General features: G+C 41.9%; 2 protein-coding genes across 5 annotated transcripts; one reads left to right on the plus strand and one right to left on the minus strand.

The window, feature by feature from the left end:
• Window positions 1–59,283: 59,283 nt before the first annotated feature.
• On the plus strand, window positions 59,284–104,888 carry Txlnb (taxilin beta). Of its 4 annotated transcripts, none has more exon segments than NM_001438183.1 (11): window positions 59,287–59,377; window positions 62,137–62,582; window positions 69,832–69,923; window positions 76,653–76,823; window positions 85,602–85,796; window positions 87,863–87,982; window positions 91,923–91,997; window positions 97,801–97,893; window positions 100,944–101,039; window positions 102,262–103,788; window positions 103,815–104,888. In NM_001438183.1, coding segments are annotated over 9 exon segments (2,058 nt in total). In that variant the 5' UTR covers window positions 59,287–59,377; window positions 62,137–62,149; the 3' UTR covers window positions 103,045–103,788; window positions 103,815–104,888.
• Window positions 95,520–96,006, minus strand: LOC120098792 (developmental pluripotency-associated protein 5A-like). The gene has a single exon (XM_087604678.1). The coding sequence runs from the start codon at window positions 95,951–95,953 to the stop codon at window positions 95,603–95,605; it is 351 nt and encodes a 116-aa protein (XP_087460804.1). The 5' UTR covers window positions 95,954–96,006; the 3' UTR covers window positions 95,520–95,602.
• Window positions 104,889–144,179: the final 39,291 nt, after the last annotated feature.

Raw genomic sequence — 144,179 nt, forward strand, 5'->3', positions numbered from 1 at the left:
TTTTTTTCCTGTCATCACTAAGCATTAAAATAGATATCTTTCTAAGGAAATCATATTTTGTTCATTGCTATCCTAGAATTTCCAATGAGACTTGTGTTACTAAAGTTCTTGGCAATTTTAACTGCATCCTAGAGATTTTTTTTTTCCCCCATAAACATTACTTACAAATAATGGGGCAGAGAGCATTGAAGGATCAGTCAATGGTGTCCCAGTAAGTCTATGCATGAGAAGACCTAAGGACTTCCAACTGTAGCCAAGACAGAGTAAGAGAGATAGTCAAAACCAATGGGTAAAATACATTGAATAATGGATTGCTTGTTGCTAGGTTTCTAACAATAAAGATGGGGGACAATCAAATAAAATGCTATGATTGCCTCAGTTTCCACCCTTGAGACTTTTGAGGCCAAAGCATAAGGAAATTATTGCAAACTCCTTATGCTGGGATACGGAACCAAGAGTTGAATGGAGAGCAGCCGTGGCTAGAACTCATAGGTCAGACTACTGGAGATGGCCGTTTTCAAAAATCTGTCCAAAGGACTGGTGTTAACAATAGCAGGGACTCACATGGGTCCAAGAACAATGCCTATTTCCAGTGACCGAACTGTAAAGTCTCGTAATTCACAAAGCATTTGATAAAGTGTCTTGCTCGAGGGGAGTCATTAACTCTGCCTCACAAGTGCTGGATTCGGCCCCCAAGAATATTTTCAGGACTATTAAAATACTCCATACCAAATTAAAAAAAAACTACAATGATTAGTATCCAAGGTGTGCAGAAAGGTAAAAAAAAACTCTTAATGAAGAAAGAAAGTTAATCAACTGAAAATAGACAAAGGCACTAATTTCCTTTCTATCTGGTCAAAAGTTAAGATGTGAATGTCATCATAGTAAAGACCTCACTCAAACTTCAAGTGATGAAACCTTTAGGGATAAGACAAAAACCACACTGATTGAATTAAGGGGAAATCAGATGTATCACAACAATGTCAGTGTACATTTTTTTACCACAATGCAAAATTAAATAATAAATGAGAAGTTACAGCAAAAAATTATGACACTGTACATGAAGCCATAGCAACAGAAACCATCCAAATTAAAAACAGACAAAGTAGAGAAGATTCTGTCAGCTAGCAGCTTCAAGATGTCTAGTCTGAAAGTGATAAGGAGAGAGGATGACAGAATTTCTGAGGGGAAAATAATACCCAAATGCTTTCCAAATTCAGTGAAGAGTATAAACCCACATATCCAAAATCCAAAAACCCAAGGCAGAAAATATGAGGAAACGATGGCATGTACATCACAATCAGATTTTGATAAGCCAATGACAAAAAGCATATAAACACGGATAAACATCACATTATATAATGGGGTAAAGCTAGTATAGTAGGTTTCTTGTAAGGAAAGAATGCAAGTGAGAAGACAGTAAAGGAATAATGTTTAATATACAGAGAGAAAGGAACTATCAGCCTGGAGTTTTATATCAGAGATGGCTTTCAAGAATTGGGGTGGCATGAAAACTCTTTGACACAATGTGCAGAACAAAAGAAAAATCACTCACAGATTTGCGTTTCAGGAAACTATTCAATCAAGAGCTCAAGAAAAGGTGAGGAGACAATGGGAAAAAGTAGGAGATAAATGACAATTGTATCGGAATATAGGAAGTTCAAAGTTTCATAATACAAATGGAAACTGATAAAACTACTCCAAAAACAGAGATTAAGTAAAAAAATGACAACTCCAGCTATATGCTGTGTGTGGGAAATGTTCTCCTTGTATAAGCCTAATTGTACATACATGTGTATTGATTTACAAATGTATATGCGAAAGGGTAAAGATATGTTATAACAACCCCAATTAAAAGAAAATGTGACTATATTAAAGTCAGATACAGTGGATTTCAAAGCAAAAAGGTATTTTAAGGGAAATTTTCCTAATTTCACAAGACTGATAAGATCTAAGAAAATCAAATATTTACGTCTCTGTTAAGAAAATGAACAAACGATAAGAAATCTAGACAAATCAGATTTTTGGTTAGAGACTTAAATATTCAGTACATCACTAACCAGGTAGATACAGAATCTATGAAGACAAAATTTGTAAAGACAAATTCAAGCACAATATATCCGACTTGAATACACCAAGATTTACACAGTGCTCCCCATTTCAATAGCAGAATGCAGATGCTTTTCAAGCCAACACAGAGCACCTACCAGGCACGGTGGACTGTAAAAATTCATTTACTTTAAAGAATTCAACTCACACAGAAGAGGATATTTAACTTCAAAATTAAAATTTAATGCCCAAAAGATCTCTGCAATGTCTTCATGTATTTGGAAATGAAATAATATTTTTTCTAGGAGAAAACTATGAATCAGCTATGTATAGCAGGGAAAGCCTGCAACCCCAGTGACAAGAGGACTGTGGGCTCAAAGCCATCATAAACTACACAGGTAGACTCTGTCTCAAAAAGGAAGGAACAAATGAACCATCAAAAGAATGAAGAAACAAATAATGAATTAGAAGAGAAACTGAAAGTCATTCGAAATGGAAAGGAAATGAAAATTGAATGGTTTTAAGTGTATGAAGCAAAGTGTGGAGGACTTTAGAGCATCACAAACCACTAACCTATAGAGGTATATAGCATGAGTCAGTGCTAGAGCATAGCTAGCACTGGGCAGGCCCTAGACTCAGTCTCCAGCACTGCACGAGAGAAAAAGGGAAAATCTAAGTAACAGAAAATGGGAAGATTAGATCAAGAACCAATGAAATAGAGACATAAAATCCATAGGTAAATCAATAAAAATCTAAATTTGCTTCTTTGACTAGATCAGTGAATGTGGCTATACCCGTGGGTGAGAGGAAGAGAGAAATCAATAACTGAAATAGCTTCATACCTATAAAAAATTTAAATCCACAGTTAAAAAAACCATTCCCGGGGCTGGGGATTTAGCTCAGTGGTAGAGCGCTTACCTAGGAAGCGCAAGGCCCTGGGTTCGGTCCCCAGCTCCGAAAAAAAAGAACCAAAAAAAAAAAAACAAAACAAAACAAAACAAAAAAAACAAAAAAAAACATTCCCTAGCCCATGTTTTTACTGAGGAAAACCTGCCAAACATCTGAGAAAGGGATAACACCAAAGTTCTATGATCTATTAGAGAAAGTTGAAAAGGAAATAATTCTACTAGCACTAACAAGCGACTTAGCAAAATTCTGGAAGCAAAATCAGTATAGAAAATCCTATTGGGGGTCTAGATACTAGGAACTATCACAGATTTTACAAAATAATGTGGCTTTCCCAGGCATCAGCAGTGTGAGGCAGGGAGGAAGCTAACACAATACGTGAGGAAAGTGTAAATACAGACGGAGGGCAAGGCATGAGGAGAGGAGGGTCAGGGTTAACCGAACTAAAGCCAGGAGAGTTTATTGGAACCTACTACTTTTTTAGGGTAATTAAAAAACAAGTTTTGAGAAAGAAGTTTGAAGCAAAGTGTATTGTATTATGGATAAGGATGCTTTCATAGGCTTAGAGCATTAAATACAAATGCCAGGCATGGATACCATCTGTGAAGTAAGTGTTGATCAGGAAGGCCCCAGAGGACTCCCGAAGAAATGGCTATTGCCATAGATCTTGGCTGTGCACCACAGCGAGAAGGCGAACGCTATTGCTAAAGACGCCACACACTTTGGTGGTGGGACATACAGAAATCAAATCGGAACCGATCAGAAAACTTCCACCTCCTAACCAGCTTTCAGAGTGCTGGGAGAAGCTTTGCAAGTCACTGAGGGGAGAAAAGCCAGCAAATGGCCTGACCCAGGACTTGCAGAGCAAATGTGCCCACTGTGTAACAGTGGTATGAACGTTACAGTGCAACCAACCACTTCCCAGTTGAAACCCAGGCCCATACTACCTGAAGGATTTCACTTCTAGTGTAAAACAAAACAAAAATCTTGCCCAAAGGAGAAGCCTACACAAAGACTGCTTTCAATCTCGGTCAGAGAAGCTTACTTTAGGAGCAGTTAGTGGTTAATGCAACTTATAACTGGTCAAAGTGTTGACAATGACTGACTGTTGAGTTGTGGGGCCTAAACAGGACATCTATATCAGCCCTCCTCTCAAGGCTCAGGGACTGTCAAGGAAGAAGGGGCAGAAATAAACTCTGAGAGTCAGAGGACAGGAAGGAGTGCTGAGAACCATGTCTTCTAGGCCCTGCATGGCTGTTGTCCTTACTCCCAGCAGCTGTGGTCACCTATATAAGACCTGACAAGATAGTCTACCAACGTTCCAGCATAGCTGGGGGGAGAGCACGCACAGCCCTCCCGCTAGCTGAGGAGTTATTGGTAGTTAATGGCTCCCGGAAGGGAGGTGGTCGCTTTTCTTCAGGGCACCAGCCACTGTTAAGTTGTCTACGATCTTGTAGATAATCCCATCCCACCCCCACCCCCACGAAAGTAACCTTAATTATTAAATCATCATGTCATATATATATATATATATATACATATATATATATATATATATATATATATATATATATATATATATATCAGCACTTCACAGACAGGTATCCATGCCTGGCATTGGGATTTGTATTTAATGCTCTAAGCCTATGGAAGCATCATTATCCATAATACAATACAGTTTGCTTCAAACTATAATATAATATTTGCTTCAAATTATAGTATAACATATATTATATATAATTTTTAATGAAGAAGACAGGATGGGCTATAACCTTAATTAAGTCAGCATGTCTACATACTACACACACACACACACACACACACACACACACATGTATGGCCTTTTTAGTAAGGATGCTTGCCTTGCAGGCCTGGTACCTCACTTCAATTTCCAGAGCATATCTAAAGGTGGAAAGGGACCGTCAATTCCATTCAATTGTCCTCTGACTTTTACCCATGCACTGTGACATTTGTACCCACACATAGACATCATACTCTCTCTTACTCTCTCTCTCTTACTCTCACTCTCTCTGTTTCTCACTCTCTGTCTCTCTGTCTGTCTCTCTCTGTCTCTCTGTCTCTCTGCCTCTCTGTCCCTGTCTCTCTCTGTCTCTCTGTCTCTCACTCTTTGTCTCTGTCTCTGTGTCTCTGTCTCTCTCTGTCTCCCAATCACACACACACACACACACACACACACACACACACACACACACACACACGTGCACACAATTTAAAAAACAAGAAATCAAAGTAGGAGAGGGGTATGTGGCTCCAGGCTTCCAGAGGGAGTAGGAGAGGAATAAAAAGAGAAATGGGAGATGAATATCATCAAAATACATTATAGAAATGCCTGAAACTATCAATAAATAAATTTAAAACAGGAAAATAAAAAAAAAATAAGTAAAGCCAAAAACTGGAAAGATGTACTACGAAAGAGTGCTGGAGTCAGTTAAAGAAGTTTTAAATACACAGGACACAGAGGTGATACTATGCTATTGACCTAGAAGGATCAATATTGCCAATTCTCCTGAAATTGTTGTACAGATTGAAGGCCACTTCAATCAAAAATCCCAGTAGGCATATCTGTAGAAATCAATAAATTTATTTAAAAATACATATGAAGTACAGGTTGGAGGACTGTTACAACATATTTTAGATTTATTAAAAGTTTACAGTAATTGAGATCACATGTTTAGCATACAGAGGGAAAAAGTATATTATCAATAAAATTAGGTAAGTTCTGTCATGGACCATGGTACAGATTGTACGCACACAACACTAATTTTTAACAAAGAAACATAGATGCAAAAGAAAAAGGATGTTTCCACAAACTGGACACCCAGAGGCAAAAATACAAACTTCAACTCATGCTCCTCAACATATTTAGAAAGTTCGTTCAAGTGGATCGTAAGTGTCAGATATAAGTCTCAGCTATGCAGCTTCTAAGAGAAAATGTAGGGGGGAAATTCAGTGACCTTAGGCTAGGCAGAGTCACACGGTCATGCTAGGAATCGAGCCCAAGGCCTTACAGAGGCTAAGCCGTAGCTCTGGCTCCTGATTTTATTGTTTCACTTTTTAATTTTTGTTCTTGCTGTGAAACCCAGGCTCAAGGTCATCTTGACTCTACCACCCCAGAGCTGGGATTACAGGCATGTGTCACTATGACTGCCAGTCCTTAACTTAAAAAAAAAAAAGCTTTCTAAAATTTACCAATCCGATGCTTACTAATAGACCGTTTGCTTTGAACCACCAGCCTAAACCTCACGAGGTCCGTTTTGCTTGGGCTTTGTGTTAGTACCACCAAAGGATAAAATGGAGACAGACTCATTAGCAGTTCAGTAAGGCCGACCCCCTCTTTTATTAACAAACCTTAGGAGTGTCCTTCTCTTTAAAACCGTTTTGAGTAAGAAAGCTAAACACTCCTGTCTCAGAGGCATTTCATCCTCATGATACAAGACAAGCACGTCCAGAAGCCTTCCTAGTAGCCATCTTTCTCTCTGGAATTAAACTGCGCGTGCTCGGCAATGTACACTCGAAATGAGCGCGCTCAGGAAACGTCTCCCCTGAAAATTCCTTCCTACACGAATAGGCATGGGCTTCGTGAACAAATAACGGCGGTTCCTTTGTTCACAGGCATCGCGTCGGAAATAACTCCTGTAGCATCCCTACCTTCTGTAGCTGATCGCTCTTTCTCCACAATATCACCTCTTGTAAAGTATGGCTACCCACTGGTTAGGGCTCTGCCCATGGAACGGGCGATCGTCACGTTCACCTCACCTGATCATGGTCTTTTCTCCAAGGGCCACCTCAGGCCGTCTATAGTCCTGTGGTCAGCTCCTCGGTTGTACTCACACCTTTGCACATCTCCATGAATGACCTCGATGATGGTTTGGAATTCTAACACCAACTTTGAGACATTTCCAAAACTGCCCACCTCCCAGTATTCTTAAAGCAAGCAGCGAGCGCCAGTGTTCAGTGGGTTGACATTTTGGCTAGCGTACGGAAGATTCTAAACAAAATTTCAGATCGCGAGCAGAGCTTTAATTACAAAGAAATCTCTCAAACCCCCGTAGCCTATTGCAGTCTCTTTCTTGCTCCAAGTGGCAATGACCCACCTTGTCTACAGGCCATAACAACTATTGCCAACTTTGTGGCTGACTCTTCTGCTCACTCAGTTTCATGGTTTGTTGTTGTTCTGATTTTTGTTTTTTGGGTTTTTTTTTTTGTTGTTGTTGTTGTTGTTCTGTTTTTGTTTTGGTTGGATGGGGTTATTTTTTTGTTTTTTGGGTTTTGTTGTTGATGTTGTTTTTGTTTTTTGATAACACTATGTAATTTGGGACTTAACAAAGAATAGGCAACATTTCCTTCAAGCTGGCTCAATCCTGTGTGACCGTCTTTCTTTTTCTTTTTTTTTAATTAATTAATTTATTTTTTTATTAACTTGAGTATTTCTTATATACATTTCGAGTGTTATTCCCTTTCCCGGTATCCGGGCAAACATCCCCCTCCCCCCTCCCCTTCCTTATGGGTGTTCCCCTCCCAACCCTCCCCCCATTGCCGCCCTCCCCCCATAGTCTAGTTCACTGGGGGTTCAGTCTTAGCAGGACCCAGGGCTTCCCCTTCCACTGGTGCTCTTACTAGGATATTCGTTGCTACATATGGGGTCAGAGTCCAGGGTCAGTCCATGTATAGTCTTTAGGTAGTGGCTTAGTCCCTGGAAGCTCTGGTTGCTTGTGACCGTCTTCCTTAATTCTTTGCAAATCCCTAGTCATCGTTCTAACACCTTACCATTTGCCTTTTCTATTCTCTGAAAAAAAAGAAGACATGTATCCGATCTTGGCTTACCCGGTTCACAATGCATTCTTGACGTCAGATGCCGTTTGGAAAAACTTGAAGTCCAGGCAACGAAGCTTACACTTAATGTGTTCAGCCAAGGAAGCTATCCAGATACTAAATGAACAGTTTTCTGGCCAGAAAGAATTTGAATTTTTGAATTGGCAAGAGACAAGCAACGGGATTCTTGAACTGCTTAAACATGCTGAGGTGGAAATTCAAGGGAGCCAAGAAGGTGTTTAAACTTGCTTCTCAACAACTCCGTTCAGTGCTATTCCCTACAGAAACCCATCAGGGCTCTGTTCAGACCCGTTCTAAATGGGCAGAGGTACAGCCCCACCTCCAGGAAAATATTACTTCACCTGCTTCTGTTTGGAGATGAGCTCCTCAAATTTCTTGCCATTTCCTTTTGGGGACAGGGGCTGTATCTCAGTGCTAGAACCATCCAGGAGGCTCTGGGTCGTTCCCTCAGCCCTATACAAAACAGAGCATTTCTAGATAAAACATTTACTCATTTTCCCTGTAGTGAGTTTCAATTTCTTTTCATGCTTAACCAATATTCAATAACTTTACATTATTTCTTCTTTTTATCTTGACTAATTCTTCCAAGCCTTTTCCCCCAGACCGTTCTCCTTCTGTCCTAACAAAACAAGATCGATCCAATATCTCTAAGGAAGTCATTTTGAGAATATTTTTTCTAAGTTCCAACCTTACCTATGTGCTACAGTCTGAGATTATAAAATCAATACTAATATTTTTTTTCATTTGAGACAGATTTCCTCATCACAGCAAGGAAAAAAAAATAAGGTGGTTTTAGTATTGGTTTTGCAAAGATGGGGATACCTTGGAGAGGTCTGTTGTTTGAAACATAAGTCACATTTGGCAAAGGTTTAAGTGAAATAGTGAGTCTGATGAATCTGTCCAAGGCGTAAGAATATTTTGACACTTCTGGGTCCCCTGAAAATCCCCACAGACTTCCCCAGGGACAGAAGCTTCTCTACCATGGCTCCAAATGAATCCCACATAACTTCCTGCAGATGCTACCAAAGGGATTTCTATCCTCTTAGTAAGACGATTAGCTAGCTTGCCAGATTTTTCAGCATAACAAAATTATAGGTCGTTTCTCTCTTGGGCATGCTGAAGTGGTGAAATTGCCCAGAGAAAATTGAAACCCTGATAATTGATTTTCTTGCTGTTTTCAAAGAAGTCAAACCTTTCCACGATTAAATTGAAACTCTCAGGACAAGCACATTCCAAACCACAGGGAATCCCCACACACCCTTAGTGCCAGTTCCCAGCTAAGATCCACGTGAGGCATTTCGTCACACAAGATTTAGAATTAAGCTATTTTTCTAAAGTAAGGCTTTCCTTTTTGAGTTCATGCAGAATCCACTAATTGGACTGGGTGATTCATTCTGTCCTTGTTACCTGGGGTCTTGAAACTGAAGATGGGAGGAGGGGAAACCACAGGGAAATCCAGGCTGTGAAACGAATGCATCATGCTACAAAGTTGCGAATAGAAAAACACCTTCTCATTTCTGTCTTCATCGATGACTCAAGGCATTGTTGACAACCGTGACTGAGATGTAAGACTTCTAACTTCTGCATGAAGTATGTGACTAAATGATTCTATTTCCAAGACACATATGTGCTGCATATATTTCCAAAGTCATAAAGTCTGCTCAAAAAATAAACACAAGTCCAGCAGTGCATCTAGATGCAAACAGCGGAAGGGCACTTTATATCTGAAAGCTGTTCTTGCAAAGATCACTTGACCACCCTTTTCCAGAATAACTCCTTGTACTCTCCAAAAATAGTTGAGCTGTTAAGATTAGCTCTTTGAACCATTTATTTCTCCATAAGATTTAATTATTCTGCTCAGGATACTGTAATAAAAGACAAAGAAGGTGGCTTAAACTAAAGGTGTTTGTTTCCTACTGTTCTGGAACCTGGAAAGCCCAAGGGCAAAGTGTTCATATATTCAGTACCTAGATATGGACAGCATATCTTAGTCAACCTACTTCTTCCTGCCCTCCACACCTCCCATTAATCATATCATGAAGGCATTAATCTCAGGGTCATATCTAACCCTATTAAAATCTCCTCTCCAAATTTAATCACCTTGGGGCTCTGGCTTCACATAGGAATTGAGGAACACAGTTTAATCCATGTCAGTGACACAGCAGTATGAGATATCTCAATTCATGTTTACGTCCTTCATTCCTGAAGTTCTAGATTAAAAAGAAGGAGTCCATAAGGAGGCCTACAGAGTCACTGGTTTTAAACTCTACCATGGGAACATGGTTGTTCTACTTTGAGGTGTTCTTTCCTCCCAGAGCACCCACTTCCTTTTATATGCACCACAGCTAGCTGTCTGCACCCCTGGAATCCTCCACTCCCCTTTGTGATGTTAATAGGTTCTAATTTTTTAATGTTTATTTTTTAATTAAGTTTTCATATGCTGTGTTATGATCATGTTCCCCTCCTCCAGTTCCTCCCAGATCCTCTCAAACTCCTCTCTCTCTCTCTCTCTCTCTCTCTCTCTCTCTCTCTCTCTCAAAAATAACAAAACCAAAACTACTAAACACATAAACAGTAACAGCAGCAAAGTGTCTCACAAACACAAAAGACCAAGAAAAGAAAAAAAAACACAAAACAAAAAAAAAGTCCACAAAAAAGAGGGGAAGGGGATGGCACAGGGGTGAAAGGAGATAATATTTAAAATGTAAATACATAAAATAGAATTCTGAAACAGGATCCTTCCAGTTTCTGCCTGCACCCGGAGCTGACCCTGTGACACAGCTCTCTGCCCCTAGATCCTGCTGGGAGGAAGCTGATCTCCAGGAGTGCTGAAACAGGCTTAAAGGAGGGTCAAGCCACTGTCAAAGACAGCAAGACCAGCTAACATCAGAGATCAGCAGATGGTGAGAGGCAAGGGCAAGAACCTAAGCAACAGAAACCGAGACCACTCGGCCTCATCAGAACCCAGTTCTTCCAGCCCTGGGTACCCCAACACACGAGAAAAGCAAGATTCTGATTTAAAATGACAACTCATGATGATGTTAGAGGACTTTAAGAAGGACATAAATAACTGCCTTAAAGAAATATAGGACAACACAGGTAAACAGGTAGAAGCCCTTAGAAAGGAAACACAAAAATTCCAAAGAATTACAGGAAAACACAACTAAACAGGTGAAGGAATGGAATAAAACCATCCAGGATCTAACAAAGGAAATAGAAACAATAAAGAAATCACAAAGAGAAACAACCCTGGAGATAGAAAATCTCGGAAAGAGATTAGGAATTATAGACACAAGCATTATCAAAAGAATGTAAGAGATAGAAGAGAAAGTCTCAGGGGCAGAAAATACCATAGAAAACATTGACACAAGAGTCAAAGAAAATGCAAAAGGCAAAAAGCTCCTAGCCCTAAACATCCAGAAAATCCAGGACACAATAAGATCAAACCTAAGGATAATAGGTAGAGAAGAGAGCAAAGATTCCTAACTTAAAGGGCCAGTAAATATTTTCAACAAAATTATAGAAGAAAATTTCCCTAACCTAAAGAAAGAGATGCCCATAAACATACGAGAAGCCTACAGAACTCCAAATAGATTGGACCAGAAAAGAAACTCCTTCTACCACATAATAGTCAAAACACCAAATGCACAAAACAAAAAAAGTATTAAAAGCAGTAAGGGAAAAAGATCAAGTAACATATAAAGACAGACCTATCAGAATTACACCAGACTTTTCACCAGAGACTATGAAAGCCAGAAGATCCTGAGCAGATGTCATACAGACCCCAAGAGAACACAAATGCCAGCCCAGGCTATAATACCTAGCAAAACTCTCACTTAACATAGATGGAGAATCCAAGATATTCCATGACAAAACCAAGTTTACACAAGATCTTCCACAAATCCAACCCTACAAAGGATAATAGATGGAAAACTTCAACACAATGAGGGAAACCACACCATGGAAAAAGCAAGAAAGTAATCTAATTTCAACTAACCCAAAAGAAGATAGCCATACAAACATAATCCCACCTCTAACAACAAAAATAACAAGAAACGACAATCATTGGTCCCTAATATCTCTCAACATCAATGGTCTCAATTCTCCAATAAAAAGACATTGACTAACACACTGGATACATAAAGAAGACCCAGCATTTTGCTGCATATGGGAAACACACCTCAGTGACAAAGATAGACACTTCCTCACAGTAAAAGGCTGGGAAATAATTTTCCAAGCAAAAAGTCCTAAGAAACACGATGGAGTAGCCATTCTAATATTGAATAAAATTTACTTTTAACCAAAAGTTATCAAAGAAGATAAGGAAGGACACCTCATATTTGTCAAAGGAAAAATCAACTAGGATGAACTCTCAATCCTGAATATCTATGCTCCAAATGCAAGATCATCCACATTCATAAAAGAAACCTGACTAAAGGTCAAAGCACACACTGTACCTCACACAATAAGTAGGAGACTTCAACACCACATTCTCATCAATGGACAGATCATGGCAACAGAAACTAACCAGAGACATAGAGGAATTAACAGAAGTTATGAACAAATGGATTTAACAGCTATCTATAGAACATTTCATCCTAAAACAAAAGACTATACCTTCTTCTCAGCAGCTCATGGTAATTTCTCCAAAATTGACCATATAATCAGTCACAAAACAGGTCTCAATAGATACAAGAAGATTGAAATAATCCCATGCTTCCTATCAGATCCTCACGGACTAAGGCTGGTCTTCAATAATAACAAAAATGACAGAAAACCCACATACACATGGAAGCAGAACAATGTTCTATTCAATGGTCAAGAAAGAAATAAAGAAATTAATGACTTTTTTGAATTTAATGAACATGAAGGCACAACATACCCAAACTATGGGACACAATGAAAGTAGTGCTAAGAGGAAAACTCATAGCTCTGAGTGCCTCCAAAAAAGAAACAGGAGAGAGCTTGATAACACCTGAAAGCTCTAGAACAAAAGATGCAAATACACCTATGAGGAGTAGAAGGCATGAAAGATTCATACTCAGGGGTGAAATTAACCAAGTAGAAACAAACAAACAAACAAACAAAAACTACACAAAGAATCAACAAAACCAGGAGCTGGTTCTTTGAGACAATCAACAAGATAGAGAAACCAGATTAACCAGAGGGCACAGGGAGAGTATCCAAATTAACAAAATTAGAAATGAAAATGGAGTCATAACAACAGAATCTGAGGAAATTCAAAAATTCATTAGATCCTACTACCACATCCTATATTCAACAAAACTGGAAAATTTGGATGAACCGGATGATTTGCCAAGGTAACAAATTCCAGATATCAGGAACCAAAGTGAAATCAGGATCAGATGAAACAACTGAAGAGTGGCATAACCCCAAGGAAATAGAAGCAGTCATTAGAACTCTCCCAACCAAAAAACAAAACTCAGGGCCAGATGGTTTTAGTGCAGAATTCTATCAGACCTTCAAAGAAGATCGAATATCAATACTCCTCAAACTATTCCACAAAATAGCAACGGAAGGAACACTACCCAATTCCTTTTATGAACCCACAATTACGCTTATACCTAAACCACAAGAAGACCCCACAAAGTAAGAGAACTTCAGACCAATTTCCCTTATGAATATTGATGCAAAAAATACTCAATAAAATTTTCATAAACCAAATCCAAGAACACACCAAAACAATCATCCATCATGATCAAGAAGGCCTCATTCCACGGATGCAGGGGTGGTTCAATATAGGGAAATCCATCAACGTAATCCACTATGTAAACAAAGAAAGAAACCACGTGATTGGGGGTTGGGGATCTAGCTCAGTGGTAGAGTGCTTGCCTAGCAAGCGCAAGGCCCTGGGTTCGGTCCCCAGCTCCAAAAAAAAAAAAAAAAAAAAGAAAAAGAAAAGAAAAAAAGAAACCACATGATCATCTCAGTAGATGCTGAGAAAGCATTTGACAAAATTCAACACCCGTTTATGCTAAAAGGCTTGGAAATATCAGGAATTCAAGGCCCATATCGAAACATAGTAAAAGCAATATACAGCAAACCAGTAGCTAACATCAAATAAATGGAGAGAAACTTGAAGCAATCCCACTAATATCAGGGACTAGACAAGGCTGCCCACTCTCTCCCTACCTATTCAAAGCAATCAGACAACAAAAGGAAGTCAAAGGGATACAAATTGGAAAGAAGAAGTCAAAGTATCACTATTTGCAGATAATAAGATAGTATACTTAAATGACCTCAAAAATTCTACCAAAGAATTCCTACAGCTGATAAACAACTTCAGCAAAGTGTCTGGATATAACATTAAACAAGTCAGTAGGTTTCCTCTACTCAAAGGATAAACAGGCCAAGAAAGAAATTAGGGAAACAACACCCTTCATAATAGTCACAAATAATATAGATTATCTTGGTGTAACTGTAACCAAGCAAATGAAAGATCTATATGACAAGAACTTCAAGTCTCTGAAGAAAGAAATTTAAGAGGATCTCAGAAGGTAATGAAAGGATCTTCCATGCTCATGGATTGGCAGGATTAATATTGTAAAAATGGCCATATTGCCAAAAGCAATCTACAGATTCAGTGCAATCGCCATCAAAACTCCAACCCCCCTTCTTCATAGAACTAGGAAGAGCAATTCTCAAGTTCATTTGGAATAACAAAAAACCCAGGATAACAAAAACTATCCTCAACAATAAAAGAACTTCTGGAGACCTGACCTCAAGCTGTATTACAGAGCAATTGTGATTAAAACTGCTTGGTATTGGTACAGTTTCAGGCAGGTAGATCAATGGAGTAGAATTGAAGACCCAGAAATGAACCCACACACCTATGGTCACTTGATCTTTGACAAAGGAGCTAAAACCATCCAGTGGGAAAAAGCATTTTCAACAAATGGTGCTGGTTCACCTGGAGGTCAGCATGTAGAAGAATGCGAATCTTTCCATTCTTATCACCCTGTACTAAGCTCAAGTAGAAGTGGATTGAAGACCTTCATATAAAACCAGACACACTCAAAGCAATAGAAGGAAAAGTAGGGAATACTCTTTTGGTTCTTTTTTTTTTTTTTTTTTTTTTTTTCGGAGCTGGGGACCAAACCCAGGGCCTTGCGCTTCCTAGGTAAGCGCTCTACCACTGAGCTAAATCCCCAGCCCCTTATTTATTATATATAAGTACACTGTAGCTGTCTTCAGACACACCAGAAGAGGGCATCGGATCTCTTTACAGATGGTTGTGAGCCACCATATGGTTGCTGGGAATTGAACTCATGACCTCTGGAAGAACAGTCGGGTGCTCTTAACCGCTGAGCCATCTCTCCAGCCCGGGAATACTCTTGAACACATGGTCACTGGGGAAAATTTCTTGAACTCTAAGATCAAGAATCAACCAATGGGACTTCATAAAATTGCAAAGCTTCTGTAAGGCCTTAAAGGACATTAGGACAAAAAGGCAACCAAGAGATTGGGAAAGGATCTTTACCAATCCTACATCTGATAGAGGGCTAATATCCAATATATACAAAGAATTCAAGAAGTTAAACTCCAGAGAATCAAATAACCCTATTAAAAATGGAGTACAGAGCTAAACAAAGAATTCTCAACCGAGGAATATCGAATGGCTGAGAAGCTCCTAAAAAATGTTAAACATTCTTAGTCATCAGGGAAATGCAAATCAAAGCAACCCTGAGATTTTACCTCACACCAATCAGAATGGCTAAGATCAAAAGCTCAGGTGACAACAGATGCTGGCGAGGATGTGGAGAAAGAAGAACACTCCTCCATTGTTGGTGGGATTGCAAGCTGATACAACCACTCTCAAAATCAGTCTGGAGGTTCCTCAGAAAATTGTACTACCTGAGGACCCAGCTATACTATTCCTGGATGTATGCACAAAAGATGCTCCAACATATAATAAGGACATATGCTCCACTATGTTCATAGCAGCCTTATTTATAATAGCCAGAAGCTGATAAGAACCCAGGTGTCCTTCAACAGAGGAATGGACACAGAAAATGTGGTACATCTACACAGTGGAGTACTACTCAGCTATTAAAAACAATAACTTCATGAAATTCCTAGGCAAATGGATGGAACTAGAAGATATCATCCTGAGTGAGGCAACCCAATCACAAAAGAACACACATGGTATGCACTCACTGATAAGTGGATATTAGCACAAAAGCTCAGATTACCTAAGATACAGTTCACAGACCACATGAAGCTCAAGAAAGATGACCGAAGTGTGGATGCTTCAGTCATTCTTAGAAGGGGGAACAAAAATATTCATAGGAGGAGATTTGGAGACAAAGTTTAGAGCAGAGACTGCAGGAATGGCCATTCAGAGCCTGCCCCACCTAGGGATCCAGCCCCGATACATAGAGCCACTAAACCAGCCACTATTGTGGATGCCAAGAAGTGCATGCTGACAGGAGCCTGATATAGCTGTCTCCTCAGAGGCTCTGCCAGAGCATAACAAATACAGAGGCGGATGCTAGTGGCCAACCATTGAACTGAGAATGGGGTCCCCATTGGAGGAGTTAGAGAAAGAATTAAAGGAGCTGAGGGGGCTTGCAACCCCATAAGAACAACAATACTAACCAACCAGATATCCCAGGGACTAGACCACCATCCAAAGAGTACACATGGACAGACCCATGACTTTAGCAAGCCCTTGGTCCTGCCAAGGCTCAACCACCCAGTGTAGAGGAATGTCAGGGCAGGGAGGCGGGAAGGAGTGGGTGGATGGGTATGGGAACACCCTCATAGAAGCAGGGGGAGGGTATAGGTGGTTTATGGACTGGAAACCAGGAAGGAGGATGACATTTGAAATTTAAATAAATAAATCCAATAAAAAAGACAAAAAAATAACTAAAAAAACCATATAATATCCAATTAAAAAATCCACAAAAAATACCAGCATGGGGCCAGTTCTGAGGTGTGGCTGCTATACCCAGAGTCATTCCTTGGAGAAAACTGATTTTCCCTTCACCAGTGGGTATTGGTTACAGATAGAGTCTTGGTTAATGGTGTGATCTCATGTCCACTTCTCATCTAATTCTGGGACCCCTTCCTGTCTGCAACCTGTGAAAGTCTTGTCTATGCTGCCACAAGCTCTGTGGGTTCGTATACACAGCCGTCTTGTTTTGTTTAGGCTCTTACAGCCTTTTGACCTGGTCTTCCACGTAGAGCTAGGAGCTGCGTGGGATAAGAAACTCATTTAGGCCCGAGTGCTCCAACACCTCTAACTCTCTGCTTATTGAACAGTTGTCGGTCTCTGTGTTAATTCCCACCTACTACAAGAAGCTTCTCTGAGCAAGGGACTAATTTATGAATATAGCAGAACTTCATTAGGAGTCATTTGTATTATTTATTTACTTATTTATTTACCTATTTGTTTATGTTTCCTTGGAAGAATAATAATGTTAGGTCTTCCTCTAGGCTCACCAACTACGTAGTCTCAGGTTCTTTTCCTCAGTAGTCTAAGTATGAACTCCATCTCACAGAGTAGAACTCAGATCTAATTTTAGAGTGGTTGGTTACTCCTGTAGCCACTATGCCACTATTACCTCAATCTATCAAAGAAGCAAGTCTCTGATGTAGGTCCCAGGGTTTGTAGCTGGGTGATATTGATGAATACTTTTCTCCTCTGCCAGTATATAGAGTATCTTTCCATGAAAGGAATGCTAGTCAAGTCAGCGAAGCCCCGGTTTGAGCTTTTCTATGTTCGACAAAATGAGTAAGTGCTGTCTTCAGTGATGGAAACCTTCCATCAGGATGTGGAGATCAACCAATTGCCTTGGCAGTAGCTTGTGATATTCTTGAGGCTCCCCGGGGCCCCTGTGACCAATGTCTCAACAGAATTCAAGTTTTACACTGGGGAAACAACTCCAGTTCCATCCCTGGTACTCTGAAATCTGAACTCGCTTGACTTAGTCGTAAGCCCTAGGCTAATAGGTTTATTTCAGCAGCATCTTTCAGACTCTTGGGCAACAGCTGCAGTGATTGGTTAGAGGAATGAGATGAACACATTGACCCAATTGAGAGAGGGTGTGAGTGTAAAACCCAAGAATTTTCAGGAGGCTACAGAGAGTGAGTGTTCCCCTGTAGAATTTGAAAATACCTCTGAATGTGATATGACTGACCATAGCCTAGGAAAAGAGCCTATGACACTGCTGAAATACACTTCTTACAACAAGGCTTATTACTGTATGGCTTTATTGCATCAAAAAGAACAACAAATATAAAACCAGAGTTTTAATGTAAACGAATGAAATGATTAATAAAAAACAAAGGCAGAGTTTTATTTTCAAGAAGGTGCTAGCAAAAAAAATAAAAAACTTAGATGATGTTATCCTCTTGTTTATTCATGAAGCAAACATATACATCCAATTTTAAAAACAGATTTATTTGTAATCATTTAATGTATGAATTCTCTATCTGCATGTACACCTGTATGCCAGAAGAGGGCATTTAGATCCCATAACAGATGGTTGGGAGCCACCATGTGGTCGCTGGGAATTGAACTCAGAACCTATGGAAGAGCAGTCAGTGTTCTTAACCTCTGAGCCATCTCCATATCCATCCAGTTTGATAATTCTTAGGACTACTTTTTCAAAAGAAACTCACTAAAAGGAAAAAAAATACGACTTACAATCTGACGACTATATCTGTCATTTATAAAGCATATACATGCCTACCAACTTTGTAGTTAAACTGAAATGTATTGAATTTCAATATTTAATCTTCTAAAGGAAGATGCAGGAACTTGACTAAAGTTAACAGGATCAACAAGGGCACATTTGAGGTCATGACTGCCCAAGAAACACCATTATGAGATCACACAATCCAATTTTGGCCTACTTGACCTGTTCTGAACTTTTCAGAAATCTCTCTTCATTCTATAGCTCAAAGAAATCTTAGTTTTCTTTTTTTCTTTAAGACTTTTTAATTTTATTTATATGAATACACTGTAGCTGTCTTCAAACACACCAGGAGAGGGCATCAAATCCCATTACAGATGGTTGTGAGCCACCATGGATCGCTGGGAATTAAACCCAGGACTTCTGAAAGATCACTCGGTGCTCTTAACCACTGAGCCAACTCTCCAGACCCCACAATCTTAATTTTCAATAATTCAGCATATGGGTAAATATTTTCAGTTCAATGAGGGTGTCCATTAGTCATTTCCAGAAGGACAGGGACTCAGGAGACAATGTTTGCCCTATAGCATCCTTTCAAAATGGTCCTAAAACCATTTGTTTAGCAGAGCGCTTAGGAACAATCCAAGCAGCAAGCTTCAGGTATAGCCAACCATTCCCTCTCATTGGTACCTTAGTAACCATCTCCTCCATTGGTACCTTAGTAACTGTCTCCTCAGATAGGGAGATGCTGAGAAGCTACCACTAGTGTGTATCATCAGGTTACAAGTCTCCTCCTCCTTGATGCCCCAGTGTAGGGGAATGTTAAGGCAGTGAGGAGGGAGTGGATGGGGGGTGGGGGAGCACCCTCATAGATGCAGGGGGAGGGGGAGGGGATAGGATGATTTATGGATGGGAAACTGGGAAAGGGGATAACATTTGAAATGTATATAAAAAAATAATATGGGGCTGGGGATTTAGCTCAGTGGTAGAGCGCTTACCTAGGAAGCGCAAGGCCCTGGGTTCGGTCCCCAGCTCTGAAAAAAAGAACCAAAAAAAAAAAATATCCAATTAAAAAAAAAAAGTATAGGATGGATTTTATAGTCAGGATTTGGTTCCTCAGTTTGATAGAGGGGAAGGAAAATCCAAACACAACCGCCTGGCTACTGACCTTTTTTTTTTTCTTTCCAGTCGATTGAAGTAATTTGGTAAATGTTGGTTATGTAGGTGTTTGCTAAACACCTTTACTGGTTTTCTTTCCACATGTAGTACCTTAATGTAGAAGCCGGCCTTTGAATTCTATCCCAGACAGTGTGCAATATTCTGATACAATGAAAATAGCTAACAGTGACATTTGGATAGAATTATTTGTATGATCTTTTACAAGTTGGGCACACTTTAGCTCTTTCAACATGAGGGCGTAAAGCAAACCTAGAAATCCTACCTCATCTTTCAAAACATGCACTGAAAGTTTGAAACAGCCAATAGTGCTATACCCCACAACACTGTTTCTCCCCCATACAGAGTCCATTGATAAAGTTTAATTTAAAATCATACAGCAATATAGTAAGTGTGGTGGTTTGACTATGCTTGGCACACGGGAAACAGCACTACTAGAAGGTGTGGCCTTGTTGGAGGAAGTGCATCACCGTGGGCGTGGGCTTTCAGGTCCTATGCTCAAACTCCACCGGAAAATATCCTCTAGCTGCCTGTGGAAGTCAGTTCCCATCTGCTCTCTGAGGATAAAGATGTAGACCTTTCAGTTCCCCCAGAGCATCATGGCCTGGATGCTGCCATGCTTCCTGCCATGATGACAATGGACTAAACTTCTGAAACTGTAAGCCGGCCCCAGTTAACATTGCTCTTTATAAGAGTTGCCTTGGTCATGGTGTCTCTTCCCAACAATAAAAAACGCAAACGAAGACAGCAAGAGGTGAGCAGAAACAATTAAGAATAAAACAGAACAAGTGTAACCATGCTTTCTCCCTACACACTGCCCCCATCCAATCTCCGCCTGCGAACCAATTTCCAGACTTGAGCCAGTGTGCAGACAAAAAACACTTTTCAGATTGTGGATGTTGTGGGTACCTGAGGCCACAGTCAAGGGAGAACTACTATAGTGAGATTTTAGTACGCTGATTCTAGGGCTGGGTTTCTATTCATATTTGACCCTTCTGAGGAGAGGAAGCCATTTAAGTTGAATGTTTTTGGTTATAAGAAAAAGAAACACACCCAAATTGGGTAAACAAAAATTGCTTTCACATGTCTCATTCGAGGTCGAAAATTGACCCCAAGGCATTCTCTCTTTGATTTTATATTGTAACAGACTATTGTTTTCAGCTCTCCTTGGTAGTGAGATAAGATAGACCTCTGGGCCCTTCGATGAAGCTTTGTGAGAAGCTGAAAAAATTTAATAGTTTCCTCTAGAAACCAGCACACGTCACCATTCTTCCTTGACTCTGATTGGTTGACTGGGGAAAAAAAAATCTCTGACACGTGCACAAGTTTCTGTTACACACATACACTCCACGGGTGACAGGAAGTCACACACTACCTTCTATGAAAACTCCATTCCAGGGAATAAAAGATTATCTTTTGTTTTTAGATCATTGTGTAGACATCTGAATAACAGCTGTAAAACAGCTGAACCCACAGCTCAGCCCGGGTCAGAAGAACCCACTCGGAATCAACGACATACATTTTAATGTTACACATTTTAGTTTATCGGCACAGCCGGGGCTAGTGAGAAACACGGAGAGCCCTGAAGCCAGTGCAGCCAAGCGGAGCCGGACGCTGTTTGCTTCTTAAATTCTATTCCAACAGGGGGTTTCTGATCGCCGTGGGTTGCGTTTGCGAGGGACTTTCTACATTATGATTTATTTATGTCTTTACCCAGAAAATTATTTATGCTCTCAAAGAAGTAACCTTGTCTGGCCCTACTCTAGAGTCTTCCTTACCAGGGATGTTGTGAAAAGCACAAAAGAGTTCAGTTCCATAGTCACAGAGTTCTTTTGGCACACCGGACCCAAAGCAAACTCTGGAACAATAGACTTGGCAGCAGGTCAGATCACAGGCTTCCTCCTCTACGTGGTCTGCAGGACACTGCCCTCAGAAAACAAAAACCTAATAACAGAGGGAGTTTGCCTGAAACAACCTTTGATATCATATATAGGTGAAAGAAAATTAATATCAAAGAAATATAAAAATTTGCCAATCATGAGACAGGCTCACATTAAGTTACAGTGAAGCCTTTTTAACTAAGAAAACAAAAATAAAACAAGCCAGTCTGCAGGCTGGGAGCGAACGCTTTCAAACTTTTAGCTAGGCTATCTCACAAGTTGTCCTTCAACCTCTGTGCATTGTTCAAGGCTTGGGAACCCGCCCAGACTGACTCACATGTTTTTTCCATGTTCAATGCTTCACTTTCCTGAAGAACAGAGTGTCATACGTCATGCATGCTGATGCCGTCTAAAATGATTTGAGATTGATAAGACCGTCTCTCTCTGTACTTGTCCAGGGAGGAAATGATAGGATCTGCATTTCTTTTAAAATCACCAGTTTGCCTCTTTTGTGGAATCTATAAATAAAGAAACATCCTGGTGGCTAGCCAGTCAGAGCTGCACGATTCTCCAGCCACAGTCTCTGACTCATTCATTCCCTCCCCTCTGCCTGTCCCTTATCTCCTCTGCTGGGACAGGTTCCCCACAGGGGTTCTCTTGAGTGGCTCACCCAGGACAAGTAAACTGGCTGAGTTTCTCCCTCTTTGAAGCTTCATCTTTCGGGTGGCCATGCAGACTTCAGCACATGTCCACAGAGGCGAGAAAGGCTCTGACGTGCGAAGCGTATAAATCAGGCTCCTCCCACCGCACCTTGAGGTTCCATTGGTTAAAACCAGTCACGGAGCCATGTTGGGAGTGAGTGGCAGAGAGAACAACTCAAGCGTGGGTACCAGGGACTGAGATTCATTTAGCGACACCAACAAGAGCATGAGTTCAGGGTTTAGGGTGAAACACCTTGCAATCTGTCGAGGAAAATCTCTTACGTTATAAAACTTTACTCAGTGTAAAATAGGAAGCTTTTAATAAAAGATGTGAATATTTGATGCATATAACAACTGAAATTGTAAATTCACAGCCTAAATAGGAATTTTTACAGATCTACTAACCAAAGCATATTTTCTGTTAGTTTACTGACCTCGGCATCCCTTAATGAGGAGGACCTCGAAGGTCAGACTCTGACCAGCCTTGGAGATCGTGAAGCCATCTGTAATGCTGCCATTGGTAGGGTAGTCCAGGTGGAGGACAGGCTGCTGTGTCTCTGACACTCTTGTCCTTGGCTCCAGGATCCCTCTTCCCCTGCCCTAACCAGACCTAGAAAAATGGCAGCTTCCTTAGACCAAGACCATCCTTCGTTAGAGACATACTACTTTTCACAGAACAATCTTTGCCATCGCACAGCACACTGAAAGCACTCAGACTGAATTATTTACATTCAGTTGCTACCATCACGCCCAGAGCCGTCTGGAGGGAAACGATCAGATTCTTGACTTTGATACCTCTTAAGGCAGAAGCTATTTACCCTAAATTTAAATTTCTTCTCCCATGATTCATTTCGTGTGGAGTAAGTTCTGGCCTTCTGAGCATACACAGTCTAGCTCTTTTCCCAGTTATGAAGACGTCAGTGTAAAGCCCAACCAACTCTGTTTTTGATGAAACTCCATTTTTATGTGAGGCGCTAAATTCCAATTCCAGGGGGGTAGGAAATCACAAAGTCCACCTGAGCAAACATCCTATGGTACCCCTCTCCCCTTAGCAACAGCCAGTCAGGCTACAATGGCAGGGTCAAGGTACGCAGAGGTAACCTAAGACATCCTGCAGAGAATAGATAACCTAGCCATCCTGTTTGTCAGGTGGTTTTGCACCCCCATGTTTGGTTCCTGCAGATTACATCAGAAATGCAGTTTTAAAAATATTATCTTGCTGACCGTATGAAAATTCCCCAAGCTTTCTGTAAGCACATTAAATGCCCCACACCCCTAGGGGCTCTCCTTGTGACCCTAGACAGTGACAGTGAGAGTCCTTGTTCGAGAGCTCTTAATAAAGACCCTTATGTGTTTGCATTAGAATCGGTTTCTAGGTGTTTGGAGTCCCTGCAACTTGGGCATAACAGTCAGAACAGCCAGCAACATATGGTGTGTGTGTGTGTGTGTGTGTGTGTGTGTGTGTGTGTGTGTGTGTGTCTGTGTCTGTGTCTATGTCTGTGTATGTGTGTGTTACATGCATGTCAGTGCTCAAGTGTGTACACCTATATACATGTTTGTAAAAGATAAAGCAAGATGTTTAATTTCCTCCATTGCTATCTGCTTTGAGACAGGGTCTCTCAATTGGAAACTTGCCTTTTTTTTTTTTTTTTTTAGCCTGGTTGGGTTGACTTTATGATCTCCTTGCTTTAATTATTGAAAAGGACATGTGTGTGCCTTTCAATATTATTGTTATTGACTGTGAAATGTTGTTCTATTTTAACGGCATACAGTTGTTAAATCCTCTTACATTTATGTATAAGTACTAATACATCGTGGTTGAAGAAGTGTACTCACGGATTATTCCGAAGTTGGAGTAAACCCATAAGGTTTCCGGCCCACGGAGGAGTTGGCCGTCGGCTGTCCATTTGTCTGTGCTGCATTTTATGACACCAGGTGAACGAAAATAAATAAATAAATTTTAAAAAGGGAGAACATGACTGCTCCTGGGTATCACAGAGGCAGGGCATTCAGAAGAGTCCAGAGTGAATCAATGATGCTAAGGTAAGGAGAGGAGGGAGGGGAGAGGGGGAAATACAGGAGAACAAGAGGAGAAATGTAAAAAAAAAAAAAAAAAAAAGTAACCAAAATGGCTGGATTACATAGGCAAGGAATGCTGCAGGGAGTTTGGTAGAGGGTATTAGAGTAGAGGATGCTGGGAGATCAGATGGCCTGCTTTGATATGTTAAACAGTCACTTCAGTTACCCTAGTTTGTCCTGGGTTTGAGATCTCACACCAGGAATGCTGACTGACTGGATTCTGATTTTTTTTTTTAATTTTTATATTTTTAAGTTTTTATTGGTTCTTTGTGAACTTTATATCATGCACCCCAATCTCACTCATCTCTGCTCCATGCATACCTGCCCTCTACCACTGCAACATTCCCTCTGAGGAAAAAAACAATCTCGTGAAAGCCATTATGTGTCATAATTTGTCCCACAGTATACCCTTTTGTCCACACTTCTCTGCTTGCAAATGTTCGTTGCGGTGACTCACTGTTCTGGTACGAGGCCTTTGGCTTCTGTTACACTATCAATTCTGGAACCTCACTGGGACTCCTCTTGGATATCTTGCTGCCCTGTGTCATGGAGATCCTGTAGTTTTGGATCTGTAGGACCAGCCCCTTCATGTGCTCCAACGGTTCATCAATGGGGTAGATGTTGAGGTAGGTCAATTCAAAACCCTGGGCCTGAGAGGTATCTGAGATGGTCAGCCTACTGGCTCTCACACTCTCATGCCCTTCGTGCTGGCTCATCAGCAGCTCTCCACGACCAGGGCCAGCTCTCCTGAGTGCTGCCGCAGGTGAGGGACAGGGCCAGCTCTCCTGCTCTCATGACCCAGGCCCACCTCTCCCACCTGCCACAGGTGGCAAGGGATGAGGATGGAGAAGGGTATCTCTTGTTCATGCTGCACCACAGCTGACAAGTTTAGAGGCCGGGTCTGCCATGCTCACATCCTCATGGCTGTCTCACCTGTGCCTCACTATCAGAGTCAGCTCTACTGTGCTGCCCAGGCACAGTAAGTATGGGGCCTACTCTCCCGAGTGCTGCAACTGGTGAGGATCAAGTGAACAAGTGATAGACGGTCATTGTACTGAATTACCATGTATAGCCTTAGCAGCAAAACCTTGACTTAAGCAACACATGTTTATTTATCTGACCTCTTAGGCTACGAGGGTCTAAGGTGACGAGACCAGCATTGGCAGACTCTTGGGGAGAGTCCTTCATTGTGTTTTATAGATGACTCTTTTTCTTAGATTCTCACATGTCAGAGAACTCTAGACCTCATCGTCTTCTTACAGAGGCACAGCTGTCATCTTGTCAACTCACAGACTGAGGGGTTTCAGACTCAACTTCAGTCTCGGGTTTTTAGCACATGCATTTCTGAAGTACATGACCATGTACTTTGAGGGATGAGTCCAAGCTCGCTGAGATGGTGCGGGTCTATACGCCCAATTATTCAAGAAGCAGGAAGATTACTTGAGATCAGGAGTTAAGGCCAGCCTAGGTTATACCGAAACACCCCTTCTAAAAAATATGTCTGTCTGAATGCCTGTTTATCTACCTATCCATCTACCTGAATAATTCAAGATGATGGACACTGCCCTACTGTGTTTGGGGGTCATTGTTTGAATGGTTTGAAATCAGGATACACATCTGTGAGTGAGAGATACACTTTCCTATGAAAAAACATTTCTATATAAAGGAGTCACCACAAGACTCATTAGACTAACAAAATCCTCAGGACCAGGCACGAGAAACCTTTCCAGTGACTGGTCAGAGTAATCCAAGTGACTCCCAAAGCAACATAGATGATTACCATAGCCCTTGGTTGCCTGTCAGGGGTTGATGGTGGGCCCCTATTACTGAAGACACCACACATTTAGGACTCACAGTTCCAATGACTTGAGTTGGATCTGGCCTGAAAGCCTCTTTCCTGTGGTCAAGCATCTGTAGTTCCAGAAAATACTATGCAAACTGCCAAGGGAGGGACACATTAACAGCTTCAACACCCATGAACCATGGCAATTAACACCATGGCAAGATATGCATAGAGGTGCAAAAAAAATCACTCAATGGGAGGGAAATCATGCTTAGTACTGGAAACCTTCTCAGGGCTACTTAGGATCTTAGAAAAGAAGCTACTACTGCCTCTTTGCTAGGCCAGCGTAATTCTTCTCTACATTCTAAATTGTATCCTTCTGTCTGCCACACCCCTCATCAAAGAAGACTGTAGCAAACAGAGACCACCCCAGAAAACCCCAGCTGGATACAACGCAGAGAGGAAGATGGCGGGAAGCTCAGCCCCTACGATTATATCTATATCATAGTTCCTGCATTGTGGCTCAGGGGATATTATGGAAGAGGTGTGAGGAAGATTGTAAGTGCCAGGACACCAGGAAGTCTGTTGTGAAAGCATCTCTCATGGAAATGGAATAGCAATTCAATGGACATGTTAATGTGGAAGGGGAAATTTCACATGCTCCCACCCCTAGACAAGCAACTACAGGCAACTATTGATTGCAGGAAAAAGCAGAATGATTCTCTTCCGGGGATAAGCCCTCTGACTGGTTGTCCAAGGCAGGATGGTCAGCCTTGTACCCATCCATGGATACACTAGCAACTTGAAAGAAGGGGACATAAGGTTAGACAAGGATAGCTGGAAAATGCTAGAGGGAGGCAAGGGAGAGGAGAGACATGATGTAATTCTATTTCATTTGTAAATAATTTAAAATAAAGAATAAAAAAACCAAAATTAAAAAAATTAAGAAGTAAAGGAGGAAACTGAAGGCCTTAGGCTAGAGAAGGAGAAATCAATCCTCTCTCTCTGCCTTCACCATTCAGTGAATTCCTCTTGGTTAAAATAACTAAGCCCTTACATGCTGGAGAGTAAATTCTGGATCCCAACAAAACCTCAGTATTATATTTAAGTCACCTGTGTGTCGGACAGCACCACTATTCATTTATAAGACTTTCTTGGAAGAAATGAGATTTTTAGGCGTCAAAGCAGTTTCTTGCCTCACACAATGCTAAGTAATTTTCCAATACTTTTTACTGACATAAAAGGTGTTCGAGTTTGGGGAAAACTCATGAATTTAGTAGTTTTTTAAAAAAGATCCATGCCCATGTAATTATTTGTTACAAACCTTACTGAGGCTACTCATATGAAAGAAGTGATAAATAACTGGATATGAATAATTTTATACAAATGGAATATTATAGCACCCTAGGAGACTCTGAGCCTCAGATTATCTGGAAAAGTGGACTAGATGATGATACTATGAACAATAAGGGTAGATATTCAGGCGTTGCCTTTCTCCAGGAAAATGAAACCTGGTAATAGAAAAATTAATGCAAGCTGAATAAAATGTATGTGAGACACTTACTGAAAGTCATAATTATTTTGTTGGAATTTTGGAAAATAAGCCACTTAATCAAGAAAGTTCTGGAGGGAGCTATTTTAGACATACAATTTACAAAGGGAATCTGGATTCTGAGCTTGATCATGAGCCAAAAAGAAATAGAATTTATAAACATTATAAACTTAAATATGATGAAATGTATGGGTGTACAACAAAATAAATGTAGTAAAACAATTAAGTTAAAATAGTAAGTGAAATAATATAAAGTATTTAAAAGGACAAAAATGTGTCTCTTAGCTGTTTCACCCTAGATTATATTAAACTAACTCCAGTCTGTTGACTGGTGGCAAAAATTCTTTTCTCGATTGAACCTTAGTCGGGACTCTGAGCTTTCTCAGGCTTATCTGTGCGTTTTCTTGTAAAATCTAATTTCAGCAAAGCATTCTGCTAACTCAGTTGGCTGGCCCCTTCACCCTTAACATCCAACATCTAACCACCAGGATCTGTGGTAGCTCCTAATCGCCCCCTCCCCCCACCAGGTGACATCATATGACCCCAGGCTGCCTTTTGTCTTTAGTGAGAATCCTGCTAGGTCAGTTCGACCAGAATTCTCCCAATCCTTGCAGTTTCCTCTTAGCAGATGATTTTTAACCACTGATTCCTGTCCAGCTCCTTAACCATAAATTTCTATTTATACCCCCCTAGGTTTGAAGTTAAGTCCAATGTCCTATTTCAAGACCCTGCCCCTATTGTGATAGTCTTGATCAGACTACATCATAGCGCAGGAAGTGCCATTGGATGCATTTTCCTTTAGAATAAAAGCAACAGTAAGAAAAGTCTAGTCAAGTTATACTCGACTGCTACAGTTGATGAGACAAATCCTGAAAGCCAGAGAATTGCATTGATGCGAGCCAATGTTCCTTACTGGTGGACCTGTCACCAAGTTCCCTAAGATCACTCTGTGGCTTCACAGAGTGAAAGGACAGCAGTGTGGAAGCGTGAGAACTTCCCAATGTCCCTTAACGAAGTAGAGAAGAGTTAGAACTTCCTGATGCCCCAGAACTTGCAAAGGCTACCCAGTTTCATTATTACTGCAATTTCGATATCCCTGAAAGGCAGGGGTTTAGGGATAAGGATTTAGTACAGAGAAGCAAGACTGGACTTCAGCTTTGTCCCTTGGGATGATTTTTCTGCTAACAGTGTGAAAACGTACATAATAAAGAAGAAAGTGGAAAGAAAAGGTAAGAAAACAAAACCAACTTCCAGTAGTTTCCCACTGCTTGAAAGATTTAAAAACTAGTTTCAATATCCAAGAACCCTATGTGTTGAAATTAGTTTTAACCCCTGATTGGATCAAGATGGCCTGTAACTACTCTTTACCTTTCAATGGCGAAACTTCCTTTCTCAGGAAGATATCATCCTTATAATTCATCGTGCACAATGACTGATGCTCAATGGAAAATTACCAGGCATGCCAGGAAGTAGGAAAAAGCCAAAAGCAACAAAAATATAATAATTTGTACATTAGAGTGACCAGACAAAGCTTTAGAGTGATAGGTTTTTAAAAATAAGATTTTTAAGATCCGAAATGTATAAAACAGTCCTTTGGAAATTACGGTTGAAAAATGCAAAGCAAATTAATTTTACCAATGAGTTTAACAGTGAAATTCAGTGGCTCTAATTATGGAACTGCTGACTGGAGTGTAGAAGCTGAGAAGCTGGAAAACGCAAGTGAACAAGAGATATGTGATAAGTGGCACAAAGTTCTTGCATCTGTGGTAACTAGAGCCCCGGAAGAAATGAAGGAGAGGGTGGGGGATAATAGTGCTTGAAAAGATACTGGTGAGGAAGCATTCCAAAAGGATATAAACCATTACACCAAAGAGTCACTGCTTTCTATAGGACCCCAGCACATCTGCACATCGCAACAAAACTACTTAAAACAAAGATAAAAATGTAAAAGAAAAAAGATCAACTGTTATCATCCATCATTCCCAAGGGGTAGTGAACACCGTTCTGTAAGCAGTCAAAATTACCCTTCCAAACGCGAGGAAAAGCTATGACTTCCTCAGGTAAACAAAAATGAGTGTGTTTGCTTGACATTGAAACAGATGTGCACAAATATTAATTTTTATACATTAATAGCTAAAACGATGAATTCAGAAATAGTAATTAACTTTTATGGTTGAGGGTTGGACTTTGTTATGTTACATAATGCTAAATACTGGCCTCCAAGGAGGAGAGAATCCACATGTAGACCCAAATGGTACCTTGCTCCATCAAGTTGCCCCTAATTGGTGAATAAAGACGTTGACAGCCTACAGATGGGTAGGAGATGGGTGGAGTTTCGGTGGGGATCATGGAGGAAGAGAGAAGGTAGAGAGAAGGAAGACACTATGGGTTAGGTGAACGATGAAAGCATGGCCATGAGGGCTGGCCAACCTAAGAGCTGCCCACGTGGAACTCGGCGAATCAGAATTTGGGGTTTTAGATTCTAAAAGTTTAGAGGGTAGATATCAGTTCCGGTTCTAGTGATAATTAAGACTTGTGTTTTTAAATCCGGGAACTGAATGGTCAAAGGCAGGGCAGAAACCCTGATTAAGAGTAAATATTTCGGGGTTGGGGATTTAGCTCAGTGGTAGAGCGCTTGCCTAGCAAGCTCAAGGCCCTGGGTTCGGTCCCCAGCTCCGAAAAAAAAAAAAAAAAGAGTAAATATTTCTACAACATTGTCTTTCTAATTTTAATTTATTTACTTTACATCCTGTTCACTACCTGCTTCCTGGTCACTGATTTACACAATTCTTCTCCCATTCCCCCCTTCTCCTGTGAGTGGCTGGGGGGATCCCACTGGGTGTCCCCCCACACTGGCACATCAAGGCTCTCTGAGGCTAGGTGCCTCCTCTCCTGCTGGAAGAACATATTCCATGTATTGTAAACACCTTTGGGATAGTTCCCGCTCCAATTGTTCAGGTCTTCACATGAAGACCAAGACATCTGCTACATATGTTTGGGGAGGCCTAGGTCCCACCGGTTCTACAATATTTGTTTAAGCTTACAAAAATAAAGACTTCGTTCAGGATTTAGTAGGATGCCTTTCTCCCTTCTGAGAGGCACAGAATGCAGACAAAACTTTATGAGTAAGTATTTTGCACTATTTCAGTTCGAAGTCTACCTAAAGCATTTGGCTACCAATTGTGATAGGAAGTGATGGGATGGATTTAGAAAGGCTAAGCAATATATAGCACAGTAAGAAGGGTAACGAGTCAGAAGTTATCACTTAACAATATATTACTTTATAAGTATTTTCTTTATACTCATTTACTTAAAATACCTTATAATTCGTAGTTGTTGAATACAGTGCTTTGTGTCTTTGGTTTTAAATTAAAGTGGTATTAAATTGTTCGTTCTTTACCTACACAGTAGTGCCTGGTATAAACTTTCCTCTCTTCAAAGACAAAAACTTCCTGCACAAGCCAGACATAGCGACACAGGCCTTTAACCCCAGGTCTTTGCAGGCAGAGGCCAGCCTGGTCCATTTAGTGAGTTCCAGGACAGCTAGGGCTACACAGAAAAAGACTGTGTCTCAAAAAAGAAAACAACAGCAAAACAACACAAAGTTGCCTAAATAGCACCTTTTGGCTGGTGAGTGAGCCCCTGTGTCCTCTAAAACACACATAGGACGCACATGTTCTAATTTGTAAAGTCTAGGGTTTAAAATTAGATCACATTTTTACTTAATTATCACCAGTTTTCGGCACCAGCTTAGTCTTCATTTAGGTTTTTTGCTTTTCAACAAGTTCTGGAACTACAAAGAACGTTTCCACAAGGAACAAAACCATTACTTTCACAGTTATGCCAATTTCAGTTGAAGCGCAACTGTGGCCTACGAACTCAGCTTCCCTTTCCTAAAATGTTGCTATCCTAAGACCACATTGTTCTAATTTTCAGAAGGCTAATCTGTAACAGACCTCCCTCAGCTGGCTTACAGCCACAGAAGCACGAATTAGTAAAGGCCTGTTCCTTTGTGTTCTATTTACAATGTTATTTGCATTCTTCCCCATGTCTAATGGGTTGGATTTTTAAAAAATTTCTTTGTTTTGTTTTTGAGACACAATATGACCGTGTATCCCCAACTGGCCTAGAATTCTCTATATAAACCAAGCTGTCTTTCAACTCACAGATACCTGCCTGGCTCTGCCTCCTGAGTGCTGGGGTTAAACCTTCCCCAGCATTGGTTGGGTCTTAATTAACAGAGTTCTAATCCAGGGAGTTGTTGACCTGCCTATGGTGGTTTGAATATGCTTGGCCCAGGGGAGTGGCACTATTAGGAGGTGTGGTCTCAATGGAGTAGGCGTGGCCATGTTGGAGGAAGTGTGTCACTGTTGGGGGTGGGCTTTGAGACCCCCTCTTAGCTGCCTAGAAGTTACTCTTCTGTTTGCCTTTGGAACAAGATGTAGACCTCTTAGTGATTCCGGTACCACATCTTCCTGGATGCTTCTTGCTAGAAAGATAATGGAGCGAAACCAGACCCAGTTAAATGTTGTCCTTTATAAGAGTTGCCTTGGTCATGGTGTCTCTTCACAGCAAAGGAAACCCCAAGATACCGCCTATGATCTGACTGTTTCTATATTCTCTTCACTGCCCTAAAAGTGCCTGTCAAAAAGGGTGTGGCATTGGAAGTTGGCCTTTCTGGAGGCAATTGAGTCATGAAAATGATGTTCTTTGGGAGATCAGCACCCATCTGAGAGGTTCAGAGAGCTGCCTGACATCTGCTAACACCGGAGAACACTGAGAAGGTATGGCCACAGAGTCAGGAAACAGGTCCTTACCAGGTACTGACTTAACTTTCTAGACTTCTGAGAAGTTGGTTCCATTGTTTATTAGTCTCCCAGCCTATGTTCAACTGAAACAGACTTCTTTTAAACTATCAGGACTCCATTTATATGCTGCAGACCTTTACATTGACCTTTTTTTTTTTTTTTTTTTTTAGTCCAGGCTATTCATTCAACTTTAGATTCATAATTCAACTACTTGATGACCTTTTCACTCAGGCTTATAAAACTTTACCTGTCCAAAACAAATCCCTCCATCTTTCCTTCTAATCTTCTCTACTTGTTAAAAAAAAAAGTAAGTAAGAGAGAAAAAGAAAACAAGGAATTTCAGCCAGGCATGGTGACACTTCCCTTTCATTCCAGCACTCAGGAAGCAGAGGAAGGCAGATTTCTGAGAATTCCAGGCTAGTCTGATATACATAGCAAGTTGCAGGACAGCCAGGGCTACATAAAGAGGCCTTGTCTCTGGAGAATTGTCCAATTCTTTTCCTTTCTGTTGCCATAGCTGATACAAAGTCTTGTTTTGTCTTTAATACTACTGCAGAATCCACCACTTAGCATCTTCAGGACTACTATGCTGGGCCAGTCACCATCATCTCTCCCAGGATTATTAAAATTTCTTTTGGTTACTCACACTCAAGTTACAGTAGCAACTGCTCCCCTGACCACTCCCCTAGAAGTTCCTATGTCGTTGCCCCCCCGGGGAAACATTGTATCTCATTTGTTTGATTTTGCTCTTTAGGAAAAGAATAGTTCACATTTTGCTTAATTGCTCAGTTTATTCTGTTTTCTCTAGACAGTGTTCTCTTTTGGGGCAGTCATTTTAGTTAGGTTTATTTTCTTCCTTTTTTCCCCCATCAATCCGTTGAATCTTCCAGAAATCTTTGCTCATGGAGTAGTGATAGTCCCCAGATAGAGTTCCCTGAGATAATTACCTCTGAATGATCATTTTCCTTACAGTTCTTTCATCTACTTCTTCTAGACCTTTTTGCGTTTTCAGCTGCTGAATCAAGACTTCTGTGAGAGACCAGCAAGGCTTTTTGACTGTCTTCCCAATAAGAAATTCCATTTTGGGACCAGCCCCTAGGAGTGTCCTGTCTTAGACACACAGGAAGTCATTGATGATTCGGCACAAGATGAGGTTGAGCGGCAGACCGTGTGTGGTTAAGGATAGCTTGTTTACAGGAAGTTTCATTACGTGACCCAAGAACAGTGTCCTTCTCTTCATTTACTTAGCGAGCAATATGGACCTGTGTGGATGTGAGCTGGAATGAGGAGGAAAGCCTCTCACCGCCATGCACCACACCTTGTCTCGTGATCTTTGCCCATCGGTGTGTTTTCCCCTGGGGGCTCGCTCGCTGACTTCCGCGCTTACTGACTTCCGCTGCTGACTCATAATTTCTGTTTCCTGTTCAGTTTGCCAGGGCTGTCGCCGGTCTCGGGGCTTCCTTTTGAGTCAGTTCCCATCCTCTCAACTTCTGAATGGTTCAGCCTCTCTCAAAAAATTTACCCAGACTTTTTTTTCCCATGGGGGAAGCGTCCACAGAGGGATGTGGCTCATGTGTAACTCGCATTTATCTATAAGTGCAGTCAAGGTTTGTAGAATATCTTGCAAAGCAAGACATGCTCCAAAAGATGTTAGCAGGACAGATAAGTGGGGGAACCATCCTCTATTGTCATCTTTAGGCAAACTAGTTCCAGTTCACTTACACTATGGTTTATTTAACTCACAGAACCCCATTTTGACATTACAAAGAATTCTGGGACATAAACACTGTTTTAAAAACCCCATTCTTATAGTAGCACACACCTTTAATCCCAGCACTCAGGAGGCAAAGGCAAAAGGATTTGTATGAGTTTGAACCCAGTCTGGTTTACAAAGCAAGCTCAAGGACTCCAGAGAGAGATGCTAACATAATAAATAAACAAACTAAATAAATAAATAAATAAATAAATAAATAAACCACTGAACTGAGAATAGGACCCCCGTTGAAGGAATCAGAGAAAGAACTGGAAGAGCTTGAAGGGGCTCGAGACCCCATATGTACAACAATGCCAAGCAACCAGAGCTTCCAGGGACTAAGCCACTACCTAAAGACTATACATGGACTGACCCTGGACTCTGACCCCATAGGTAGCAATGCATATCCTAGTAAGAGCACCAGTGGAAGGGGAAGCCCTGGGTCCTGCTAAGACTGAACCCCCAGTGAACTAGACTATGGGGGGAGGGCAGCAATGGGGGGAGGGTTGGGAGGGGAACACCCATAAGGAAGGGGATGGGGGAGGGGGATGTTTGCCCGGAAACCAAAGAATTATTTTTTTTTTGTTTTTTTTTTGTTCTTTTTTTTTTTTTTTTCGGAGCTGGGGACCGAACCCAGGGCCTTGCGCTTCCTAGGTAAGCGCTCTACCACTGAGCTAAATCCCCAGCCCTAAAGTTTTTTTTGTTTTTTTTTTTTTTTTGGTTCTTTTTTTTCCGGAGCTGGGGACCGAACCCAGGGCCTTGCGCTTCCTAGGTACGCGCTCTACTACTGAGCTAAATCCCCAGCCCCTTCAAAGAATTATTATTAAGTATTAAATAAATTAAAAAAAAAAGAAAAATGTAAGCCAAGATTAAATGTAACACTTAGCAACCATCCTTCTTGAGAATATGTTTATGTACAACTTGTATTAAGAAAAGGATTCCATAATAAGATAAAATAAAATACTGACCATAATAAAAAAAAATAAAATGTTAATTAAAATAAAAGGACTATCTTTGATTGCCTCATCCTAGCTCCAAATGTTAATGAGTGGCCTTAGCACTTAAGTATAAAAATGTTTTCAGCAACCCAGGAGCAAAGTTTGTTCTGGGTTCCTCCAGCCTACCTTATGATGAACAGAAGCCATGACTTCTGTGTGTTAGTAATTTTTTTTTCCTTTTTTGTCATTGTTATTCCAGTTCAGGACAGAATTTTATAACATACCTTGCTTTGTATATTAATGTTCAGGAGAGAAGATTTCTATTAAACTGCTTTATTTTGAATGTGGAATTTGTCTGTTTGGTTTGGTTTGGTTTGGTTTTAAGATTGGGCCTTACTTTAAGGAAATTCTAGGGGCAGGAGAGATAACTCAGTAGGTAAGAGCACTACAATGGCTGCTCTTCCGGGGGAATTGGGTTCGTTCCCAGCCCTCACATGGCAACTCAGAGCTATCTTCAACTGCAGTTCAGGGAATCCAGTGCCCTAACCTGTGTGGGCACCAGGCATACCCGTGGTTCCCAGACATACATGTACGCAAAACACATGCATGCATAAAATATATAAAACCCTAAATCTTAACTCAAACGTACGCCATTATTTTCCAGAGTCAATCAGATGGCATAGAGAAAATTCTGGAATATCCATGATGCGGATGAACCATGGCTCACATCTGGGCTCAGGAAACAATGTGTCATGGCGTGGGGGCTCTGAGCTCTGGGGCTGGGATTGAACTGAAGGACTTTGAAGCCATTTTAGGAGCCATCTTAGAAGTATGCTTCATTGACCTCCCCCATCCCAGCAGTCACTCCTCCCGATCCCCACCAATGCCCCAAAGAAAATCAGAGGGACAGCAATTCCTGTCCCCAAGCCAGGTTATTGGAACCGGAATCCCTTTGCCCACCCCAAAGCAATCCTATAGTCTAAAAACATTGCCTTAGCCTTCCTCTACCTTTAGACGTAATAGCTGATCATAAGGAAATTCTCAAACCTACTCTGTCTAATAGGAGATGCTTCCAGAGTTGCCTGTCCTGTCCACAGGAAGGGGCAGCTGGGAAGCTATCCAGAGATGCCCAGGAGAATCAGAGCAGGAAACCATGCTGGGATTCCCCACTGGAGTCTATTGCACTAACACATACCTTTAGCCAGTCTCAATTCTGGTCAGCCATTTATTCATCATCAAAGCTGACTAGAAAAGTAATGGCTTCTTCAGGGTCTTGGTAGTCTTTAATCACAAGGCTCCTCTGCCACATAAAATGTTGGTTTGGGCCTGGAGAGGTGGCTCAGTGGTTAAGAGCACTTACTGTTTTTTTTCAGAGGTTTGATTTCTAGTGCCCACATAACAATTATTCTTTTTTTTTCTTCCATTTTTATTAAATTGGGTATTTCTTATTTACATTTCAATTGTTATTCTCTTTCCCAGTTTCCAGGCCAATATTCCCCTAAACCCTCCCCCTCCCCTTCTACATGGGTGTTCCCCTCCCCATCCTCTCCCCATTACCGCCCTCCCCAAAACAATCCCGTTCACTAGGGGTTCAGTCTTGGCAGGACCAAGGGCTTCCCCTTCCACTGGTGCTCTTACTAGGCTATTCATTGCTACCTATGAGGTTGGAGCCCAGGGTCAGTCCATGTATAGTCTTTGGGTAGTGGCTTAGTCCCTGGGAGCTCATAACAATTATTCTTAACTGCAGTTCCAGAGGACGGAGCACCCTCTTCTGGCCTCTTCACACCCACACAAGCAGACACAACACTAATTCATGTGTAGATAACAAACATTTAAAAGATGAGTTAATAAATCTTTTATGCTCTTAGCAGTCTCTGTTGGGCTGTGGGGCATTGCCTGCTGTATGGAGCCCCATCTTCTGATGTCATGCAGAGACAAACATGGAAAAACTCATGGAGAGCTGTACCCACACTTGATATCTGTCAGCCATGCGCCGTTTTAACTCTGAACAATTTTTTTTTTTTTTTTGCTACAGTTTGGGTCCCAATGTTCTTAAAAACACTTGAGTTCCCCACAATGAGAACTCAAATGTATCTTTTTTAAGGAAACAATGGGTTGAGTCTAACTGCAAAAGTTATATTTACTTTGTAAATCAAATTCGATGTCAGCCTCTGCTTTTGTGGTTAACTTGCTGACTAACTGCAGGCCTCACTTCCTCACCCTTCAGGGGACATTTGCTTTGTGCTTATTTACAACCGCAGTTTCTCCCACATGCAAACACCCAGAATCAAATAACCGGACGTTTGCTTGTCAAATATTTTGTCTTGCAGTTATAAAATGTAATCATTTTTCTTAAAACATAAGTTGCTTTCTTAAGATAAAGTGAAACAAACTAACAAAGACCTTCCCCTAACTCTAAGCTGCATCAATCTCAAGGTCAGAGTTATTCATTCCTGTTTTATGAAGGGAAGAACACCAAATACTTGAGGAGGTTGAGAACCAGGGGAGGAGGTTGTTTCTGCCCAGGGCTGATGTAGTTACCACACTGGAGCTGACCGGTTTGGGTGTATGGCTTGTGGGTGGGGAGTATTTCCTTTGCTAATAGAGCCTGCTTGTGTCCCAGTCTCAGTTACTTTCCCTAACCCTTGGTGGCCCTGTTCACCACTGTTTCTGCTCTGTGCAGGGCCCCTGACATGGAAAGGCTACCTCCCTGCTCCAATTCTGACTGATTGTGTTTGTGCATTTGCCTTCTTTTTCCCAGACACATGAGTTGCACAAGGGATAGGGAAGTACACACTCTGTGCTCTCGGACTGAGTTCTAACACAGTGCAGGGCTCATGAGTATTGCTGACCAGTGAGATGATAAGAGAGGAAGTGAGCTGGCAGATTTCTAAAGGATCAACTCTGTATACACATATACTAATCTTTGATTCCGTAGATAGCAATGGCAACAACTGATTCACAATGTGTCTACTGTTCTTTGTCCCGCTCCTGGCTGCACGTGACTTCTCTGGCAGTTTAAACAGGTGTTCCTTTCAGCATCAGGCTTCAGACACCTTCCTCGCCTTTTAAGCTGCAGCTCAGTGGATTTTTCAGTTCCTCAACGCAACAGGGCTTTCTTGTCTCTTGCTCTACACACCAACATGCTCTCTGTCGTTGGTGTCGCTAAATGAATCTCAGTCCCTGGTATCCACGCTTGAGTTGTTCTCTCTGCCACTCACTCCCAACATGGCTCCGTGACTGGTTTTAACCAATGGAACATCAAGGTGCGGTGGGAGGAGCCTGATTTATACGCTTCGCACGTCAGAGCCTTTCTCGCCTCTGTGGACATGTGCTGAAGTCTGCATGGCCACCCGAAAGATGAAGCTTCAAAGGGGGAGAAACTCAGCCAGTTTACTTGTCCTGGGTGAGCCACTCAAGAGAACCCCTGTGGGGAACCTGTCCCAGCAGAGGAGATAAGGGACAGGCAGAGGGGAGGGGATGAATGAGTCAGAGACTGTGGCTGGAGAATCGTGCAGCTCTGACTGGCTAGCCACCAGGATGTTTCTTTATTTATAGATTCCACAAAAGAGGCAAATTGGTGATTTTTAAAAGAAATGCAGATCCTATCATTTCTTCCCTGGACAAGTACAGAGAGAGACGGTCTTATCAATCTCAAATCATTTTAGACGGCATCAGCATTCATGACGTATGACACTCTGTTCTTCAGGAAAGTGAAGCATTGAACAGAAAAACATGTGAGTCAGTCTAGGCGGGGTTCCCAAGCCTTGAACAATGCACAGTGGTTGAAGGACAACTTGTGAGATAGCCTAGCTAAAAGTTAGAAAGCGTCCTCTCCCAGCCTGCAGGCTGGCTTGTTTTATGTTTTGTTTTATCTTTGTTTTCTTAGTTAAAAAGGCTTCACTGTAACTTAATATGAGCCTGTCTCATGATTGGCAAATTTTTATATTTCTTTGATATTAATTTTCTATCACCTATATATGATATCAAAGGTTGTTTCAGACAAACTCCCTCTGTTATTAGGTTTTTGTTTTCTGAAGGCAGTGGTCTGCAGTCCACGTAGAGGAGGAAGCCTGTAATCTGATCTGCTGCCAAGACCTTTGTTCCTGAGTTTGCCTAGGGTGGGGTGTGCCAAGAGAACTCTGTGGCTATCGAACTTTTTTGTACTTTTCACAATAACCATGGCAAGGAAGATTCTGGGGCAAGGCCAGATAAGGTTACTTCTTTGAGAGCATAAATAATTTTCTGGGGTGTTGGGGGTACACTATGTGAAGGTATGCCTCTGTATATTCAATTTTTAACTCTGTAATGGCAGAGAGCTAAATATTAGCCGATCTCGGTATTATTATTTCTATGGTCGGTCACTGGCTTCCTATTTTCTAAATATTTGTTCCTTTCTCACTTGCCTAAGGCAGACTAGAATTGTATCTGATTGGCTTTGATAAAAACCTGACGGCCAATAGCTGGGCAAGTAGTGGAAGGTGGAACCTTTGGGCAGAGATAGGGACCCTGGGAGGGGAAATCAGAAGCAGGAGATTCGCTGCTGCACAACGGCGGTGAATGGATGAGTCAGAGTGGAGCAGAGAGTAGACCTGGCTATGTGGCGGCCATGATTAGTGGGGATAGAGTGGTCGCGGGACTGCCCGACTAAAACCTAAGCTTTAAAGCATTAATAACCCTCCGTGCCATTATTATATCTCTAGTGGGCCCGAGGAAGTACCACTATACTGGGGAAAAGACAGAAATGAATCATAATGCTAAAAGTGCCACCACAAATGCAGCATGCAGAGATCAGAAACCCAAGGTAAAAGACAACACAACAGCGAAAACAGCATTGGTCTCAGCTTTGCAGGGCTGCGTCACACTGCTGTGCCGAACCCCCTCAAGTACGCCCACATGAGTGAGCCCAAGCGATTCCAAGAGGCTAAACTGTTTAAGTCCAGGGTTAGAATAAGAAACACGAAGATCCCTCGGGCTTGCTGGTTGGCAAGCATGCCAATTGGTGGGCTCCAGGTTCAGTTGAGTGATTCTGTACCCCCAAAACAAGGTGGAGAGCAAATGAGATAGACATCAATTTCTGGCTTCCGCATGCACATGTGTATGTCTCAGGAGTTATCCTGCATCATATGATTGATAGAAATCATTGTGTGGTATTAGTATTATGCTCCGTGTTGCAAAATATGAGAAAAATCTAGGAGGCTGAGACAGATTGCTATGAATTTGAGGCCAGCCCGGTGGCATAGCAAGCTCTAGGCCAGCCTAGGCTATGTAGTGATACCCTAGGGCTAGCCAAGACTGTGTAGTGAGACCCTGGGCTAGCCAAAGGTATATAGGAAGGACCCTGTCTCAAAAATTGACTAACTACAAAATGAACCGAGCATTTTTAAAGAAAGGACTAAGATTGGTTTCAGAAAAATCTAGAAAGGCAAGATAGTTGTTTCTTGGATAGTTATGTCGGGTGACTGAGAGAGCACAGGCTCTCTTCAACGGGGTAGCAGAGACGAAGATTACGACCTGCTCTTTTCCCTCAGTCAGACTCACAACAACTCATAGACTTAATATATTGAGCCACAGTAGCCTTCCATGGGCTTCCCACTCAGCCCGCCTTGATTGACATCTTCATCAGTATTTGGATAAAGATGTGGCATAAGTTTATCAACAGTGCAGATGTCAGCAGCTCAGGATTTAAAATACTGAGTGCTGAATCATGGTTCCAAAATGTTCCAGTAGTTTAGAAAATTGGTCCAAATCCATCCACCATTTTAATATGAGCACAAGCTAAATCCGTAGGCTTACAGTTCAGAGTTGGAGAATCGTGACCTACACATCTGGCACTGTAAAACCATGTGGAGCCCATATGTACGCTTAGATACCCATGGGGTTAAGGTGGAAAAACAAGAATTGAGGCTAGGGTGGTTAACACAGTGAAGACCCATCTCAAAGAAGAGGAGGGCAAGAAAAAGGAAGAGGAGGAAGAAAAAGAAGAGGGGAAGGAGGAGGGGGAGGGGGAGCAAGGAGGGGGAGGGGAGTAAGAAAGCAAGAACTATCACTAAGAATACTTTAAAAAAAAATTCTAAGCTAGAGTGCTAGCTAGGATGGCTCAGCAGGTAAAGGAGCCTGACACAGGAGGCTGAGGACTGGGGTTTGATCCTAGGAACCCACGTAAAAGAGCTGGATCCAGTGCCGTGCATCTGGAATCCCAGCAGTTCTATGTCGACATGGAAAGCAGAGACAGGAGAACCATACAGAAGCTTACAGGCCAGCCGTCTTGGAGTACAGAGAGTGACAGAGACCAGGAAAGAGGCCCCTCTTTCAAAAAAGGCTGAAGGGGAGAACAGACTCCTGAAAGCAGTCCTCTGACCACAATAACATAGGCACTAAGGTGCACACATAACATCACCCACACTTACACACACACACACACACACACACACACACACACACACACACACACACATTCCACGGAAGCAAAGAATAAAATAAAAAATTCTACACAAAGACAGCATAAAACAGAGCCCAAGAACCTGAGGTAGCTGTAAGTAGAGAGGCAAGAGCATGACTGTGGTACCAGCCCTAGTGATGCCATCTTACCTGCAGTGGAACTACCTTACCCTGAGCACTTACACCAATGTCCTATTTGGTCAGGCTACCACCACATTCTGTGCTCACTTCTTGTCTTAGTTTGGATTCCATCACTGTGAACAGACACCATGACCTATGCAACTCTTACAAAGAATAGCATTTAATCAGAGCTGGCTTACAGGTTCATAGGTTCAGTCCATTGTCATCATAGCAGGAAACATGGCAGCATTCGGGCAGACATGGTGCTGGAGAAGGAATTGAGAGTTCTATGTCTTGATCTGTGTGGAACTTGATCATAGGACATCTCAAAGCCTGTGCTGACAGTGTCATACTTGTTCCTACAAGGCCACACCTTCTCCAACAAGGCCATACCTACCTTCTAGTAGTGCTACTCCCCAATGGGCCAGACATTCAAACACACGAGTCTGTGGGTGTGACACCTATCAAAACCACATTTCTTGTATCCACAACCATACTGTTGTAGATTCAATAGATATAACCTAGAGGAAGAAAGACAAGTTGTGGCAAGGCGGGAAGACTATAGGTCATTACAAACTGCCTTTGCCAATTGTGACTAAAGCCCTCACAAAAGCAACTTAAGGGCTAGAGAGATGGCTCAGCGGTTAAGAGCATTAGCTGCTCTTCCAGAGGTCCTGAGTTCAATTCTCAGCCACCACGTGGTGACTCACAACCATCTGTAATGGGATCCGATGCCCTCTTCTGGTGTGTCTGAGGACAGTGACAGCATGCTCACACATATAAAATAAGCAATTTTTTAAAATGCAATTTAAACAAGAATGACTTATTTTGCCTCACACTTGCCTTGCCAAGGCAAGTTAATCACAGAGCAGCTAGGATTATGGCAGCAGGACATGGCAGAAACTGTTCACATCAAAGAGGACCAGGAAACAAGAGAGTGCAGAAGGCCAGCTAGGCTGACTTTCTCCTTTTGTTCCTCCCTGATTTTACTGTATCCTGATCCCCTGACCATGGGATAGATAGATCCACCCACATTTGGGACTTTGCCCCTTATTAATCTTCTGTAGCACCACATGGGGGTGCAGAAGCACGCCGTGTTCTTCTAGGTGGTTCTATATTTAGTCAAGTGGACATTGAAGTCGAAGCATCACACCATCCGGGCACAAGTGAACAAACGGAATGACTGGATAGAAGCCGATGTGACTTTCAACTATCAGAAAGACTAGCACAAAAGAAACAGCTACGGGCTTGTTACCCGTGGCTGCCAGTAGCAACTGTTTATCCAGAGTCTGTAAGGAAAACGATCTCCAACTCGAGTCCCGTGGCCGTCTGGCACATTTTATACAATATGTCCTTCCACAGAAAATGTTGAGGGCTGGGTCTTTGGAATACACCAGCAACTTGACCTATTCCATCTATAAGCATGACCTAAACCAGACATTTAAAAATCAGAGGAAATTTTTCTAAGACGTGCTGAGATGGCTGCGGGAGGAAGGTTCAGAGTGGTGCTGGGAAGAGACAAACTTTCTCGGATCTCCTCAGGAGAGACTGATGAGAACCACATCTCTCTGCAACCTTAAAGACCTTATCCATCCCATTCGTTATTATTTACAGATCACTGACTCAGGGCCGGGAACTGTAGTAAGAATGATGAGTTTAAAATACCATTATTGTTTTTTTTTAATATATATATTTTTTTATTAACTTGAGTATTTCTTATATACATTTCGAGTGTTATTTCCTTTCCCGGTTTCCAGGCCAACATCCCCCTAACCCCTCCCCCTCCCCTTCTATATGGGTGTTCCCCTCCCCATCCTCCCCCCATTACCGCCCTCCCCCCAACAATCCCGTTCACTGGGGGTTCAGTCTTGTCAGGACCCAGGGCTTCCCCTTCCACTGGTGCCCTTACTAGGATATTCATTGCTACCTATGGGGACAGAGTCCAGGGTCAGTCCATGTATAGTCTTTAGGTAGTGGCTTACTCCCTGGAAGCTCTGGTTGCTTGACATTGTTGTTCATATGGGGTCTCGAGCACCTTCAAGCTCTTCCAGTTCTTTCTCTGATTCCTTCAACGGGGGTCCCATTCTCAATTCAGTGGTTTGCTGCTGGCATTCGCCTCTGTATTTGCTGTATTCTGGCTGTGTCTCTCAGGAGCGATCTACATCCGGCTCCTGTCGGCCTGCACTTCTTTGCTTCATCCATCTTGTCTAATTGGGTGGCTGTATATGTATGGGCCACATGTGGGGCAGGCTCTGAATGGGTGTTCCTTCTGCCTCTGTTTTAATCTTTGCCTCCCTATTCCCTGCGAAGGGTATTCTTGTTCCCCTTTTAAAGGAGTGAAGCATTCGCATTTTGATCATCCGTCTTGAGTTTCATTTGTTCTAGGCATCTAGGGGAATTCGAGCATTTGGGCTAATATCCACTTATCAATGAGTGCATACCATGTGTGTTTTTCTGTGATTGGGTTACCTCACTCAGGATGATATTTTCCAGTTCCATCCATTTGCCTATGAATTTCATAAAGTCATTGTTTTTGATATAAAAATTCCATTATTGTTTTTAAAGAACTTAGTCTCTGTGGTTGTTCAAATATGCATAGCCCCTAGGGAGTGACACTGTTAGGTGTGGCCTACTTGGAGGAAGTGCATCACTGAGGGAGTGGGCTTTGGAGGTCTCCTCCTATGTTCGGGCTCTACCCAGTGTGGAAGAGGGCCTCCCTCTAGTTGCCTGAGGATGCCAGTCTTCTTCTGGTTGCTTTTGGAACAAGATGTAGAACTCTCAGCTCTTTCTCCGGGACCAGGCCTGCCTGAACGCTGATATACTTCCTTCCCACCATGATGAAAATGGACTGGACCTCTGAACCTATAAGCCAGTCCCAATTAAATGTTGTCCTTTGTAAGAGTTGCCTTGGACATGGAGTCTGTTCGCAGCCATGGAAACCCTAAGGAAGACAGTCTCAGGGAGACAGAGGCAATAGATCACATAACTGAAACTGATGGAACGCTAGTGTGCACCCAAGTAGATTGTATCATTCCCTGTTTGACACAAATATCAGTAGATTGCTTTTGATTCTCGAACATTTATCTACACTTAACTCTAAGTCTTCTGGGGGTTTAAAGGATGCATATTAAGAAGATGAATGCTTTTCTAATTAATTGGGATTATTTACTATCAGAGACAGATGGCGGCTCTGGATGGCTTCCCAGCTCTGATGATTCATGCAAGGCTCTACTTACAGTAACTATATTAATAAGCTACAACTCTGGTAGAAGTTAGCCTGCAGCCCACTTCCTTGAGTTTACATTATACATAACACTTAGTCGTTCCTACTTCCTATAGAAATCCATACCTTCTACCCAGGATTAGCCATTCGGTGTAAATGAGATTGCCACACATGAAATGTTTTCCACTCTAAGCATTAATAACATAACAAAGTATACAGATGACTTTAAACTTAACTGCTTTAGTTATTTTTCATACTTGAGATTTTCTAATGTTCAGTCCATACTATTCAACATAAAACATTCATAATACTAGAAAAATTAAATGTATATAGTAATAATATATACATATATATAACCAACTGCAAATTTTCTACTTTCTCTCTTAGTGTTTGCTACTACATTATCATTAACCATGTTCTATAAATATATATTTTAAATACTGTTATCATTCACACTCTCTCTCCAATTTATCATACAATATATACATATCGCATATTAAAATTTTTATTGAATAATTTTATTTTCATACAATGTATTCTAATAACACTTTTCCCTCTTCCAACACTTCCAAGTTCCTCTCTACCTCCTTACCTACGCAATTCCACTCCCTTTCTTTCTCTCTCTTAAAAAAAGGCTAAACAACTTCATAAAAAGATCAGAAACCAAAATATACAAGCAAAAGACCAATAAGACAAAAAAATGCACAAATAAAGTGATATGAGATGAAAAATCTATAAATATGTTCTAGATCTTATTTTTTTTTCTAGATCTTATTTTATGTTGGACATCTCCTGCTTGGGCATAGATCCTACCCTCACATGCGGTTAATATACTCAGTAAGATTCCACTGGAGAAGACTTAATTTTTCTACTGGAAGTGGGTGTCAGTTGCACATAGCTTCTTGATTAAGAGTGGATGGAATGACCACTTTTCAACTTCAGTGCTTGGACCCTAACTGGATTGGACCTGATGTCACAGAGACCTATGCCTCTGTGAGTTCATATGTGTATTAATACTACTATGTCTGGAAGATACTGTTTCCTTGGAGTCATGTATCATGGCTCTTATAATCTTTCTGACTACTTTTCTGCTGAGGTTCCTAAGTCCTGGGGGGAGGCATCTAATGGGTTTTGATGAAGACATCCCATTTAGAACTGAGTGTGCCTACATCTCTAATCTTCTGCACATTATCCAATTGTGGGTCTTTGTGTTAGTTATCCTCTACTGCATGAAGAAGCTTCTCTGATGATGGCTGATAGAGGCATTGATCTATGGGTATACCATTATGTCATTAGGGGTCGTTTCATTGCCATGTTCATATTTGTAAACAACAATATTTAGTTTTCCCTACACCCATGGCCTAACCAGTCTTGGGTCTTGGCTACTCTTACAGTATCAGGCATTGTTCTATCTCATGGAATTGGACTTAAATGTAATCAGAGAGTGGTTGCTGACGCCCATAATGTCTGTGTCATGATTACACCAGTATATCTCATGAGCAGGTCATTATCATAGGTCATAGGGTTTGGATCTGGGTTAAGGATTTCCATTTTCCTCTGGTAGTGTGCAGAGTATCTTCCCACACCAAGAATGCTAGTCAGTAGAGAAGAGAGCTCTATTTAGGCATCAGCTCAACTTCTTTATCTTTGATGAGATGTGTAAATGCTACCTTTAGCAGCAATAAAGCCACAAGTAATAAATTCGTGGGAGACAACCAATACTCTAGGAGTAGCCTGAGATGTTTGGTGGCCCTTTGGCTAACAACTCCATTAGATGTACTAATTAAATCCTGGCACTGGAACTTTCATTTGGGGGCATACAATGCCCAGATGGGGCTTTGCCCCATTCTGTTTGCCCCATTTACATTTCTTTCATAACATTTTTAATTTTTTTTTAAAATTTGTGGCTGGAGCAATAACTGAGTTGGTAGAGTGCTTCTCCCACATGCATGAAAACTTGAGTTCAGTCCTTAACAATGTACAGACACACACACACACACACACACACACACACACACACACACACACTTTTATAAAATCCAGTCTTTTATTACACAACAATAAATAAGGGGAATTGAATTGGATTGCTGTTATTGAAAGCGGGATTTGTAAGTGAAGGAATGAGCGTTCAAAGGCTTACATTCCCAGGAATAAGTGTCACGGCTTTACGGAATAGCTGTGTCCGTATTCACGATTTTGATGGTGTGTGATGTCTTTTGGATCTCTGTGAGAAGGCAATCAGGAGTATTTAATTCCACCTGGCTATAGTTCATAGAATCAAGGTTCCAGGCCAAATCTAGAACTGTCATGTCATCCAAATTCTGCTTAAAGAAAGAGCGATCCATGGAGCTAGGCAAGAGCTAACTCAATCACTGTTCAACTACAGTTTGGAAGCACAACTGGGACAATTCCAATTTTATGTGGAGTTAGAACCATAGAATGGTTTGGTGAGGGTTAGATTTGATGGATCCTTCCAAGTCTGTGAACTAGAACCAAGTTAAGGCCTGTCTTGTTTAGGGATATCAAAACTACATCAACATAATTACCAACATAATTGTGTAGTTAAAAACCATCCCCTCGGATTCTTAAAAAGAAATGAATGCTCTTTAATATAAATGCGTGGCCATAATAAGAAAAAATCCCCCAGCTTGCAATTAGGTGGCCACAAGACCTCTGATTTTTAAATGTCATGGCAATAGGACTTCCTTTAAACACAAATTCAAGAGACTCCTTTGGAGAATTCCTTTGTGATCAGTAGGGGAGTCAGGGGCTCATGAGGTAGTCAAGAAGGGCATAGAAGAACTTGTGATCCTTGTAGAAGAAAACCAAAAGAACTATGATACCAGATAGAAAAATCTTTTAGGCAGTTAGAAATCCTCAAAATTCCTACTTGCATCTTTAGAAGGGAGCCCCAGATCTTGTATGGCACGACACTGGCTGGTTGAGCTTTGGAGACCTTACTCCATTACCTCACTCCCTAAGTTTACTATTTTATTGGGGAGGGATGACTTCTTCCCGCTAAATATCATCTGCCCAGACTGGATCAGTTATCTGTGGACAGAACCCTAGGATTGTGTTAAGAATGTACAAATACCAGTAGGTCTTTCCTACCATCTGCACAAACAAGCAGCCCCCTGCCCAGAAACAGAGCAAGGAACATTCCTGGATACACCACAATATATGTTTCTAAAGGAGCTAAGAAGAGAAATTTCTCCATCCTTCCATCATGCAGCCTTGACATCTTCTGATATGTAGCGGTTGGGATAGGGGATACCATCATTGTAGCATACAACACCTACCAAAACTCAGTGGCTTAGCTGGATACGGTGGCACATACATTTAATATCAGCACTTGGGAGGCATTGGATTTCTGTGAGTTCAAGGACAGCCTCATCTACAGAGTGAATTTGGGGAAAGCTAGGCAACAGGCAGAAAAACCCTTTCTCAAAACCAAAACCAACCGAACAAAAAAGTCAGGGGCTAGACAGCATTGACCACAGGGCAGTGCTCCCAAATCTCCATGGCATCCAGCAATAGAATCAGCAAGGACTCTTCAAAATTGAGGAGACCCAGCATTACTGCAGTATGACAGATTTCATTCTGCTCTGCAAGAAAATATTAACATCTGCATACCCTCCCATGGAGAATACTAGCGACAAAATCTTCTTAATTCTGATTAAGCAACAAAATCAAAAAGAGCTTAAACTAAAGCTTACCTGCATTATTTATCAGATGTCCGTGATTAATTTGTTTCCATGAAAAAGTTTAAGTGTAATTCAATAAGGCTGCATAAAAAGGGAAGATCTCTGGGTACATGCAACCACAGAGCCCCATATTCATGAACATTTCAAACCATTTATTTTACTCATGAAAGCTCGCCCATTTACCCTTCATTAGAAATAATCTTTGTTTGCATAATTGCAGCTTAAAAGGAGTAGAACTGAATTCTTTTCACATCTGGGAATTGACTGCACACAACTAGTAGCAAGTAAATAGTTATAATCATAGGAAACGGATATTATAATTCAGAGCACGGTTTGTGTGTAATAAAAAAAATTATGCTTGGTCATAAGCCTAGTTAGCCCCATTTTAGAAAACAAAACAAAACAAAACAGAGATGCTGTTCACCAAGTAAGCACAAACTATTCAAAGATACACATTCCTGGGCCAAGTTAGACATAAGAGGACTATTTAATGGCTGCCAATTTATTTAAATAAAATAAATGTTATACTGATAAGGTGGCTAAGAACCGGAAACTAGACAGTCAATGGGCCTATAGGAAACCTAATACTGCTATTCTGTTAAGGGACCATAGCTGTACTCAGCCATCAAGGCCCATGATGTTCACCAAACATCAGAGAAACTTCCTGCAGACGAAAGTGATTTCACAGAGATCCACAACTGGACAATGTCCAGGGAATGAAAGTGTCTGGAACACTCAGTCCCAAATAGGATGTGATCATCAGGTCTCTTCCCTGAAGGCTCAGAGGTCTATGCAGAAGAAGAGGCAGAAAGATTGTAAGACCCAGAGGTGATGATGACACAAGGGAACATTGTCCCTCAGACAGAGACTGTGGCAGTGTGTGCAAGGCTACACAGGGTCCCAGCACTGACATGGGAAAGTGGCCAGGGGGTCCCAGCCCTAACCAGAAAGCTATTTACAACTGATGCCCGTCAGCAAAAGAAAGCCTTCTCTAGTGGAGTGTCATTAACGACACACCAGAGGAGGCTTCATGCCCAGGAGTAGTTGGCCAACACAAATGAACTCAATTGTGTGTGTGTGTGTGTGTGTGTGTGTGTGTGTGTGTGTGTGTGTGTGTACCTTTTGTTTCTTCTTGGTTTGGCCTCCTCCCACCTCTGTATTATTGGTCGTTTGCTGGTTTGTTTTGATTTTTTGTTTTTTTGTTTTTTTGTTTCTGTGGGTTTTTTTTTTTAACTTTCTCTATTTTTGAGAAAGTAAAGTTGGGTGGGTAGAATCTTGGAGGGATAGGGAAAGAAAGAAACGGTCCAAATGCATTGTATGAAAGTAAGTTTTTTAATGAAAAAGAGATATATTGGGAATTAGATGTCAAGGCCCACAATCTCATCTCAGAAAAAGAAGTCCTTTTCAGTGTGGTTCTCTACAGAAGCATAGCCAGGGGGCCCCACAAGGTGACAAACGTGAAGCCTAATGACAAAGGGACTGAAAGATGAGACTCTAGATGAGTAATATACAAACTTGTCAGGAGTCTCTTTCACTCTTCTACCTCTGAAGCCCTCAAAACCGAAATTCAAAACAAAATCGCATCCTAGATAAAATGAGTCACAGAAGTTTCACATCAGACTCTATTATCATGTAACTCCAGAAACTCAGACAGAAGAAAAGTTCCTAATGGGTTCAGAAAGAGGGAAAGAAATAGACCACATGCGGAAGAACAAGAATAAAAAAATGACCTTGTAAGTCTAAGAGGAAAAAGAAAAAAGAAAACAACAAAGAAACTGACATTTTCACCTTTTTTTTATTGGAGAAATAATTTCCAATCTAAAAGTTATTATGGAGGCAAGGAATCAGTCAAGTGTGAGGCAAGAAAGTGGCACTTCAGACGCAGAGTCTCAGGCAAATGCCATCTCAAGAAGCTGCTAGACCAGTGCTTCTCAGCCTTCCTAATGCCCCTTAGTTCTTCGTGTTGGGGTGACCCCAACCATAAAATTATTTTCATCGCTACTTCATAACGGTGATTCTGCTACTGTTCCGAATCGTAATGTAAATATCTCCTGTTTCCTGCTGGTCTTGGGCAGCCCCTGTGAAAGAGTCATTTGGGACCCAGAGCTTGAGAACCTCTGCACTAGAGGCTGTGCTTCGTAGAATGGGGAAGTAAAAGTCAACAAAAGAGGAAGAAGGAAAAACCCATAAAGGAGACAAAAGGAGGGAATTCCTAGAACAGCAGCAGGGGAAAGCCCGCCCAGTTGTGCATCAGGTCCAGGAGCAACCCAATCGGCAGCCAGAGATCAGAGCTATTTGGGTATGGAAATGTAACCACCACAGAAATGCTAGGATGCGTGAATTATCTAATAGTTTTTATCTTGGGGGCGAGTATATAGAGACATAATTCACAGGGCTCTGTTGTGCAGTTTGAGACAATAGAGAAATTCCAATATTAAATCAATGAAAACAGCCAGGTATGGTGATTCGTGTGCACTCACAAATCTCAACCCAGTTAGCAGAAAGTAAAATTTATTTTTATTGAAAGTATTTTTTGGCATATATTATATTCTGATTATGGTTTTTCTTCCCCCAACTCCTTCCAGATCCTACTGGCCCAACGCCACTCCTCCCATTTTTGTGCTTAGTTTCTTTGGGGACACCTGGCTGTCCTGAAACTCATTCTAGAGACCAGGCTAGCATCTAACTCAGGGGTTTGCCTGCCTCTGCCTCTTGAATGCTGGGATTAATGGCATGGGCCAACACCACCCATCCTTTTCTCTCTTGTAGAAAATTTTCATCCAGCAACATGGCTACTTTGGCAAGGGATCACATCCAAGGGCCTTCTGGGTCTGTGTGCTCTGTTTGAAATACAGACAAGTCCTTAGTACACACCTTTAATCCCTCTGGCTAGAATATAGACACAATTTTAGTTCATGCTTCTAAACTCAAACGGTGACTTCTAATTGAGGGCAGAAAACAGATCGAAGAGAAAGAATCGACAGAATGAGTCAGAGATAGGATATGCCTAACTCAGATGAGAGCAGGATAGGAAAGAGAGGCTACTTAAGAGCAGAGATAGAAATAGAGAGATAAAGAGATCGAGATCGAGATAGACAGAGATGGCGGTATGGTGTTTGTGTGTGTATGGCAGTTTTACCAGGATGGTTTTACAAAGACATACTGCAGAAAGGACAAACTAGACACAGGTGAAGACAGAGCAAACCAGAGAGTAAGAAGGAGCCAGAAGATTAGAACATACCGCCAAAGTTTATACAAGGCCCAGCAGAACAATTCCGTCAGAAGCCAGATTGAAACAGTCAGCCTGGAGACAAGCTTGGAGCCAGAACAGCTGAGTTGAACCAGCCAGCCAGAGTTCAGAGAAGGTGAGGTTATTCAGCAGTGAGCCTCCAAGATGACAATTACATCTGGAGAATAAAAGTTACATTTATACGCTCTCTCTTTAGAAAACAAGCAGGCAATTAAAAAACTCCAAACGAACCATCATACTCACACAATTTACAAAATCACAGAATTGGAATATAATATGTAATAATATACGAGTAAATGGCCAGTAAGACACACACGTACAGAGAGAGAGAGAGAGAGAGAGAGAGAGAAAGAGAGAGAGAAAGAGAGAGAGAGAGGAAGAAGAAGAAGAAGAAGAAGAAGAAGAAGAAGAAGAAGAAGAAGAAGAAGAAGAAGAAGAAGAAGAAGAAGAAGAAGAAGCAGAATGAGAAGGAGAAGGAGAAGAAGAAGAAGAAAGAGGAGGAGGAGGAGGAGGAAGAGGAGGAGGAAAAGGAGACAATGACAGAATAAAGCAACATGAGACATAGCAAAGGTTCTACAAAAATATCATTAAAATATTGAATTTGCTTTGTGTTGGTCATCTACTGCTGGGCATGGAGTCTGCCCTTATGTGTAGTTGTATACCCATTGAGACTCCATTGGAGAAAACTGGTTTTCCTTTGAAACCGAGTTAATTGCAGATAGATTCTTGCTCAGGGAGGAAAGCCTATATCTTCTTCCCCTTCTCAGCACTGGAAACAGAATATGATTCAAAACTGAGATTCAATTTTGTTATAACAATGACAAGAAAGGAGTGCAAATAATAAACACCCTTATTATTGTGGGAACACAAAAGATAATGTCAGAATTGACAGCGATATAGTTAGTGTTCTGTCTTTGCCAATAACAGATCCACAATTCAAAGATATTTAAATGTGCCTGTGGCTGGAGGTGTAGATTATGGTAAGGTACTTACCTTCACGAGGCTTTGGGTTTTACCTGTAACACTTAAAGGGGTGGGGTGCGGTGGGGAAGTACATTGTTGAACACGTACAGTTTGATTTTTTTCCCCCTCGTCTTTACTCCCTAGACAAGATGCTATAACAGCCACTTTCATGCCATGTGTATTCTACTGGGTATGATCAATAACATAGAAATGATTTCAATCAGGATAACATAGCTATAATATATGTAAACATTGCACCATTTTATATAATGGTCTGGAAACATCTGCAGAGTTTGGTAGGAGAGGAAGTATTCAGAAACCAAGCACCCAAGGGGAACTCAATGGGTGAATGCGTGAGCATTTCATTTATAAATAAAAAAGTAATTCCCACAGGAAACATCTCAATTCAGTATTTGTGCCTCTGGAGGGTTATGATAAGGCTGGAGGAAGAGTATAAGGACAGGAAATTATTGTTACTTGTGACAAACTTTGTAACACTGTTTGACTTCCTAACTTGCTTGCCTATATTTGCATAAAAATTAAGATGCTATTTTGAAAACTAAATTTACTTCTTACAATAGCTCAAAGGCTTAGACTTACTTTTCCTATACTCCTAAGGCTTATTTTTTACAATAAACAGAGGCGTATTAAATTTTCATCATTTATTAACCTAACCAAAACTCTGGACGACCATGGGTGGATTCTTATGAGCCACACCCTTATGAATTTTAAATGTGACACAAGAACCCATTCTGGATGTTTTGGGTAACTACCACATAGCTGTTATTCCCCCCTCCTCCTCATTGGCTTAGCTCATGCTAATAAGATATCATAAGTTCCTACACGTTAGTCGCCTTGGAAGTCCAAGATCCAAGTGTAGGCAGAGTCCATGTCTGGTGAGGACTTAAAGATAACCATCTTGCCACTGTAGTCTCATAAGAGGAGGGAAGGGGTTTGCTCCAATGCCCTGCAGAAGGGTATTCCCAACAGAAATTATATGATGTCCATCTAAATTGCCTACTGACTTCCAAAAGGCAATCTCCCAGGGTCACTCTGGAAGAGATATAAACACTCAGAGGAGGGAGAGCAGGAACACATATCTGTGCAATGAACATCACGGCAAGTTGTATGAACAAAACTTACGTAATAGTTTGAGTGGATCGAGTGTGGAAGAAATGGAACCGTTTCCCATCGTGTGCCCGTAGAAAGAGATCAGGAGCTCAGACTGACTAGCAGCTGACACTGTATTCATGTTCCCCCATCGCAATTTGGGTTTGGCAACCATTATCTGTCATGTAAATCAACACTGCCAATTTGAATAGTATTTATTGGTTTTGTCAATAAGCCAATAACTGGAGATTTCTTTCCTCCGTCTAGATAAAAAGAGCAATGGAAGAGCTCCTTTAGCTGAGCTCCTAACACTCACAAACTGGACTTTAAATCCAGAGGCAGAAGGCCCCAAGGCTTGAGTACTAGAGACTTAACGATGCAATAGGATTCTAAGACAGGACACTCTTAAGTTTTCTAGCAGAAAACAGTATGCACTCAGGCCAGCACTGGTGAGGTAGGGCCCCATCTAAAGGCTGAGCTCCAACTCCAGCTGTTTCATTAATTCCCTCTTTGTCTCCCTTACACGCTAACATCATTCTGATTGTGGTCTATGTTACAGAGCTACTACAGCACCATACATGCATACATAGACTCTGATCATGGTATGCCGCCTCCCCCTTGCTCTGGGAGAGCCCTCTCCACAGTGATTCCAAACTGTCTGAGCTGGAAGAGTATTGGTCTAACTACTCAAGATGAAATGTCAGTTCCCCTTAAAGCACCACCAGCACAGCATGTGTGACATCTCCTAAGCTTTGGTGTTAGGACCCTCAGTTCTTTACCATCAGAAGGTGTTTCAAACTCTTCCGGCAGACTCCTGCCTCTGGTTCTTCATAGTCTCAGCTTCCCTGCTCTCCTTAATATCTTTAATCTCTTGCAGATTCTGTCCTTGGCGTGGACCTGACCTCTTTCAGCTGCCTCTTATAGAGGTAGCTCAGAGCTTTGGGCATTGGGGCTCATAGCTCTGGATTCTTGGCACCCTCCATACCAGCATTGCTGAAGCTACAGTTAGAATAACTGAGGACTTGACAACCCTAACCATCCCAACCTATCCTACTGGTGGTAAAAATCCCCACCAGGCAAAGACACCACTCAAGAGAAGCTTTTAGTGGAACCTAATGTTGCAATACCAGGGAACAGAGCAGGGTGGAAGCCACCCAGACTTACTTTGTAGGGAAAGGGGCTGATACTGAAATCTGATTCCTTAATCGTTTCTTGATTATGTCAATAAAGATGGCAGAAGCCAATCGCTGGGCAAAGATAAAGAGGTGGGATTCTCCGGGTCCCAGGAGGAAGAGGAGGAGACGAAGACAGAGACGGGGTTTTTCAGCGAGGCTTTGAGGAGAGGAGCACGGAACTATGTAGGTCAGGAGCCAACTAGAACTGGTGGCCTCCACCACCGGAAGAATTTTGATATAGGATAGCTGATGAGTGTAGGGCAATAGATTCTGCACCCAGCAGCTGTGTCATCCAGCTGGTTTTAAAATATTAAGGCTGTCTGGTGTTTTCCATCCGACTGGATTCAGGTGGGCAGGAGAAGGACATAACCAAGGGCGGTTATTAGAGGTTTGATGGAGCGATTGCAGCTCCCAGGGGTCAGAGAACTAGCTGGCCATTGCCGGAGTTTTGTCAGAAGTGGGACCAGCAGGGGCATGTTCTCAGAGACGAGGCGAGAGCTTGACTCTGAGAAGGAGATGTTGCGGAGTTATAAAATTACACACAACGTTTACCTGAAAAGAGTAGTCTGTGCTACCTGAGAAGAGTAGTGTGGACAGCCAGAAGAGGGGCCCAGATGCTCAAGGTCAGTCCAACACATAGTCCCACATATGCACAGCTTCTAATTCCACCTATCCAAGCCCTACACAAGGACCAATGATGAGTTCCCATCCTACCAATCACAGGATGTTTTTTCTGAGTCACAGCAGGAGGAGCTGCTGAGCTCACCAAGGCTTTCTACCCTTGTTGTCTATAATCTTCCAAAGCTGAGACAGATTGTGTGGAGAGAGGTCCCGTCTGGAGCATGATCTCCCAAAACAGACCTGTTGGCTTCAGTTCCAGTCATGATCCCAATCGAAGCTGAAGTTACGTGATTCCTGGAGGGCCAGAGAAGCTTTTTCTTAAGAAGTTGGGATGCTTCTTACTCCAGGCAGCCACAGAGGGTAGAGAATATGCCAGCTGTCAATCAAGCAAGCAAGGAACTAACTGAACCACACCTGACACTTAAAATATCAAAGGGTGTTTACAACTAAAAAGGAAAAAAGAAAAAATCCCTAGGGAATCAGCATTAACGGGGTTTAACAATACCCAACTCCTATGCAAAAATCTTTAGAGAAAGTTGGGTCATTCTGTGATTCAGTTTTGTGGAATTTTAAAGTAATACATATACAAAAGTATTTATCTTATAAAAACTATAAGAAAGATTAGCCAGCTGGCGGCAGCACATGCCTCTAATCCGAGGACTTCAGAGTCAGGCGAATCTCTGTGAGTTCCAAGCTAGCCTTGTCTAAAAAGTTGGAACTCACTTTGAAAGTCACAGAGAAACCCTTTGGGGGTGGCAGGGAGAAAAGAAAAAGACAGGTATACGAAACCTATGCCTGTTTTTATGTTAGTACATATTGTGTGTCTGGACACACAGTAACATAATAATGCAGTCCAATCATTAGATTTCCTTCTCCGTTAGTTTCAATGTCGTTTCATTAAACGAGCCTGCACCTTATAGAGGGACTCTCCATGGACCCACCAGCTAGATCAATAATATCACGATGGAGTCTTATTAATACTTTAAAGCAATTAGCTTGGCAGTCTCCCAATGCTCTTCTTGACTAATTCTGGCCTACTACGTCTTGCCCCATGGCCAGGTCTACCTCTCTGCTCTGCTCCGATTCATCCCTTCTGTGTTCCCTGGTGAATCTCCCCCATCGGATTGAAAGTTCCTATTTCTGCCCGGAAGTCCCGCCTTCTATTCCCTGCTCAGCTATTGGCCATTAATCCTTTAATACATCCAATAGGCAAGTAAGGAAGGATGAATGTTTGCAAAATGTGAGGTTGGTGATGGGGAAATAACAACACCAAGATCCAGCCAGTACTTAGCTTTCTGCAGCTAACAACTGATAACACAGAGACATACCTTCACAAAGTGTACCCCAACAGCACCTTATTGAGATTTGATTAGTACGAGTCTGTATTCAGAGATTTGATTGGGTTGGTTGTTCCAATCCAGAATGTGCCATCACCTGACTTGTTGTGTTTGCCGAACATTCACTACGTGAGGAATGAGGAGAGAATATTATTTTCTTCTACCAGCTTCTTTGTGTTTGTCCCATAATGCCCAAAATTAACCTGTAAACGCCACTTGCCCAAGGACTAGGTAGCTTTCTGGAATGCTTAGGAGTTGTAGTTCTTAGAAAATACCAAAGCCTCATGGGAAAGTATGGTGGCCTATTGATTTATCCTTATAAGCCTCTGATACATGTGGCTCAAGGCCACTCCAGCTGAGAATTCTGGGAATGGCCCTGATCAAAGTCGATGATTTGGTGGTCAGTATTTAATATTTAATAAAGCTTGCTTTAATTTGTCCCGAGCTGGTGGAATTGGTTTTTTCCCCTCTGGCAAATCTCAGAATTAAAAATCACGGCAATGTCTTTGCCACAGTTTCTCCTTGTCAGGCTGGTTCCTGTCTTCATGCCTTTCCTGCCTCCCCTTTCAGCCCTCTATATGTAGGTGACTTACATCACCCTGAGCTCGGAGAGTAGGGGAAGCATTTGGAAGTGGGGTGCGAGTTAGTTTCCTTTTTGTTCCATTAAACATTCTTCACGAACGTCTTACTTTACAGTTCTGGGGATAAAAGTCCAAAACGAGTTTCGTGGGGTCTGTCTGAGGTGAAGCTGTCAGTATGTCTGCATCCCCCTGGAGGCCTGAGAGAAGAGCGTTTTGTTGCCTTCCCCGTCTTCTAAGGCTTGTCATGTTCCCGACGCAGCCTTACTCCATTACACAGCCCGCTTAGATGAACAGATCTCCTGCTCTGATTCTCAGCCTGCTTGCCTTATTTATAAGGACCCTGTGATTAGTAGGCCTCTCAGATCATTCTAGACGATCCTCCACCACACAATCCTTAACCACATCTGCAAGTCCCTTTCTCAGGTAAAGTGCCAGATTCAAGAGCTCCCCCGGAGGACATGGACGGCTTCTGAGTGACTGTGTTCTCAGAGATGCTGTGCACAGACTATACTCAGAGCAGAAACTTTGACAGAAAAAAAAAATCTGCTTTGGTAAAAGATGGAAATACATTCTCCAGAAAAATTAAGACACCCGGGAGTGGCTTAAGTTAGGAGGAAGGCTTGTTTCCTTCAGATAGAATATTAACACTTCCTTCTGACTGTCCTGGAATTCACCATATTGACCGGGCTGGCCTCAAAGTCACAGAGAGCCACCTACCTCCGCCTCTAGGCCCTAGAAAGGCATTTTTAGGGTGAGTCAGCTCATGAGATGCCAGTTCTGGACACCCCACACTCTCAGAGACTACCTAAACCACAGTTCCTAAAGCCACCTAGATTCATTTCAAACTTTGCCATATATGTAGCAGAGGGTGAGCCTTGTTGGGCATCAATGGGAGGAGAGGCCCTTGGTCCTGTCAAAGCTCCATGTCCCAGTGTAGTGGAATGTCAGGGGCGGGGGTGGGGGCGTGGGCGTGGGAGGGGGGGCACCCTCATAGAAGCAGGGAGAGATAGCAGATTTCTGGAGGGGAAACTGGGAAAGGGGAGATAACATTTGAAATGTAAGTAAAAAAAAATCCAATAAAAGAAAAAAAAAACTTTGCAAAAACAATAACAACATCAGATAGTAGTGTCCCCAGAACTCCAGCCTCTGCCACCTCTCTTGTGCTTCGCCCCGTCCAGTCTTTGGTGATTCAAAAGAAACCTGACACTAACTGATAACCAAGCCCAATGGACATTGACTGAATCATCAACCAAGAGGGAGGTAAAGCAAAAAAAAAAAAAAAATAAAAACACTCGCTGTCCAAAATAACAACCATGCGGGTGGGGGCTTGGCGAGGGGGGGGGGAGGGGAGGGACCGCACCAGGAGGCCATTCATCTGGATTTGAATTTTAAAGAGGGCTAAACAGGGAGAGTCCCACAATCTACTGGCTGCCTTTCTTTCAAAGGATACTCACTTGGCGACACCTACTGAAGCATGGGCAGACATCACTCTTGCTGCGTCAGGGGACGTTCCCTTCCCCACCCCCTCCCTTTGTGGGCGTGTGTGTGTGTGTGTGTGTGTGTGTGTGCGCGCGCGCGCGCGCGCGCGCGTTTGTGTCTGTGTGATTTCTCCCTCCTTGTAAGAACACAGCCCGCGCCTGTCCCTGCTGCTGCTGCTCTCTCTGCCACCTCTTTCCTCTCCTTTCTCTTCCCGCTTAGCTCCCTTCCTTCTGGTAAGTGTGGCAAACACTCCCCCAAGCCCAGCCTGTAGTCCGTAGTATTCAAAAGTTGCAGATGCCGGTGAATGGTGGAAGGGCCTTCCATTGTTCAATGTCTAAAGACAAAAGTGTGGATCCTGAAGGGATGGTGTGTGTGCCTGGGCAGCCACGGGGACTGCTAGGGCAGGAGACATTCCTCCTCACCGGAGGACCAACAAAGTTTGTAAAGAACAGACTTTAGAGTTTCTTTGCTAGAAGGAACTCCTCACCGGAGGACCAATATAATTTATAAAGGAGAGATGTTAGAGTTTCTTTGCTAGAAGAAACTTTACTACATCGGGGACTATTGTAACACTATTGTAACGTTCTTCAGCTCTGTTTGTATTTGGTTTTCCTGCTTGTTAATTTGTTCCGAAGCACTTTAAAGAAGTGAATTGTCCTGTAAACAAAACAGGTTACTGTTTTAAAAGAAGGTTGGGGTTTGGAATACAGCACAACAGGGGAGTATTTGAGGTGTTGGGACTGATTCCCAGTGCTACACACACACACACACACACACACACACACACACACAATTAATGTGGAACAGGAATTTAAAGAATATCCATGGACTAAAGTATTTAAAAAAACAAAAACAAAAAAACAACTGTAGCATCTGATGGCTTGAATAGATCACAAGAACATTTTCTTGTAGCCTAACCACAGTACCATGCCCATGGACTGTGTTGAAGTGACTGCTTTGGAATTTGATTGACTATAGAGCTCACCCAATGATAATCTCCCCTACACTTAAAAGCTCACATATGCATTCAAACCAGTAAATGTTCACTATTTTTAGTCTGACTTAGAGCCTATTCTCTTGACTTCAGGGATGAAGGGCTAAATGTCAGAACTCATTTTAGAAGAACTTAAAATAACTCCTGGCTGGACAGCAGGTGACACGTGTCTCTCTGTGTGCTGGGGGTGGGGGGTGGGGGGGACAGGAGTTATATATAGCAGAGAGCACAGCGAGCCGAGGTCAGGATCTAAATCGCAGTGGTGGAGACATCGCCATATTTTGTGATAACCCAGCGGCTGGATTAAACGAGTGAACTTCCTTCTAAGTCAGCGAAGGCTGGGTGGGCGCCACAGGTGGGTAGGGAGTGTCTGTATGCTGCATTCCCCACTCTCATGTTGGCATGCAAGTGTTCAACACCTACTGCATTCAAGTGCTTGGCACTTGCCCTAAAAGATGGGACAAGGCAGCTGTGCATGTTTTTTGTTTTCACTGACAAGGCTGACACAACAGCAAAAGCCGTGAAGCCAGAGGAGGTCGCCATATTTTTATACTGTTAATCAGCAGCATAATTATTAGGTTCTATTTGTAAACAAAATGCACCAGAACCAAAAAAAGGGAAGCCAAATCTATCTGGCCCTCAACATGGTAGGAGCGAAGCCCAGAATCTTTAATGCAATTTGCTATATTGTTCCATATTTCCCAGAGGCCGTACTATTATCTGGGTGTTGTTTCTGATGTTGCTGCTGGGGGACAGGATTGTATAGCAGAGGCAGGCCAGGGACTATCTATGTAACTGAAGATGACCTTGAACTTCTGACCTTCCCGCCTCCGTGAAGAATAATAAGTAGACGTGCTCTGGCATTCCTGGTTTGAGTTCATACTGTATTTGAATGATTTTGCTAGTTGAGCTCCCTGTTTATTATGTGTTGCTATGTCTTAAAACTCTTACGTTTTCCTAGGACTCTTTGAGCTAGAAAATTATAATCTCTTTGCTTCTAAGATGAAGTCGGCTTCTAGAGTAGAAGAGAGTTACAGAAATTTAAGGAGCTAGTATATCCGTGGGTTGGAGAGATGACTCATGGGGGAAAGAGTGCTGGCTATACAAGCTTTAAGATTTGAGTTCAGATCCTAACAACCGTGTGGAAACTTGGAGGCAGTCAAAGGAGCCTGCAATCACAGGGCTGTTAGCAACAGAGGCAGGGGGATGACGGGCTTGCTGACTGCAGCCTAGTGCTGGGTTCAGTGAGAGATTATCTTAAAGGGAGAAGGTGAATGTGACGCCCAGACATCCTCCTCTGGCTTCCACGTGTGCCCCGACACATATGTGTCACACTCATACACACGCATACACATGAAAATGCATTAATAAGAATCATCATTCATTCATATTACTGGTTGATGTCTATATTCCTCATTCCCTGTTTTGATTTAAAACACTAGTCTGAGGCTCAAAAACCTGTTTTTGCTGATCGATAATTGCATGCTGTTCATTTTCAGGGAGAAAACACTAGAAAAGCGACTTTACCTAATAATGTGCATTAAAGTATACAAATTAAATTTTCTTTACTTAAAGATTAAAATATAGTTTAGGGGTGTAGTTATTAAGGATGATTTTTAGTAGTCACAATGGTTCTCGTATTAAATATTAAATTAAAAATTAAATAAAAATTGAACTTTGAGTGAAAATGTCAAGCGCATGCACTTTTAAGGACTGTGAGGTCTACACCTGAAAATCATAACACCAATTGGCTAATATATTCATAAAAAGCAATACCATAAATTAACTCAATCTCAACAAGAAGGGATTCTACTAAAATGTAACAATTACATTCAAAATAGGTCAGTAATGTGACCTGAATTTTAGAGTCAACGGTATGTGAAAGTTCATTTATTCTGTGGCAGATACCAAAATTAGTGGGCACCTCCCTGACAGACATCCTTATCATTAATACGTAAGCGAATTCATCAGGTAAAACGTAACTGTGCTTCCCACCAGGTCCTGCTCCCATATGGAGACTAATCATCCTGATCAGCTCTCAGTAGAACAGCCAAATCCCCCAGGGGATAGCTCTCCACTCAATCAAAACGTCCCAGGAAAACAAGATGTTCAACAGTCCTCAACCTCAGGCCAAGCAGCAGAGCAAGAGGCAAGCCCGCATCCTGAGAAGGGAGACCACGATATCTCTGAAGAGCTGAGCCGACAACTGGAAGACATTATAAACATGTACGGGTCTGCTGCCAGTCCCACAGGAAAAGAGGGCACCTCCGAAACTAAGGAGCAGCCCCAAAACACAGAGGCACCGGACAATGAGGATGGGGACTATGAAGAAACCACTGAAGAGACAGACAGAGAACCCACTGCTCCTGAAGAGCCTGCCACAGTCAAAGGGCCTGTCAGTAATAAAGAGCAAAAGCTGGAAAAGAAAATCCTGAAAGGATTAGGTAAGTATTATGTTCTAATATAGGACTTTTCTCTTAAATTATTTCATTGGCTTTAACATCAGAAAAAGACAGTGTTTGGTTTCAGACCCCAGGGGACAAGGGATCAAGGTGCATATTTTACATACCAAAGTAGACCTGGCCCCCATGCCCCTGAACTTTCCAGCCCAAGGACTGGGCTGCCCTTCACTCCATACTCTTCCCTGTCTCTTCTTCCCTATATAATTCAGACATGTTTTTGTTCGCTCTGTCTCTCTCTGTATCCCTCTCCTTCTCCCCCTCCCTTCCCCTCCCCCTCCTCCTCCCCCTCTCCCCCTCTTGCTCTCTCTCCTCCCCACCCCCCCAAGCAGGCCATTTCTCTTTCTCTTCCTTCCCCTCTCCCGCATGACCACGCCCCCCGACCTCTATCCTTGGAGCCTATAAACTGGCCTGGGAGCAGATTCCCCATAAACCCGCCTCTAAAATACTCTCATCTGGTTTGAATCGGCTCCTTCCGCTGGCAGAGAAATAACCTATCAGCCACATAAATGGATTTGGTTTAATTTCAAATCCTCCTTTTGGGATTCCCTACATTTTCCATTGCTGTGTTTTTCTCTAGCCCATCCCCTTTCGTATTACCGAAGTGAAGATTTTCCACGCATGCCAATCTACTCCACGCACGTGGCTACCCATCGATCTTAGAATTCTAACCCAAAATTCTTAAGATAATCTTTTGTTCTTGCGGTCTAACCCTGACCGGCTTAACCTTGATCTCATCTCCACTGTATTCCCTGTATCTCTTTTCTTTACCAATCCATCCCTGACGCCACCATGACCGAAGTCATTCTCACGCCACCACGACCGAAGTCATTCTCATCTTCTCTTTTAGTTCTTTGAACTTCCGTGCTCCGTTCTCCAAAGGCCTGAGCACACTGTACCCTAAGCGTCTGCCCGTTTCCCACGGCCACCCTTCCAGCCCTTTGAGCATAGAACTTCTAGCTGCCATTTAACTCATAGCCTAATGGCATTTTCTTAGTCACATCCTAACGTTGCAATCCCCTTGGGGTTTGCATTATGCCACGAGTCATTCTTTAGTAACAAGCATTTCAAGTCATACATTTCGGGAGAGAGTATTTAGTTAATGAAGCTAATTCCCAATTGGATTATTTTTCAATCTCAAGAACACTGTGTGTGTGTGTTTTGGACATCATCGGATGCCTATAGTATTTAAGATAGGAGATGATAAATTAAAGACTCAATAGTAATTTGCTGAAAGAATGAAGCAATGGGATATTTAAAGCAAACTTAGTTAATAAGCAAAATATAATAAATAGGGACAAATTTATTGATAAAATAATTGTTAATTAGATCACTTATTGTAAAATATTTTTTTATTAAGGATAGGTCACAAAAAACAAACAATAATAATAATAACAACAACAACCATGGTTACGTCTGCCAAGAACTGTGCTCATCTACCATTAATTTCATGACTGGTTAGTGCCTGGTTAATGCCTGGTTACGAGGCACTGTGTTGTGAGAACAAAAAGAAGAGATGACACAGGTTAAGGGGCTCTTGGTACAGAGAGAAAAGCAAACACAGGAACCATTACTCAGCAGAAACACACAGAGGAGGAAATGGTTTTGAAGAACATGGGGTTTGATAGCACCAACAGTAACTGTGGATGGAGGGAAAGAATGCTAATTTTGCACCCCTCGCGTCCTATGACTGAAAACACACTACTACACACAGGACAGCCCTCCCAGTCTGTCCCCACTGGTGACCAACAGCAGAGAACTCACTTCAAAGACGACTTCCCACATGAGACTTGGTTGGTTTCTCTCTTCTCCCTTACGTTTTCTTCAGCTTCTGTGATAGATGGGTAATTTCTTGAGGGTAGTAACCACGTCTCATTCACTTGTGTGGTGTGATAGAACGAAATACCAAGGATGATGTATGAGAACTACGCTCATACCCGAGTAACAGATTTCTTATCTGTAAACCCAAGTAAACTACACTTGAGTAGGGTACTACTATGTACATAAAATGCATTATGAAAAGGTTTCAGGAAGTGTTCATTGATACCTTCTACTAATACAACAGACCCCCACCCCCCACAACATAAAGGTCACAACAGTATTTAATATATTTTCATATCCCAACAACACAAGGTTGAATCATTCTAGAACACCGGGAGGCATAATAATGTCCCTCTGTGTTACAGAGAAAATTTTTCTTTTCTCTTCTCCAATCAAATCGTCCTAGATGTGCCCCTTAGCTCTGTCGTGTTAAAGATCCAGAATGTTTCCAAACCACTGTTTATATCATCCTAAGCCATTTATATAGGCACCTCAGTGTATGTGTTATACTGAGGGACAGAGTATGAAGGAAATAGGAGAAAATTAAAGAAAATAGGAGAAACCATTTGGAGCTTTATACTCTCTCCTGTGAGTTGTTTTTATAAATCCGTATAATACTTACAATTACCAAATCATTAGGACAGTTTTTTCAGGATGAGAAAGCAATCAGACTTTTTTTCTCCTGCTACTCTCCAAAAATTACCCAGCTCCAACCCAGTGTGTTTGGCTAGAATTTCTGTTTGTGCATCAGAGGCCCTCTTCAGGCGTGTGTGGGCCAGTGGCCTTTCTGTGCCATCCCTCTCAGTGTCATCAACGTGTTCTCCTACACACAGTATCGCCTCAGCTACACTCATAACAGCATTTTCAGGCAAGCCTACCCATAAACCACGTTAGTTACCTATAAGCAGCTTTAGGAAACTCCTTGGCTCCTTGTTAATTAAATCGCACTGCAATTTCGTCTACAAACTTAACCGTGTGTTTAACTCAGATTCAAAACTTACCAAAACTCTACAATGCACAGAGATTCAGAACTGGTATACATTACCTCAGGCCAAGGCACTATGCTAGTTTAGCAGAAAGCAAATTGTGGAAGAAAAGGGTGCTAATGGCTTTGGAAACTGTTCCTTTTGACCTTAGAGTAATAAAGTTCTGACTGTGGGCTTCCCCGGGCAGAAGGAGGTTACCAGATGAGATAAGGCTCTGCCTGTAGATGCCTATAACTGTCTCCTCATGAAAGAAAGCTTTTCATAGGCAGCCCTAACTGCAGAGGTCTGCCATTTCTCTGAGTAATTATACTAAATATCCCAAGAAAGAGGCTTGTTGAGGGTTAAGTTATTGACCATCATTGACTACAGGTAAGTTTCTATATATACACCAGGACACTATGGACTCCATAATGTCTTCAGGCACCTATTTACTTCTCATCTTCTTTAGAACAGTCACACACACACACATATAACTCTGATAAGAATTCTAAAGGTTCTTGAGGAAAGGATGAGACACAAAGGAACTCAAGGAAAAGAAGAATTGGTGGGACTCAAAGATAGATGAATTGGTTCACAGAGAAGTTGAAACTTGGGTAGAATTGAGTAGAGAGGAGTGTAAGAGAAACAGAGTCAGGGTGTGGGAAAGCGAGTCTTGAGTGGAATGCCCCATTCTCTCTTCTGAGCACAAGAGGCAGTGTACATGTCAACACCTTACTACTCTTTCTGATTATCTTGTTCATGATTACTAGTAGAGTAAATGCATCACCAGCAGACTCATGAGAAGTCCAAGTCTATTCTCTAAGTGAGCGAGAGGCTGAAGTTCCAAATGTCACCACAATAAAGTCACAAAAATTCCAGAGGCACAAAATGTCAACTTAATGGAGGATGCTGTGACAGGAAAACACAGCAGGGGTAGAACTTTAAGCATTGATTGTGGTGTTAAAACCAAGTGAAACAATCAAACACTGTGACCATGAGGGTAAGAGAATACACATTTAAAAGGCAGACCAGCATTTAAAATTCTAGGTTGGCAAATACATTGCCCAAACAATGTTGTCATTTTCCCTTCATTCCTATTAATTCCAGGCTATAAATGGTTAAAGTTATTTCATTTGTGGAGTCACTAACCCTTACAGAATCCATTTAGTCAACTCACTAATCTAATTCAATATGCAAAGAAACTGAAACAACAGAGTTGCTCCTCTTACTGACGGCCATGTGGGTCCTAGAACTTAGGTCCATTTCCTGAAAACATCTAATGATGTTCCAAATTGTTTTTAATACTTACTGATGCTCAATTTTATTAGTAAGGAAATGAAAATTAACATTAAAATATGAATCTGGGTGTAACATTTGAAAGAGGACACTCTTCAACAATAGGTAGAACGGAAAAAGGAGATACAGAATTGTTCAAGTGAGTACAACAAGAACTGATGTTACCTCACAACCAAAAATGAGATAAAAGAAAACCTTTGGAAGGGAAAAGGTGTAAGTTTTAGGGATACTTTAAGTCTATGCAAGTAATCAGGGCATTTAACAGAAGCAGGGATCGCTCTGCTAACAGCTTAAGAAAAACCCTGGTTCACATCTCTATAGCTGTTTCAACTGTCTAAAATTTAAAGTTCTTAATTTCTTCTCCAAATGATTGATTAGAAAAATAAAGACTTTTGAAATGTCTTTGACATAAAGTGCTCCTTTATATTTCAATACAATCGTGCCAGTGGTCACAGCCAAATGTCACAGTCTTGTCCTCACTGCATAGATGTTTCAACTTTGATATAGCTTCCAATACACAACATTTCGCATTGTGGTAGTCGCAGACCCACTGCATGCCTTCCTCAGCTTTCGCAGGGAGGAATGAGACTAGCTTCACAATTCAGGAGCGAGCACACGATGCCTACCTGATAAAACACTCTGGAGTAAAGCCAGGCTTTCCTGTTGTGTCTGACACATCAGCATACGGCCCTGTTTCCATGGGAACGCAACAACAATTTTCTTAGAGATTGAGCACATCCCTGTTTCCCTCCTCCATGAGTGCCCGTGTAGACCCTAGCCCAACAGAACCCATGCAAGTTTAAAACTTACCATCTCTAATGAGTTCTGCACATGCCTCTCTCTAGTTTCTTGAATGATCTGTTGAGGCTGGGAAGAATTTTTGAAGGTGTATTGATCTACTGGAATGATAGATAAGTATCTGTACAAAAGGGCAAACTACTAGAGCAGAATGGGATTTCAATGAACATGAAGATTATACAGTAAGAACAACAAGACGCCCTCTGTACAGCTACAGAAAATACAACCTAAGGAGACCGACCCTTCATTTGAGAAGACGACACACTGGAGTCAGAGTCTCTCATTTATTTGCCCTTCCAATTTGTTTATCTTCCAATAGGAAGGCATACAATGGCTTCAGGTGTTAGCACTCACCATGAGAGATGTCCCAAGACACCAAAACCCCAGGTGAGATAAAAGGCTCACCATCTTCTACTTAATTTGGACAATAATATTTGATTTGCCTGATACAGGTGTCCATTGGCTTCATTTCACTATATTATTAGCAGTGCTCAACATTTGACATGAACCAAATGCTACAAGAGGCCCTGGCCCTAACCTGGTGGACAAGAGCGCTTCCTTCTCTACTGGCTTAGGCCAGTCTCAGATCTGCATTGACTCACTGAGCCAAGATAGACCAAACATTAGCAATGACGTCATTTCCTTCTAAAGACACTCCACCTTTGATTCGCTATCTTTTTCTGCTACCAAAATTTCTCGGGAGAGCTTAGAGGAAGTCACCTTGGATTAAAGTCTTTCCGATGTCAGCAGTAATTATGTAATGTTGGTGATTAAGTGCCTCTCTAAGATAAAAGCAAGTATTCAGTTCTTGGGGAAAAGGTTGCAACTTTGCTCGCATTCTTTAGCAAGTTTATATTAGGGTTCTCCTCAGTGGCCTGACCTCCTTACTGTGAGCAGATAGAGCGGTTTTCACAGATAGGTGAGATTGGGAAGACTCCTCCACCTTGGCAGCATGGTTTGCAAAGGTGTTGTCAGTGGTCACCGTGAGTCTGAGCTGTCAGACATTCCTCCTGACACTGGCCAGATGATTGACTAGCACTGTGGAGAAGCAAAGTTAAAGGAGACAGAAGGAAGAAGGCAGCAAGATCCTAAATCTGGTAAATTATCAGGAACATAGTTGTAAAATATAGCTTGATGTCTGTTGTGGTTATTATTAAAAATGAATGTAATCTTTCTATCCTGCACTTGTGCCAGCACCATAGGGCGGCATGGCATCTACAGAGTACCTTCATCTCAGCGGCTGTGTACCTCTAGTTATCCTCTAGTCCCAGAGGTCTCTCAGCCCCCATTGCTAGCCACCCTCTCCTGGCTGTTACTCTGACAGCCAGGAACTCTCTGGTTCCAGCGAACCAGTAGAATCAAAACACTAGAGGTCCAGCAGCAGCTGACCTATCTCGGACTCTGCCCATACTCCCAGCAACCGCCCCCTGGTAGTTAAAGTATAAACTCCCAAGAACCCGTTAAAATCAAGACTCAATAAGTGTAATTTAGCAATCAGATTTATATGTTAAATTCTCAATCCACAATACATCCACACAATAAACTCACAACCAATTGATAAAGTTATAAACTGCCCACCTAGATAAGATAAATTGAGCTATAGAAATCCATCCCTTAAGAAATATTCATAATTATCTATGGCCATTTAAGGCCACCTGGATCTGGATCGTCCTTCTCTGTCTCCATCTTGATTCTTCTCTTCCTTTCCTTTTCTCTCTCGCCTTACACACTGTGTCCCTGCCTTACATTTTTACTGTCCAATCACAGGCCTTGACCTAACTTGTGCCAGCCCTCACCTACATATAGACATCAACCTACAGATGTCCAACCGGGGAGAAGAAACGACTGCCTGAGAAGGCTGAGCCCAAATTCATGGAACACTCAGAAACACACACACACACACACACACACACACACACACACACACACACACACCCCTATGAAATATCTCCCAGGTATAGATCTTTCCCCTTTATGTATTGATTTGTATTCTCTGGTAGGTATTATGATATGACCTAGAATCCCTTTAGATTGATCCCTTTAGAATATTAAGGGTACACAATGGGAAATAATAAGAATGAAGAAGAAAATTTGGGGACTACTGCTTTCACAAGCACTTATTGAAATTCTACCACGGATTTGACTCTGCACCACACGAGCTAATCCTGACTCCAAAAGGCAGAGGCCACCCTTTCTTACAGGAAAAGGCTGAGGCTTTTCCTAGCTGAGGCTCAGGAAGGTTCTTGGTTTGGCTGAGGTTTGATCCTAATTTGCAAGGGATCAATCCAATGTACCAGTCCCTATCACCTGACCATATGCTCAACCCTCATTTTTAATTTATTTTATTTTTTTAGGTAAAGAAGCTAACTTGCTCATGCAAAATCTAAACAAGCTGCAGGCACCCGAAGAAAAGCTTGATTTTTTATTCAAGAAGTATGCTGAATTGGTAAGACGTTTGGCCAGCTCTTTCTGTTAGGAAGCCCCCAGCTCTAGACAGTGCTGAGAAGAGAACATGGCTTTCCATGAACATCATTATAGAACACAGCTACTTAGCACAAACAAGCCATCGCTAGATTCACAGAATGCTGGTAGGAAAGTATGTTTAAGGAAAAAGAAAAGCTGACTTGTAACAATAGAAAGGACAAAGAAGGTACCGCTCTCTCTGTTTAATGGTGTGCAGAATCTGGGGGAGGAGGGGCAAGAAGGAATACAGGTAGCTGAACTTTGTGGACATTTTATAAAGTTCCTTTACCTTCTCTATAAAGATGAACATCAAACTTTCATTCAGCTTCTTCATCCGTGTTTCTCAAAGGCAATGAGGGGAGATGCAAAGTAGAGTTAATGTCACCCCACAGTCTGAGGTACACACTTGTCTGACCTGAGCCATTTCTTCAGTTTTCTTCCTTCGGCCCCATTCTTTCCCTTCCCTACGATGGCGAAGTCTTCCAAGTGGGTTGCTTAGTCCTCTGTACAGCTTCACTCTCCATAACCAGGGTCCTGGGAGCAAGAGAAGCCACTTCAAACCTTCCAAGAATTCCAGAAAGTCACCGTGTTCTCTACTTTCAAATTGGCCAGTAAAGACAAGGGCTTGCCGAGCACAGTACTTTGCTATCAAGGAAGCCTCATGAAAACCTGCTGGTGTGAGAGGGAAAGGGTAGCTGAACAGAAACATCAGAGGTACATGTCCAGCTCCCCCTTGACCCCCAGAAACCGAGTTCATTTCACTTATGTTTCCTGTGTGCGCTCTTTAAGAAAGCCACTGGCTCGTTTCTTCTGAAGAAGCAGCAAAAGGCAAATGAAGTATGAGATGCACAGAACTTCCTCTGGGCAAGTGTCGAACCCACCTCCCCTGCAGGGGTAGATGCATTTTACGCTAAGGATGGTCCCATTGGGAGCCTGCCCCTGGGAGTATCCCTCATCTTCAGTCCAGCCCCACAAGAGGCTCTGAACCTAACTTCACTGGGAGAGCCTCCCTTACAGAGTAAGCGTCAGGCCCACAAACTCCATGCCTCTTGATGCTTTGTTTTTCACTGACTGCATGCAGCCCTGTAACCCCTATGTGTCCCTTCCTTCCTTCTGCCTTGACACATCCTGTTACGCAGAATCATGACGCCACCCACACAATACAACTCTGACACCCTGAGTGTCTGGCTGATTGCTTAACTTTCAGTTATTTTTAATCACACGAATCACATCATATGACACAAGAGCTCCAAGTACACAAAACAGTATTTCTAATCCATCATCTAAAATACAAACTCTGTTTGATACATGCCCCTTTCCAGTTCTGTGCAGCCAGAAATGGAGTAACTTCTACCATACGGCACACGAGTTAATAATTTGTTTTCTGGATGCATGCAGCATTTTTTTTTTCATGTAATTCAGTCTATATAAGTATGTTTTGTTAGAGTTGTGTCATATTCCATTAACTGGCTCTGTGTGCTGCAAAAATGATAATATTCTGTATACACTAACATTGGAAATTAATATGGCGGCAGTGATTCCTTAACCATCCTTTCCCCCCATAACCACACAGAGACTCTTTACTATGTCAAAGCTTAGGCCTTAGTTTGGCAGACTCTGAGCTAGCGCCTCTAAGTTAACTATCTAGTCCCATTGAGTCATGTGGCTAGCTATATCCACAAGGCCTATAGTTATGCCCATCTCCTCTCATGTCTCCTGGTAAAAGGACCTTCCCTTCTCTTCTTCCCAGAGTCCTTTCTTTCTCCCTCCCAGGATGTCCCACCTATCTCTCTATGCTGCCTAATCATAGGCTATAGCCACCGCCTTCACTTTCTTCTTTCTTCCTTCTTCCCCTCCTCCCTTCCTCCCCCTCCTCCTTCTTCTTCTGCTTCTTCTTCTTCTTCTGCTTCTGCTTCTTCTTCTGCTTCTGCTTCTTCTGCTTCTTCTTCTGCTGCTTCTTCTTCTTCTTCTTCTTCTTCTTCTTCTTCTTCTTCTTCTTCTTCTTCTTCTTCTGCTGCTGCTTCTTCTGCTGCTGCTTCTTCTGCTGCTGCTGCTTCTGCTGCTTCTGCTGCTGCTGCTTCTGCTGCTTCTGCTGCTTCTGCTGCTGCTTCTGCTTCTGCTGCTGCTGCTGCTTCTGCTTCTGCTGCTGCTGCTTCTGCTTCTGCTGCTTCTGCTTCTTCTTCTGCTGCTGCTGCTTCTGCTGCTTCTGCTTCTTCTGCTGCTTCTGCTGCTTCTGCTGCTTCTGCTGCTTCTGCTGCTTCTGCTGCTTCTGCTTCTGCTGCTTCTGCTGCTTCTGCTGCTTCTGCTGCTTCTGCTGCTTCTTCTGCTGCTGCTTCTGCTGCTTCTTCTGCTGCTGCTTCTGCTGCTGCTTCTTCTGCTTCTTCTTCTGCTTCTTCTTCTCCTTCTTCTCCTTCTTCTCCTTCTTCTCCTTCTCCTTCTTCTCCTTCTTCTCCTTCTTCTTCTTCAATTAACTTGGGGAGCAAGGTCTGCACAACAAAAGCTGGTGTAGGTGAGAATTCCCCTGGGTTGGAGCAATCAGATCTAGGGGTACAGAACGTAGCATTTAAACACAAGCAGCACCAGACCAACCCCACCATTGTGCTGATTGACTAATTCAAGAGACAGGGTCCTCCTGCTTCAGAAGCTAATGTTGTTGTGAACACCATCATTTATTAGAGCTGTCCCTTCTTCATTACGATTTTAAGAAAAAAGTTCTAGAAATAGGACTACCGGATCAAACAGGATGAAGGCTTCTTGGTTTTCTAGCTTCCTGGCCATGCTGCTTGCTAAAATAAGGGTAGAGCATTACAAGGCAGTTTAGCACTGGCTATTAGCAATTCACATGAGCAGCAGCGTAAGTAGGAGGTCAAGGACATTTTCCCCAAACCTGAACCACATTCACATATGTATGTCACGTCGCTCTGACTTGTGCGCCTGTGTCCACTTTTTATTATTTCCTGTACTATCTGTCCATCATCCCTTCAACTCAACTACTACGTACCAAGGCCGTTATTGTTCACTTCCTAGCACCATTTTGCTATACTTGGCAGGAAGTAGGAAGTATTCTTGACTGTCACCTGATGCCATTTACATGCCTGGAGATGAATTGCCTCTCCAGTCTGAGGGAAATTACTCCAAGAGCTAGGGCTACTTATCCTGGTCCCAGGAAATTCTCTGTGCCTGCTTACCATGCTAGACAGTCAAGCCTGTAAAAGCATTCCTACACTTGGCATTTGTCTCATCCCCTATTAACAAACTAAGACCATGGGGTTGGGGATTTAGCTCAGTGGTAGAGCACTTGCCTAGCAAGCGCAAGGCCCTGGGTTCGGTCCCCAGCTCCAAAAAAAAGAAAAGAAAAGAAAAGAAAAGAAAAGAAAACAAACTAAGACCTCAGAAGCTCACCCAAAGACCCAAAGACATTTCCATTTCAGGGAAGAAAATTCATGAAAAAATTTAATTAGTTACTTGGAGATAAAAGTCTATTTCCTTGCTCATTGATTAGGACGCTAGTATAGAAAATGTCTGAAAAAAAAAAAAAAGAAAATGTCTGAAATGTGGAGTAAACGGTCAACTCCGGTACTATAAATCTAAGTACCACTCGAGCTCACACATGCTTACAGAGCTTGAGGCCTGCAACATTGTCTGGCATCGCATTCATCAATAAATAAGGATATGTTCATTAATAAGTGAGAATACTTCCTGACTACATTCAGAAATGGCCTTAGAAAAATACTTTCCGGAATTTTTGCAACCTCTGTGTACTTAAAAAGAATCACTAAGACAATCCTAATTTAGCCATTGACACTAGATGTGGTTTTATTTTTTTTTTTTTTTATTTGATGAAGAGAAAATAAGAAATTTCAGATGAAATCTTTTAGACCTATTACACATTTCGGATCTGCACCTATGTGAATTGTAAACCACACAGCCAGCGCTGGGCTGAGGTTGACTTAGTTACAATGTGTTTACCTTCATTCATTAAAAACCCCTGCCCAGACTGTCATTCTCCCTCTCTGCCCTCCTTCCTCAGACCCACTGACCTGGAACCACACAGGTTAGATTCTCTTCTTGCACCCATCTTTCCTGCCCTCTGAATCCTCTGAGGTACGCCCAGTTGCCCTGAGTAGGTTGCTATCCCTGCTGGGCCTCCAATCTCCTACCATCTATCTGCCCATCTTCATCAGATCCAGAACCTTACAGCTCACGTATATCCACCAGAGATCCTACCATGTGAGGATCACGGAGGTTGGTCCCCCTCCCAATACCTACTACAACAGGAATATCCACAGACTAAAGCTACCTAGATGGCTAAAGACTCGTGGAATGACACAAACAGTGAAAGTCAGGGCAATATAACATCACCAGAGCACAGCTATCCTACTACAGTAAGCCCTAGGCTTCCAAACATAACAGAAACACAAAAACCCCTGCGCTCAAACACAAGCACAGAAGTCTGAGCTGTTTGAAAAAAAATCATCAGGCTACTAAATAATTCAAAAGTTGAGAGTCTAGGGAAAATAGATCTGGGTAAGATTTAAATGTGCACAAACTTATAACACAGCTAGAGATTAAATATGGCAAACATAAATCATCTATCTTCCAACTTATAAAGCACAGAAAGCATGTTTGTTTCCTGACACACAGAGAAAGCCACAGAGGGCAGTGATTCCCAGAGAGGCAGTCTTGTATGCCATGGAACAATGGGTGTCTCTGCCTAGACATATTTCTGCATCATCAGTCAGGTGATGTGATTGCCATACAGTAGGCAGGGGTACTCAGATTGGTGTTAAATAGCACAAAATACAGAGGATTTTGCATGATACAAAAATAGGTCCCGTTATGTCAACAGCAATGAACTTGAAAAGTTTTAACATACAGCTTAGTCCTCAAAAGTAGAGCCTGCTCTATAATGGCAACGACAATACAACAATTTCAAGCAAGAATAATCCTGTTATAATCATGAGAAGTTTTTCCTTGTCTTGTTGTTATTATGCAAAATGAAAAGACCACATCTATCTCGTGAACAAGAGTTTAGCATGAGAAATACCTAATAGAGGAGCCCTGGCTTTTCACGAAGGACGTCAATGCCAGTCCAAATTTCCAGGAACATCGTTCTCTTTTTCCAATCTTAATTCCTAAAAAGTAGAAATTGTACATGGGTATAGACTTAGAATATCAAATGTGCATACTCTTGACTTAATCTGAAGTTGGCTTATAATGGTTATTCAGAGAAAAGAGAAAGAGAATAAAACAAGATATGGATTGAAGAGAGTATGGCAGTCTCCAAATAGTTCAGAAAAGAAACCCAACAGATTCTAAAAATGGAGAACCTAAGATGTGGTCAAGATTCATGTGGACTGTGTATCCATTTTCATCAGGCATTCGGAGGCACCAGGAACCCCAGGCATCCAGAGACACCCAATAGCTCCCCAGGGATTTTTTCTTGCTCTTAGCCAACATGGCTATTAATAGAACAGTCTCCTCCTGGTTTAAACAACACCCAGGCATTAAAGAAAGCAAGTCCAGTGGAGTGAACAGTTATAGACCTAAGTCTGCTGCCTACATGTGGCCACATTCATGTTTGGACAGACACTAGCACTCTGAGAATTTACTGTTCTCTCTCTCTCTCTCTCTCTCTCTCTCTCTCTCTCTCTCTCTGGAAGCTCCTGGAGGCTGTTTCCCATGCTCCCTCTATTAGAGCTAAGACTTCACAATGTTACCAGGCTTATCAAATAAAACTATATCAGATCCAATTAATTTTACATTTTAGACAATGAACAATTTTTAATAAAAATATGGTCCATCCAACATTTGGAATATACTTAAATATTAAAGTTAGTCCTTAATATCCAAAATTTCTGTTTATTTAGGTATCTATATCGTATTTGGCAATGCTACACACATATTTTAGCATCCCAACATGGACAGTATGGGAATCATGTGGCTTCATGCATCTGGATTACCAAAAACAAGGGTCATGATGTCTTTGCTGTAGGCACAGAAAGGTTGGGGACAGAGTTTACAGGCAGCAAGAAATGTTAAAAAATGTTAAAAGTCGTCTTTCAAGCCAGTGTGTTATACTGAGGCTGCTTCTAATGCCTTGGTAAAAAACCCTCAAGGTTTCAGTGTTTGGAGATATACTTTTTCTTGCTTTTCCATATCCAAAGAATCCCCATCTAAACCCCCAAAATTATAAAGAGAGAACATTTTATATTTACCAGGAAGCTGTTTTTTCTCTTGCCTATTTTTTTTTTAAAAATGTCACCGTTAGCTTATTTTCAGAAAGGATTATGAGAGCAAAATATATGCCAAGCAAACAAATTGTTGGCCGTGGTCTGAATACAAGATACTGAGATGAATTGCATCAGTTTCCAGATTCTCAGGTGTGTCTATCTCCTTTGGATAGCACTACATGATTATCATTCGATAAAACAAGAAAAGAAAAGAAAAGAAAAACATTTCTACACAACCAAAAAAAAATCAGGAAAGCAGATGCTAATAGAAGCAAGCTATATAAAAATCATATATATTATGCTCCACAAACTGTATCTACACATGATATAGGGTGGCACTTATGAAGTTCATGAGCTGCCAGAGAGGCAGACAATGATTAAAAATAGCTCGAAACAACCACTCAGAAAGCCCTTAGGTTTTGCTTCTTTTCCGTGAGCTGCAAAGACACCCTGGCTGATTTCTTTGTTCCTGTGTCTAGCTGGATGAACATCGCACTGAGCAAAAGAAACTGAAGCTCCTACTGAAACAGCAGGCGCAAACGCAGAGAGAGAAGGACCAGTTGCAGAGTGAGCACAACAGAGCCATCCTGGCTCGAAGCAAACTCGAGAGTCTGTGTCGGGAGCTACAGAGGCATAACAAGACACTGAAGGTATGTGGACCCCTGGCTTGGAAACACATTTCTTAGCAAGCTGCAGAGACACAGGTCTTCGCTGTCTAGAGAAAGCATGGCTTACCACCAGACGGCAGTGAAGTCAGATACTAGTTGAGCCACTGGCTCATTTGTGATCTTTAAGTTATTCTATCTCCATGAATGATTCCCCCATCTTCTGACTATGTGCTCAGAAGGGGAAAAACTAAATGAGACTCCACATGGGAGGCGCATACATAATGACAACACTGCAGACCGGGAGTGAAGTGTCGTGTTCTTTTTGTTCATGCTCCTTTGTTGTTTGATGATTTGACTGTTTTCGATATCGCTTAGTTAATTATTTAATCATTTTTATTTTTTATTTTATGTGTTTGGGGGTCTTGCCAGCATGATGTCTGTCCATTTCATGTGTGCTTGGTGCCCAAGGAAGCTAGAAGTCATAGGAGCTAGCGTTACAGATGGCTGCTGGGAATTGAACCCAGATCCTCTGGAAGAGCAGCCAATGGTCTTAACCTCTGGAACCGTCACCTTATACCTCAGTTTTCTCTTAACATTTTTTTTGTAAAAGCCCAAATGAATTCTACATGACACAACATAGATGTGTAGCTGATTGACATGATAAAGGGAGGTGGAGAGTCTAAGTATCAATAGTTGTCTGAGAAAAGAAGCTTTTTAAGACTTAATTATTCAACCTCAAAATAATAGACTGATCTTTTATGTCTGCATGGGTTTCATTAACTGTGGCATGGGTCCCCAGCAGTGTATTTAATCTGATTACCAGCTCCATCAAATAAGCCTGAGGTTTGCATCCACAGTCCCCTTTCCAGTGGTAGACCCCAAAGCTTCAGACCTATAGTAATCAATCAGACAGTAGTCCTGCAAATGGGAAATGGGAAACAAGCGTGCTGAACCGTGACTCTCACCTTGCAAGCTGGAGAGGATGGGAGTCTGGACTTTTTCAATGAGTGTACTAGGAACACCTGACTAGCATTTGTTCCAAGCACACACTGGGGTCTGGGTTGGAAGGGGACCTAAAGATGGACGCTCCATCTTCAACTTAAGAGGGAATGTTCTGAGTTTTAAAAAAAGACTCCTGCCTTTCTACAATGTCATAGAGTGAGGAAGTGATGGGTGAGAATGTGTCACTGAAAAGACCCAAAGGGAGAGGAGTGTGGCTTTGACCCCTGAGGACTGCACATTTGACCTGACAAATGGCCTCACAAGAGTTCCTATCTTAATGGATGAGGAAACTTAGGAATTCTACTCAGTCATTTTACAGCCATGAACATTTGAAGCATTGAAATAAGAATTCAAACCCAAACCCTAATTTATATCTGACTATTTGCCCATGGGCTGGGGCATGTTTAATTTGTATAGCTAACCATGGATATGCACTCTTGATGAACAGCAGTGTGTGCTTGGAACAAATGCTAGTCAGGTGTTGTTCATACAGTATTCCATATGCAACCATTAGCTTTGGAACAATCAGGAGAAGCCCAGTATTGGCTGTAGAGCAGACCACTTCTTTCAAACACATCAATTTTTGCTTCTCGAAACACAGATGTTGGATTTCTTCATATTCACCTTCTGTCTTCTTGAAAAACTGATGGTTTTATCATCATGAACATCTCCTGACAATATTTATGTCGAAATTTTCTTTATCTGACTTTGACACAGCCCTTTAAGTTTTCTTATTTTCTTGTTTGTTTGCCTGCACAGTATTATTTCTTTTCATTCTCTACCTGGGTCTACAAAGCATAACTCACCAAGATAGGATAAAACTACAGATTGGTTCTTTTCAAGTGTAGAGTGGTGCTGACGGCGCCTGTGCCACCAGTGTGTGAATATCGGGCATAGGCCTGCGGGATTGAAAGAAAACATGTACACGGGTCACCCGTTTTCAGAGAGTGCAACAAAGACTTTACTGAGATCTCCTTATATACCCGAGGCAAAAGCCATGGAAAAACAACAAGGCAGGTGAAAATCCCCAACCAGGAAAACAGTAAAAGTCTGTGTGGTGAAACTCCCAGGCCTAATCAGAGGCATAAACAACTTCTTAAGAACAACAAGCTGGAAGGCTAGGTGGGGAGGAAGGGTGCCATGGAAAGCCCTGGCCCCAAATCCAAAGACTAAAAGCATCTATGAGAATTGACTTTGCTTCTCTAGATTTTAGCATAACTCTAAAAGAACACATACACCAAAACATTTTATCATTATTACCTTGTCACTTTTAACCTGTTTCCAATCTGGAATATTCAAACCGTCATTAGCTATAAACCAAGGACTGACTTTTTCTATAGTTTTAACAAAATCTTGGACTGTCTTTACCTTAATACCAGTACCTTGTTGTTTGAGTAAACTTACAAGCTGATCTACGACCAATAATGAGGAACTTGTAGTTCCCATCACTAAGACAAAACCTTTGTAGCATTACTTACTTTTAGCTTTGCCTGGTAGTCGCTGCTTGTCCCCACTACATTCTGCTTCCTTGCCGGCTGGCCTTTTGGAACGATCCCGTCAGGTTGTCCTCTCTTTCTCGATCTCTGTGGAACCTCCAGATGCCAGTGTGTGAATATCGGGCGTAGGTCTGTGGGATTGAAAGAAAACACGTACACGGGTCACCCATTTTCAGAGAGTGCCACCAAGGCTTTACTGAGATCTCCTTATATACCCGAGGCAAAAGCCGTGGAAAAACAACAAGGCAGGTGAAAATCCCCAACCAGGAAAATAGGAAAAGTCTGTGTGGTGGAAAGTTCCGGGCACAATCAGGGGCATAAACAAACTTCTTAACACAACAAGCTGGAAGGCTAGGTGGGAAGGAAGGGTGCCATGGAAAGTCCCGGCCCCAACTCAGGGGCTAAGAGCAGCTGCCAAGGGTGCAAACAACTTCTTGCTATAGTAGACTAAAAGGCTCAGTGAGGGGGAAGGGAAACACCCCAAGATAGGGCCCAACATGGTGCCAGTCCATTAACACAAAGTAATGATTGATGTGACTACATTAAACAATACACACAATGTTTACTTGTTTACACCACACTTTCCACCTCTCTCTCTCTCTCTTTCTCTCTCTCTCTTTCTCTCCCCCTCCCTCCCTCTATACCTCCCTCCTTCCTTCCTTCCCTCCCTGCCTCTCTCCTGTTCCTTTATTCTATTCCTGACCCCCAATCCAAAGGTTGTCTAAATTATATTTTTAATCATCTCTTGGATTTTCAAATTATAGCTCATTGTGTTATTTACAGTGGTTAATCTGTGGTTAGGATCAACATTTTTAACTTCCTAGTCTTTCTAGAGTGAATATTATACCACATCACACATGTAGAAACACTGTAGGTAATTTTCATTATCTCTCTTATATTTGAGCTAGAATTTTCTATGTATAGGATTCTATGCATTTATGATGCTCATGGGTGACAGGATTGCTTTTGTCTTTATTATTGTATTCCTTGAAAAATGAAAAGAAAAACTGTGGTTTTCTCTCTGATTCTTGAATTTCCAAATGCTGTCCTCACTTGGTCTAAAGCTTCAGTGTCTGTCTATCAACCTAGAGATCTCCCTGTTAGGGTCTCTTGGTCCCCAGCTCTGCTGCCAGTCAGTTCTCCAGTTGTCTATTCTCTTTAAGATGCCCCTTGTTCATTTATTCATTTGCTCTTCCAATTGAGAGCTGTGATTATTGGAGGTCAAAGTTGTCCACGGATAGGATCGTCTTCTGTTTTATTCTGGCCTCCATGGTTCTGATGGTGATGGCAGCTGTAACTTGAGCTGTCACTCCTCCTCACACCACATGTCATTTTTCTATGGCTATTTCCAGGCTATTTCTAGCAATTTTTTTATATTTAGAGCCTTTGTGTCTACCAATGGTCTCCTTTATTTTTAATTTTTAAAACATGTTATGTATATGAATGTTTTGCCTGCACACATTTAAGCGTGCCACATATGCGTGGTAGCCACAGAGGCTAGAAAATGTTAATAGATGCCTAAAACTGGAGTGCCAGATAGTTGTGAACTCCCTTGTGGGGGCTGGCAGCCAACCCAAGGACCTCTGCATGAGCAACCAGTCCTCTTAACCACTGAGCTATCCTTCCAGTCCCTAAAGGTCTGTTTGTTTAACATATATTCCACTTGGTGTTTGCTGAGCTATATGATTCTGTATGATTTTCAGCAAACCTGGAGGTTTTTTTTTTTTCCAAGTGTTATTTTTTTTCAAATGAATTCACTGTCATGTTCTCTTCCGCCCTCTCTCCTCAGCCCCTAGCTGTGTGCATGTTGGCCTTGTGACACTGCCCCACAGCTCTCCTCATGCTTCCCTCAGTCTTCTGATCCGGCCATTTCACAACCATTCACTGTCATGCCTCTTAAAAATCCAAGTGTTTTTTTTTTTTAATTTCTAATTACACTGTTTTAAATCCCAGAATTCCTACTTATTTATTGAGCTGTTCTTCTTGTCTGAGACTTCCTGGATTTAGTTTGTTGGGATAATATCTTCCTTTATATCACTGAACCTGTTTTATAATTCTTCCCTGCTAATTTTGCATTTGGGCCCTTGTGGAACAATTTTGTTTATTTATTTACTGTCCTTCTTTTAAAAATGTGCCATTTCTATGGAGCGTTCATTGAAAATTATATCCTGTATGTTATGATAGTGTAGAGGCTCTGGATTCTATTATGTTAGTTGGCCTTCCAGTGCTGTAATAAAATATCTGACAGAAAACAACTTAAAGGAAGAAAAGGTTAATTCGGCTCACAGTTTCGGGGACTCCAGTCCATGGTTACTTCTTATTTCTAGCCACGATGAAGAACACAGTTGTTGGGAGCACATAATAGAGAAAGTTGTTCAGCTTAAGGTGACAAGGAAGCATAAAGACCCAGAACGAGGCTCCAGAGACAAGATAGAGACTTCAAAAGCAAACACTGGGAGCTGACATCCTCCGAAAATAAACTCCCCTTCTGAACAATGGATTCAGCTGTGAAGCTGTCCGTGGATTAATCCATTGATGAAATTAGCACTCTCATGGTAGAATCATTGGTCAAAAAACCAATCATCTGAGGGTTATAACCTTCAACATACAAGCTTTTGGAGTCTACACTACCTATGTAAACCATAGCAATAACCTTCTAAAACTATTGACTAATTTTTAAATTAAATTAGTATTGGTTAGCTTCAATACAAAGGTAGTTTTGAATTCACATTTTGAGTTCAAAAATTCAAATACCCATTCAATTTCTTTCTCCTTAGCTAGTCTGTGAGTGTAGATCAGTGTCACTCAGAGATTGGAGCAGTTTCTCCACAGTTAAGTGTCTTCTCCCTCTCCCACTCTTCTCTTGAAACGTCTCTCTCATCTCTCAGTGGTTATATAGTTTCCCAAATTTCCACATTCTTGCTCTTCTCTGAAAGACGGAAGATTTTTCTAGGGAAATTTAAGACATCTCATGCTGTTTCCGAGTCTTCCTACAAGCTGAAATCTGTTTAAAAGGGGGAAAGGTGAGAAACTTACGTTACATCGCACCAAGTGCCAGTTGTCTCCCAGAGTCTACAGATGGTGTATGTAGAAGACGAATCTTGGTGTGACCTCTTTGTCCACCTTAGTATGCACAGAGTGCACAGTCAGTTCCCTCTACCACCATACATTTGTAACTTTTTCATTCCTTATCATTTTTTTCTTTAGTGTGTTAAACAAAAATACAACTCTTTTTCTTTCTTTTACTGAATTTTCTTTTATTCACATTTCAACTGTTATTCCCTTTCCCAGTTTCCTGGACATAAGACCCCCATCCTAAAAAGGTGTTCCCCTCTCCAACCACCCCCCCTCACATTCCCTTACAGCCTTGGCAGGACCAAGGGCTTCTCCTCCCATTGGTGCCCAACAAGGCCATTCTCTGCTACATATGCAGTTAGAGCCAGGGATCTGTCCAAGTATAGTCTTTGGGTAGTGGTTTAGTCCCTGGGAGCTCTGGTTGGTTGGCATTGTTGTTGTTGTGGGGTTGCAAGCCCCTTAAGCTCTTTCAATCCTTTCTCTAACTCCTCCAACGGGGGTCCCGTTCTCAGTTCAATGGTTTGCCGCTAACATTCGCCTCTGTATTTGACATGCTCTGGCTGTGCCTCTCAGGAGACAGCTATATCAGGCTCCTGTCAGCATGCATTTCTTGGCTTCATCAATCTTATCTCATTTTGGTGGCTGTATATATAAGGGCTGTGTACCCATGTGGGACAGGCTCTGAATGGCTGTTCCTTCAGTCTCTACTCCAAACTTTGCCTCCATATTCCCTCCTATGAATGTCAAAAATACATCTCGTAATAATTTAGATGAAGGCCAGTGTAGGTCGGAGGCATACATACCCCTACAGATCCTTGAAGCAATAAATTTGAAACTCTATCGAAAAAGAACTTTCTAGTACAATGTATGTAGGTTGCCTAAGGAACATGATTTTGGTGAAGAAATAAGTAGTATTTGTTACCAGAATGTCACAGAAACAATGTGGAAAGGACTATAGAAATCGTCTAGTCCAAGCTACTCATGTGTCTGAACACAAGTTAAGAATGCATTCATCATTAAATAAACATTACTGATTAACTATGGATTATGTGCTAAGCATGATATCAGTTCTAGGTATATGATGATGCCTGTAGACTTGTTTTCACCGTCAGTCTCTTGGTCTTGATCGCATTAGTGATTTTTCACTTCGTATAATACACTTGACTAATTTTAAAAATTGTCTCAGACATCGTCGAAGAGATGGCACATTCTTTATCAACGAACTCAACTGAACAACATTTAGCAAGGCTTATTTTTGTCTAGTTGAAAAATCAACATAGAACCAACATTCTACAGCTTGGGCTACCTCACAAGACCTTGTATTCTTCCTCCCATTAAAGGGTGTGGTGGTGGTAATATAACACAAAACTCAAGCTGCCATTTAATAAGCCAGAACTGAGCGGTTTGACACATAAGTTTAAAAACGTATGCTCAAATCTGGAAACTATCAGACTTTCTCAGAAGCACAGCGTAGCTTTTTCATTCATATACGGAATCTTTATAAATAAATTGAAATTAAGATCATAGACCGTAGTCATATGATTCATAATTTGGGGACTTCTATCAGGAGCAACGAGGTGACAATCATTGTCACAGCCATGTCCGGTTGCTCTTTAACTGATAGTTACAATCATGTTTAGTGATATATGTAATAAGCATTGGTATACAAGGATAAATGTTATCTCAAATAATCTTCAGATTAGGCAGTATCTTTTATAATATCTCTAAGAAGTTGCGGTATGCTGAAACTATAATTCTGACGGCCAACAAGTTAGGCAATGTGTTAATATTATATAAGAAACATGGAAATGAGCAATGAGTTCAAATATTTCCAGAGCATATATTTTCCAGATCCGTTTTTGTTTTGATCACATTATTCTATCCTAATAAAGACTCGTGCAATCAGTTCTGCCAAGATAACTCTCTCTTTCTAAGTCCTGCTACATAATTTGAAGTTGGTAGGCAACTGAATGCAGTGTAATTTCACTTGCCAACAATGAAGCAAGCTTTCCCATTAACAATTAACCAGGACTGAAAGGAATCCGAAAGTGTGTTATCATCTGTCAGCAGGGTGAATGCGTCCATCTTTGGGATAATATAGCGAGAACAAAGCCTTTATTCTGAAAGGAAGAAAGAAAGGAACAGTTATAACACAGATAATTCCTGGTATACATAGAGGAAAGTGGGCACATTATTATTAGTGGTTAGTGACGAATGTGGAGATTTGATGTCAGAGAAAGAGAACAGGAACAATATAAAACATCCAATTCCTCGATGATAAGAAATGGTAAGCGGGGGTGGTGGTGATGCTGGTAAATGTTCCCTTTCATTTTAGAGTTATGGAGATTTCAACCTTATTACCTTCCAATTCAGAATTTATATTGCAAATATTTTATTTATAACGCAAAATGATTGTTCCATCCAGAAATGAAATATCCAGTGTATTTTGAAAAATTCCTTTTTCTATTTTTGTATAGCTTGGATTAAAGCTTCCCGATAATATATCTTTCTTATGAGCCCACCATAAGGGTCCAAGTTCAGTTCCCAGGACCCATGTGAGGTAGTTCACGATCACCAGTAACTCCAGTTCCGGGGGATCTGATGCTTTCTTCTGGCTTCTCTGGGTACCCACACGATTCGACATATATCCACTCACATACAGACATAAACATAAATAAAAAATAAATAAAACCTAAAAGAAAAACGAAGTTTATATTACGATCTCACTTATAAAGATATGGGTGACCAACTCTGTGGTCAATATTCCATGGTTTTGTAGAATAACATTACATCTATGTCTCTCTTCTGCAAACCACCACCGGCTCCCACCCCACCCCCATGCTCCTAACTAAACACAGAAACAACTCATAATCTGCTTCCTATCTGCCAGTAAATCCCAGTGACCTCCCACCCGACTCCTGCCAACCCCTGGGGCCACAACAGCAGATCAAAGGCTCAATGTGACTGTGTGACTCTCAAAAGTCACTGCTGGTCATTCAAGCAGCGGGAGACTCTTCCGTTTTAAAGGCAGCCAGCTCAGCACCTAGCCCAGCAGCCGGCCCTGAGTGAAGGCATTCACAGCTGAATCCCTTCCTGCTCAGACATTTATTTGGGGATCAGCTGCAGAGAACCGAAAAGAAACGCCCGGCTTAGTCTGTACCTGGCTTCCTTCGGTGACCTTATCCTGAGTTCTCTAAACCATGGGCACCCCTAAACCAGCACAAAATGTCTCGCTCTTCCTCCACAGGAAGAGACCCTCCAACGGGCGCGCGAGGAAGAAGAGAAGAGGAAAGAGATCACGAGTCATTTTCAGAGTACCCTGACAGATATCCAGACCCAGATAGAACAGCAGAGCGAGCGCAATATGAAACTCTGCCAGGAGAACACAGAGCTCGCAGAAAAACTGAAAAGCATCATCGACCAGTACGAGCTCAGAGAGGAGGTGAGAACCACATCAAACAGCTCGCAGGACTCTACTCCGGGCCAGAGCTGCCTTGTGAGAGGGAGGGGCTCGGTTAAGAAGAAACTCATGGCCAGCCCTCTCAACCGTTAATTGTTACGATTGGATTTCTTCTACTAACCAAAATAAAAACAGCTCACATCACATCGAAATAAAAGCAGGAAAAAGAAGGTGCTGGGTTGCGGGCACGGTCACCCTGCACAATCCTTGGGTCCTTTAAAAATCCTTCCCATGTAGACGAGGGAGAACTCCGCTCTCTTCATTAGGTCATTTGTCTCACTATCAGGCAGAAAATACTATCCTATGTAAGCTACTCTTTGTGTTGCTGTGACCAGATATCTACTAAGAAGCACCCTAGGGGAGGGAAGGTAAATTCTGGCTTACGGTTTTGGAGAATTGTTCCACCGCAGCAAGGAAAGAATGGCAGGAGGGGAAGGAACGGGGACAGGAGCAGGTAGACGGTTGCTTACACTGGTCCACAGACAGAAAACATAGAACACAGGATTCTCATACCCAGCCTACTTTTCGCATCTTTATTCAGTCCAGGGCCCCAGACCATGAAATGGCACTGTTCACAATTAAAGTGGGCCTCCTCCCCTCAATTAACCCGATCAAGCTAGCCTATCCCTCGCACAAAGCCCAGAAGCTCACCTAATGCAAACCGTCCCTTAGAGGCATACCCAGAAGCCTTTCTCCCCAGTGACTCTGAATCTCACCGAATTATTAATATTAGCCAGAGCACTCATTAGCTTTGCTGTGTTTTATGTCAGAAAGCAGCAGCCCGGAGAGGAGATCACTCTCAGTCACGAAGATTTTCATTTTCAGTATTTTACATTAACGATCTAACAAGTGTCTGGGTTGGTAACGTGCCAAGACTTTATCAAAAAAACAATTATCTGAGTCGGCGGCACGTGGTCATAGAAGTTAGGGAAATCAGGAAACTCCTTGGAGCAAGCCGTCACGCCGAGCTACCATCTTCTCCTGTGAGAAGGTTTGAATCCATCCAGGATAGAAGCAAGAGTAAAGAAGAAAGGAAGAACCTATGCAAAAAATATCTGCTCTCCTCAGAAAGCTCAGTTAGGGATGCCCTGGAATATTAGTTTATATCCCCAGCACTGGTTCTATTTAAATTCCAATACAGCACTCCGTATGTCCCCTTTCTGATGGGGCCTCATAACCGTCAAGGCATCCTTCAAACAGAGGTAGTCCAGGCATCAGGATTTGAAGGACAGAGAATGATTGGTAGTTTATGGATGAAGCCAAGCCATGCTGTCTCGACCTGTTAGCTCTCCTCTCCTACTTACAGGGTCTCAGCTTATCCAGAGGAAAAGCTTGCTCTAGCTCACAGATTCGAAGGTTTCAGTCCATAAGTGAGTGACCCTATCGCTTTGGGGCCTATGTCAAAGCAGCTCATAAACACGGTGAGAAAGTGGCCGAGCTGAGATGCTCTCTTCATGGTGACTAGGAAGGTGGGGGGTGGGCACTGACTGCCAAAGATCGGAAGGTCTTCTAGCGAACTCCACCTCTTCAGTTTTCTACCACATCCCAATAGCATGAAGCTGTGTGCCAAGCACTTAATATTTGGGTGGCATCAGAGCGGTGACATAAGCAAGCACTCAGGGGTCTGCACCTCGGTCCCACACACCTAGGAACCATAGCTGGTACTCTGTAGTGAAAATTCACGATGATAAATTATATTCGTCTTACAGTTGAAAGTAGGAAAGGGGTCCTAATACCAGGCCAGAGTACAGCTGAGCATTGTCTGGGAGGGTCTAGCACAATGAACAGCATCATACCAACTGGCTTCCAAATTGAGAAAAATCATGTCGGTAACCTTTAGGTACTAATGCTGCTGACCTCTGACATCCACACCATTTGAAGCAATCTCTGAATAGCAGAGAGTTGGAGACTCTCAATGACTTACAGCCTTCGGTGAGGCCTTAGAAATCTAGGAAGTTCGTATGCGTGCGTGTGAATGGTTTCCCATTTTTACATTTCTGTGCACTGATCACAGGCCTGGCTTTCATGTGCTCTTCCTTCTTCCTTAGCATCTGGACAAAATATTCAAACACCGAGAACTGCAGCAGAAGCTGGTGGATGCAAAACTTGAAGAGGCCCAAGAACTGATGCAGGAAGCAGAAGAGCGGCACAGACGGGAGAAGGAATATGTATTTATCCTTTTAGTCGGCATGCGTGTATGCACTGTATCTCTTCATCGGGGGCTCTCTAGGAAAGCTGTCTGACAGTGGCAGAAGATCACTTCCCTCATATAAAAAGCTCACGCATCTACGGAGAAGTAAATGGGCTAGCCCAGTAGGAAACACTGGGACTGTACCATTATTCACACAAAACAGTCATTCGACATACTCAACAAGTGTTTTTCAAGTGCCTATTATCTGCTGAGAGCATTTTAGGTGCTAGATTATAGCTGTGAATGAGACAGAGAAGGGCCACCTCCTCCCAGGCAGATTAGAGGCTGTGTAGAAAGAGATGCTCAGTAGCGAGCAAACCAGGAAGGTTATTTAGATAATGGTAAGTTATCAAGCGAACAAGGAGGAACTGAGATGGGACTGAAGGAGGGACTTACATAGACTGAGTGATCAGGAGAGGTGGGGAGGATATGGAAGCCATGTTCTGCCTCTTAAGGAACTGCCTTGTGGGAGTTTTCCCCAGCAGGGATGTCTTGTCAGCGAAAGGCTTGATTTTAAACCAGCATGAACTGCTCCATACTGAGGGGAAGGAAGAGAAGGTAGATGTTGTGAAATATTTAATCGGGGAGGGGGGGAGAGGAATTCTACCCTGCCTTAGATCAGTTAGTTCCCAGATAAAAGACACAAAACCTTTATACTTCTGATATGCGGGCAAAGCACTAGATCTGGGCGGATGTCTGCCCTGTACGTCATTAGCATCTACTTCCCATCGATAACCCCGAGCTATGACTCGCCACGTTCTGCCAAGAATTGAAGTTCTTACCTTCAATTAGCCAGCCCTCATGGCCATATTTTCATAGTTCACCTAACCCATGATGTCTTCTCCTCTCTCTCCACCTCTTTCCCTCCTCCTCATCCTCCTCAGACCCCAAGTCTGGGAACCAAAATCCCACCTACCTCTCTCTTCTGTCCAGCTATAGGCTGTGGGCATCTGGATTCAACTAATAGTTAAATGAATGAGTAAGGTCACATAGCGTTACTTGGTGTGTGTGTGTGTGTGTGTGTGTGAGTGTGTGTGTGAGTGTGTGAGTGTGTGTGTGAGTGTATGTGTGAGTGTGTGTGAGTATGTGTGTGAGTGTGTGAGTGTGTGTGTGAGTGTGTATGTGAGTGTGTGTGAGTGTGTGTGTGAGAGTGTGTGTGGTGTGTGTGAGTGTATGAGTGTGTGAGTGTGTGTGAGTGTGTGTGAGAGTGTGTGGTGTGTGTGTGAGTGTGTGAGTGTGTGTGAGTGTGTGTGAGTGTGTGTGAGTGTGTGTGAGTGTGTGTGAGGTGTGTGTGAGTGTGTGAGTGTGTGTGAGTGTGTGAGTGTGTGTGAGTGTGTGTGTGTATATGTGAGTGTGTGTGAGTGTGTGTGTGAGAGTGTGTGTGGTGTGTGTGAGTGTATGAGTGTGTGTGAGTGTGTATGTGTATGTGAGTGTGTGTGAGTGTGTGTGAGTGTGTGTGTATGAGTGTGTGAGTGTGTGTGAGTGTGTGTGAGAGAGTGTGTGTGTGGTGTGTGTGAGTGTATGAGTGTGTGTGAGTGTGTATGTGTGTGTGAGTGTGTATGTGAGTGTGTGTGAGTGTGTGTGTGAGAGTGTGTGTGGTGTGTGTGAGTGTGTGTGAGTGTGTGTGTGTGAGAGTGTGTGTGTGGTGTGTGTGTGCGTGCATGTGTGGATTCTTGTCCCTGAGGTAACCAGGGCCAGTATTTAGCATCATAATACATAGCAACAGACAGATCCTCAGCGGGCAAAGCAAGCAGAGAAACGTTCAAGGCGTGGGGGTAGGCTTGCTCCAACTGTGCAGCTTTGTGGGACTTGAAGAGAGAGCTGGATTTTATTCCAGATAAAATGTGAGATAACAGAGAAGTTTTAGAAAAGGAGATGACGTGATTGGCTTCCCATATGTAAAGATTAATGTGGCTCCTGAATGGAAAACGGAATAGAAAAAAAAAAGACAGGGCTCCTAGAACAATCCATGTGAGATGTGTTGATGACTTGGATTAGGGAAATGTCAGCTAAGAAGAGATGGAGACAGGGGAAAGTTCCTTCAAGATACTGGCATCCGTCAGTTTAAAGAGGATGACAGGCGTCTTTCCCTAAGCCTAAGCTTTGTGACACTGCGTGTTCAGAAGTGTGTGTCAGCAGTGTGAAATGTGTGCTGGTTGCTAGAGAGAGATGGGGAAAGGAGGAGGAGGAGGAGGGGTGTGTGTGTGTGTGTGTGTATACATACATACATACAGCACATACACGCATACATACATACAATACATATATGCATACATATATACAATACATACATGCATACATGCACACATATGTACAATACATGCATGCATACATACATATAATACATACATGCATACATACACACATACACACACACACACACACACACACATGCATGCACACATACATAGAGATAGCTGTTTGGTCATTTACTCAAGTGACTCACTTGACATTTGACCAGAAGCTTTTGGTTTAGCTGAAACTACACTAGAATCACTTAGTCTGTTACCATAGAAAACTGCAAAATAACCCCACTTTTCAAATATGACAGAAAAAAGTGAAATTGGACAATGGCTAGTTCTTAAAACCTATCTCTCCTGCTCCATTCCCCCCAGCCCCCAGTTCTCAGCTTACAGAAATGACATGTCACTTCTGGATGGATGAGATATTAAGTCCAAACTGGAGGTTTTCCATGCAAACAGAGTAATCAAAAACATCCAACAGGCCAGCTCTGCTGGTTCCAAAAGCATGGACCAGCCTACCTCCACCTCACCATCAGATGACCAGCAGAGCCTACAGGTTGGATACTCCCCAGTGCCCTGGGCCTCTCCTAGGACTAATAGCATAGGTTACTGCACAATCGTCTGGAAATCAACAACTAGAATTCTTTCTCTTGGCATATTGTAGGCATGATTTTTATTAAAACAAAAACACCTTCTGAACTCTGACCAGAAGATACAAACCTAAACGAAAGACTGACTATAGCCGTACATCAATACTGACTAACAGGAACTCGTACATTAGGTTAAAACAGCACGCTCTCCCATCAGCTCCCAGCTCCAGCATGTCTAACCGCAGTGGCTATACATGAAAGAATACTTTGTGAGAGTGGGAGTGAGCGCTCTTCCATACCAGAGGGCAGAGTTCAGAGCAACTCATCAAGCGTCTCCGTTTCTCAAAGGTGCCACGGGGGTCACTGATAGCCAACCCTCTCGGGTATTAGTAAAGCACGGATTTCAACCTACGCTCTATACACCCTAGATCATATTCTCCAATGGGGGATCTACCCTTAAGTAATCCCCTGAGGAGAGTCAGACATTGGTTTGAAGGGCTGTGTCGAGAACCAGGGAGAAAGAAGGAATTGTGTATTTTTTAAGGCATCCCGTGCTCTACAGTGGAGAATAGCTACGGGCTAACCTAATGGGCAGGCAGCCATGCCCAGGTGGGGCCGTCTGGAGATGTTCACCCTAGGGTTGACGACGGTGGTGGTAGAGAGGATTGCTTAGGAAACTCCTCACCTGGGGTTGGGGATTTAGCTCAGTGGTAGAGCGCTTGCCTAGTAAGCGCAAGGTCCTGGGTTCGGTTCTCGGCTCCGAAAAAAAAGAAAAGAAAAGAAAAAAAAAAAAGGAAACTCCTCACCGATGGGACTGGAAAGGGGTTAGATTTCGTGTGATTCACACTTGATTTGGACACCTCGACTTTTTTAATTGAAGCCATTCATTTCCTTGGGAATCAACCACAGAAACTGTTTTTCTTTAACTTTGTCAACTTATTTTTTCGCAAAAGTCCCTCCCCTCATAGAAAAAAAAAAAAAACTTAACGGTGGGGGCCCAAGAAGAAAGCTATCTGTGGATGGTAAACAAAGGGCAATTTGAGCACAACTCGACTTTCTTCCTGTCCATTCTGTTTCCTCGCAGTTGCTGAACCAGGCGGCAGAGTGGAAACTTCAGGCCAAAGTGCTAAAGGAGCAGGAGACCGTGCTGCAGGCTCAGGTGAAGGGAGGAGGCCAACACGTGGAGGGGCAGGGTAGCCTCCTTCCGGTGCCCAGGGTCCGGGGGTGCCCAGGGTCCGGGACCGAGATTCTCTCTGCAAACCTTCACAGGCGGCAGGAGATGGGGTGGGGGGGGGTGAGAGGGGAGCACCTTCACACTGATTACGTTTAAGAGAATATCGTGTCCGTGCGAAAGAAATGGTGGGAACCGACGTCACGCAGCCCAGAGGTCCGCAGACAAACAGTGCCCTGAAAGTGGTTGGTAACAGCAAGCTGTTTCCCAGTTTCCCTCGTCTCTGTCCTATGTCTTCTCAGTCAGCTGAGCCATGGCCCCGACTAAGGGGAGGGGAAATGTAAAGTTGCTCGGAATCACCATTCATAGCTGCCAATCCGAAACAGTCCTCACGTTTTGATCCCGTCTATAACATCAAGAAAATGAGAGAAATGGAGACCAGAATATTGATCAAGGCTGACCTGGTCAGTGATGGATGGCTAGAAGTGATGAGAAAGTCAGGAGTCCTTCTGATTTCTCTTCATGTGTCGCTGGCTTTGTTTTTGTCAGATCGATAGAGTTCCTTCCCACTTCAGGCTCAACAATATGGCGGCCTGCCACAACTGGCTCTATGCAAAAGCAGATCTATTTTTTTTCCCCTATTGACAATGGGCTCTGGCCCTCCAGGAAAACATTCCCTGTCAAAGGCCACAGAGGGACTCTGGCTCCACTGTTGAGAGGAATGCCCAAGCCCTAGAGGGTTGGTGAATTCACATCAGAAATCAATAGAAAACAAGGACATCAGAAGCCTTCCACATCAGGCAGCATTAGGACTGTAACTGTTTACGTGCTGACTATACAATCTTACTTATTTTAAAAAAAGAAGTACATATGTATTGAATGAATGAGTAAGTTCAATAAATACTTTTTCACTATAAAATTATTTCAAGAAAAAAACTTGAAATAAGAAATTGCAGCAAACATGCAGACAGGTGACCTTGTCAACAGATCGCCATTCTTAAGCGTATTTATGCAGTGTTTAGAGAGAATGCAATGGGAAATTGTTTTCCCCGCTATAATCTATTCTTTGAGAACATTCAAAAAGGTTTTCAAGCTAGTTAGATGGTGGCTTGAAACCTAACGTTTCTGGATTTTCACAAAATTGCAGGGTTTGGAGTTCCAAACTTGGGGCCAACTTTTGGGTCAGCTGTAGAAACCATCATATCGTGGTGTCAGGGTGGGGCTTCCATCGGAGCTCTGAGTGTGCCCATGTCGCTTGTCCATGTCCATGTGTGTTTAAGTGTGGCCTCCATTTGCATGTGGAGGCCAAAAGTCAAATCGAGTGTCTTCCTCCCACCCACCTTATTGTTTGAGGCTTGTCTCTAAACGAATCCGGAGCTGTCATTCAACCAGACTAGCTGGCCAGCAAACCCCACCCATGCTCCTTCTTTCTCCCATTCATTTGGTGTTTGGATCACAGAAGCCTACTGCGGTACCTCATTTTGTCCATGTGGGTGCTCTGGATCTAAAGTCAGATCCTCGTGCTGGCAAAACAAGTGTTTTATAGACTAAACCATCTCATAGAACCAAAGATCTAGGAGCTTAAAGATGTGGGGAATAACATTAAACAGATGCGATCCAGTTTCTCAACTCTGCCCAATTACCAGTCACTCCTGATTCCCCATTCACTTCTTGATCCTGGAATGAGTTCAGGTGTTTCGGGTATTTCGGGTATTAAGATCCGAGTACCAGCTCTTCACACAGAGAGGTGGTGACCCTGTCCAACTTACACAAATTTGAAAACCGAATTCTACTCACATCCTTCCTTTGTTTCTAATTGCCCTTAAAGGAATAGGGACAGCAGGATGTTAAGGCCTTGATTCTCATTTCTAAGACTGGAGCAAGAAAAATGTGTTTGCCTAGAGCAGTGGTTCTCAACCTTCCTAATGTTGAGATCTTTTAATGCAGTTCTTCATGTTGTGATGACCTCCGACCATGAAAGTATCCCATTGCTATTTCACAACTGTAATTACGTTATCATTGTGAATTATAATGTAAATATTTGATACGTGATCCCCAAAGGGGTCATGACCAACAAGTTGAAAACTGCTGTCCTATGCTGAAGTCACTTTTAGTCATAATATAAGACTGGCGAGTTGGAAATGTGTTTCTCACTTAGCAAAGCAGGGTTTGGCTTTCAGTTCTGAGGCAACAGAGAAGCTGTCATAGCTGATCAGTTGGGATACAACTGTCATGACTAATGGATTGTCACCAGATCAGTAAGGATGAGGACAGCGGCAAACACAGAACGTCAGTAGTATCTGACAAAACAGACACAAAACACTACTCAGGGAGTGAATTGAAGACTCAGAGATCGTCTTCTTGTCATTTGATGAAGGGGAGCCATCTGCAAGGACTTTGGAACAGGGCTTGTTTCCACATCAAGTCTCACAGTCTTAAGACAATTTCTAGACACAGTTCCTTCTGTTTCCTATCCCAGTCAGAACTTGGTGGTCAGTTGAAGGAATGTGTGAGGACTCACTTGATATGATTCAGTGAGTATGGAACTTGCTGCCTTGCTTGGTGATTCCCCAGACCCCGTCTGATAGAAAGAACTGACTTAAAACTCTGCAAAGCTCTCTACACGCCCACTTGCACAAGCAACAAAAAGTAAAAACAAAACGTGAGCGTTCAGACCCATTTCAAGGTGATAAGTTACAGCAGTTTTTGTTGCTTTTCAACCATGAAGTGGTTTGTTTCTATTTCTGTCCCTGGCAGGATAACCACTGTGGATGACTTCTCTATAGTCTTTCTATGTTTTCTGTAGTCCTGGTCCCAGGTCAAATCAAACACGATTGTGTCAGAATGCTAATCACAGGTCAACTCTGCAGCATAATTATCTATGAATAAAATGAGAAATACAGAATTTCACTTAGAATAGGATGATGTTGGTGCGGGTTACCTAAGCAGGGGATAAGCCACACAAATTGTACCATCTATGTCCAATAGGAAGAAAGGAAGGTTAAAATCTGGCCACTTGAAGGGGGATCTGGGAAGCTGTTTGACGTCTGTGAAGTTGTTCAGCCTGCACGGTGTTTCCATTTTGCAACATGAAAGCATTCTGGAGACCTGTCTGTACAATAATGCGGGGATCATAAAAATACTCATCCGTATACTTCAAATGGGTAGGGAGCTTAATTTTATGTGGATTTTAATACGTTTTACTTTTAAACATAGCAGAGCGAAGATGGTCCACAGGAATAGTCTAGTAAAAATAAAGGAGATGATAAGGCAATGCCCAATTCTTGGCACAAGTGTGTGCCAACCTGAGTTTGATCCATCATGCATACACACACACACACACACACACACACACACACACACACACACAGAGCACATGCTAAATATATTTTTTTAATCATTTAAATTTTATTCGTTAAAATAACAGCCTTGGAAAAAGAGATATTCTCATCAGAAGTCACAGCGGGGATCCAGGAATATCTCGTTAGACTATAAAGGATATAACGTAGTTAAAAACCACGCCAGAACCAAACACCAGCCACGGCTCAATCTGTGTGTGTGCAGGTGGGAGTCATACTGACTGGAAACTGGCTTCACTCCAAACACTGGCCCAGTTCCAGGGTCTTCATGGCTTCCTCCAGCTTGAGCATTCCTCTTTCCTGGCGCAGGCGGTACCTCTCAGCCATGGACTGAAGCATCCATTTAGCCCGAAGCTTGTGGTTGCAAGAGCCATAAATTAAGACCTCCGTAAGTCCGGAAGATTCCAGAATCTTCAGTTCAAACATGGCCCGGCTCACCTGCTCGATGTGAGGCATTCGAGATCCCTGTGGGCCAAACAGAGATTTTAGCACCAGCGTGTGGACTTGGAATACTTCTGGATCTTTCAGGTCTTCAGGAACTTTCACCCACGGGGGGATATCTTTACGGGTCACAAGGGTTGCCATCTTAATTCCTGGCTAGGAACCAATTTCCAATGAAGACTAGGTCAGACTTAACTTTGATGGCCCACAGCCCCAGGCTCCTAAATATATTTTAAAATGTTTGCTTCGCTATCATGTCTAAGTGCATCAGTTTGGACACATGAGCATTAAATTCAGAGTCAGCAATAATGATGAGCCAGTGTCATGTGGAAGAAAGAAATCAAGGTTCTTCCCCTCGTATTGTTACAAGAGTGGGGCCGGTTTGCTTGATCCTAAGCCTTTAACCTCTGAACTCTCACTTCAGCCCAAGGAGCCCAGATTTGAGTTCCCTACTGCACTCGCCCTATGCCTTCCGTCGAGGTTTGTCTGTTGTATAGCCTGAATCTGAAAGCAGTCTTCTGAATGGCAGCAGTGTGTCTGTGTCTGTCCCTAACAAAGGACTTGTTTTCGTCTTTTATCGAGCAGCACAGAGAGCATCACATGGGAAAGGAACAGATACTTTAAGGGAATCTTTAACAGAGTCTTACAGGGGATTAAGTCACTGACTCCAACTGACCCCAACAGAGTCAGATAACAAACTAACACATACTATCAAGCAATATTCAAATGCCCCTTCCAATATTTATGGGAGACATTTACTTATAAGATTGCTTTTGAGCTCTATCTGCTGATTTTAGCAAATGTGTATCGTAACACATGCACAAAGATTCCTGCATTGCTCTTGGGTCAGAGGCATAATTTAAGATTATAGCTATTCATTAGCTTAGGTTGTAAACGTGGACCACAGAGAAAATCCAAGGCAAGTGACTTAGTAATTTGTATTGATTACCCCATAGTCAAGCTGTCATTGCGTTTGTCTTCCCATTAGGCGTACGAGTCCCTCAAAAGCAGGACTCACACGTTAAATAAATACCTTTCTATAAGTGGTACTTACTTATGTTCAGTGACCAATAAATATTTGTGAAAGTTATGATATAATAAAGCTGTAACTTATATTCTATAATTTTATTGTTCTTTAAAAACATTTTAGGTGACACTAAGTGGACTTGATACGTTTTTAAGAAAAGATAGGAGACAAGAAGTTGACAGGGGTGGGGGTGTGTGTGGAGAGAGATGGTTCAGTGGTTAGAGCACTTGTTGCTCTCGTAGAGGACCCGAGTTCAGTTCCCAGCATCCACATGGCTGCTCACAAAAAAAAAAAAAGAAGTTGACAGAGAAGAACTGCTGAGAGAAATAAGGGAGAAACTGGAGGGGAGGGAATGATAGCGGATTTGATCAGAACACTATATATATATATATATATATATATATATATATACATATATATATATATGCAGTTCTCAAAAAAAGGAGACGAAGGAAAGAAGGAAGAAAACAAGCATGTTGTGGGTACAAAGATGGTTGATGAGTATAGTGCTTGTCACAAAAGCCTAAGGACCTGAGTCTGAATCCTTAGCACCCAGGTAAAGGACAGGTGTGGTGACACATGCCTATAAATACAGCACAAAGAGCTAGACAGAGACAGGGAGATCCCTGGACCTTACTGGCCAGTCAGTACAGCTGAAATGTCAAGTTTTAGGTTCACCGAGACACCTTTCAAATGGTAAGGTGGAGAGCTATAGGAGAAGGCATTTAAAGACAGACAGACACGATGTTTTAATGAAGAATTTTAATTATGTTCACCAACCTAGGTTGACCTTGTAGTATATAAAATAACTAAACATATTCCTGTACCAGCAATAACTTTAATTCATTTTTCTTCTCAAATAATGAACAGCGACTTGTTGGGTTTTTGTTTTGTTTTGTTTTGTTTTTTTTCTGGAAGCAATCTGAGAGCAGCCCCAAAGATATACTCTTTTTTTTCTTTACAGCTTACTCTCTACTCGGGAAGGTTTGAGGAGTTCCAGAGTACACTGACAAAAAGTAATGAAGTGTTTGCCACTTTCAAGCAGGAAATGGATAATGTGAGTATGGCCTCTCCACGAAGAGTGGCCATCTTTGTTTTGACAGGCAGGTCTTTGCATTCCTTTCTCTCTGGCTAAGATACTCCAGTGCATTTCATGATGCAATGCAATTTGTATAGGCAGGAGTGAGGCTTTCAGTGGAATTTTGTCTTTTTAAAAAAATTCCAGTAAACAAATCTGATCAATGGTCCCTAAATACTAGGATACATTTTTCACTAAGACGACTAACATTTTTCTTCTTGTTAGCAAACTTTTATAAAAGCTAGCATTAAGTGCAAACACCTAACCCTCGTATGGTTAAAAAAAATTAAACCTAAAGATACAACATTAGAGTTGATAGACTCTTGTGCATTACAATTGATGAAGCCCTGCATAAGAAGACGGAAAAGTAAGCTCAAATTCTGCATTTATAACTATCCATCAAGGACCCTTGGGCCATTTATGTACTTCTCTTGAGTTTTATTTTGTTTATCTATAAACTGATTTTTTTTCATAACTCACAAAACCATAAATAAACTAACACATCGAAAGTTTTTGCAAGTCTTTCATAATTAAAAGGTACAAATAATGTCAATGGACATAGCATTGGCATTTCATTCAGTGCAGTATCTTCCTAATAGAAAATCAGTGTCAACACTCTGCCTCTGTGGGCAGAGGGTGAAAGAACTTGCTGTAGTGACCCTGATGACCCAGTTAGATCCCTGGAACCATGTGAGAAGCTGTATGGGGATGAGAGACATCCATGCTCTTAGAACCCCTCTAGCACAGGGAAACCAGAAGCAGTAGAATAGTCCAGAAGCTCCAGGACCAGTTGGCCTAGCATAGGAAGTACCTTGATGGGCCAAAAGACACCCTGCCTCAAAACAAGGTGCACAAAGATAATTGATCCCTAAATGTTGTCTGCTGACTTCTACAAGTACAGCACAACATAGGCATGTCCACAGGCACATCTACATACACACATGTAAATACACACACACACATACACACACATACACACATATACACACATACACACACATACATACACACATACACACACACACATACACACACATACACACATATACACACATACACACACATACATACACACATACACACACATACACACACATACACACACATGCACACAATACACACATACACACACACAGACATACACACACACAGACATACACATACACATACACACATTGTGTTTCTGAACAAGCACTGGCATTAATTATAAGTGTAGGGAGCACCTTTCAAAATATATTTTAGTGAGATAATGAAACTTTTACACTAATATTTGTTAAGTTAGTTTTCTTGGTTCTGAAGAGTTAATTTTTAAAATTTTATTTCAAAATTTTAAATCAAGGGATATTAAATCAAGTGCTCTTCATCTGGAATTTATTTATGGATATTAGTTAGCCCAAGAATTCCGTGGTTAATATACAACAACAAAAAACTGGGATGCATGTTTGTGTAACCCTGAATATGGTCCTCTATCTTGTATCAATTTTTTTTTTTGTCTGTGATTTTTTTTTTTTATTAACTTGAGTATTTCTTATATACATTTCAAGTGTTATTCCCTTTCCCCGTTTCCGGGCAAACATCCCCCTCCCCCTCCCCTTCCTTATGGGTGTTCCCCTCCCAACCCTCCCCCCATTGCCGCCCTCCCCCCATAGTCTAGTTCACTGGGGGTTCAGACTTAGCAGGACCCAGGGCTTCCCCTTCCACTGGTGCTCTTACTAGGATATTCATTGCTACCTATGGGGTCAGAGTCCAGGGTCAGTCCATGTATAGTCTTTAGGTAGTGGCTTAGTCCCTGGAAGCTCTGGTTGCTTGACATTGTTGTACTTTTGTATCAAATTATTAAACTTAACTTCTTAAACTTTACAAATGCCTGATCTAGTTAACATGTGATCCAAACAAAAAAAAATCCATCTAGCTCCTTTTAGAGCAAAAAATGATAGTCTGGGCTCAGCCTCTGGCCTCAGTGTGTACCTCAAACAGCTTTGCTCAAGAAACAAGCACATAGCCAGGCATGAAGGCACACACCTTTAATCCCAGCACTCAGGAAGCAGAGGGAAGCAGACCTCTGTGAGTTCCAAGACAGCGGGCTCTACATAGAAAGTTCAGTCTGGCCAGGGTTACAGAAGAAAACCTTGTCTCAAGATACCTGAAATAAAAATAAAAAAGAAGGTCCCCAGCTCCAAAAAAAAAGAACCAAATAAATAAATAAATAAATAAATAAATAAATAAATAAATAAATAAAAAAGAAGCAAGCACCTAGGTGTGGCTCATGAAAGGACATACCTGATTAAGAGCCTTACCCTTCAACTCACACAATCAGAGAAGAGATCCTACAATAAATAAAACAGAGTAAGAATGTAACCCACATTCATAGTCTGGTGACAAAGAGGCACCATTTTTGGTAGAAAACGAGGTATCGCTAGCCTGACTTTTGTTAATCCACTTAGACATTAATACACATCCTTGACCCTCAGTTTCCTCATTTATAAAATGGGGATGAAAACGGAGTGTTTCTCATGGGGCTGTCTCAGAGATGACATGAATGTGTAACCATCAGCTCCTGTGAGCTCACCTTCACCCTATAAACATGAATAAAGAGAAGGTGGCAAGCAGCTTCTGTGTGCACACCAATTATTACCTGCAGCGAAATGCCCCAAAGCAATCTCAGCTCTCTCACCACCAGGGCCTTCTATTTGAACAAGTAAATTATCTAAATTACAAGCTTGTTTATGGATCTCAGTAAGGAATATTTTTTTATTTATTTTAAGTGAAAGAAAAGTCAGCAACAACACAGTGTTCTCCTAAGTAGTTTCTTCCGTCCTGAATTGGCTCCGGTGCAAACCGGTTTGTTCGTTGCCAATCCAGGAAATAAATCATTCCTCTTCCACAATCTTCATTGTTGATGTTGTACATTTGTTTGCTTCAGCAGCTGGTAGCAAAAGGATTGTGCTGGGTGTCATATGTGGAACTAATTGCTTCCTTGATACGTCAGCTCTTCAGGGTTAAACACTGAAACACTCTAATTTCTGTAGACGACAAAGAAAATGAAGAAGCTGGAGAAGGACACGGCCACATGGAAAGCCCGATTTGAGAATTGTAACAAAGCCCTGCTGGACATGATCGAAGAGGTGAGGAAGCTCTTCCTTCCCTGACCCTGGTGAAATAATCAATATAACCCAATGGTGTAAGTGATTATGTCTGAAAATATGCTGAATTTCAAGGGTGACATGATGTATTAAAATGTAGTAGAAAGAATAAGATCAAGAGTTATTTAGAAATCTAAGGAAGAATGAAAGATCTTTGAGAACCTTAGTCACGGGATTATAAGGTAGAAAGCTGACCCCAGAGGGGTGCTATGCCTTCTGGACTATAAAGGCTTTGATGACATTCTTACTTGACCTCAAACGTCTACTGTTTGACATCCAGCAAATACACTGAATGCATTGACTTGACTGTGCTAAGAGAGGACACCAGCGGACATAGGCTATTTTACAGACAGATATGAAGAAATCTTTTTAAAAACTCCTCCAACAGGTATTAGACAGCTGGTGTTACGCCAGGACCTATACAGGTTTTGCAACTCCAAAGGTGAAGGTTTATAGGCTCTGACTTAGGTGGCTGACCCTACAAGGGAAGATCCCTTCCTGTTAATGAGTAAAAAGGGTCTTAAAGATACAGGGTAGCTAGGGTGGCAATCAGTAGTGGGGTGATTAGGATCAGGTCCCTGTTCACTCACATCGACTGCTATTACCAGAGAGAAGAACTGAACAGTTCAAGCAGCCAACATCGTGAATCGGTATGTGGGGAGTTTCTGTGGTTAGAATTACCACTTTAACTATTCATTCCAAGTTGCAACCAATTCCCAAGACATGTTCATGAGTCATCAACACGCATCAGATGGCTGCTGGGATTAGCATATAGCAGTTCTATCAAGAAGACATATTTCCTAGAGTACATAATGCCAAGTCCTACATCATCTTACTTATTTCACAGAAGACGTTGCCTATACCCCCAAATTTTGAGAAACAGAAGATTCATGTGGGTTAGGATTTGAGAGGGTTTTGTTTCTATGGAAGTGGAAAGAAACCTTATCAGGTTTATTTCCCAAAGCACAGGCAATAGTAATTAAAATTCTATTAGTCTGATAATCAAAATATCAGAAAAACAAAGTGATGTCACTAAATGTGGGTTCAAGTGTAGAAGACAAATTCTAGGATGGATAGTTTTGATTCTGGACAGCATCCTGGGAAATTCACTGCTCATGTCCTGTATGTGTGTGTGTGTGTGTGTGTGCGTGCGTGCGTGCGTGCGTGCGTGCGTGCGTGTATGTGTGTGTGTTTTATGTCACAGAAAGCCCTGCGAGCTAAGGAATACGAGTGTTTCGTGATGAAAATCCAGAGGCTGGAGAACCTGTGTCGTGCTTTACAAGAAGAGAGAAAGGAACTCTACAAGAAAATCAGAGACGCAAAAATGTCCGAAAAGGAAGACCAGGTTCAGCACACCTCTGACGAAGAGCCAGAGTCAAAAGTCTCGGAAGATAAACAGATGGATGTAGAGGCAGCCAACGGCGTTCAAAATGCTGTGAAAAATCTGGCCACAGCTTTCGCTATCCTTCATCATCCAGAGTTCACCCCAGACCAATCAAGGGAAAGACAACCGGCAGTGAATGGCCCTCCAGGTGGAAGTGACCTCACCCACCAGCATACCGAACCAGCCCATTTAAACCATCCCAACCCTTCCAGTGTTTCAGGGAGTCCTCAGCCCCCTGTGGGTTCTCAGGCTGGTTCTGAGGGGGGCTGTGAGGCTGCTCCTGCCCCTACAGCCTGCTGTACCCCTGCAGAGGCAGAGCTCCAAAGCCAGGGTCTCTCTGCTGGGAACCCCCCAGACCCGAAGCCGCAGAAGCCAGAGGCAAAAGCTTCTGGTCAGGTCCCACTGTCCCCAGCCCAGGGCTCCCTAGCCGTAGTAGAGGCAAAATGTGATATTTCGCCGTCCCCAGAGAGTGAGAGAGATCCTGCTGTTGTGCCTGGGTGTGAGTCTAAGGAACATCCCCCACCAGAAGTCCCAGACATCCCGCTAGGCCCTAACACCGGGCTCCCCAGAGAGCCCGACGCCTGTCTGAACGGAGTAGAGTAAGCCTCATCGATTCTTCTGTCTGTTCACCTGCAGAAAATCTGTGAAAGAAACTTCTAGTCCTAGAAAACACATACACACGTATTTTCATACATGTATATAACGTTATCATATAAGCATATTTCACTCCTTACAGATTTTTCTCTATTGCAAGATATTTACATGCTTGTAAAAAAATTCTCTCTTTCTTACACTCTGGATTACAGTAGATTAAAACTGTATGAATCAGAAACAGCACATGCTGTACACAAGGAGGACCTCAGGACGCCTTTAACAGCAAAGGGGAAACCACAAACAGGTGGTTCTGATCTGCTAATGCTTCTGATTCTCACAGCTAGCTTCCTCCCAGCTTCCCAGCATCCCACCTCCCGGGATGAAGCAGCCTCCTCCTGGCTATCTGTGAGAAAGTGGTTGGAAATAAAGAATCTAAGATTTGAGGGGTTGCGTATACTCAGCATAGAGGAAGCTGGCCCTGGCCCCTGCTTCTTTGGCTACTGATTTCTCAGGAAAACACTTCTTGTTGTCTCTAACCTTGTGTTTTATCTCAAAGCATCTATTTCTTCCGAGTTCCCTCCTTTGTGTCAATGTGTATGCCTAGCTCACGTCTCTATTACTGTTAAGTAAAATATATTTTTCCGAAACAGGAATCCACACGACCTCTCAATAGGAGTAATAAGGCTTACAAAGCCAACACATTTTCTGCTCTAAGGAGTTTTGAACAGGCAGAAATACAAAATTAAAAAGGGGGGATCGTACTCATAATTCAAAAATAGCAGACGAGGACTCCATAGATGTCAAAAGCTAGAAGCAATTGGGATTACCCAAACAAGTTTTATACTCGCATTATTGACAAAAAAAAAATCCTCTACTAACACTGACAGCATACATTACTCTGCCTAGGCTAAAAGAAGACTATACTAACAAAACAGGAAGAAGTGGGAAGGAGGGAGACAGAAGGAGTATAAGGAATGGACTGTCTAATCTAACTCTACGTTAAGAAGTTGAACACAGGTAGAAATATGGATGAAGGAAGGCTCTTGAAAACTCATCCAGGAAGTCATTCTTCAGTGGTGCATGGTGGCTGTTTGCCAATGCACATAAGGAGCTGGTAGGCAGTAGCCATATGTTAAAGGAATTATAAAACTGTATAAAATTTGTTTGAAGTAGACAGTAAGGGAAAGAACAAAAATACCATTTGGGGAATAAAAAAAAAAAAAAACCAGGGGAAAAAGCACGTCGTTATTTGAGAACTCATGTGTTTTCAGAGGCTTTGCATATTATAACCGCACGGGTATCCAGCCAAGTTCAACACCACTGGAAATTAGACATTCAATTAACTCAAAGTCAAATATTCACTATACTAATCCCTTCTCTCTGTTTACAGGAGAAAGGACAGAGTAGGATCATCACAGTTAAGTCTCAATCCAAAAACTCAGGAAGACAAACAGGCAGGAGGCACTGACATCCAATAAATTAGGAATTCTAATATCCAATGTTTATTATTTTCATCCAAGAGAATTTCACAGCAACATATCACTCATAACTGTGTGTACCTTTGGCACAGTTTCATAGGCTATACCTTCCCTGAAACCTGTAAAGCTTTAATATAGGCTTTGGGAGACTTATTTTAATAGTCAAAGAATGTTTTATTATAGTACTTTGTGTTCAAACTTGGCCTTACTAATCATAACAACTCATAAGATCTGAAAGCAGAAATTACATCTCTTCTTTATGAAGTTCATATAACTATTTTTAGAGATGCCAAATCTTTCTAGAAACACTGGAATTATTGCTTTCTAAATGTAATAACATAATGTTTATACCAATTAAAAAGGCATTTCTTCCAAGTTTTCTAGTGGTTCATTTTTTAATTCTGACTTTTTTTTTCTTATATTTTCCAATGATTCAAGAATACCTAGTTAAAATACGACATAATCCTGTTGTTGGTTGAGTTTGGGCTTTCTAAATAAAATGTGTATGTGGTAAATCCTTTGACAGCCTGAAGGGGAGAGGGGCTAAGGAACAGAGGGAAGGTGAGAGATCTTAACAATAAGGCAAAACCCACAGAGATCTGTGAAGGAAGAGCTAAAAACAGGAGGCCCACATGCATAGCTTGAAGTCATTTCCTACAGGCACAGTGCTAGAAGCTTAATCTCCAAAGCCACATGGGTCTGGAGGTAGGGCCTTTAGAAACTAATTAAAATTAGAAGTTTAGCAGGATGTGGTGGCACATGCCTTTAATCCCAGCATTCAGGAGGCAGAAGTGGGCAGGTTCCTGTGAGTCTGAAGCCAGCCAGGTCTACAAAGTTAGGTCCAGGACAGCCTAGGCTGTTACCCAGAGAAACCCTGCCTTGAAAAACAGTAACGGCAACAATAAAGATTGGAAGTTGTGACTAGGACATCCGCCATGATGTTTGGTGGCATCTGTTGCGGGGAAGGAGACCTGAGCTAGCCCTGCTTTCTTGTCTTTTGGTTTGCAGTATCATGCCACAATACAGCAAGTAGGCCCACCTCACTGCTGATCCGATATAGCCCATTCTTTTTATTAAATTACATTTATTTATTTATTTGTTTATCTATTTATTTATTTATGTAGGAGTCAGGTGTACGCCATGGCATGATACTGTCTCTTTTTTTTTCCTGTTTGGTTATTTATTATGAGTTATATGTTGTATTTTTTTATCTCTTTATTCATGGATTTTTTTCTTTCAATGTATTTATTTATATATTTACATCCCCATTGCTACCTGCTCCCAGTAACCCCCTCACAGGCTTCTTCCCCCCTATAACCCTCCCCCCTCACCTCTAAGAATGTGACATCCCCCACCCCACCCCCAGTATCCCTCCACTTTGGTGCATCAAGTCTCTGCAGAATTAGGCGCATCCTCTCCCACTGAAGGCAGTCCTCTGCTGCATATATGTCAAGGGTCCATGGGTAGGAGAGGACTCAGACCAGCCCATGTATGCTCTTGGGCATAGCTTAGTCTCTGGGAGCTCCAAGGGTTCCAGGTTAGTTGACACTGTTGGTCTTTCTGTGGGGTTGTCATTCTCAGAGCCTTCAATCCTTCCCTACTTCTTCCATGGGGTCCCCAAACTCTACCCAATGTCTGGCTGTGAATCCATATCTGACTCACTCAGCTGGTGGGTAGAGCCTCTCAGAGGACAGCCATGCTAGCCTCCTGTCTGCAAGTACAACGTAGCATCGATAATAGTGTCAGGGATTTGGTGGTACCATCTTCTTAAGCCTTAAGAACTGTAAGCTGCAAAATGAAACCCTCGACTCTGTGAATTACTCGGTCTCAGCTCTTTGATTACAGCAACAGAAAATTGTCTTAAAACAAAGTAGTTAATGAGAAAGCAAAACAAACAACAACAAAATCTACTCCTCTACCCGGCCATACGGTGCTGCTGGACAATTCTCATGAAGCTAAGCACGGTTTTCTTCAGCCCTCGTCTCCCAGGAGATCATGATCCCAATTTCTTTGGCCAGTGTTTTCTCAGAAATCCTCTGAGAGATTTTCTTTCAACGAAAATAAAAGATACATGTTTTCCTATCTTCAGTCCTTGCGACTGCTCCAAGCATTTTCTCTAAAAATCCTTGAGACGGCTGAGCGCTATTCTGCCTCTCGATTATTTTTTAATCAGTCCACTCTGACCCGGAAGGGGCTTTCAGTCCACTCTGACCCGGAAGGGGCTTTCCAAGCCCAGCGTTCCTTGGCGTGGTTTGAAAAGATTGGTCAGCAAGGGTTAGACTTACCCTTGTAGATCTTGTAGAGCTCTCTCTTTCTCTGTCATTGTGTCTGTCTGTTTTACTGGGTATTATACCCAGGATCCTCACACATTCGAGGCAAATGCTCTATCATTGAGCTGTGCCCAGAGTCCCTAGACTTTTTTTTTTTTTTAAAGTTCTTGAGACTCTTTCTTTATTTTTTTTTTTTTTATTATCTTGAGTATTTCTTATATACATTTCAAGTGTTATTCCCTTTCCCGGTTTCCGGACAGACATCACCCTCCCCCCTCCCCTTCCTTGTGGGTGTTCCCCTCCCAAACCTCCCCCCATTGCCACCCTCCCCGCATAGTCTAGATCACTGGGGGTTCAGTCTTAGCAGGACCCAGGGCTTCCCCTTCCACTGGTGCTCTTACTAGAATATTCATTGCTACCTATGGGGACAGAGTCCAGGGTCAGTCCATGTATAGTCTTTAGGTAGTGGCTTAGTCCCTGGAAGCTCTGGTTGCTTGACATTGTTGTACTTTTGGGGTCTCGAGCCCCTTCAAGCTCTTCCAGTTCTTTCTCTGATTCCTTCAACGGGGGACCTATTCTCAGTTCAGTGGTTTGCTGCTGGCATTCGCCTCTGTATTTGCTGTATTCTGGCTGTGTCTCTCAGGAGCGATCTACATCCGGCTCCTGTCGGTCTGCACTTCTTTGCTTCATCCATCTTGTCTAATTGGGTGGCTGTATATGTATGGGCCACCTGTGGGGCAGGCTCTGAATGGGTGTTCCTTCAGTCTCTGTTTTAATCTTTGACTCTCCCTTCCCTGCCAAGGGTATTCTTTTTCCTCATTTAAAGAAGGAGTGAAGCATTCACATTTTGATCATCCGTCTTGAGTTTCCTTTGTTCTAGGGATCTAGGGTAATTCAAGCATTTGGGCTAATAGCCACTTATCAATGAGTGCATACCATGTATGTCTTTCTGTGAGTGGGTTAGCTCACTCAGGATGATATTTTCCAGTTCCAACCATTTGCCTACGAATTTCATAAACTCGTTGTTTTTGATAGCTGAGTAATATTCCATTGTGTAGATGTACCACATTTTCTGTATCCATTCCTCTGTTGAAGGGCATCTGGGTTCTTTCCAGTTTCTGGCTATTATAAATAAGGCTGCGATGAACATAGTGGAGCACGTGTCTCTTTTATATGTTGAGGCATCTTTTGGGTATATGCCCAAGAGAGGTATGGCTGGATCCTCAGGCAGCTCAATGTCCAATTTTCTGAGGATTCTCCAGACTGATTTCCAGAATGGTTGTACCAGTCTGCAATCCCACCAACAATGGAGGAGTGTTCCTCTTTCTCCACATCCTCGCCAGCATCTGCTGTCACCTGAGTTTTTGATCTTAGCCATTCTCACTGGTGTGAGGTGAAATCTCAGGGTTGTTTTGATTTGCATTTCCCTTATGACTAAAGATGTTGAACATTTCTTTAGGTGTTTCTCAGCCATTCGGCATTCCTCAGCTGTGAATTCTTTGTTCAGCTCTGAACCCCATTTTTTAATAGGGTTATTTGTTTCCCTGCGGTCTAACTTCTTGAGTTCTTTGTATATTTTGGATATAAGGCCTCTATCTGTTATAGGATTGGTAAAGATCTTTTCCCAATCTGTTGGTTGTCGTTTTGTCCTAACCACAGTGTCCTTTGCCTTACAGAAGCTTTGCAGTTTTATGAGATCCCATTTGTCGATTCTTGATCTTAGAGCATAAGCCATTGGTGTTTTGTTCAGGAAATTTTTTCCAGTGCCCATGTATTCCAGATGCTTCCCTAGTTTTTCTTCTATTAGTTTGAGTGTGTCTGGTTTGATGTGGAGGTCCTTGATCCACTTGGACTTAAGCTTTGTACAGGGTGATAAGCATGGATCGATCTGCATTCTTCTACATGTTGCCCTCCAGTTGAACCAGCACCATTTGCTGAAAATGCTATCTTTTTTCCATTGGATGGTTTTGGCTCCTTTGTCAAAAATCAAGTGACCATAGGTGTGTGGGTTCATTTCTGGGTCTTCAATTCTATTCCATTGGTCTATCTGTCTGTCTCTGTACCAATACCATGCAGTTTTTATCACTATTGCTCTGTAATACTGCTTGAGTTCAGGGATAGTGATTCCCCCTGAAGTCCTTTTATTGTTGAGGATAGCTTTAGCTATCCTGGGTTTTTTGTTATTCCAGATGAATTTGCAAATTGTTCTGTCTAACTCTTTGAAGAATTGGATTGGTATTTTGATGGGGATTGCATTGAATCTGTAGATTGCTTTTGGTAAAATGGCCATTTTTACTATATTAATCCTGCCAATCCATGAGCATGGGAGATCTTTCATCTTCTGAGGTCTTCTTCAATTTCTTTCCTCAGTGTCTTGAAGTTCTTATTGTACAGATCTTTTACTTGCTTGGTTAAAGTCACACCGAGGTACTTTATATTATTTGGGTCTATTATGAAGGGTGTCGTTTCCCTAATTTCTTTCTCGGCTTGTTTCTCTTTTGTATAGAGGAAGGCAACTGATTTATTTGAGTTAATTTTATACCCAGCCACTTTGCTGAAGTTGTTTATCAGCTTTAGTAGTTCTCTGGTGGAACTTTTGGGATCACTTAAATATACTATCATATCATCTGCAAATAGTGATATTTTGACCTCTTCTTTTCCGATCTGTATCCCCTTGATCTCCTTTTGTTGTCTGATTGCTCTGGCTAGAACTTCAAGAACTATATTGAATAAGTAGGGAGAGAGTGGGCAGCCTTGTCTAGTCCCTGATTTTAGTGGGATTGCTTCAAGTTTCTCTCCATTTAGTTTAATGTTAGCAACTGGTTTGCTGTATATGGCTTTTACTATGTTTAGGTATGGGCCTTGAATACCTATTCTTTCCAGGACTTTTATCATGAAGGGGTGTTGAATTTTGTCAAATGCTTTCTCAGCATCTAATGAAATGATCATGTGGTTCTGTTCTTTCAGTTTGTTTATATGATGGATCACGTTGATGGTTTTCCTTATATTAAACCATCCCTGCATGCCTGGGATGAAGCCTACTTGATCATGGTGGATGATTGTTTTGATGTGCTCTTGAATTCGGTTTGCCAGAATTTTATTGAGTATTTTTGCGTCGATATTCATAAGGGAAATTGGTCTGAAGTTCTCTTTCTTTGTTGGGTCTTTGTGTGGTTTAGGTATAAGAGTAATTGTGGCTTCATAGAAGGAATTCGGTAGGGCTCCATCTGTTTCAATTTTGTGGAATAGTTTGGATAATATTGGTATAAGGTCTTCTATGAAGGTTTGATAGAATTCTGCACTAAACCCGTCTGGACCTGGGCTCTTTTTGGTTGGGAGACCTTTAATGACTGCTTCTATTTCCTTAGGAGTTATGGGGTTGTTTAACTGGTTTATCTGTTCCTGATTTAACTTCGATACCTGGTATCTGTCTAGGAAATTGTCCATTTCCTGAAGATTTTCAAGTTTTGTTGAATATAGGTTTTTATAGTAAGATCTGATGATTTTTTGAATTTCCTCTGAATCTGTAGTTATGTCTCCCTTTTCATTTCTGATTTTGTTAATTTGGACGCACTCTCTGTGTCCTCTCGTTAGTCTGGCTAAGGGTTTATCTATCTTGTTGATTTTCTCAAAGAACCAACTTTTGGTTCTGTTGATTCTTTCTATGGTCCTTTTTGTTTCTACTTGGTTGATTTCAGCTCTGAGTTTGATTATTTCCTGCCTTCTACTCCTCCTGGGTGTATTTGCTTCTTTTTGTTCTAGAGCTTTTAGGTGTGCTGTCAAGCTGCTGACATATGCTCTTTCCTGTTTCTTTCTGCAAGCACTCAGCGCTATGAGTTTTCCTCTTAGCACAGCTTTCATTGTGTCCCATAAGTTTGGGTATGTTGTACCTTCATTTTCATTAAATTCTAAAAAGTTTTTAATTTCTTTCTTTATTTCTTCCTTGACCAGGTTATCATTGAGTAGAGCATTGTTCAATTTCCACGTATATGTGGGCATTCTTCCCTTATTGTTATTGAAGACCAGTTTTAGGCCGTGGTGGTCCGATAGCACGCATGGGATTATTTCTATCTTTCTGTACCTGTTGAGGGCCGTTTTTTGACCAATTATATGGTCAATTTTGGAGAAAGTACCATGAGGAGCTGAGAAGAAGGTATATCCTTTTGCTTTAGGATAGAATGTTCTATAAATATCCGTTAAGTCCATTTGGCTCATGACTTCTCTTAGTCTGTCTACATCTCTGTTTAATTTCTGTTTCCATGATCTGTCCATTGATGAGAGTGGGGTGTTGAAATCTCCCACTATTATTGTGTGAGGTGCAATGTGTGTTTTGAGCTTTAGTAAGGTTTCTTTTACATATGTAGGTGCCCTTGTATTTGGGGCATAGATATTTAGGATTGAGAGTTCATCTTGGTGGATTTTTCCTTTGATGAATATGAAGTGTCCTTCCTTATCTTTTTTGATGACTTTTAGATGAAAATTGATTTTATTTGATATTAGGATGGCTACTCCAGCTTGCTTCTTCTGACCATTTGCTTGGAAAGTTGTTTTCCAGCCTTTCACTCTGAGGTAGTGTCTGTCTTTGTCTCTGAGGTGTGTTTCCTGTAGGCAGCAGAATGCAGGGTCCTCGTTGCGTATCCAGTTTGTTAATCTATGTCCTTTTATTGGGGAGTTGAGGCCATTGATATTGAGAGATATTAAGGAATAGTGATTATTGCTTCCCGTTATATTCATATTTGGAAGTGAGGTTATGTTTGTGTGCTTTCATTCTCTTTGTTTTGTTGCCAAGATGATTAGTTTCTTGCTTCTAGGGTATAGCTTGCCTCCTTATGTTGGGCTTTACCCTTTATTATCCTTTGTAGTGCTGGACTTGTAGAAAGATATTGTGTAAATTTGGTTTTGTCATGGAATATCTTGGTTTCTCCATCTATGTTAATTGAGAGTTTTGCAGGATACAGTAACCTGGGCTGGCATTTGTGTTCTCTTAGGGTCTGTATGACATCTGTCCAGGATCTTCTGGCCTTCATAGTTTCTGGCGAAAAGTCTGGTGTGATTCTGATAGGTCTGCCTTTATATGTTACTTGACCTTTTTCCCTTACTGCTTTTAATATTCTTTCTTTATTTTGTGCGTTTGGTGTTTTGACAATTATGTGACGGGTTTCTTTTCTGGTCCAATCTATTTGGAGTTCTGTAGGCTTCTTGTATGCCTATGGGTATCTCTTTTTTTAGGTTAGGGAAGTTTTCTTCTATGATTTTGTTGAAGATATTTACTGGTCCTTTGAGCTGGGAGTCTTCACTCTCTTCTATACCTATTATCCTTAGGTTTGATCTTCTCATTGAGTCCTGGATTTCCTGTATGTTTTGGACCAGTAGCTTTTTCTGCTTTACATTATCTTTGACAGTTGAGTCAATGATTTCTATGGAATCTTCTGCTTCCGAGATTCTCTCTTCCATCTCTTGAATTCTGTTGGTGAAGCTTGTATCTACAGCTCCTTGTCTTTTCTTTTGATTTTCTATGTCCAGGGTTGTTTCCATGTGTTCTTTCTTGATTGCTTCTATTTCCATTTTTAATTCCTTCAACTGTTTGATTGTGTTTTCCTGGAATTCTTTCAGGGATTTTTGCGATTCCTCTCTGTAGGCTTCTACTTGTTCTCTAAGGGAGTTCTTTATGTCTTTCTTGAAGTCCTCCAGCATCATGATCAAATATGATTTTGAAACTAGGTCTTGCTTTTCTGGTGTGTTTGGATATTCCGTGTTTGCTTTGGTGGGAGAATTGGGCTCCGATGATGCCAAGTAGTCTTGGTTTCTGTTGCTTGGGTTCCTGCGCTTGCCTCTCGCCATCAGATTATCTCTAGTGTTACTTTGTTCTGCTATTTCTGACAGTGGCTAGACTGTCCTATAACCTGTGTGTCAGGAGTGCTGTAGACCTGTTTTCCTGTTTTCTTTCAGCCAGTTATGGGGACAGAGTGTTCTGCTTTCGGGCGTGTAGTTTTTCCTCTCTACAGGTCTTCAGCTGTTCCTGTGGGCCTATGTCTTGAGTTCACCAGGCAGGTTTCTTGCAGGGGAAAAGTTGGTCCTACCTGTGGTTCCAAGGCTCAAGTTTGCTCGTGGGGTACTGCCTAAGTCCTCTCCGCTGTGGCAGCAACCGGGAAAATCTGTGCCGCTCCTTCCGGGAGCCTCCGTGCACCAGGGTTTCAGATGACGTTTGGTGTTTTCCTCTGGCGCCTGGATGTGCACAGAGTGCAGTCTCTTCTGGTTTCCCAGGCGTGTCCGCCTGTCTGAAGGTTCAGCTCTCCCTCCCACGGGATTTGGTTGCAGAGAACTGTTTATCCGGTCTGTTTCCTTCAGGTTCCGGCAGTGTCTCAGGCGCAGGGGTCCTGCCGCTCCCGGGCCCTCCCCTATGGGAACCCAGAGGCCTTATACAGTTGCCTCTTGGGCCAGGGATGTGGGCAGGGGTGGGCAGTGTTGGTGGTCTCCTCCGCTCTGCAGCCTCAGGAGTGCCCACCTGATCAGGCGGTGAGGTCTCTCTCCCACGGGGTTTGGGAGCAGGGAGCTGCTGCGGTCCGGGATCCGCTGGTGTGGGACTTCCGGTAAACACAGGAAGTGCCCGGCCTTAGAGGAATTTTGCCTCTGTGTGTCCTGAGTTCACCAGGCAGGTTTCTTGCAGGGGAAAAGGTGGTCCTACCTGCAGTTCCAAGGCTCAAGTTTGCTCGTGGGGTACTGCCTAAGTCCTCTCCGCTGTGGCAGCAACCGGGAAGATCTGCGCCGCTCTTTCCAGGAGCCTCCGTGCACCAGGGTTCCAGATGGCGTTTGGTGTTTTCCTCTGGCACCTGGATGTGCACAGAGTGCAGTCTCTTCTGGTTTCCCAGGCGTTTCCGCCTCTCTGAAGGTTCAGCTCTCCCTCCCACGGGATTTGGGTGCAGAGAACTGTTTATCCGGTCTGTTTCCTTCAGGTTCCGGCAGTGTCTCAGGCGCAGGGGTCCTGCCGCTCCCGGGCCCTCCCCTACGGGAACCCAGAGGCCTTATACAGTTGCCTCTTGGGCCAGGGATGTGGGCAGGGGTGAGCAGTGTTGGTGGTCTCCTCCGCTCTGCAGCCTCAGGAGTGCCCACCTGATCAGGCGGTGAGGTCTCTCTCCCACGGGGTTTGGGAGCAGAGAGCTGCTGCGGTCCGGGATCCGCCGGTGTGGGACTTCCGGTAAACACAGGAAGTGCCCGGCCTTAGAGGAATTTTGCCTCTGTGTCCCCTAGACTTTTTTTAAAGACATGTTCCCACTATATAAACCTAGCTGACCTGGAACTCACAGAGATCTACATACCTGGGATCCCCGAGCCCTGGGATCAAAGCATGAACTACCATGCCCAGTTGACATCTTTAGATCTCCCCTTCTCGCTCTCCCTCTGAGATTACACAAGTAGCATGTGCCAATTTCAAAACTGGGCTCAGCAAGACTAAGGAGAACAAGGAGAAAGAGGTCCTGCCACGAAAGCTTCTCTGTCTATCCTTTTGTAATCCGCACTTTTATCTAATATTTTTAAAAAGCAATAATTTAAAATGTGAATAACCCGCTAAAAAAGGCGGTGTGTCTAGAGTCTAAAATGTGTTCCCATCACGACATGAGAAGACGGTTCATGAGAGAAGCAGTGATTTCAAATTAGGTTTTCAGAAATTCTCAGTCCCATTTTTGTATATCTGAGTGCAAATACGAGTTATCAAACATTAGGCTACTCCATTACAACAGAGACAAATTTTTGAGATAGGATTCAGGCTTGACCTTGAACTCTGTATAGACCCTGCTGGTCTTGAACTCACAGAGATCCTCCTGCCTCTGCCCTGGAAGGCAGAGGGATTTAATCCTGGGATTAAAGGCACGAACCATCACACCCAAATATTCATATTTTTTGTTGTTAATTTTAGTTGTTGTTGTTGTTGTCACTGCTGTGTTTGTAAATAACATTTGTGGGGGTGTGCATGTGCCACGGCATACATATGACGGTCGGAAGACAAGTTTGTAAAGTTATTTTTCTACCTTTGCATAGGTTCTAAGATCAAACTCAGGCCATTGTCTTACACAGCAAGGGTTTTTCCCATTCATCTTACTTTCTAAAATCATCTCTTTTATTGAATGTTGAGTTTGCCATAACAAGCCGGCAAGAGCCTCTTGTCCCTGTTCCCCCAGCCTTGGGGCTGCACACACATTCCACTGTGCCCAGCTTTTATATGGGGACTGCTTGTATAGTGTGCTGGCTAGATTTATGTCAACTTGACACAAGCTATAGTCACCAGAGAGGAGGAAACCTCTGCTGAGAAAATACCTCCATGGAGATCAAGCTGTGGGCCAGCCTGTAGAGCACCTTCTCAATTAGTGATTGATGAGGGAGGACCCAGCCCATTGTGGGTGGTGCCATCCCTGGGCTGGTGGTCCTGGGTTCTATAAAAAAGCAGGCTGAGCAAGCCAGGGGAAGCAAGCCAGTAAGCTGCATCCCTCTACCACTTCAGCATCAGCTTCTGCCTCTAGGTTTCTGCCCTGCTTTGAGTTCCTGTCCTGATTTTTTTTTTCAGTGACAGATCGTGATGGGGATGGTGTAAGCCCAATAAACCCTTTGCTCCCCGAGTTGCTTTAGTCATGGCGTTTTATCATACCAATAATAACCCTAACTAAGACACATAGCAAACACTTTCCCAGAGTGGACGGACATTTTGACGTGATAGCCATGATGACTTCTGTCAACTAGATTGTTCTGTGTTTAACATCTAAAGTCATCTCCTTGGTGGCTTATCTGATAAGTGTTCCGTAAATGTGAGGTGCTGCTGTTATTCTGTTAGACTGAACTATGTCGCCAGCTCATAGGCTTCTTTCCAAAGGGCATTTGGGATGATCTCTCCTATCAAAGACGCACTATAAAACTACTTCCTGCACGAGTAAAGACATTTGAAATGTAGAAACTCTTTGATCCCGATGGCGCAGAAATTACCCACAGAAGCTACCATGGATAAGACAAATAAGTCATCGCAACGGCACACCGAGGCTAGGCGGGATCCCAAATCGCATCATGTCTCATGCTGAATTTTGGACCCCGAGATTTCTGCGAACATCGGCAATTCTCTCACTTTAACTTTAGTTTATTTGAATGTTTATTGTGATATGTAATTAAATCATAGAAGTACATAGAAATTCTATTTCTCCCCCAGCATGCTTAAGTGATGATAGACCATGAAAACACACACAGCAGCAGCACCAGGGAGGAGGCTTTATTTTCAAAGGAAAGAATGGTTGATATTTATCATACCAAGTACATCAACCTCGTAATTGTTTCATACAAAGAAAAAGATAAAGATAAAACTTTGAGAATCCCATAAGAACACTACACATAAACTCGTAGAGCCTATTTCCACTTTTGTGAAAGTCAGCTGACTGGCCAGGGTGAGAGCAGTCACCCCACTACTGCCCTTTCACACTCTGTCTCTCCCAGGCTGGGGAGTTTCCCCAAATGTGTTTTCCCTGTCACTACCTTCATTATCCTCATTCTCGCCTGCTTTCCCTTTAAAATAACAACCCTGTTCTTCTCTAATGAAAATAGAATTGCATCGCAAAGCATTTAGAAGAAAGAAAACCACCCCCAGCTCCTTCACACTAACCTCACCACCAGACTTGCGCGTCTGCACCATGTATTTGAACTCCATACCCTTTGCCGTATACAATGGCAGATGCTTGCTGCATTATTTACAGAATGCCATGACTACGTAAATACAGATACACACTGCTGGACAAAGGAACGACACACAGTGCACTTGAACAGTGCAGCGCACACACAGGCTCCCATTCTACACACTTCAGGTTTACATCCCGGACGCTGGGTAGCAGAGATGTTTAAACTTAACACTGGGTGTGGTGGCACATGCCCTTGGGAGGCAGAGACAGGAGGATCTTCGTGAGTTCCAAGTCAGCCTGGTCTACGTAGTGGGTTTCAGTCGGGCTAGGACTACACAGGGAAAACATCTCAAAAACAAACAAACAAACAAACATAAAACTTGACACAGCTCAAACAAATAAATGCAACATAAAAGAAAAAGTCAAACTCCTCTTTATGAGGTAATTCCAAAAATTATAGCATTAGCTTTAGAGTCACAGTTCTAAAAGAGTGGCTCTACTAGAGTGACCAACTCCTAGCAACCATCTTTATCTACATCATATCTGTTAAGTACGGCAAGACTAGCAACCATTGTGAATGGGATCATGCTAATATATCAACCACGAAGATGAACCAATCCATAGGGACTCAGACTTTGTGTACGTTAAAAAAAAATTGAGAATCCAAGCATTTTCCGGTTCTCTTGGCATTTTAACCAAGGAGTAACCTTAGCATCACTGCCTGAGTCCAATAGAGGACACTATTCCAAGAATCACTATTGAATTTCTAGTCCCCAGGCTGCTGCCAGCTAGCTGAGTTACTTGAGAGAAGCGTCTAATATTTCTGGGCATCCATTTATTTATTCACAAAATGAGAACCTTGCTGCTGTGATTTAAGGAAGTACCTTTGCATCGAGCTGACTTACAAAGTGGAGGGTTTGTGATGGCTAATCTTGCCCGTCAACTTGACTGAATGAAGAAGCATCAAGAGAGTTAGTGAAGCATACCACTGGCTGGGACTGACTGGGGCAGCCTTTTCAGGGAGGATTAACTGAAGCAGGAAGAAGCCTTAAACATGTGTGGCACTATCCCAGAGGCTAGGGGCAGGGAAGGGAAAAGAGAGAAAGCAAGGAAGCAAAGGCATTGTCTCTGTCTGATTCCTGGCCACCATGATGTGAGTCCTTCTATCATCCTGGCACGTCTGTGAAGGACGGACACCTCTGAAACTGTGGCTAAGTAAGTCTTCCTTCCCTACGTTCTCACCTTAGGTGTGTACACAGCAACGGTTGACTAACATGTTTGCACTGGGCGATCTTTGAGGATGTGGGTGTTTCTGATTAAATCTTCAAGAACCTGGAAGTAGGTCAAGTATCCTAGTCTCTTGAGGTGTGTTTCCAAGGCAGGGCCTTGGCACTTCTGGGCAAGGAAGAGGAGACAAGAGATTCCCAACCTTTTAATTTTAAAACTCAGACAAGAGAAAATTTAAAGATTTCCCAACATATATCAAGGTCCTCCTACACATGCGTTTCTGTCCCAGTGCTACGGTGAGAGCAGAAACAAGAGTAAAGGAAATACTTCAGGCCTGAGAACTCCCATCACCTACCTGGCAAAGGAAGGTACAAAAGGAAGGACTTGCAAAGACTAGGCAGTCCCTATAGTGTTCAGCAATGAAAAAACACAAAGACAAACTTTAATAATATGTTTATTACTAATGGAATTCCCAAATCTCCACGTAGAGAACACTCTCCTGAAAATGAATGCTTTCTAATAGCACAAGGCTATTTGTGTGTGTGTGTGCATAAGTCTATGTATGAGTGTGTATTATAATATGTGCTGCTGTATATGCAGGTATGCATATAGTTGTTTCTGACTCTTTATGACCAGATATGGCCCTATATATGCACAATAAATTAACTATGTAAGTATGTGTAGTTGTACTCTTGTATACAGTGTGTCAGTGTATGTGTGAATGTGTGTATGTGCGTGTGTGTATGTGTGAGTGTGAGTGTGTGTGTGTATGTCTGTGTGTGTGTCTGTGAGTATGTGTGTATTGCATGTGTGTATGTGTGAGTGTGTGTATGTGTGTGTGTGAGTGTGTGTGTATTGCATGTGTGTGAGTGTGTGTGTGTGTGTGTGTGTGTGCACATGAATATGTGTTGGAGAGTGGGGACTGAAAGCTCACCTTTGAAGGAGTGATTTTGATCGTGTGGTTAACAGGTTGTTTTTAGAAGATCACATCTTGCTGCACTTTGATTTGCTCAATAAATCCTCCTTGGCTTACAGCTTCGCAGGGCTTACTGGGTTTGTTTGGTTTGGTTGCTGTCCTTTCCTGTTTTGTTAGCTCGATACCTTCTGGGCAAACAGGCAGCTCGGCGAGGCGGCAGAGACGGTGGCAGCTGTCTATTAAATAATCGCGCGTGCCCATCAGTCCATGGCGACGACTACCACGGACTCACAGCTTCCATTCCCCAGGAAGGCAGAGAGTATGTCTTGAGAAATTCACTATGCCATTCCTCACAGAGACCTACAGGAGTGAGGAGCAGGCAGTGGCTGCTGGCAAGCAAGCTCTCCTCAGGGCTGTCTTCCTGGGGGAGAGGGAAACTCAGCCTTGGTCTCAGTCTCTTACCGTAGTGACAGCGTTAAAGTCCAAATGACGGTCTCTTCAATCTCTCTGCCTCACTACCCTGCAGTTATAGCCGAATCCCAAAATAGTAACAATGTTTCCCTAAACTAAAAGCCAGAGAGAAATGGTTTAGTCCATTTATGCTTTAATCAGTGAGTCAGAAGGTGGCAAGTCAGAGTTTATTGCAAATAGTACCAGCAATCTGTCATGTTCATGACTCATCCTTTCTGTGGGGAGTTTTTGTGTGTGTGTGATACAATTCATCTCCTAAAAATATCCAGTATTGACTGGCTGCTCTCTCACAGCTGGATCTGGCTGCTCCTCTGACATTATTAGTTACAAGAGTCTTCTAACTCAATTGGAATAATCTAAAGCCATGTCTCTAGCCTGCCCTTCAAGGAATTGATAACCTTCTAAAGTTATAGGGAGATATCTAAATAAACAACAAACAAAATGAAAAGACAATAATGAAGACAGTCAAAAAAAAAAAAAAAAAAAACGAGAAAACACCAATGTCCCGAATCCTGCTAGAAATATTACAGAGTGCTAAACAAAGCAAGCCAGTCAGAGGAAAGTGTGCAGATGGTGGTTCCATGCACAGAGGTGTGTTGCTTGTGGACAATGTTAATAAAACAGACTCCCAGACGCCCTTATTTCTCTTTACTTCAATCCTACATAAAGCCAGTGGTGAAGCTGCCCTTCTTAACAGAGACCATCTTGTTTGCTGTGCCCTCAACACCATTTGTCCCTGTCACATAAGACAAAGAGTAGAAGAAATATGAATGAGGAAAAGACACCAGATACTATCGCTCTTGTTTATCAGACTAAACACGTTTCAAATGTTGATAACATCTAATATCAGTGTGGCAAATGGGTGGGCACCTAAATTGTTGGTAAGAGTTGGGTTTTTTCTCCGTTGCTTGTCCAGTTGTAATTTATTCAAGCAATGGGCAATTTGGCCACGGTCATAAACGGTTTCTAACATGCAAAATTGAAAATCGCTTAGCACACAGCTCACTTGTGGTATTTCCATCCCATCCTCAAAGGAAGTTCTTTGCCCAGGTTATCTTCAGTGTGACTGGGGCTGTCAATCACAGAGCCCTTCCCTCTCACCCATTTCTGGGAACTCTCAATGAGAGGAATTACTCCCCTCAGTCTGCCTCAGGGCTGAACTACCTCAGTAGAACACCTGGTAATGTCTTTCACTCAGAGACGTGGCAGCTGCAGAATTCCCATAGAAAACGCTCTTAAAAGCTCAACTCAAGAGGCTGGTGAGATGGTTCAGTGGTTAAGAGCACTTGCTGATCTTGCACGGGTAAAAGTTGGGGCAGGGGGCGGGGCAGAGGAGATGGGTAGCAGGTGATGTAAAATATCCCTCAAGCATCTCGGGTTTCTCTTCCTCTTCTCCAGAGGGACTGACTCTTCTTCCTGAAGGCATTCTTTGCCTATATACGCAAGCGCGTGGTAGGAGGTGTGTTTTATATTTTGTAAAGGCATTTTGTGCCTGACCTCTTTTGCCAACAACTATATATAGGTAATATTCACCTACGCTTTGTCTTACAGGAGTAGTTTATTCATTTCCGTTGTCACATAGAAATCTGTGCCACAATTTAGTCATCCTAGTATTGGCCTTTAAATTCTTTCCAACCACTGTTCGTTTAAGTTGTTTCCAAAGAGGGGGAATTACAGGGCTATCGAAGGTCTCTATGCATCTATGATAGATGGTAGCAGTTTCCCAAGGAAAGTGTGTCAATCTGTCCCGCTATCAGTGTGCAAGAGTCCCTGTCGCTTCCTGTCTTCCCTGCATTTGATAGCACCCTTCGTCTTTATTTTAGACTTCTGACACACGTAGTAATGCTCGCTGTGGCTTCTATTTGCTTTTCTGTCACGGCTAGTGAAGTCGAGCACCACTCGGCACATGTCTGGCCACAGAGTGACCCTGTCACTGGCATGCACTTCAAGATCTGTCCCTTCATCACCTACAGAGCAGTGCGCTTCTTTTCAACTTGAAGGAACGCTTCCTATTTCTGGAAAGTGTACTTTATCTTTGATACACTTGTCAGTAAACTCTGTGGTCTACCTTCTTTAGCTTCCCAATGACAATTTGATGAACAGAACTTTTCAGTTTTAACATTCTCTAGTCTGCTACTCTGTGACCTTTTGACACGTTACTTTTGTAGCCCCTTTAAGAAATCTTTGTCCCCTTCAAAATTGTGAAGATCTCATCTCTTGTTACTTTCTGGAAGGCCCATCATTTTCTCTTTTACTCAGATCTATGATCTCCCCGGAGGTGACTCGGGGGTTAATGTAACACAGGATGTTATCAAATTAATTTCTTATATGATGAGGCAACTGACCAAGCACTATCTGTTTAGATAACCTATTGTCCTTTGTTGCAGTTTATATACTTTCTTATAAACTGAATGTCGGTGATACCTGGGCAGGTGTTTTTCTAGACTCTATTATGTCTGACTGGTTCGTTTGTTCCTACATTAATACCGAAGTATTTTAGTTATTGCTATTTATAATATTTATAGCTGATACTATATGTCTTCCTATATAACACAGTATTCCACTCTAAACTCTGTACTTCTCTATGAAGTATTAATTATCTCCAAGATCTTTAGGACAGCACTGCCATGCTTTGTTTCTTTGTTTCCATGTGATATTTAGAATCAACTGCCAGCTTACATATACGTACAATGGAGCGTCCATGAAAAATGGACTTAACCTACAAACCAATTTGAAGAGAATTCACATTTTACAACAATGAGTTTTTCAATCATGAATATGATAATGTATCAATTTGTTTCACTGTACTGCTTCAGAAGCCTTTTTTGTCTCGTTCTAGTAGTTTGCTATTTTGTGATGTTATTAAAATGATGTAACTAAGTTTCACTTTCAAACTGTTGCTAAAATATAGGCATGGAGGTGAATATAGCTGGCAATCATATCAAATTCACTAACAAATTCTAATGGCTACCCATAGGTGTTTTGAGATCTGCTGGACAGACCATGTTATAACCATGTTATCTACAAACAATAACTTTTATTTCTCATATTTAAAAACAATTATCCTCTAATACAATACATCTCAACTGCAGTTTTACCTCCCAGAATGCCCCCACTTTCCCCAAATCCACCCCTCCTCCACTTCCCTTCAGAATAGAGCAGGTCCCCAGGCATATCAACTGAACACAGCATTAAAAGTTACAATAAGACTAGACACAAATTCTCACATCAAGGCTAGAAGAAAAAGATCCCAAGAATAGGGAAAAGAGTCAGAGACACATCCGTTCCCACTGTTAGGAGCCTCACCAGAACATACAGCTATCCAGCCATAATGGATGTGCAGAGGGCCAAGCTCCCACCTATGCAGGATCTACAATTGGAGTCCAGTCTCTGTAAGTCTGTATGAACCCTGTTTAGTTGGTTCCATGGGCCATGTTCTCATGGTGTCAACTACTCCTAGAATCCTTTATCCCCATCTGTGGTTTCCTCAAACTCCACCTCGCCATTATCCTTTAAAACTTTCTTGCATAAGATCAGGATCTTTGATGAGAATCTGAAAGCAGAGGTGATGGGGAGCCTCTACTTATTCTTAATTTCAAGTGAAATTTTGTATTTCACTATTAGATGGAATGCTGGGATGTTTGTTATACAATTTCTATAAATATTTTCTATTGGATTATAACTTCCTGTTCCCAGATTTTTCATGATTAAATATGATTTTTTAAATAAATCCTTTCTGTTTCTCTTTTTTCTATTTTATCATGTTTTTTTCTATTTTTCTTCTGTGATATATTGCAGTGATTGATATTCAATCATTCATCTATTTTCACATCTTTGGAATGCAATCAAATTGGCCATGGAGTAGTGCCCATTTTATACAACTAGTTTTTAATATTTTGCTTAGCAACCTTGTATCTATATTCATGGGGGCTTATCTATAGTTCTCTTTCCTTGGAATGCCTTTGTTATCACAAGATAGAAAGCATATCTTGTCTTTTGTATTTTAGAGGGAAAGTTTGTTCATGTAAGTGTTCCTTTTCCCCTAAATGTTTGAAAGAATTCTTCAGTTACACTATCTGGACCTGGGCTATTGTAGAAAGGATTTAAATTAGGGAATTCGATTTCTAAAGTAAGTCTTCCAGGTTTTGTGTATGGCCCTTGTTGTTTGCTATATTTCTAAGGAAATTAATCCATCGCATTTCAACTTTCATGTTATTTGCACAAATGGTTTGCGCTAGGCTCGTAATCTTTAAGATTCAGTGTATCTACATTTGCCCCCATTTCATGCCTCTTCCTGGTCTCATCGTCATCAGAGGACTACTAGCCTTAGTACATTGTTCCCCAAACCAACTATTACCCATCAGTTTCCTGTGTTTCATCTCGTCCGTTGTACATTTGCTTTCTGTCTCATCGCTTGTGTTCATATCCTTATTTTGTCTTGCTTGCGTCTCAGTGCTGTGGACGAAACACAAGGTTTTCTACAGGGTAAATGCCGGCTAGGTGATAAGATACTCCGACCAAATCAACGTATAGAGGGAAGGAGTTTATTGGGAGTTGGCAGTTTCAGAGGGTAAATCTATGACCAACAAAGCAGGGATCATGAAAGGAGGCAGCCAGGCATGGGGCTGTGGCTATGAGTGTACATCTTGATCCATGAGCACAAGGCAGGGAAAGTCACACTGGGAATGGTATGAAATTTTTGAAACTTCAAAGCCCATTTCTAGTGACACACCTCCTCCAACAAGGCCACACCTCTTTTTTTCTCTCCATCTTTATTAAATTGGGTATTTCTTATTTACATTTCGATTGTTAGTCCCTTTCCCGGTTTCCAGCCAACACCCCCTAACCCTTCCCCATCCCCTTCTATATGGGTCTCCCCCTCTCCATCCTCCCCCCATTACCGCCCTCCCCCCAACAATTCCATTCACTGTGGGTTCAGTCTTGGCAGGACCAAGGGCTTCCCCTTCCACTGGTGCCCTTACTAGGCTATTCATTGCTACCTATGCAGTTGGAGCCCAAGGCCACACCTCTTAATCCTTCCCACACAGTTCTAAGAACTAGGGACTAAGCATTCAAATCTATGGGTCTATGGAAGTCATGCTCATTCAGTCTACCACACTAGTCAAGTCTTCTCCCATGGCACGAAAGCCTCATTTCTGGCTTTTCAACCTCATTGAGTTTTTTGACTCCCTTTTCTCTTTCCTAGCTCAGGCATTTAAGACTCCTAAAGAATGGTTTTAAGTATAACCCGGCACTTTTAACCAACATGTTATCATATAACTTCGAAATATTTTCACTCATCTTTTAATGAATTTTAAGAATTAATACACTAAAATCTGAAATGTTTGTATATTCACCTTTAACTAATGGATTAATACTGCTACACTCATCAACTATACAATGTATACATTTAAATAACGTGGAGTATGTTGAAACTTCATAGTCCAGTACATGGCCAGTTTTGGCTACTGTGCCATGTGCAGTGCTATATGGATAGGGATCTTCTAAGCCAGGGATTCTCAACCTTCCTAATGCTGTGACCCCTTAAGACAATTCCTCAGGATCTGATGACCTCCAACCATAAAATTAATTGCTACCTCATAATTTTAACTTGCTACTGTTATGAATCAAAATGTAAATATCTGATATGCAGTATATCTGATGTGTAACCCCTGAGAAAGAGTCGTTCAGCCCCCATAGGGTTAAGGACCCCCCAAGTTGAGAACCATTGGTCTAAACTATGTCATTCATTAATCCATTTGGCTACTTGTTTTATGAGTCAAAATTTCTACTATTGTTTTATATTTTCTAGTTATCCATTTTGTTTCATTAAATGTTGCCTTACAGATTACCAGGCATACAATGAATTTAGGTTTGTGGTAAATTTGGTTTGAAATGATCATTTTATTATGAAATATACTTTCCTAAAGTTAGTAGCAAATGTAAATGTGAGTTTCTCATGGTTAATATTTGCATGCTTTAATATTGTCCACTCTTCTAGTTTCAAGTTTTCTGAATTCTTTTACTTTATAACAGACTTCTATAAAGCAGAGAATTGAGTTTTGTCCTTTTTTTAAAAAAAAGTTTGTTTAGCCTTATACAGTCCAACAAACTTTGTTTCCTTGGATTTTATTAATTAATGCATAATATAATAATATGTATAATTAAATGAATTAGCTTATTCATTTCATAGCTGTTCTATTTTGTGTTCCAACTTCTTTATGTTCTTTTGAATCACTAACTTATATTATTTTATTATCTCATTTCTTTTCTGTTTAGTATCTTTAGTCATAGATTTTCATTATATTTTTGTGGTTGCCATAGGGATTTCAGCATTCATCTTTGACTTAATGGTATCTAATGAACAGCATGGTCTTTGCAACTTCCTGCTCCAAAGAAGGCTGTTGGGCATTTACAACTGCACTTAATACGTTTCTACTATCTTTTGATCCATCATCTAATTAATTTAGGGTCCTTCAGTCTTTATTATCTACATCACTGTTATATAACCTTGGAGCTCTTAATTTCACTTATCATAGTTTCTAGTTGTAGATATTCCCTTGACTTAACTTCTGTTAATCTTGTTTAATTTTTCTAATCGAATGTTCTAAGCACAATTATTTAAAAGCCATGCCTAATTATTACAACATCTGATTGCTTGAGAAATTTTATATCAGTTTTCAATAATTTTGCCTATAAGCATACATAATTGATTTCAGGGCATTTTCAATTAAAAAAAAAATCTTGGTAAGCACGACCAACAGACAGTTAAGGTGAGAAGCTTAACCTGCTCAGTCATAAATTGAGTGGCCTGAGGCGGGGCTCCAGCCTTTTCAGAGCTGTCCGTCTCCTGTGGTGAAGTCATTCTAGGGTCCCAATTAAGAGCCTGGAATGTTGTGGTCTGGATCCTAAACCACTGGGTGTCTCTAAACTCCAACTCTTGTTCTTGATGCTGCATGAAATTGTAGGAGGCTTTGATGACTTCCTCAGCTTCTCAGTCCAGTGCCTTGAAGGAGAAAACTAGTCTGAAAGTCACTCTCTCTTTTTTTATTAACCAGTTCCACCCATGTAGTCATTACAGAAGTAACTCCAGAATTCTGTGCTGGTCTATCTCTAACCACTTTCCTCTCCTCTCCTCTCCTCCCCTCTCCTCCCCTCTCTTCCCCTCTCCTCCCCTCTCCTCCCCTCTCCTCCCCTCTCCTCCCCTCTCCTCCCCTCTCCTCCCCTCTCCTCCCCTCTCCCCTCTCCTTTCCCTCCCTCCCTCCCTCCTTTCTTTCTTTCTTTCTTTCTTTCTTTCTTTCTTTCTTCCTCCCTTCCTTCCTTCCTTTCTCACACCCTCCCTCCCCACCTCTTTCTTTCATTCTAAGACAGTGTTGGTGTTTAGTATCAGTTGGTTTGAGTCTTTCCATTACGGAGACCAGGCTGCCTTCAAATGTACAGTTATCCTCTCAGTTTTGTCTCCCCAAGTGCTAAGACTACATGTGAACATTGCCTAGCTTGCCATTTGAATATCAATTTCGTCATCCTAAGATTCTGATAATTGATCGTGTTTCCTTTGAGCTCAAATTAAATGGTTCCCCCCCATTAAATTGGCCGGAGTTCCTATTTATCTGAGAATTAATTCTGGAATATGTATTGGGTTAATTTGGCGAAGATTTTTATCTTTACCATGACCTACTACAGTGGAAACGACGTCATTGGTGAGACCAGGCAATGAATGAGTCTGAGGCCACAGGTGGAAAGTGTACCCAGGTCAGTTAGCAGTGCCTATTCTAGAAAGAAAAGTGCTAAAAGCAAACAGGACAAGCATTCGTTAAGCTGAGCTGCAGTGATTGACAAGTAGAGTGTCCTAGTAGTTGTTTTGGGCTCACCTACATTTTAAAAAAGCCTATTTATTAATAAGGCAGGTAATTATGCTACTAACTAAATTATTAGCGAAACATGCATCCCATTGACTTGCATGTTTCTATTACTTCGCAGATGAGTTTGATAGAAGTTTGAATCAGATCGGAAAAAGAAAGCCTGCTGTTGACTGCCTTTGTCCCTTGGGGCTACTCTCACAAAGATACCCGTGGCTGTGTATAAACAGACAGAAAATATTGCTCCCAATTGTGGAGGCCAGGAAGTCCACTAATTTGCTGTCTGTGGAGGGCTCACTTTCTCACCTGCAGCCATCGTCATAATATAGCAGCACAGAAAAAGGAACTAGGGAGCTCACGGAGGTTTCCGTCAAGGAAAGGATCCCAGCCCCCTTTAAGGGCGCTGTCTTCATGATCTCATTCCTTCCAAAGGCCCCGCCCTTCGGCATCATCATTTTGGAAGTAAGGATTTCAATGTAGAAATTTAGCAGGGAATCAAGGATTTAGTTCGTAACATTGATTGAGATGTGGCTGTCGGGAAATAAATGATCCTAGTGACTACATACCAAACAAGGACACTGTCGTAGAAGGCCTAATGTTCTTTTATCAGCAAGAAAACAAAACACTATGAATTAAAGTGACCAACGAGACAGAATTCTGAACCAATTCAAGACAGTCTAAAAGATTTTTCTAGCTTGGCTCCAGGATAGGACATTAGTAAACTGGCATTTTGGGAAGATTTTTCAAGGGAGGAGCCTATGTACCTGCTCAGCTACTACTCATGCGTCTGCAAGGAACTATCTATCTGATTTGTAACCTGCTTATTTTAGTCCCCTCAAGTTCCTTCATGTTTTGACATCTCTAACTTCACTGTCAGATTCTAAAGCCCATCCCCCCAAACTCCCCTGCAAGGAGGGGCAGATGACAGTGGCTGCCACTGTCACATTCACAATGTGTTTCTGCTGCCTCTTGCCTTTAAACTCTACTCGGAGTTGCAGGCTTGCATTCCTGCCTGCCCGGACACAGCCTCTGCAAGGCGGCCACCTTTATCACACAGAGAGAGCAGCAGTGCCACCTACTGAACCACTAGGGCAGAACTGTCTTAGCAGCCAGTTCCAAAGGGATTGTCACTTAATCTGGCAGGGCAGCTGTACTCGGCAACAGAACTGAAAACCACCTTTGTACCGCAACTAAGTAGGCCTTCTCTTCTGCCAGCCTTCGTGATTGTTTGCCTTGGCCACACTGAAGAGGATCGCGGGAAGCGTATTCTGCTCTGCCAATGAAAACGGGTTGTGGTTAGGACCTAGGCTGCCTCCCAGGTCAAGTGAGCAAATGCAGCATCAAACAGAGAATGGACTCCTGAGTTCTTACCCTGTGCTAGGCACTGTATGAGCCACAGAAGTACAAGTATAAACGCCTGCAGCAGAGGGGCTAGGGGAAGTTGGAAGGCAGACGTCTGTTCCCTATGACAGGCACGCACAGAACTCAGCTGCATGCAAACATGCCCTGATTTTTGACATTGTAATATGACCCATGTCATCTAGAGTTCATGATGGAGAACTGCACAACACACACACACACACACACACACACACACACACACACACACACACACACACAGCACAATGTTTTATGTAAGTGTGCGGCTATCCTGGGCCCGATCATGTGATTCAAAGGATGGCATGTGGGGAGTCTGTTCCACGAGTTGTACTGTTCCCGTCACCAAGCTTAGACTAAAAAGCTGTAGTGAGCCCCTCAACAGTTTGCTGTATTTCGTTTTGCATTTAAGTGACCAATTTAACAAATAGTACACTTAGGACTTTATACTCACAATAGCAGACATCCTGTAGAAAATTTTACTAGGACGCCGTTCAAAGTACAGAAAACTTTCCCTGTATTCACAAACTCCTAATAGCCCACTTCTGATGAGGATGAGCAGAATACATTGTACTGTGTTGAGTGCAGGACACCAAAATAACCCTTACCTCAGTATGCACATACATACATTCATGCATACATACACATATGCATGCATACTTCCGTAAGTAAGTAAATGCCCAATTAAGACAAGGAGCTTCCACACGATTGTTCAAATATTTGCAGCTCAACAGCAGAATCTGAATGCACTGAGCCCTTTGCCCCTGCTCCCACCCCACCCAATCCAACACAACAGGGAGAGAGATACTAGACCTTCAAACTACTCAGCACACTCACACACACACACACACACACACACACACACACACACACACACACACACGCGCACGCTCTTTGTATGGGACTCTATGAGGAGACCGGGTAAAGGCACACAGTAAGAAAATAGCAAAGCAATGTTGCCCTGGACAGCAAATTTATACATTTAAAGCAGATTGCAGTATGGACAAACTAAACTGTCTTAAGTAACTGCTGAGACAGAAGGCAGGATGAGACTGCTGCTGCTTTCTCTAAGGTTTTATTTCTGTTTTACTGTAAAGAGTATGGTGGTTTCAGTAAGAAACGTCCCCCATTGGCTTGGGTGTTTCCATGTGTAGTCCCCAGTGGGAGGCACTGTTTGAGGAAGGTTAGGAGGTGCGGTTTTGCAGGATGAAATATATCCCTGAGGGTAGACTTCGAGAGTTCATAACCATATCCCATTTCCACCTTGCTCTCTTGGCTCCCTGTTGCTTTCTGCCATGCTTACCCGCCACACTGGACTCTCGACCCTCCATAATCACACAAAGTCCCTTTCTTCTCTGAGCTGTCTTGGTCCTGGTGTTTTACCACAGCGTACAGATATGGGCTAGGCAGCCTATAACTTCAGGGTTGTGTAGTAACTATTTTCGTTAGCTCTCATTTCCGCCCGTGAGCCTTCATGTTTTCTACTCATTCCTGCTCCCCTCTTCTTGCAAGCTTCTGTACAATTTATTATTAATAATTTGTGCTATTTTGACAGTATGTTCATGTTTTATCTTTCAGCTGCTGACTTGATAGTTTGTTTTAACCTGCATTATTAATTCTTGTGATTCAGTTAAAGAAGGGAGAAATTTAGAGCACAAAGCATATTTTAAGCATTAGCTGTGCACCTGGGAAACACACACACACACACACACACACACACACACACACACACACACACATGCACCTAGGTGCCTCTCCAAACCCCAAATCAGAAAAATGTGAATAACTTACGTTGGTCTCTTTGGGAGGTGCTCAAAGCTGCAAAGAACCTAACGGAAACTGGCCTGAGACTCATCTTTCATCTGCCTATCTCCTTCCCTCCATTTTTGTCCCTTCTGTCTCTTATCTCAAAGACCAGTTTGGTTGTCAACCAAAATGTGGGAGACTTGAGGTCAGTCTTTGTAAAAATCAACATAAAATTAAGTACAAACAGTCATAGGTTCTAGCAGGAAAAGCATCTGTCACACTTCAACTCAGCCTCTCACTCCGTACCTTGGTGACCCCACCCTGGAGATGACAGGAACTGCTAATTCCAAAGCAGCCCATCCAGGGTTCAGACCATCCTGTATTTCTTGTTCTCTTCCTCCCAGCCACATAAAACTGCACTTAAAATATTCCTCTTCTCCCATTTCAGTCATTAATTTCTCCTGGCATTCATGCCAATACTTTTACCAAGCTCAGTCACCATCAATTTTCTTGTTGAAGGAAATGAATCTCTTTTAACCTTACACCAAACCACCTATTACAAAACATAGGAAGCCGGGTAGGGTGATGCACACCTTTGGTCCTAGCACTCGGAGGTCGAGGCAAGCAGATTTCTTTGAGTTTGAAGCCAGACAGATCTACATAGAGACCCTGCCTTGAAGTAAAACATGAAAAAAAAAAAGTGTAGTGATAGATGCATGTCTGTCATGTATGAGTCAATCCCCAAGACCAACAATAAATAAATCCATAATTAAAATAATGAGGTAAGTGGAATGGCAGGGCTGGAGAGATGGCTCAGTAGTTAAGAGTGTATACTGCTCTTGTGGAGGGCTCTCATACACATGCCCACCCACAGACACAAACATATTCATAATTAGAAATAAAATTTTAAATAAAGAAATAGAATGAGATCAATTTTTCATTATTTCCTCTTGAATGCTTCATGACTATTGGAATTATCAAATATTCAGTCTCTTTTAGTAGCTCGCTCAGGCAAGGATACTTTTCTACGCTCATCCGGAATGTAAAAGCTGACACATTAATGAAAACTCTATTTCACACAGGGAGAAAGAAGCATACGAGCAAAGAATGGTTTGCAATAAAAAGCAAGGCTTTGAGTAAGACTGTTTTATAAAAGACTCATTTGTGTAACAGGACAACAAATGAGAACTTATTTTGTCTTGCCCCAATTACAATAAGGTCTCAAAGCTGAGTTTCACATGTGTTAAGGTCCAGATCTTCACATTTTAAAGAGCAGACTATTTTGGGGTGTCCTCAGATGACTATTAGAAGTCTGTTAGCCACCTTTAGCCTGCATTCGAGGAAAAGAGGAATTATGAAGAGAGTCGCCTTGATGGGTGCGAATGTCCTAGACTGAATTAAATGGGGAAGTGCTAAGTCAGCTAGTGCCTGCATTGTCCTTGTCATGTATCCATATGTAACCAGATTTAAGCAAGCAGCCTCTCACTCCTGCACACATACCCCATGCCCGCCATAATGGACCATGACATCAAATCATGAATCAAAATAGAACTCTCTCTCTTAGGTTGCTTCTGGTTGGAATGAGAAGAGTAACTTATACATCATACCAGGAGCCACTTCTGACTAACCTTAGCTTTGTAGCCTATGGGCTAAGCAGGCACTCGGTCACTCTAGACACTCTCCAGATGGCTGAAGTCAAAGTCAAGAGTTCTCTCTTGGACAGTGTGGGGTATGGGAAAGAGCACTGAGATCTGCTATTGGAGGATCTGTCTCAATGCCCCCCACCCCCGATCCTCTTCCTATAGGAGGAAGTGTCTTAGTTACTTTTCCATTGCTGTGATAAAACGCCACGGCTAAGGCAACTTATAAAAGAAAGTTTCAGGAGGTCAGAGTCAGTGCTGGCAGAGCAAATGAGTGACAGCTGGGAGCTCGCATCCTAATCAGCATGGAGGAGATCAAGAGAGTGTACTGGGAATGACACTAGTCTCTTGAAACCTCAAAGCTCTCTCCAGGCTGGAGCGGTGGCTCAGCAGTTAAGAGCACAGACTGCTCTTCTAGAGGTCCTGAGTTCAAATCCCAGTGACCACATGGTGGCTCACAACCATCTGTAATGGGATCTGATGCCCTCTTCTGGTGTGTCTGATGACAGCTACAGTGTACTCACATACATAAAATAAATAAATCTCTAGAGAGATCTCCTCTAACAAGGGTTAAAACTCCTAACCCTTCCCAAACAGTTCAACCAACTAGAAACCAAGTGTTCAAACATACACACACTGGGGTAGGGGGGGTCAGTATTAGTCAAGCTCCTCACTAATCTTTAGCCCATGGCTATCAGTTTGCAAAGCAATTGTTCTTCCCTGTCTAAGAGGAGGAAGCTACTGAACAATGATCCCTCACTATCCAACCTTCCTGTCACTTAAACTTTCAAGTATTGGCATCCAGCCCTCCCCAGTAAATGCGTCATGAAGTCACCTCTCAATCAGGGGCTGTGTCAATTAATTTTGGACTTATGGCTGTTCCTTGTCATCGGGCCCCCAGAGTAGCTCAGTCTTAAACAATAGCCCCCCCCCCCAAATGGGGCTGAGCCATGCATGGTAAGTACCAAAATACACCCCCCTCCATGGCTATTCATCTTTGGAGGACTCGCTGTCTAACCAGAACTCCCAACAGGATTCAAACCTTACAAGAACGGTGAGCTCACCCATGGGTAGCTTTGGCATTCTTTTTTCACTGGGCGCTTGGCTTACCTTCTACAGGAAACTTCGTCATCCTCTCCCACCAAAAGGAAGTAGAGGCTGACATTTCATTTTAATAAGGTTTTCCTGCAATTATCCCAATGTGTTCGGGCTAGCCAGTGTAAGCAGGGAGTCAAGCTTCAACTTTCATTTCTTCTCTCACACACTAGATAATTAGTTAATCAGTACGTAAACAAGCAAATGAGTAAGAAAAAAAACAAAACAAAAAACCCAACCAAGCTCTATGGAGGCAATTGGGGAAACTACAGAAGAATCTAGACAAAAAGAACCTGATACAGCAGAAGGAGACAGGTGATAGGTATTCACATTAGAGACCCAACATTTTAATGAACTTTGTTAAGTGAAGAGACTTGCTTTACTTAACATACACCCTATCATATTGACAACATATCACCCTAGCATCTGTTTCTCTAAAAACAGAGATGTGCTAGGGAGGGCAGGACCTTTATAAAGCGTGAGTGTGATCAAGAAAACAGAGGAATAGAAATGTCCTTCTGAGGTACTGCAGGTCCAGGTTCAGAAAACTGCAGGAAGGTGAATTATAGGATGAAGTGAGTCACATGAATTTCTTGGTTCCACAATATAAACCGTAGTTATATTTACTCTATGTTCTAAGCTAATAAATGTGCAATAACTTTGTACATTAAAAATGGACATGCTGGTTCCTGCCTGTACCCAGAGCTGATCCGGTCCCACAACCCTATGTACCCAAATCCCATGGGAGAGAGAGCTGGACTATCACAAATGCACACAATCCTGAGAGCTCAGGGGAGACCACCACTTCTGCTCACATTCCTGGCCCAAGAGGAACCACCTAGAGACATCTGGACACAGGAACCTAGGAGCAGTTAGGGACAGGATCTTTCCAGTCTCTGCCTGCTTCCAGAGTTGAAAGCCAGTTGCCAGGAGTGCTGATTCACCTCCGAACAGAGGTAAAATCACCTCTTCTGCTCCAAGGGACAAACCTGGAGCCCTCAGGACACTGGAACCCAGGAGCAGTCTGGGACAGGACACTTCCGGTTTCTGCTTGCTCCCAGAGTTGGCCTGGTCCCACAGCTCTCTGTACCCAGATCCATCTGGGAGAAAGCCAATTTCCAAGAGTCAAGCCCAGAAATCTAAGCAACAGAAAACAAGACCACTTAGCATCATCAGATCCTAGTGCTCCCACCAAAGCAAATACTGGATATCCCAACACACTGAAAAAAACAAGATTTGAATTTAAAATCACATGATGATGATAGAGGGCTTTAAGAAGGAAATAAATAATTCCCTTAAAGAAATACAGGACAGCACAGGAAACAAGTAGAAGCCTTTAAAGAGAAAACACAAAAATACCTTAAAGAATTTCAGGAAAACAGAGCCAAACAGGTGAAGGGATTGAACAAAACCATCCAGGTTCTAAAAAAGAAAATAAAAACAAAAAAGAAATCACAAAGGGAGAGAATTCTGGAGATAGAAAACCTAGGAAAGAGATCAGGAGTCATAGACATAAGCATCACCAATAGAATACAAGAGATAGAAAAGAGAATCTCAGGGGCAGAAGATGCCTTAGAAAATATTGACACAACCATCAAAGAAAATGTAAAATACAAAAAGCGCCTAACCCAAAACATCCAGGAAATCCAGAACATAATGAGAAGACCAAACATAAGGATAATAGGTATAGAAGAGAGCGAGATTCCCAACTTAAAGGGCCAGTAAATATCTTCAACAAAATTATAGAAGAAAACTAACCTAAAGAAAGAGATGCCCGGGCTGGAGAGATGGCTCAGTGGTTAAGAGCACTGACTGCTCTTCCAGAGGTCCTGAGTTCAACTCCCAGCAACCACATGGTGGCTCACAACCATCTGTAATGCGATCCGATGCCCTCTTCTGGTGTGTCTGAAGACAACCACAGTGTACTTATATATAATAAACAAATAAATCTTTAAAAAAACAAAAACAAAAAACAAAAAAAAGAAAGAGATCCCCATAAACATCCAAGAATCCTACAGAACGCCAAATAAATTGGACCAGAAAAGAAATTCCTCCTGTCTTGTAATAGTCAAATCACAAATGCACAAAACAAAGAAAGAATATTAAAAGCAATAGGGGAAAAGGCCAAGTAATATATAGAGACAGACCTATAAGAATCACACCAGATTTCTCACCAGAGACTATGAAAGCCAAAAGATCCTGGACAGATGTCATACAGAACCTAAGAGAACACAAGTGCCAGCCCAGGCTACTGTATCCAGCAAAACTCTCAATTAACATAGATGGAAAAACATAGATATTAACATAGATATCCCATGACAAAACCAAATTTATACAAGATCTTTCCATAAATCGAGCCTATACAGGATAATAAGGTGGAAAACTCCAACACAAGGAAGGAAACTACACCCTAGAAAAAGCAAGAAAGTAATATAATTTCAATTAACATAAAAGAGGATAGCCACACACACATAATCCTACCTCTAACAACAAAAATAACAAGAGACAGCAATCATTGGTCCCTAATATCTGTCAACATCAATGGTCTCAATTCTCTAATAAAAAGACATAGACTAACAGACTGGATATGTAAAGAGGACCCAGCATTTTGCTGCATACGGGAAACACACCTCAGTTACAAAGACAGACACTAACTCAGAGTAAAAGGCTGGAAAACAATTTTCCAAGCAAAAGGTCCCAAGAAATACGCTGGAGTAGCCATTCTAATATCAAATAAAATTGACTTTTAACAAAAAGTTATCAAGAAGGATAAGGAACGATATTTCGTGTTCATCAAAGGAAAAATCAACTAGGATGAACTCTCAATCCTGAATATCTAAGCTCCAAATGCAAGATCATCCACATTCATGAGAGAAACTTTACTAAAGCTCAAAGCACACATTGCACCTCACACAGTAATAGTGGGAGACTTCAACACCCCACTCTCAGCAATGGACAGATCATGGAAACAGAAACTAAACAGACATAGAGAAACTAACAGAAGTTATGAACCAAATGGATTTAACAGATGTCTATAGAACATTTCATTCTAAAACAAAAGAATATACCTTCTTTTCAGCACCTCATGATACCTTCTCCAAATTTGACCATATAATTGATCACAAAACAGACCTCAACAGACACAAGAAGATTGAAATGATCCCATGCATCCTATCATATCACCACAGACTAAAGCTGGTCTTCAATAACAATGAAAATGACAGAAAGTCCACATATACATGGAAGTTGAACGATGCATACATCCTGTGCAGCTTCACAGGACATCTAAAAGCTCTAGAACAAAAAGAAGCAAATAGACTCAAGAGGAGTAGCCAGTAGGAAATAATCAAACTCAGGGCCGAAATCCACCAAGTAGAAACAAAAAAGGACTATACAAAGAATCAAGAAAACTAGGAGCTGGTTCTTTGAGAAAATCAACAAGATAGATAAACCCTTAGCCAAACCAACCAGAAGGCACAGAGAGAGTATTGAATTAACAAAATCAGAAATGAAAAGGGAGACATAACTACAGAACCTGAGGAAATTAAAAAAAAAACATCAGATTTGACTACAAAAGCCTATATTAAACAAAACTGGAAAATCTGGAGGAAATGGACAATTTTCTAGACAGATACCAGGTACCAAAGTTAAATCAGGATCAGTTAAACCATCTAAATAGTCCCATAACCCCTAAAAAAATAGAAGCAATCATTAAAAGTCTCCTAACCAAAAAAAAAAAAAAAAAGCCCAGGACCAGATGGGTTAAGTGAAGAACTCTATCAGACCTTCATAGAAGACCCAATAGCAATACTGTCCAAACTATTCCACAAAATAGAAACAAAAGGAGCACTACCCAATTCCTTCTGTGAAATTATGCTTATACCTAAACCACAAAAAGACCCAACAGAGAAAGAGAAGAACAATTTCCCTTATGAATATAGATGCAAAAATACTCAATAAAATTTTCACAAACCAAATCCAAGAACACATCAAAACAATCATCTACCATGATCAAGTAGGCTTCATCCCAGGGATACAGAGGTGGTTCTATATACAGGAAACCATCAATGCAATCCACTACATGAACAAATTCAAAGGAAAAAAAAACACATGATCATCTCATTAGATGCTGAGAAAGCATTTGACAAAATTCAACACCCCTTTATGTTAAAAGTCTTGGAAAGATCAGGAATTCAAGGCCTATACCTAAACATACTAAGAGCAATATACGGCAAACCAGTAGCCAACATCAAACTAAATGGAGAGAACCTTGAAACAATCCCACATAAATCATGGACTAGACAAGACTGCCCACTCTCTCCCTACTTATTCAATATAGCACTCCAAGTCCTAGACAGAGCAATCAAAAAACAAAAGGAAGTAAAAGGGATACAAATTAGAAAGGAAGAAGTCAAAATATCACTAGTTGCAGATGATACGATAGTAAACTTAAGTGACCTCAAAAGTTCCACCAGAGAACTGCTAAGTCCAATAAACAACTTCAGCAAAGTGGCTATATAAAAAAACCAACTCAAACACATCAGTAGCCTTCCTCTACTCAAAGGATAAGCAGGCTGAGAAAGGAAGTAGGGAAAGGACACCTTTCACAATAGTCACAAATAACATAAAATACCTCAATGTGATTCTAACCAAGCAAGTGAAAAATCTGTATGACAAGATTTTCAACTTTCTAAAGAAAGAAATTGTAGAAGATCTCAGAAGATGGAAAGATCACCCATGCTCATGGATTGGAAGGATTGAGATTGTAAAAATGGCCATCTTGCCAAAAGCAATCTACCGATTCAATGCAATCCCCATCAAAATCCCTACTCAATTCTTTATAGAGATAGAAAGAGTGATTTATAATTCATTTGAAATAATTAAAAACCAAGGATAGTGAAAATTATTCTCATAAAAAACAAAACAAAACAAAACAAAAAACTTCTCGGGGAATCACCATCCATGACTTCAAACTATACTATAGATCAATAGTGATAAAAAAAATCTGCATGGTATTGGTACAGAGACAGGCAGGTAGATCAATGGAATAGAATTGAAGACCCAGAAATGAACCCACACACCTATGGTCACTTGATCTTCTACAAAGGAGCTAAAACCATTCAGTAAAGAAAAAAAAAAAGATAGCCTTTTCAACAACTGGTGCTGGGTCAACTGGAGGTCAGCATGTAGAAGAATGCAAATCGATCCATTCTTTTTTTTTTTTTTTTTTTTGGTTCTTTTTTTTTTATTTATTGGATTTTTTTTCTCGCTTTTTTTTTTAATAACTTGAGTATTTCTTATATACATTTCGAGTGTTATACCCTTTCCCGGTTTCCGGGCAAACATCCCCCTCCTACCTCCCCTTCCTTATGGGTGTTCCCCTCCCAATCCTTCCCCCATTGCCGCCCTCCCCCCCACAGTCTAGTTCACTGGGGGTTCAGTCTTAGCAGGACCCAGGGCTTCCCCTTCCACTGGTGCTCTTACTAGGATATTCATTGCTACCTATGAGGTCGGAGCCCAGGGTCAGTCCATGTATAGTCTTTAGGTAGTGGCTTAGTCCCTGGAAGCTCTGGTTGCTTGACATTGTTGTACATATGGGGTCTCGAGCCCCTTCAAGCTCTTCCAGTTCTTTCTCTGATTCCTTCAACGGGGGTCCTATTCTCAGTTCAGTGGTTTGCTGCTGGCATTCGCCTCTGTATTTGCTGTATTCTGGCTGTGTCTCTCAGGAGCGATCTACATCCGGCTCCTGTCTGTCTCCACTTCTTTGCTTCATCCACCTTGTCTAATTGGATGGCTGTATATGTATGGGCCACATGTGGGGCAGGCTCTGAATGGGTGTTCCTTCAGTCTCTGTTTTAATCTTTGCCTCTCCCTTCCCTGCCAAGGGTATTCTTTTTCCTCATTTAAAGAAGGAGTGAAGCATTCACATTTTGATCATCCGTCTTGAGTTTCATTTGCTCTAGGCATCTAGGGTAATTCAAGCATTTGGGCTAATAGCCACTTATCAATGAGTGCATACCATGTATGTCTTTCTGTGATTGGGTTACCTCACTCAGGATGATATTTTGCAGTTCCAACCATTTGCCTACGAATTTCATAAACTCGTTCTTTTTGATAGCTGAGTAATAATCCATTGTGTAGATGTACCACATTTTCTGTATCCATTCCTCTGTTGAAGGGCATCTGGGTTCTTTCCAGTTTCTGGCTATTATAAATAAGGCTGCGATGAACATAGTGGAGCACGTGTCTCTTTTATATGTTGAGGCATCTTTTGGGTATATGCCCAAGAGAGGTATAGCTGGATCCTCAGGCAGTTCAATGTCCAATTTTCTGAGGAACCTCCAGACTGATTTCCAGAATGGTTTTACCAGTCTGCAATCCCACCAACAATGGAGAAGTGTTCCTCTTTCTCCACATCCTCGCCAGCATCTGCTGTCACCTGAGTTTTTAATCTTAGCCATTCTCACTGGTGTGAGGTGAAATCTCAGGGTTGTTTTGATTTGCATTTCCCTTATGACTAAAGATGTTGAACATTTCTTTAGGTGTTTCTCAGCCATTCGGCATTCCTCAGCTGTGAATTCTTTGTTTAGCTCTGAACCCCATTTTTTTTTCCCACGGGCTTATAATTTTTTATTAACTTGAGTATTTCTTATATACATTTCGAGTGTTATTCCCTTTCCCGGTTTCCGGGCAAACATCCCCCTCCCCCCTCCCCTTCCTTATGGGTGTTCCCCTCCCAACCCTCCCCCCATTGCCGCCCTCCCCCCATAGACTAGTTCACTGGGGGTTCAGTCTTAGCAGGACCCAGGGCTTCCCCTTCCACTGGTGCTCTTACTAGGATATTCATTGCTACCTATGGGGTCAGAGTCCAGGGTCAGTCCATGTATAGTCTTTAGGTAGTGGCTTAGTCCCTGGAAGCTCTGGTTGCTTGGCATTGTTGTACTTTTGGGGTCTCGAGCCCCTTCAAGCTCTTCCGGTTCTTTTTCTGATTCCTTCAATAGGGGACCTATTCTCAGTTCAGTGGTTTGCTGCTGGCATTCGCCTCTATATTTGCTGTATTCTGGCTGTGTCTCTCAGGAGCGATCTACATCCGGCTCCTGTCGGTCTGCACTTCTTTGCTTCATCCATCTTGTCTAATTGGGTGGCTGTATATGTATGGGCCACATGTGGGGCAGGCTCTGAATGGGTGTTCCTTCAGTCTCTGTTTTAATCTTTGCCTCTCCCTTCCCTGCCAAGAGTATTCTTTTTCCTCATTTAAAGAAGGAGTGAAGCATTCACATTTTGATCATCCGTCTTGAGTTTCGTTTGTTCTAGGGATCTAGGGTAATTCAAGCATTTGGGCTAATAGCCACTTATCAATGAGTGCATACCATGTATGTCTTTCTGTGATTGGGTTAGCTCACTCAGGATGATATTTTCCAGTTCCAACCATTTGCCTACGAATTTCATAAACTCGTTGTTTTTGATAGCTGAGTAATATTCCATTGTGTAGATGTACCACATTTTCTGTATCCATTCCTCTGTTGAAGGGCATCTGGGTTCTTTCCAGTTTCTGGCTATTATAAATAAGGCTGCGATGAACATAGTGGAGCACGTGTCTCTTTTATATGTTGAGGCATCTTTTGGGTATATGCCCAAGAGAGGTATAGCTGGATCCTCAGGCAGTTCAATGTCCAATTTTCTGAGGAACCTCCAGACTGATTTCCAGAATGGTTTTACCAGTCTGCAATCCCACCAACAATGGAGGAGTGTTCCTCTTTCTCCACATCCTCGCCAGCATCTGCTGTCACCTGAGTTTTTGATCTTAGCCAATCGCACTGGTGTGAGGTGAAATCTCAGGGTTGTTTTGATTTGCATTTCCCTTATGACTAAAGATGTTGAACATTTCTTTAGGTGTTTCTCAGCCATTCGGCATTCCTCAGCTGTGAATTCTTTGTTTAGCTCTGAACCCCATTTTTTAATAGGGTTATTTGTTTCCCTGCGGTCTAACTTCTTGAGTTCTTTGTATATTTTGGAAATAAGGCCTCTATCTGTTGTAGGATTGGTAAAGATCTTTTCCCAATCTGTTGGTTGCCGTTTTGTCCTAACCACAGTGTCCTTTGCCTTACAGAAGCTTTGCAGTTTTATGAGATCCCATTTGTCGATTCTTGATCTTAGAGCATAAGCCATTGGTGTTTTGTTCAGGAAATTTTTTCCAGTGCCCATGTGTTCCAGATGCTTCCCTAGTTTTTCTTCTATTAGTTTAACTGTGTCTGGTTTGATGTGGAGGTCCTTGATCCACTTGGACTTAAGCTTTGTACAGGGTGATAAGGATGGATCGATCTGCATTCTTCTACATGTTGCCCTCCAGTTGAACCAGCACCATTTGCTGAAAATGCTATCTTTTTTCCATTGGATGGTTTTGGCTCCTTTGTCAAAAATCAAGTGACCATAGGTGTGTGGGTTCATTTCTGGGTCTTCAATTCTATTCCATTGGTCTATCTGTCTGTCTCTGTACCAATACCATGCAGTTTTTATCACTATTGCTCTGTAATACTGCTTGAGTTCAGGGATAGTGATTCCCCCTGAAGTCCTCTTATTGTTGAGGATAGCTTTAGCTATCCTGGGTTTTTTGTTATTCCAGATGAATTTGCAAATTGTTCTGTCTAACTCTTTGAAGAATTGGATTGGTATTTTGATGGGGATTGCATTGAATCTGTAGATTGCTTTTGGTAAAATGGCCATTTTTACTATATTAATCCTGCCAATCCATGAGCATGGGAGATCTTTCCATCTTCTGAGGTCTTCTTCAATTTCTTTCCTCAGTGTCTTGAAGTTCTTATTGTACAGATCTTTTACTTGCTTGGTTAAAGTCACACCGAGGTACTTTATATTATTTGGGTCTATTATGAAGGGTGTCGTTTCCCTAATTTCTTTCTCGGCTTGTTTCTCTTTTGTATAGAGGAAGGCAACTGATTTATTTGAGTTAATTTTATACCCAGCCACTTTGCTGAAGTTGTTTATCAGCTTTAGTAGTTCTCTGGTGGAACTTTTGGGATCACTTAAATATACTATCATGTCGTCTGCAAATAGTGATATTTTGACCTCTTCTTTTCCGATCTGTATCCCCTTGATCTCCTTTTGTTGTCTGATTGCTCTGGCTAGAACTTCAAGAACTATATTGAATAAGTAGGGAGAGAGTGGGCAGCCTTGTCTAGTCCCTGATTTTAGTGGGATTGCTTCAAGTTTCTCTCCATTTAGTTTAATGTTAGCAACTGGTTTGCTGTATATGGCTTTTACTATGTTTAGGTATGGGCCTTGAATTCCTATTCTTTCCAGGACTTTTATCATGAAGGGGTGTTGAATTTTGTCAAATGCTTTCTCAGCATCTAATGAAATGATCATGTGGTTCTGTTCTTTCAGTTTGTTTATATAATGGATCACGTTGATGGTTTTCCGTATATTAAACCATCCCTGCATGCCTGGGATGAAGCCTACTTGATCATGGTGGATGATTGTTTTGATGTGCTCTTGAATTCGGTTTGCCAGAATTTTATTGAGTATTTTTGCGTCGATATTCATAAGGGAAATTGGTCTGAAGTTCTCTTTCTTTGTTGTGTCTTTGTGTGGTTTAGGTATAAGAGTAATTGTGGCTTCGTAGAAGGAATTCGGTAGGGCTCCATCTGTTTCAATTTTGTGGAATAGTTTGGATAATATTGGTATGAGGTCTTCTATGAAGGTTTGATAGAATTCTGCACTAAACCCGTCTGGACCTGGGCTCTTTTTGGTTGGGAGACCTTTAATGACTGCTTCTATTTCCTTAGGAGTTATGGGGTTGTTTAACTGGTTTATCTGTTCCTGATTTAACTTCGATACCTGGTATCTGTCTAGGAAATTGTCCATTTCCTGAAGATTTTCAAATTTTGTTGAATATAGGTTTTTATAGTAAGATCTGATGATTTTTTTAATTTCCTCCGAATCTGTAGTTATGTCTCCCTTTTCATTTCTGATTTTGTTAATTTGGACACACTCTCTGTGTCCTCTCGTTAGTCTGGCTAAGGGTTTATCTATCTTGTTGATTTTCTCAAAGAACCAACTTTTGGTTCTGTTGATTCTTTCTATGGTCCTTTTTGTTTCTACTTGGTTGATTTCAGCTCTGAGTTTGATTATTTCCTGCCTTCTACTCCTCCTGGGTGTATTTGCTTCTTTTTGTTCTAGAGCTTTTAGGTGTGCTGTCAAGCTGCTGACATATGCTCTTTCCTGTTTCTTTCTGCAGGCACTCAGCGCTATGAGTTTTCCTCTTAGCACAGCTTTCATTGTGTCCCATAAGTTTGAGTATGTTGTATCTTCATTTTCATTAAATTCTAAAAAGTTTTTAATTTCTTTCTTTATTTCTTCCTTGACCAGGTTATCATTGAGTAGAGCATTGTTCAATTTCCACGTATATGTGGGCATTCTTCCCTTATTGTTATTGAAGACCAGTTTTAGGCCGTGGTGGTCCGATAGCACGCATGGGATTATTTCTATCTTTCTTTACCTGTTGAGGCCCGTTTTTTGACCAATTATATGGTCAATTTTGGAGAAAGTACCATGAGGAGCTGAGAAGAAGGTATATCCTTTTGCTTTAGGATAGAATGTTCTATAAATATCCGTTAAGTCCATTTGGCTCATGACTTCTCTTAGTCTGTCTACATCACTGTTTAATTTCTGTTTCCATGATCTGTCCATTGATGAGAGTGGGGTGTTGAAATCTCCCACTATTCTTGTGTGAGGTGCAATGTGTGTTTTGAGCTTTAGTAAGGTTTCTTTTACGTATGTAGGTGCCCTTTTATTTGGGGCATAGATATTTAGGATTGAGAGTTCATCTTGGTTGATTTTTCCTTTGATGAATATGAAGTGTCCTTCCTTATCTTTTTTGATGACATTTAGTTGGAAATTGATTTTATTTGATATTAGAATGGCTACTCCAGCTTCCTTCTTCTGACCATTTGCTTGGAAAGTTGTTTTCCAGCCTTTCACTCTGAGGTAGTGTCTGTCTTTGTCTCTGAGGTGTGTTTCCTGTAGGCAGCAGAATGCAGGGTCCTCGTTGCGTATCCAGTTTGTTAATCTATGTCTTTTTATTGGGGAGTTGAGGCCATTGATATTGAGAGATATTAAGGAATAGTGATTATTGCTTCCCGTTATATTCATATTTGGATGTGAGGTTATGTTTGTGTGCTTTCATTCTCTTTGTTTTGTTGCCAAGACGATTAGTTTCTTGCTTCTTCTAGGGTATAGCTTGCCTCCTTATGTTGGGCTTTACCATTTATTATCCTTTGTAGTGCTGGATTTGTAGAAAGATATTGTGTAAATTTGGTTTTGTCATGGAATATCTTGGTTTCTCCATCAATGTTAATTGAGAGTTTTGCTGGATACAGTAATCTGGGCTGGCATTTG

Source organism: Rattus norvegicus, chromosome 1 (genome assembly GCF_021556685.1).
Source record: "Rattus norvegicus strain SHRSP/BbbUtx chromosome 1, alternate assembly SHRSP_T2T, whole genome shotgun sequence".
In the NCBI taxonomy this organism is placed as follows: domain Eukaryota; kingdom Metazoa; phylum Chordata; class Mammalia; order Rodentia; family Muridae; genus Rattus; species Rattus norvegicus.

What these genes read in the sequence shown, in the direction of transcription:
- Txlnb (XM_087556527.1), top strand. Translation starts at nt 62,150, where the DNA reads ATGGAGACTAATCATCCTGATCAGCTCTCAGTAGAACAGCCAAATCCC. An exon ending in AGTACGAGCTCAGAGAGGAG is followed by an intron (nt 85,797 to 87,862) that starts GTGAGAACCACA and finishes CTTCTTCCTTAG; the next exon opens with CATCTGGACAAAATATTCAA. An exon ending in AGACCGTGCTGCAGGCTCAG is followed by an intron (nt 91,998 to 97,800) that starts GTGAAGGGAGGA and finishes TTTTCTTTACAG; the next exon opens with CTTACTCTCTACTCGGGAAG.
- LOC120098792 (XM_087604678.1), bottom strand. Translation starts at nt 95,953, where the DNA reads ATGGCAACCCTTGTGACCCGTAAAGATATCCCCCCGTGGGTGAAAGTT.